The sequence below is a fragment of the Hemicordylus capensis genome, chromosome 4 (assembly GCF_027244095.1).
Source record: "Hemicordylus capensis ecotype Gifberg chromosome 4, rHemCap1.1.pri, whole genome shotgun sequence".
Classification (NCBI taxonomy): domain Eukaryota; kingdom Metazoa; phylum Chordata; class Lepidosauria; order Squamata; family Cordylidae; genus Hemicordylus; species Hemicordylus capensis.
Genome location: NC_069660.1, coordinates 211,973,868 through 212,112,201, shown reverse-complemented (window position 1 = coordinate 212,112,201; position 138,334 = coordinate 211,973,868). Strand labels below are relative to the sequence as shown.

At 44.2% G+C, this 138,334-nt stretch overlaps 4 protein-coding genes across 22 annotated transcripts; 3 read left to right on the top strand and 1 right to left on the bottom strand.

Moving 5' to 3' along the window:
• Positions 1 to 706: 706 nt before the first annotated feature.
• Positions 707 to 12,816, top strand: GCM2 (glial cells missing transcription factor 2). Its single transcript, XM_053249376.1, has 6 exons — positions 707 to 826; positions 2,888 to 2,990; positions 7,181 to 7,433; positions 9,010 to 9,122; positions 10,037 to 10,162; positions 11,342 to 12,816. The coding sequence occupies exons 2-6, from the start codon at positions 2,892 to 2,894 to the stop codon at positions 12,215 to 12,217; spliced, it is 1,467 nt and encodes a 488-aa protein (XP_053105351.1). The 5' UTR covers positions 707 to 826; positions 2,888 to 2,891; the 3' UTR covers positions 12,218 to 12,816.
• A 31,467-nt stretch (positions 12,817 to 44,283) lies between these two features.
• Positions 44,284 to 49,715, top strand: LOC128324571 (uncharacterized). The gene is made up of 8 exons (XM_053249298.1): positions 44,284 to 44,409; positions 44,912 to 44,935; positions 45,667 to 45,701; positions 46,933 to 47,613; positions 47,787 to 47,912; positions 48,092 to 48,133; positions 48,217 to 48,453; positions 49,419 to 49,715. Exons 1-8 carry the CDS (start codon positions 44,378 to 44,380, stop codon positions 49,592 to 49,594), a joined length of 1,353 nt encoding a protein of 450 aa, XP_053105273.1. The 5' UTR covers positions 44,284 to 44,377; the 3' UTR covers positions 49,595 to 49,715.
• Positions 49,716 to 55,877: 6,162 nt separating this feature from the next.
• Positions 55,878 to 118,155, top strand: MAK (male germ cell associated kinase). Of its 19 annotated transcripts, XR_008306346.1 has the most exons (17): positions 55,878 to 56,027; positions 68,418 to 68,726; positions 69,545 to 69,599; positions 76,922 to 77,043; positions 78,084 to 78,163; positions 79,868 to 80,000; positions 80,085 to 80,256; positions 81,684 to 81,851; positions 83,325 to 83,660; positions 88,319 to 88,509; positions 91,411 to 91,541; positions 94,070 to 94,198; positions 95,848 to 95,922; positions 97,884 to 98,033; positions 98,183 to 98,348; positions 98,444 to 98,506; positions 98,600 to 102,282. XR_008306346.1 is itself a non-coding variant. In XM_053246872.1 (16 exons), the coding sequence occupies exons 2-16, from the start codon at positions 68,626 to 68,628 to the stop codon at positions 114,371 to 114,373; spliced, it is 1,920 nt and encodes a 639-aa protein (XP_053102847.1). In that variant the 5' UTR covers positions 55,878 to 56,027; positions 68,418 to 68,625; the 3' UTR covers positions 114,374 to 118,155. The 19 variants fall into 19 exon arrangements, 13 of the variants coding, with proteins under 13 accessions (XP_053102847.1, XP_053102845.1, XP_053102843.1 ...); XR_008306344.1 differs by lacking the exons at positions 97,884 to 98,033; positions 98,183 to 98,348; positions 98,444 to 98,506; positions 98,600 to 102,282 and adding exons at positions 102,291 to 102,416; positions 105,409 to 105,539; positions 114,219 to 114,346; XR_008306347.1 differs by having other exon boundaries at positions 98,183 to 98,506.
• Positions 118,156 to 122,209: 4,054 nt separating this feature from the next.
• Positions 122,210 to 134,261, bottom strand: LOC128324997 (transmembrane protein 14C-like). The gene is made up of 5 exons (XM_053250302.1): positions 134,112 to 134,261; positions 126,720 to 126,796; positions 125,033 to 125,134; positions 124,619 to 124,706; positions 122,210 to 122,884 (listed from the first exon to the last, which is right to left on the bottom strand). Exons 2-5 carry the CDS (start codon positions 126,793 to 126,795, stop codon positions 122,827 to 122,829), a joined length of 324 nt encoding a protein of 107 aa, XP_053106277.1. The 5' UTR covers position 126,796; positions 134,112 to 134,261; the 3' UTR covers positions 122,210 to 122,826.
• Positions 134,262 to 138,334: the final 4,073 nt, after the last annotated feature.

Genomic DNA, 138,334 nt, shown 5'->3' with positions numbered 1-138,334 from the left:
CAATAAAGGTATAACCTATGTTTAAGCTGTAGTTTTTAAGGGAGTCATCTTAAATTCAGAGTCGTCTTCTGTTAGGGTAGCATACAGTAATAATTTCTTTAAAAGCGCAAATCTCCAACACAGAGAAGCCGATGTCCATACATTTACATCAGTTTACATTTTAGGATTGTCTTCCAATCCTCCAATCCACAAACTATGTAGACCCGATCCCACTAAAGTTAGTTGTGACTTAAGTCCCCTGTTATTGAATAGGTCAGTCGCGACTGACTTTCGATGGAGTGGAGACCTTGGGTTGACGTTTTTGCATTTAATCTACTTAAATGTAACCGATTTAAGTGCACTGATGTCGGCTCATGTCTGCATCCTGTTTCCTCTCGTGTAAACACTTCTGGATTACCTGTCCTGTGCCTTGGCTAGCGTGCAGCTGGGTTAAACCAAAGACTATTGGAATTTATTTATTGTAAAGCAAGTCCAAATTACTCCAGGAAAGCTCACTCCCAAGGAAGCGTTAGAACCGCAGCCCCGCCCCCGAATAAACACCTGCGTCTTTGCTGCGTTGGGGATCAACACCCCCTTGACTGTTTTTGATTTTCCAGGTGTCTGTTCTGACTAAAGGGGAGGAGTCACCACCCACGTGCTTTTAACACCTTGGAGATCAGGTATGTGGGAGGGTGAAGGTCGGGGAGAGAAAATATCCCCTTCCCAGCCTGAGCAAATCAGAAGATGAGCTCCAGAGGAAAAGAACTTGAGCTTTATTTCAGCACCGCAGGCAGCGGACAGAGTCAGAGAGCAGAGGAAGGAGAGGAGCTGGACTATCCTGTTCAAGGCAAGTACTAATGGGAAGCCAGGGGCTTCTTTTCTGCCCCTTGCCTTTCCCTGAGCCTTTTTCATTACCTCCCCTCCCTCCCTTTCTCTTTGCTTTCTCTTTGCCACGGCGGTAGATGTGGATCTACAGAACCTGGCAGTCACTTGTTAGTGAGGCCGCAGCAGTATCCAGCAGCCAGCCAGGGGCTGGACTAGAAGGCCTCTGAGGTGCCCTCCAACTCTAAAATTCTGTGATCCTTTAAAAGTGAGATGTTGGGATAATTAGTCCAAAGGATGCCACTGAGAACTGGTACAATGTAAGAATGGGAACTGGAAGGCTAAAAGTCCTTGGTTCACATCTCACCTCAGCCATGAACTCAGCCTCAACCACCACCACCCATCTGTTCTGTAATGCAGATACAGTACTGTCTATTTGTTCTGTAAAGTAGATACTGATCTAGGATAATTGAGATAATGTGCAATAACTAATGATGAGGATGGCAGATTAAACTGTTTGCTGCTCATTGTTCCTAGAAGACTGGGAAACCCGAAAGAAAGAAAGAAAGTTCCAAGACACTGTACAGCTTAAAATACTGTAAGCTGAATTCACAGTAATAGTGTGATCTTATACCTTAGGACAGATTTGAAAGTTCCCTCCCTGGCTTCTCCAAGTCCAAGATAGGGCTGAGAGAGATTCCTGCCTGCAACCTTGGAGAAGCCGCTGCCAGTCTGTGTAGACAATACTGAGCTAGATGGACCAATAATCTGACTCAGTATATGGCAGCTTCCTATGTTCCTATGTTGGACACTAGATCATTCCTGAGACTGGCCCCTGGGAAAATTTAATGTGTTATGCACATGTGTTATCCTTCTCTGTCCATGAACCATGGAGGAACAGCTTGTGGGCTGCTTCCCATGTTATACTTTTCCTTTACTGAAAGCAGTTTTGTATAGGAATAAGCATGGTGTTTCTCATGGTGTTTGTCATTGAGCACACACATGATGGAAAGGTACAATTGGCCTTAAGCTCCCCAGCACAAAAAACATGCATGCATGATTGCCATACAATCTTCCTGGAAGAGTGTCATGCTTTTCCTTACATGCTTTTTTGCATGTATGTATGTGTTAATTCAACATCATCATGCTTTGTAGCACCAAACTAGAAGCACGGGCAGCTGCAATGCAGATGTGCCTTAGGTCATGGGACCTGGAAAAAAAATTACATGGAAGATCAGTTCTGACTTCCTATTTTCAATTATTTACACTCACATTAACAATTCAAAAACATCCTCTACAGGATTCAACTTTTAAAAAAACACAGTTTCTTACACTAGAACTGGTTCTATGTTTTTTACAAAGATCCAGGCATGCAGTACTAACATTCAGAAATAATCCATTGATAAGAAAATGACAATTATTCTGAAATTCTTTAACTGAGATTTTGTTTTTTTTTGACAACCCAAAGTGAAGCCAGTATGGTGTAGTGGTTAGAGTGTTAGACTGGGGAGACATGAAGTTCAAATCCCTGCTCACCCATGAAGCTCACTGGGTGATCTTGGGCAAGTTCTATCCTCTGAACATAACCTACCTCACAACGTTGTTGTGAGAATAAAATAGGGAGGGGGAATTTTGTGTGCCATCCTAAGCTCTTTAGAGGAAACATGGGGTATATATGCAAGTTATTAATTAATTTAGCTAGCTAGCTAGCATAATTATATACCACCTCAAACTTGCATCGCTGGATGGTTTACAATAAAATAGCATAAATATATTGGTTACTGTATTCTTGGTCTTTGACCATAATAAAGTTATTCATTCGTTTATTCATTCATACATACATACATTCAAACATTAAACCAATTTAAAGCAGTCAGATTCTATAAATCTAATCAAAATGAATAAATGATGAATAAATGTGGATGAATAAATGTGCCTTCACAGCCCTTTTAAAAGCTGTTAGAGATGGGGAGACTCTATTTCTGTAGGGAGTGCATCTCAATTTTCAATTGGAGAGTTAGAAAAAGGTTATAGGGGACATTCCTGCTTCCCCTTTCTATTCATTGTTGTCACCCTGTTCTTCTAGGTCCATGGTGAATATGTCAGAAGGTCCCTTTGAGGATTCAGACTACATCTGTTCCTATGGGATGACGTTGACCTGGGACATAAATGACCCCAAGTTGCCACAGGTATGGGGCAAGAAAGGAAGTTTGGAAGAAAGGGATGGAGTGATGAGAATACTACGTTTAATTCTGAGGCACAATTTTCTGATGACCTTTGCACACAGACAAAGCAAACCCCAACTATGATAAACAATGTATATGACATTCCTGGAAATTCAATCCAAGAAGAACAAGCACAATATCTAATTTTTATGTAATGGTTAGAGAGAGAGAAGAAACAGAGGTTTTCTTTATTATCCTCCACTTGGCTGGAGATCTGCTACCCAAGTAATGAAAAACAAGGAAGAAAATTCACTTAATGGCAGGCCAGTATATGTGGGGGTGGGAAATAATGTTGCTGTTCTTTGCCACTTAGTAGTTTTGGATGCATGTTCCAGCCGTGGAGTTAAGTGGGGACACAGTAGGTGCACAGCCAACAAGATTTATTTTTTTTAAAAAACCCTTTAAAAAGAGAGTTTACAAAATGGGACAATTGTGTTGTGTTGTGTGTCACTAATAATGTTGTTTTACAAGGAAACAACATTAGTCTCATGACATTTGCACAACCCTACTTCAGCTGATTTCAGTGAAATGTATTTCCAATAGAGTCTCAGGCAGAGTTTTAGCACTCAGTTGGCACGAATATATGGAGTTGTCCCGATCATACGTTAACAGGAACATGACTGGCACACTGTAGGAGTACATGTGTACACTGGAGCTCCCATTTGTGTGGGGAACTCCTGCACTGCACCGTTAATTAACTCATTTTTACAAGTGTGGGCTTGCATTTTTTTTTTTTTTTTGCTTTTAAAATTTTATTGGTTTTTACAATATCTTAACAATCTCCAATTAAACAAATGTTGACTTCCAGCTCACCAATCTGTGCGAATCACTAATTATACAATTCAACCATTGCTATAGTAATTCAAAACATATATCCTATACCTTACAAACTCGATTTTACTCTACTCAACCTGCTATTATTACTAAATTTCAAACCCTGCTGAAAAATCAATGTTAGAGAAATAGTTCTTTAAGTATAGTAAGAATGGTTTCCAATCTTTTTTAAAACATTCCAGATTTTCATCCCTTATCAGTACTGTAAGTTTTGCCATCTCAGCATATTCCAAAGTTTTTATCAGCCAATCTTCTTTTGAGGGCATTTCATTGTTCTTCCATTTCTGTGCATATACTATTCTTGGTTGCATACGTAAAGATTGTTAAATTCCTTCTGGAAAACTTTCCTTGCGTTATTCCCAGCAGGAAGGATTCTGGTTTCTTAGGAAATGTCATTTTAAAAATTTTCTTCAACTCATTATATATCATATCCCAGAAAGCCTTTGCCTTCCCGCAAGACCACCACATATGAAAAAAAGTTCCTTCACAGTGTCCACATTTCTAGCATTTGTTTGGAACATTTTTATACATTAATGCTAATTTTTTGGGTGTCAAATACCACCTGTACATCATCTTATAATAATTTTCTTTTAAGGTATAACATGCGGTAAACTTTAAGTCCATTTTCCATAATTTTTCCCAAGCTGCCATATCTATATTGTGACCCAGATCTTGAGCCCATTTTATCATAGTTGTTTTAACCACTTCATCTCTTGTCTCCTCCAGAAGCAGCAGCTTATACATCTTAGAAACTGGTAATTTTTCATCATTTTCACACAGCTCCTTCTCAAATCTCGACATTTGATCCTCAAATCCAACTTTAAGATCCTTATAAATTTCATTTAACTGATGGTAGTGAAACCAGTTACTAACCAGATTTTGTACTTCAGTTCAGTTTTCTAACTTACAGCCCTTTTCTTGGAAACATAACAAATCCCTATAGGTACCCCAATGAGGTTGCATATTAATCTCTTTACATGCTAAAGCTTCAATTGGAGATAGCCACAATGGAGTTTTAGATTCCAACCATTTTTTATATTTTACCCACACTCTCATTAGACTCCTTCTCACATAGTTGTTAAGAAAATCTTTATGCACTTTAGTTTTATCATACCACAGATATGAATGCCATCCAAACCTTCTATCAAATCCTTCCAGATCAAGTATTCTGGGATTTCTTAATGTTATCCATTCTTTTAACCATGTCAAACAAACAGCATCAAAATACAACCTTAAATCTGGCAGGGTAGGACCACCTCTTTCTTTAGCATCTGTTAAATTTTTAAATTTAATTCTTGGTCTTTTCCCTTGCCAAACAAATTTGGTTAAGTCCTTTTGCCATTGCTTGAAACAAGTTAAGGTTTTGATTACAGGGATAGTCTGAAAAAGAAAGAGCATTTTAGGTAAAACATTCATCTTCACAACTGAAATTCTTCCCATTAAAGATAAGTTCATTCTAGTCCATCTTTGCAAGTCAGTTTCTACAGTATTCCATATTTTAATATAATTATTTGAAAACAACAAAGAGTTTTTGTTTGTCAACCAGATGCCCAAGTATTTAATTTTCTTCTCGACTTTCAGCTCACTTATTTCAAAAAGTCTGTCTTTAGATTTCTGATCCATATTTTTTGTCAACACCTTCATTTTAATCTTATTTATATAAAACCCAGCCAGTTGGCCAAATTGTTGTATTTTTTCCAAGAGTCTTCCGATCTTCTCTAATGGATTTTCTAGAAAGAACACTACATCATCCACAAAGGCTCTAAGTTTATACTTTTGGGCCTTGTATTTGATCATCTTCTCTAATACTTCTACAAAGTACTTCCAGTACTAATATAAAAAGTAATGGAGAGAGTGGACAGCCTTGTCTAGTTCCTTTTTGTATTTTACAATTATCTAATAGTTCCCCATTTATAATAATTTTAGCATATTGCTCTGAATATATTGTCTTAATAGCCCTAATAAAATTATTTCGAACTCCCATTACATCCAGTATCCTCGACATAAACTGCCAGGAGACATTATCAAATGCTTTCTCTGCATCCAGAAAGATCATAGTTATCTGTTTATCATTATGTTTTTCGTAATACTCCAGTACATTCAAGACTGTTCTCACAATGTCTCTTAATTGCCATTTTGGCAAAAAGCCTGCTTGGTCTTCATGAATATAAAGTCTCAATACAACCTTCATTCTCCTTGCCAAAATGGCAGCAAAAAGTTTATAATCATTATTTAAGAGTGAGATTGGCCTGTAGTTCTTGACTTGCGTTAAATCTTGATCCGGTTTTGGAATTACTGCAATATTGGCATACTTCCAAGACTCCGGCATAATTCCTCTTTGCAAAATATCATTCATTGTCCATTGTAAAGGCTGTAATATTTGATCTTTAAAAGATTTGTAGTACGAAGCTGGTAACCCATTGGGGCCTGGCGCCTTATTAGCTTTGATTTGATTTATTGCTTCTGTTATTTCCATTATTGATATGGCTTGCATATTAATTTTGGCCCTTTTTAGAAAGGTGGGATTGACCCATTTTTGTCTTGATGAGATACTATATTCATAGCTCACAACCATCACTGGTGTGGGGAGGATGGGCAGGGGGAGGCAGGGTTGAACTTACATTCCCCCCCAGGTCATCTTCTGTGTGGTATGTGGCTTGCATGCCCACATGATCCGCGCTGCTCTGAGCAGTGCAGATTCCCCCAGAGGCCGGGAAAATGAAGACCAGGTTCCAGGTATCCCCAAACGAACTGTGTGAGGAGTGTGGTGCTTTGAGGGATTTCCTCTCAAGCCAGACGCTCTAGGCACCCAGCTCTTTGTCTGTAGCCTGAGCATACACATGACCCTGTACCTGGGTAACAGGGTATGTTCAGAGCCTTTTACCCAGGCAAAAGGACAGGTAAAGATCCCAGGCTGCCCAGGAAGGCAGCACCAGGATTTGAACCCAGGCCTTCCTAGTCATAGTCACTCTTAGCAATGCAACACATTGAGGCTGTTCACAGGAGCAGCTCTACCCAGGTAGGACTGCCCAAGCCTGGGTAGGGCTGCCTGTGTGAACAGCCTCAATGTGTTGCATTGCTAAGAGTGACTATGACTAGGAAGGCCTGGGTTCAAATCCTCACTCAGCCATGAAACTCACTGGTGACCTTGAGCCAGTCACTCTCTCTCTCTGCCAAACCGACTTACAAAGGATTGTTGTGAGGATGAAAGGGTGTGGGTTGTGGGGGAGGAGGAGAATCATGTATGTTGCTCCTGGAGAAAGGGCAGGATATAAAGGTAATGTTATCTATCCTTTATGTTTCTTCTTCCACTGACCCAGGAGCCCAAGCACTTGGATTCTTTCCAGGAGTGGCCTGATGGTTATTTACGGTTCATCTATTCCAACGAGGATAAAAATGCCCAGCGGCATCTTAGTGGCTGGGCCATGCGCAACACCAACAACCACAACTGCCAAATCCTTAAGAAGTCCTGCCTTGGTGTGGTGGTGTGTGCCAGAAACTGCACCTTGCCAGATGGGACCAAACTGCAGCTCCGGCCTGCTATATGTGATAAGGCTCGCCAAAAGCAACAGAGTAAGAGAAATCAGTGCAGTGAGAGAAGCCAACAAATGGCTGTACTAATCTGATCTCATTTGGGAACCATACAGTATGTCATTCTAGTAGGTGTTCCTTTCTAGCAGCAATTTCAGTAAAAGGGAAATCTGCCTAAGCCATTTCAAATCTCAACCCAGGTCTGTTGAAGTTCAACTTGGCATTTAAAAGTGAAATCTTCAATATATAAGCCTCAGGCAGGAACTAGGAAGTGAACCTCAGGGCTCATTGCACACCAAGACATTTTTATAACTGCTTCCCTTGTAAACATGAAGAAATCTTATTCTGGTTTAGCTAAAACTTTATTCAGAAGCAATTCCATTTTCTCCTCCTTCCTTCCCTCCCTTTTTTTTAAATTTGCCCCCCCCCCATTCTCTATTGAATCCCCAGTGAGACAAACATCCAAACAATAAAACACAAAAGATTACTAGACAGGATACAACAGACATCTTACAAAGTAATGCTCAGTGTTTGAGCTAGCTTTTGGATGGTTCATGAAGTGATCCTATAACTGCATTCACGGGAGTGATAAGCTATACTGGAATTCACATCACTTTCCCAGGGATAAATCTATGAAAAAGATCCAACAAAAATCTTTAATCTTTGAGTAGCACCTATCAGGAATCTAGGATATGCTTCCAGTACCATCTTTAGAAACACTGCATGCATAACCATTCTCAATGCACTTTCCCCATGTGTTTGTGCTTATAGGGTGACTTTTATCCGGTGAGCGCCAAACGTTGTGTTGGAACTGACTTCCTTTGAAAGTCTAATAATATATTACAGTGACTCCTGTCCCTGGTCCAGGCGTAACAATAGGATTGTAATAATCTTAAACCTAAGATACAGCAGTTGTTATACTCCACTCTTCAGACACGTTTCTTGGCAAAATAAACTTTTGATCTGCTTCCCCCAGCCCCACTGCCCTGTATGAAGAATTTGGTTTTCTCAGTCTATAGTAGGAGAAAGTAGTGTTTGTTGCTGGAGTGGAAAGGGTTGGTATGCCATGAACTAGTGGGCATTCCAGTGAATACTGTACTGTACTGAACAGATAAGCTAGTAGAGGGTTCAGTTTTACAGATCATTTGGGTTGGAGAAAAGTATCAAACTTATACATGTTTTTGTGTTATGAACAACATCCATTCCAAAGAGATTTGTAATGCTGAGGTTCTAATTTCCTTATTCAGCTGTTCAGAATCTGCACTGTAAATTGTTTGCTCAGTTTTGCTTTAAATTTCTTATGCATTCTCTGGGTAGAACCAGAGATATTTTCAGGAGCAAAAAGGCTTGTCCATTTCCCTTGACTCTCCCTCCAGTGCCATATCCCACAGCATTCCTGAGGGCCCTCTACCTTCGCCACTCCTGAGGGCCCTCAGGACAGCTCTTTGGGGGGACACGGAGGGCTGCGGCAGGGAGGAGGGGTCAGGAAAGCACATTCCATGAGTAGAACACACTGTTCGCAGTTCTCGGGTTCAAACGAAGTGTTCTTGAATCTGATTCACTGTCAGGTGATCATGAAAAGGCAGAATCTGCTATAATATCTCACTATGCCTTGCAGAAAAACACTGTCCAAACTGCAGTTCAGCCCTTGAATTAATTCCTTGCCGGGGCCATAGCGGCTATCCAGTAACCAACTTCTGGAGGCACGAAGGCAAAGCAATATTTTTCCAGGTAATGTATAAATGCATTTTATATTTCCTCTTATTGTACTGAGTTCTTTGAATTTTATGGAAGAACAATAGAACATGCACCATCATGCATGCATACAACATAACATGAATTACTATTGGAAGTACATTTTCATTAAGAGAAGAGAAAATGTGGGTAACATTTCAAAAGGGTTTTTTTAGTGTACAGGTACATGGTTTTTCTTACATGCTCAAACTTACTCCTTTCTTTATACTGCATTCATAAGCAGCTTGTAGAAGTCAGATTATGTCACAATCAATAGTGTTGCACAATGATGTGTATTGGTTAGACTGAAGCCTGTGTTACTTAGCTGGTTCTTCAATATATTGCACAAGTGGAACCTGTGACAAAAATGTTGCATCAGATCTGAAATATCACATGTTATATTGGTGAGGAAGGGACAGAATATGGCAATGATAGGCCTCAGGAAAGTGAAATGAAAGGTTGGGAGTGTCTTGTCAGAACAGTTTCCTTGTTCTGTTTTGTTGCTTTCAAACATTTTTAAATTTTCATTTTTGGAGTGTGACTTTTAGGGAGAAATTTCTGGCAGCAAAAAGGGCTTTTGGAGGGAGGGAAGAGAAGCAAAATTCACTCCGTTCCCCCCCCCCCCTAAGTCTGTGCTCCGTTGCAGGAAAAGTCTGCTATTCTCTAGCCTGTGATCACTCAGTCCTTCTTCCACCTCATACGGCAGTAGAACATGTGGGCACCAACTGGCTTTCAACAGTATACAGCTATAAACCTTGAACTATCTAAGCTAGGTTCTTTGGTTATAAGCCAATCTAACTTAAGTTGGAGTGTTCAGGCTTAACTTATTAATGAACTGGGTGGGATGCCTCACCTCATGCTCATTTACTTTTATAAATAAGCAAATTGTTCATGTGTCAATACAACTGCAGGCCAAGGGAATCCATGACCATCCTAGACCAGAGAGTAAATCAGAGACAGAAGCCAGAAGAAGCGCACTTAAAAAGCAAACACCACCCTCTCACTTGTCCCAGAAAAAAAGGCTTCTGGACTTTCAGGCAAGTATAGATGGGCAGTGTCATCAGAAACATTGCTGTGAAATATGGCAAGTAAATCTTAATGAGTCCCACTACATTAATCATACATGCATCTATGTATAAATGTAAAATAAACTAATAGTATTGCAGCCTATGATCACCCTTATAGCAAGAGTGGTCTTTACCAAGGACTTGCATTCTCAGTATTGTGCATAGTATGAAGGAGACAAATGTGGAAAAACTGAAGATTATTCAATTTATTCAGTAACATAGATAAGCACAACACAATTTTAGTAAGAAAAGCCTTGGGCTGAATCTTTCCACACAATTATTTATGTGAGTACCATGTGGAGAAAAAGGTAGTGTACACTGGTGAGCTGACAACCATCCTGGCAATTGTGACTGCTAGAAAAAGTGCAACTACAATCATAATAATCGCTTCCAGCTCATTGTGCACACAGTTAAATTCACACCACCCTTTCTCCATGCAATGGTGTACAAGCTGATTGTTTGTAGGAATGCAGTAATGTCAAGTAGCTCTTAGAACTGGTTCACACCTGCATGCTCATCACTTCACGACTGTAGCATCAGGTGCTGACTTGCATGTGTGAATGAAGCATAATAGATCAAACCAAGGTACTATGGTTTCTGATTGAGTCTGTTCATGCATTCAACTGCACATAATCAAATACTGAGTAATCATGATGAATCAATGAATTGGTGTGTAAGCATGCATGTACTGACTTCGAGAATGCATGTTTCAAAAGAAGAGGTTAACTTCACATCTCCATCTAATTTGGAAATCTATTCAATGTGTTGGTTAACACATCTCCATCTAATTTGGAAATCTATCCACTGTGTTTTGGACATATGGAATGGCCATTGATTGCTCTTTAGACTCTCAGTGGAAAAGGAATTTGTAAGTGTTTGAAATAAATAGCTAATAATTATCATGGAGAATTCAAGATTATGGTATAAAACTTTAGTACCAATCCCAGGCTTCCCTTCTGATGCCTCTTCGAGCCGTTTCTGATATTTGGAAGGAAGTATTTGAAAAACCAAGATAAAGAGCTGAACAAAATGAGTTTAAACTTCAGTCAGCAACAACTGAAATGTCAATTTATCTACAGCATTGCATATGTAGCATTGAGCAATTGCTTCCCAAACCTTAATAAATTAATTAACTGATGTTATCTTTAGACAGGAACATGTAATGAGAATGGCAACCACTTTCATTACCTTCATCGCCTCACATGTGAAGAAAGACCAGAACAATTCAATCTAATTACAGATGCCAATTTACCACTCCTAGCTCAGCCTCCCCATTTGTTTCAAAATACTGAACCTTACAAAGTTGCTGGTGACACAGCCAGATTTCAAGGGGATGTGGTATCACCACTCCAGAAGTACTCAACTCCTCAAATCTATACACCTAAGCCAAGTTGTGGCTATGAATGTGCGTTTACTAGTTGTATTGGTTCCAGCTCGCACCCAACGTTCCACAAAGATCTGATGGAGATTCCAGTGGATCCTGATCATGTAATGTTAAATGGACTTCAATATTGCATAAATTCACTAAATGCCTATGAAAAGAGCTTTGATGGCATCCATAAACCTCATGGATTGCAACAGCCCTTAAGGGAAACTAGCTATGGGGAAAGGACTGGCTATGGGCTGAGTCAAGCCAACACAAATCATCCTCATCATTATAGTGAAGAATATGCTAGCAGATATAGTAGTCATTCTCCTCTGGAAGTTCCAGCTTTGCAAACTGTTATAACTACAACTACTAAGATGTCCTATGAAGCTTACAAATCTCCTGCAGTGAAGTATGGCAACAATGTTTATGATGCAAAAGATCTCCTGAGTTGTTCCCTGTCAGAGAACATTTCAGGAAACATCTGCTCAGAGATAAAAGTAGAAGAAGACTGGGGAATGGTTAAATCAAATTTGCTTGGTGAGCATTTTCTGACTACCAGCAAGGCAGAACTTGTTGAGTCAATAGATACTGGGAAAGGTTATACTGTACTGGATATGAGAGACAGACATTTTGATGTTGAGAATATGGAATACTGAGCCTTGGGTACAGTAATATTCTATATTGGCTGACATCCAGACCATCAAAGAGCTTGTGCAATGAAGAACGTTGCGCTAGTGCAAGAAAATTATAGCTGCACAGAGTCATGAGAATGTTTGAAACTGCACTCTTGTGCCATTGTGCAGAAGTTCCCTGAAAAACATATGACATGTGCCACAGGTTGTGCACCTTGCTGCACAAGTGCACACGTTTGTGCTAGTTCAACACTAGTCTGGAATGCAAGCTCCAGACTTAGCACAACAGCCTTGCACTAGTGCAGCATGTTTGCACAGGCATTTCATTTGTCTGGTATCAGCCAACGTGTTTATATATAATAAAAATGACAAAAAGATTCTGTAATTTTTGTTTTAGAAATCTATTGATTTGAGGAGATTTGGTCAGTGCTGAAGGTCAAGCTATTCATTCTTAATCCCTTGCCAAGTGCTGGTTTGCCAACCGTGGATCTGAGTATCTGCGACTGGCAAACTGTCACACACCCCCTTGCCAATTGCGACTTGAGTATTCATGGTTGGTGGCATTCAAAACATTTTTTGGCCAATTTCTGGGGTCACAGGGTCAATCCATGGTCAGGGGGTCATTTACGGGGACATGGGGCAATTTTGGGGGGTTTGGGATGATTTGGGGGGTTCAGGCCAATTTGGGGGGATTCAGGGGGTCATTTCTGGGGTCACAGGGTCATTTCTGGGGGTCAGGGGACCTGTTGCAGGGATCAGGGGACCTTTTCCAGGGGCCAGGGGGAAATTTTCTACCTTTTGTGTGTGTGGATTTTAGGCACTTCAGCACTTGTGATTCCCCTAACCCCCCTCGCTGTAGGTGAGGGACAGCTGTACAAGCTGATGATGCAAAAACCACACCGAGACAAGAGCACGACAAAGTTAAAAGTTGGGAGATTAGAATTTAAAATATTCCAGTATACATTATGTTTTTGAATTATACTAGGGTATTATCAACTCTTTTGGCAACATTTGTAATTTATCCCAATTCTTGTAACATCAGATACTCTAATTAAAATCAGTCCACCTTTAAGGATCATGGGCACAATTAAGTGGGAAGATCAGCTGTGCATACTTCGTTGCTATACATGTATAATGCATGAATGAATAATAACCTCTTGTTCATTTCAATGATCACATTAGCTCTTGGTATTTGTGTTTTAAAGACAGCTTTCTGCCCACATGGCAACATAAACTGCTTTTAAAATGTGAACCCCACAGGAACCAAACAGCTAAAACCGAAACAACATTATACAAAATAAAATAAAAGGATTTTTAAATCTTAAAATGTTTGGTATAGTCATTTTAGGACAGAGCAAATAAATGGAAGAGTATATGCAAAAGAATGCATATGAAGATGTTTGATTGGATTTAATAATTTATTGTGAGCACTTTACACATTTCAGTTTTCATAGAACAGAATTTACTTTTCTGGAGGACTATTTTTCACTGTGACAAGGAATGTTTTGGCCAATTTTGCCAATGAAAGATATGCACGTATATAAGATAAAGGACAGGTATTCAGTAAATCAACCTATGCAATTATTAAGCACAAAGAAAGAAGGAAAGTGGGTTGGTGTATAGCATCAATTTCAATAGCATTAGATAATGTTATGCAGATCAGCTCAAATGACCATGTTTCTCATGTGAAAGCTGAGGTTGTAGGACATGGTTATCTCACTCGCCACAGAAAATTGATTCCTACCCCCACAGCAGACTTTATTGTACATTAATTCCTTAAAAATTATTTTTTACTATTTAGTTCTTTTTTATTTCAGGGAAAAATATATTATCACAATTATTCAGTAGCTACTATCAGTAAAGGAAACAGAGGCTCTTAGGGTGGGGGGGGAAGAACAAATGTAAATATCTTGATATTTGCTGGGAAGAACTTTGTGACCTTGGAAATCTGGTGTCTCAGGTGAATACTGGAATATTCCAGCTATTGATTTTTTTTTTTTTTTTTTGCAATAACACTGGGATTAGCTACGAATAGCTCAATTTTTCATTGAGTATTGATTGTATATGGGTGCTACTTGAATTCTGCATAATAGGGAAGGCCTGTAGTTCAATAGTTCAGCACAACAAATAGTTCAGCAGGAAGTCTCAAGATGACATCCAAAACATGGCTTCTCCAGTTATAAAATCACAGATAGAAGGCCCTGGAAAGACCTCTACATGAAACCTCAGAGAGTTGCTACCAGTCAGAGTAGACAATGCTTGGCTAATGATTCGACTCAAATAAGGCAGCTTAATGTATAATGAGGCAGGGGTAGGGGTGAAACTGAAGCAAAGCCAGTCTTATCTTCTTTATATATAATTCTCTTAAACGTACCCGTCGCTCATCCTATGCATGGCAGCTCTCGCAAGAGTTCGGGATAGCGACAGGGACAGTGGTGGTGCTTGAGGCGGCGGCAGGCCAGTTGGCAGGTGGGGAAACGAAATGCTGGCAAGCGGTGGTGCGGCCAGAGGGTGGGGGGAAGAGGGCGGCCGGCAGCAACAACAGCGGCGGGCAGGCAGGTGAAGCAGGGGGCGAATGGCGGAGGAGACTGGCAGAGAAGAAGATGGTGGTGGTGGCAAACTAGAGGCCAGGCCAGCCAGGTGGGGAGGAGAAGCAGCGGCTGGCTGCCAGGCAGCCAGGAGCCAACTGCTGAGGGAGAACGAACAGAGGCAGGGAGGGAGAATGAACTGATGGCTGCAGTCCAAGGCGCAACCCCAGCACTTCTGAGAACAGACCAGGTTTTGCTGTGCCTCACCGGCAGAAGCGCCCAAGGAGGGCAGCTGCTGAGAACAGCCCTGAGCACCAGGCCTGCACTGCACAACCAGCCTCCTGAGGGAGTGCTTCTGTCCTGGGCTGGCTGCTCTCAGAGGCTGGTTGCAACACAATATACGGCAGCAGACCTCTGCAGGAACCCACACTTCACCCAAAGTCAGGATGACCGATGCAATTAGGGCGGGGGTGGGGGCAGGGCAGCCTGAGAGGATCCTAAGGCAGCCTTTCCACCTGTGTGGCAAAAGCAACCCCTCACGGCCTCAGAATAACAGGAGCTTCCTTTCCTGAGTCCCACCCCCCCAGGCCAGCCAGGGAGGCCGATCACACTAGCTCCCTCCCATGGGGACCAGAAACTTGGGCAGAAACTGGGCTGGTGGGGAAGAATGAACTGGGGTGGGGGGAGAACAAAATGGGGCTGAAGCGGGGAGGGGGGAGAGACAGGGAGAACTAGAGGTGAAGATGCTCTGCGCCAGGTCAGCTAGTTGGAAATAAAGCTATATCTCAAAGGAAGGACTAGTAGAGGAGAGCTGGTCTTGTGGTAGCAAGCATGACTTGTCCCCTTAGCTAAGCAGGGTCTGCCCTGGTTGCATATGAAAGGGAGACTAGAAGTGTGAGCACTGTAAGGTATTCCCCTCAGGGGGTGGAGCTGCTCTGGGAAGAGCATGAAGGTTTCGAGTTCCCTCCCTAACTTCTCCAAGATAGGGCTGAAAGAGATTCCTGCCTGCAACCTTGGAGAAGTTGCTGCCAGTCTGTGTGAAGACAATACTGAGCTAGATAGACCAATGGTCTGACTCAGTATATGGCAGCTTCCTATGTCTCTATATCCCTATATCTTCTCTCTCTTGTAATCTACCCAATAGATTTGTGAACTGCTTGGAGCCTCTGGAGTCAGGCGGTATATACATTAAATAAATAAAATAGTTGTACAGGTTGTTACAGAAACTGGAGATCACTAGGGATTATGTAGTCAGAGCCATCTTGGACTTTTTAAAATAACCAAGGACCTTCAGAGCTTGGGAGTTCTGAACACTCCATATTTCAATCCAGATCAATTAGAGGTTCATTCAAACCAAGAGACATCCATCTAAGTAATTCTTTTGTTTGCTATTTGTATATTACATGTTTTGCTTCTTCTCTATAATAAAACAGACTTAAAATGGTCAAAACAGCATTACATTTTATGAGACAGCCTAGATTGTCTGGTTATATATACATTTTCTTTAAAAGGACTTTTGTGCCTAGATTAGAAAGGATCATATAGAATCGTGGTTGTGTCAGGCAGCCATAGTCCCAGACTTGAACAATTCTTCCCTATGATTTTTGTTTATTTTGGGGTGTCCAAGTGACTCTGACAACTTGGTGATGGTGACATAGTCCACACTAACAGATAGTTTACAGACGTGGATGGAATGATTTACTCCTGTGAAAAGACAGAGCAGATCCAAAAGCAGATCTGGAAAAGGTTACAAAGATTGTCAAAGACTCATGGTGTTTTCTGAAGCAATGTATGAGTCTGTTACAACATATTTTAAGGGGAACAACAACAACCCCCCCTCCCCCTCCCCTGGAAATCCCAGCCATTCTTGTCTTGGAACCATTTCATGTAACAGTGCCAGAGAGAAATTATCTGTGCATCATTGTTTTGATCAATGGGCACAGGGCAGATAAAACATTCTCCCGCATGCTATTTTCTATTCAAAATATACAATGAAAGACAAAGAAAAAGAAAAGGCAAGTGTCTTACTGTTTTGGTCTTTTGAGTGCTGGCCTTGAGAACATCTTGTTTGGGCAAATGGTATCTTGGAGTCAGGAGGAGACACTTTCATTTCTTAATCGCAATATTAAAAGATAGGCCACATTCAGAATAGATATTTGTGCATGTTTAGATGCAGATGTGATTTAACAAACAAAAAATGACCCTCATACGAATATGACAAATATTTATATACCACTTTTCAACAAAAGTTCCCAAAGCAAACTGTGGGAACTAACTAACTAACTAAATAAATAAAACCACTCCCTGTCTCCAAAGGGCTCACAATCTAAAAAAGAAAAGTAGGATAGACACCAGCAACAGCCACTGGAGGGATGGTGTGCTGGGAATGGATAGGGACAATTGCTTCCCCCCTGCTAAATAAAGAGAATCACCGCTTTAAAAAGGTGCCTCTTTTGTTCAGTTAGCAGGGAACATCATGCTGAATGAAGAAGAGACTACACCCCATAAAGAATTCTCAAAGCTATATCTCTCAGTGGTAAGATCCAGTATCAGTGCCCCAGAATGAACACCTTTAAGAATCATCAGTGGAACATGAACATTGTGCATCCACCACACCATTTGAATTAAAAAGCCACACCAGGAGCCAAAGAACTATGAAATTAGTTCACTGAGTATACATAGTATTGCCTTCTTGCCATTACAATGAACATCATTGCAAGAATATTGTTGATAGTGGGAATTCATACATTATTTTATAATCAATTTATACTTTCCTAATGCTAACTTTTCTGAAAAGCTATTTCCTAATGTATCTTCTACTCAGACTGAACTGCAGTTGTCATCTTTCTTGCTAAGAATAAAATATATCTGCTAGAGTCAGCTACTGCCAAATGGAGCAGAGAGGGCAAGGTTTTGGGTTATTGCCTTTCAAGAGGGTCTGGATCCCCTGCCTCTGGCCTGACCTGATACCTTCATGATCCAGGATGCAGACTCATTGTGGGCTTGAGTTCTGACAATATCCTTTTATAATAATAAACACATACAGAGCACAACCAATGCATAATCAAGTATGCTTCAGTCCCATTGAATAAAGCAGGCTGGCATGCTCTTTAGCAAAGGCAGGAGGAGGTTCTCCTTCCCTCCCTTAATATTTTCTGACCATGTGTGATTATTTCTCAGCAGCACCTCTATCCCTGATTGTTAGGAAACAAAAAATGTATCTACAGCAAATGCTCTGAGAAGACACTGCTATTTTTGCAATCAGCAGAGCAGTTCTAAGTACAGCTACAATATGCCCTCATTTCCATGAAAAAGATGAATGTCCTTGAGGAAAGGCAAATTGTCCGGTATTTGCCCATCCCCGTGCATGACATACCTGGCCCCTTTGAAGACAGGGGCCAGGTCTACCAGTTTCCAGAGGCCAGGGCTATCAGTCCAAGAAAGCCAGAAGGTAGACCTCACCACCTTTGTCCACTGGGAGGCCACATGCACAGGAGGCCCGGGATACACCTGGCCTGCATCGCTCTAGCTGCCAGGTCTACTGGGCAGGCACTGGCAGGGTGGGAAGGGCACTTCCCCACCCAAAATAATGGGTGCACCTGACTGCCCAGCGCTCCATTGGTCAGGTCTACCACAGTTGCCAATTGGTAGTCAATTGGTAGACCTGGCCTGTGTCCCAACTGTGCCACTACCACAGCTGCCCTGTTCAAGTAAATTGGTAGACTTGGTAGCCAGAGTTCTTAACATATTTATATATTTTTTTAAGCTAGTAGGAAGGGTTTCCTCATTTTTCAAGCTAAAAATATGGTAGCCCTAATCTTAAGTATGTTAACTGAATAAACATACTTAGGATCGTTCTGCCCATTGCAAAAGCAGCAGTATATTTCCAGAGCGAGTGAGAAACATTATCCAATCCATGTGCGCGTACACACACACACACACACACACACATACACACCCATACCATGCAAAACAAAATGGCTCTGGGCACAGGAGTCTCAAAACTTATACAGCAGCAAGGGTGGAGTGGGTAAGGAGAAGGTCCCCCGCTTTTAAAGTAAAATTAAAATGTGCCATCAAGTCGATTTCGACTCCTGGTGCCCACGGAGCCCTGTGGTTGTCTTTGGTAGAATACAGGAGGGGTTTACCACTGCCTCCTCCCAGGCAATATGAGATGATGCCTTTCAGCATCTTCCTACATCGCTGCTGCCCAACACAGGTGTTTCCCATGGTCTGGGGAACATACCAGCGGAGATTTGAACTGGCAACCTTCTGCTTGTTAGTCAAGCATTTGGTCCCCCCACCTTTATATATATATTTTAAAGGTAAACCTTTTTTGTTTAAGGTAAAAGGGGAGCAAAAGCCTTTTTGCCTATGGGCAGCAAAAAGCTTAATCCACCCGTCTTTAGGTGTGGAGACCAAAATTGTATGCAGTACTCCAAGTGTGGCCGCACCATAGTTTTGTATAAGGGCATTATAATATTAGCAGTTTTATTTTCAATCCCCTTCCTAATGATCCCTAGCATGGAATTGGCCTTTTTCACAGCTGCCGCACATTGTGTCGACACTTTCAGCAAGCTGTCCGCCATGACCCCAAGATCCCTCTCCTGGTCAGTCACTGACAGCTCAGATCCCATCAGCGTATATGAGAAATTGGGGGGTTTTGTCCCAATGTGCATCACTTTACACTTGCTAACATTGAACTGCATTTGCCATTTTGTCGCCCAGTCCCCCAGTTTGGAGAGATCCTTTTGGAGCTTCTCAGAATCTGTTTTGGATTTCACTACTGTAAATAGTTTGTTGTCATCTGCATTGACTTCTATGAAACTAATGACTTCTTCTATGAATGGTCAGTCAAAAGCATGTTATTGTCATCAAATTAATAAATTAACACATACAACATTTTAAAAATATATACATATTTTTAAATATAGGATTCTAGGGAATGCAACCTGAAGCTGGTTAAAAACAACAACAGCCCAAACCCCCCACCAAAGCTAGATTCAGTGAGAATCAGAATCACTCTGAAACAAAGTAGAATGCCCTGTGATGTAGACATGCCAGGTGTAAAATGAGTAAGAGAGCAGGTGCATCAGGATGTTGTTTGTTCCCAGTTTCTTTTCCAAAAAATGCAAACAGTGATGCTCTTCATGGATCTTTTAGCTCTTGCCTATTATCTTTCATTCAGTTCCCTGGTTCACAGCAAGGCACACTGCTGTTATGTCTGTAGGGCAAAATGATGTGTTAACTGATCAGCACATGTTGTTCATCTCAGTGCTTTGGGAAACACAGAAGTTTCATATATAAACAAGAAATGTTTTCTAAGGTCAAGTTGGCCTTTTACCTGTGACACTTGAGAACTGTTACGCTAGATAGAAAGATAGCTCACTAGATAGATAGATGACAGTGGGGTCCTTAGGGTATTAAAGGCTTGTTCAAGAGACATGGCTAAGCAAATATGGATGCATACACTGAAATTCAGAAACATTATATATTATGATCAATTTATTCTTACTGCTAAACTTCCTAAAGAATTACTCCCTAATGCCTGCTGTTCTGTTGAAAGAATAAACTGCAATAGCCAATTCCCTTGTCATAGATAAAGTGTATCCTTCAAATAAAAGTGATGATGATGATGATGATGATGATGAAAACTAATGATGCAGTTCAATCTGTAATTAAGCATGTTTGAATCCCTTTAAAGCCAAATGCCTTTGAAACCATGACACAATAGGCATGCTAAAATGATAGTTTGTAATTATCAATGGTGCTGGAAGGCCTCAAAAAATAGAGGGGGTGTTGTTGTTTTTGAGCTTTTAATTGATGTTACCAGTGTTGACTGACATTCTGCTCAGTGTAATGCAGGCAGTTCTAAAACAATGCTAGCAGTGCTGCAGAATAAAACTGGTGCTCAAAATTGCACACCGGCCGCCACTGAAGAAAGGAGTTCTGGCCATTACTCTCCCATACTTCTTGCTTGCTTCAGATTCCTCTATATGAAATTCCTCCATGTGAAAGAAACTGGTCTATGTTTGAAAATATACCAGATCAAGAAATAAAAGAACACGTGAAAAGGTAGCGAGGCTTGTCTCAGTTCAGGCAATTCAGTTTTCATAAGTCATTAAGATGATAAAAATGAGCAAAGCAGGAGCATAGGCTGGCAGTGGCCTATGTGTGGCGGCTGCTGCGGTCCTCTCGCCCCTCCCCCTCATCTCACGTCAGATGTGGGGGCGTGGTTTGCGGCCCCGTTTGGAAAGGAGATTGGCCCACACTGCTTAAAAGCAGGGAGAGCCATTCCGGCCACGCTGCCCATGCAGTGGGGGACGATCTCTCTCCTCAATCTCTTTCCAAATGGGGCTGCACCCCTGGAGCAAAGCAGGTTATACATAATAAATGCTTCTAAAGAAACAATGTGGACTTAGACCCATAAAGGGCATTAGAAAAAAGTATTGCATTCATTTCCATTTTCCCAAGAAATTTTATTTCCCCATAAAAACACTGGAGAAAAACCATCTCCCCCCCCCCCATAACTTCAGTTGCCTGAACTGAGAGAGTAAAGGCCAGAACACCTTTCCTCAGTGGTGGCCAGTGTGGGCACCATCGGGGGAGGGGTGGTTGGAGGCATCTTTAACTATAAATTCGTAGGTGCTTACCTCTTACAACTGAGCAGGCAGGAGGGCTCTTGGGTGGCAGCAAAGGCTGCCCACTGCCCCCTTCACCATGCCCAGCATGATGTGTTGTTGCCAGTTGGGAGGGCTGCCTGCCCTCTAGGCACAAGAACTGTTGGCCACTCCCTCCACAGTGCTCAGAAACTGGGCGGCTGCCAGGTCCAGTAGGCTGACAGGCAGGAGGGCTGCCAGCCACCACCTCCACCAAGCCCAGTAGCTGGGTGGCCACCGGGTACAATTTAGTGCCCAGCAGCTGTGTCCATGGGGGCCGCTGCCTCCTGCCTACATGGGCTACGGCCAGTTAGGGCCAGCTACCGGCGGTCTCCCTTCACCAGGCCTGGCAGCTAAATTGTTGCTGGGTGCAAGGGCCACCCACTGTCTTCTCCACCGTGCCCAGCAGCTGAGCTGCTGCTGGACACAAGGGCTACCTAGCCCACTGTCGCTCCACTGTGCCCAGCAGTTCAGTTGCCAATTGGTGTGAGGGCCACCTACTACTCCCTTCTCTGCCCCTCCACCATGCTTGGCAGTTGGGTTGCTGCCAGGGTTGCCACCACCAGGCACGAGGGATACCTGCTGCCCCTTCCATGGTGTCTGGCAGCTTGGTTACCACTGGGTGCAAGGACCAACCTCCACATTATCCACTCTGCCCGACAGCTCAGTTCCCACTGGGCGTGAGGGCTGCCACCCTGCTGCTACTCCCCCCTCCATCATGCCTAGGAGCTGTGCGGCTGATGGGCACGCGGGCTGCCACCTTGCCACCCCACCTTGCTGGGCCGCTGGTTTATTGCTGGATCTGTGGAATGTATGCCCCCTCAAGCCATGCCCAGCAGCTGGGTTGTTGCCAAGTGCAAGGGCAGCCTGCCACCCTCCCAACTGGGCCCAACTGCCACTTGTTCCCTCCACACCACCCCAATTGTGTTCAGCAACTGCCGCCAGGCATGAGGGCAGCCCTCCTCCTTCGCTGTGCCCAGCAGCTGGGTTGGTGCCAGGTGCGAGGGTGGCCCACCGCCCCCTCCATTGCCTGGGTTGCAAAGACTGTTCTCCACCCTCTCATCTGTGACTGACAGCTAGGTTGCTGCTGGGCATGAAGGTGCCCACTTCCCTCCCCTGCTCCCTCCACCTTGCAAGTCCGTGAATTTTTATTTGATTCTCATGCCAGATGTGTGAGACTCAAGCACCAGCTTCGGTTTCTCACAAATGCCTTAGGTAGACAGAAAGCTATTTCTTCAAAAGTTTAGAAAAGTTGTGTTCTAAAAAGCTTCAAATCTATGCTGGGCGTGTTTATTGTATATACTTTGAAATGTCTTGTATTAACTCAAGAAATGATCGATCAGGTTATAACTGATCTTAATGGTTGGGGAAGCAGATAAAGTGCAGATAAAGTTCTACAGGGCAATTAATTTAAACAATCTGACAGGTGAATGTTGCAGCACAGAGCGTGTGATGCAAGTAACGGATTATAAATAATCTATCTATCTATCTATCTATCTATCTATCTATCTATCTATCTATCTAATTCTCCAAGACGGCCAAGTAACGGATTATAAATAATCTATCTATCTATCATAATTCTCCAAGGATAGTTGGCTGAGGGGTGGGGTGGGGGCTGCGAGCGGCTGATGGTTGGCTGTGCCAACAATGAAGCGTCAGGGAGCAGAAACCTCGGAGGCTGGGGGCTGCTTCGGGAGTGGCAGGGAGTTTGGTGGCTGAGGACAGCTGACAAACTTTGACTGCTGGCTTTGGAGGCTGCGGGCGGCTGTCGGTTGGCCACATCGTGAAGCTTCAGGGAGTTCGGAGGCTGGCAAGCAAGTGGGCGACAGGCCCTGGCAGTGCCAGGGGGAAGCAAGGACTGAGGAGAGAGAGAGAATCCCAAGAGAAAGAGGGAGAGAGAGAAAGATGGAGGACAGAGAGAGGGGGGGCTGTGGGGAGAGCGAGCTAGAGAGTTGTGGGGGAGGAGAGCAAGTGAGAGAGTTGTGGGGGGGAGAGCAAGTGAGAGAGTTGTAGGGGGAGAGAGAGAGAGCGCAAGAGAGTTGTGGGGGGAGAGAGTGAGCAAAAGAGTTGTGGGGGAAGAGCGAGCAAGAGAGTTGTGGGGAGAGAGAGAGAGTTGTGGGGGAGAAAGTGAGTGAGAGAGTTGTGGGGGGAGAGAGCAAGCAAAAGAGTTGTGGGGAGAGAGAGAGTTGTGGGGGAGAGAGCAAGCAAAAGAGTTGTGGGGGGGAGAGCAAGTGAAAGAGTTGTGGGGGGAGCGAGCGAGCGAGAGAGTTGTGGGGGAGAGAGAGCAAGTGAGAGAGTTGTGGGGGAGAGCGAGCGAGTGAGTTGTGGGGAGGGAGAGTGAGTGAGTGAGAGAGTTGTGGGGGTTGAGAGTGAACAAGAGAGTTGAGGGAGAAAGGGTTGGGGGGAAGAGCGAGCGAGAGAGTTGTAGGGAGAGAGAAAGCCTGAGGAGAGAGAGAATCACAAGAGAAAGACAGAGAGAGAAAGACGGAGGACAGAGAGAGAGGGCTGTGGGGAGAGTGAGTGAGAGAGTTGTGGGGGGAGAAAGCAAGTGAGAGAGTTGTGGGGCGAGAGAGAGTGAGAGAGTTGTGGGGGAGAAAGCGAGCAAGAGAATTGTGTGTGGGGAGAGAGCGAGCGAGAGAGTTGTGGGGGCAGAGAGCGAGAGAGTTGTGGAGGGAGAACGAGTGAGAGAGTTGTGGGGGGAGAGAGCGAACAAAAGAGTTGTGGGGGGGAGAGCGAGTGAGAGAGTTGTGGGGGGGAGAGCGAGTGAGCGAGTGAGTTGTGAGGACAGAGAGAGCGAGCGAGAGAATTGTGGGGTGTGTGTGGAAAGAGCGAGCAAGAGAGTTCGCGGAGATGTCACAGGCTCAGTGCATGGCACAGATGCTCTGTGCAGGGTCAGCTAGTTTTTTAAAAAAATGCCAATGTGTGATCAGTTTAAAAATTGGTTTTATTTTAAAATCTGTATCGTTGTGGTCTTCCCAGAGTAAACCAGAAGGAGGAGCAGGTATAAATAATTGTCTTTTCCTTTGTAACCTGTGTTGCCACCATTTTAAACTGATAGGTCATGCTTGAAGGTCAGCTCAGCTGGAGAACTGTTTTTGTAAGTTTTGTCACATGGTCAGCGTTACTAGTAATGTTGACCTAACCATCTTGCTATTTCCGGGTTTGACCGGAAAGAAAGCACTCAGTTGACTGGGGAGTTAGGTTGCAGTAGGAACTTGTTTCCAATCAGAGTCATCGCCTCTTGGTCACGTTTGATGTTGCTAGCTCTTTAAATTGTGTTATACGGTTAAGGGTCTGCCTCTTTTTCTCTGCTTCTTCTGAGGACAAGCAGTAAGTAAATGCTTCTCCCCGCCCTCCCCAAAGTGGGCTCTTCTTAAAATAACCAGCCAATTAGTCACTCCGTTCTTTTTAATATGTTGGAGTTGGAAAGAAGGGGCAATTTATGTCCCTCCAAAGTGTAAAATAACTAGGCAATTTACTCCTTCTTATTTAGGTCCTTTTTGATGTTTTCTTCAAGCTGGTGACTCTGCAGCTCCTTTGAACGTCTTGAAGTAATGAGACTATCCTATTTTACTTTACTTTATTTATTTATTTTTCTGTTACGTTGAATACATTTCCAGAATGGTTCAGCAGCATTATCAGATTAAAAGTTTAAAAAAAAAAATTCACAGGTGGGAGGTCTTGTATCAGAATGGAATTCAGTCATCCCAAAAACCTTTGGTTAAGATGCTTTCAGTTTTCACTCATGCTCTAAAAAGCATGGAAAGTGTGTGTGTGTGTATGGCGGTATATAAATAAAATTGCACATTAAGGTGATCTTAACTGAAAGGAATTCTTTCTTTGGGAGTGGGGTAAAGGGTTGCTGGGTTCAATGCCCTAGAAAAACTTTCAAGGTTTGCTTTAAAGTTTAGAAAACAGGGCATGTGGAATGTTTGTCGATGCCCCTTGCTTATTTTAATGTTTGGGGGGGGGTGGAGGGGTGCTGCTGAATTTTTCTGCTTTGGACATCCTCTCAAGGTGTGATTAAAATCTTAGAAAATTGTGCATGCAGATTTCCCTCACTGTATAAAGGAGTACATTTGTACTCTGCTGCCCTCTTGTGTGGTTTTTAAAAATGTTTCCTACACTTTTTCTTCTCAAGTGTTAAATCTTGTTATAGCTAAGTAAAGTCGCATATTAGCAGGGCAGACACAACTGATATGTGGTGAAGATGGTGATGAATTGCTATTTCATTAACCTATGCATATATAGGTTTGAATCCCACTCTCTTTTTTTAACTTTAAGTGATACCCAAAACATTTCAGAAAGCTTTATTCTAATTATAATTTATGGAAGGAACATGAAAGAAAAAATGTGGAACTGTTGATTGAAGACTACTTCTAGTATTCTGATTTTCATACCATGAAAGCAGCTTTCAGCAAAATGTTTTCCCCAACAGTAAATAAATACAGGAACTATGTTAGGGTATCTTCATGTATGCCCCCCCCCCCGAAGGATGGATTTAAAAATGTGCCCGTTCTCCATGCTGAGGGATCCAAGCAGATTTAGTGTTCAGTGTAATGTGTAATTACACATGTCAGCTGTGTCCTATTTTCCCTAAACACAGGTCATTGGAACTGCTTTGTAAGTAAGACTGCAAATATGGTTAAAACCTACCCTTTATCTTCACTCATAAATTCAGCCTCCAGCACTGCACTGAAATTAGCCTTGTCTTTTTTTTCTCCACCCCCTGCCCCCCATTCAAATTCCGAGTATTCTAGGGCCATGGTGTAGAAGTGCTGCGATTCCACTGTAAAGCAACTGCTAAAAATGTTTAAACATGTCCATATTGCTTTTTCTTTTGTCCAGCTGTACTCAGTCAATCCTATCCCAGGAGATGGAGAGCAAGCAGCCTCATAGTGATGGTGATGGTAAGCTGTTTTAAAAATTATTTTTGAGGGTTTTCAGGGATCTTTTGTAGTGATTTTATACTAATAAGGTTGTATTTGTGCCTTGCGGAGAACTCTGCGAACTCTCAATGGACTTAGACTCCAAGAGCAAAGACCATTTCATTATCATATAGGGCAACTGATTTTAATGATTTGTACAAAACACTACTGCTTGGGGGCCCTCAGTGTAAATTCCCCTAAGGAATCCAGCCAGAATGTGATCCAGAGCTGTAATAAAAGGAATGCTTTTCATTTTATTTATTTAGTATACATGTAAATAGTGTAATCTGTAACACTTACATAGGAGGCTGCCTATTTGGACATGAGAGCCAGCGTGGTGTAGTGGTTAGAGTGCTGGACTAGGACCGGGGAGACCTGGGTTCAAATCCCCATTCAGACATGAAACTAGCTGGGTGACTGTGGGCCAGTTACTTCTCTCTCAGCCTAGCCTACTTCACAGGGTTGTTATGAAAGAGAAACTTAAGTATGTAGTACACTGCTCTGGTCTCCTTGGAGGAAGAGTGGGATATAAATGTAATAATGATGATGATGATGTTGTTGTACATACGTTCAAATATCTCTTCAAATTTACATGTGTGTATGTAAATGACTGTAGCTGCACTGGTTTTAAAAGAACCTGGGCACAGGCTTCCAGATATAGAGGATACAGATAGGGAGTACACTGTGGGGTGTGTGTGTTCAACATAACGTGCAATTAACTGTACATATCCACAGAACTGTATGTATGGATACTGTATACAGGCTGTATGTGCATTAAACATAACACATGAATAGGGCTGGGGTTTTGCTTTTTGAGTAGCAAGGAATAACAGAAGTAGCTCAGATTAACTTTCAGGCCATGGCAGCATCCCCTAAGTTCTGATAATCAGAATGCTAAAATATGTTTGTAATGCTTTGCACATAGTCTATAGCCTGCATGTATCTTCTATAAAGTTAATGTGGGTTTTTTCCCCTCAAGTAAAATAAGTCCCAAGCAGATTGTTGGGTATACATTATCACTTAAGAAAGCCAAAAGTAAAACTAATCATTGTTCCAATTAAGGAAAGAATAACATTGTTAATAATACATATAATGCCATGTACATGTACAATCTGTGAAACTGAGAGGCGTTTCTCTTCAGAAAATTAAAGCGCTCTTCAGACTGGTGAGGAAATGAAATGTGCTAGTGCAGAAATTGGTAATAAAGATTTTGAGGGATGGGGTTTGTCAGTGAGCCCTCTATTAAATTGAAGCAGAATGTGAGAAACCTGGTAATGAAATAAAATTGTGTGAGAGTGATGCTTGAACTCCATAACAGACACAGGTTCTGTTTCATTCTGCTTTAGGTTCCAGTATTAAAACCAAAGCCATCGGCAAGAAATCTGGCATGGGGCTATTCACACAACTGGGCAGGCGGGGGGGAAGGCTGGTCCAACTCTCCCCACTCATCCCCCACGATTTCTGAAACGTTGCCTGGGAGCACAAACTGCACTCCCAGAGCTCCAGAGGCCAAGACAATCATACTGGCCTCTGGATATCCCACAATGCACTGCATGGCATGCATGGTGCTTTGGGGAATTCATTAGGATGTGTACTAACTGAGATTTCTGCACAGGTTTGGTGCCAAACAGGTTCAAGTGAGGGCTGAACCAGTTTGGTGCTCTGAGGTGAGCGGCACCTTTGAAAGGGGGTATAGCACCTGCTCTCTGCCACCCTATGCAGCTTCCTGCTGTGACAGCGCTTCCAACAGCCCATGCACAGCACCAGCATGTGCATGACTTCTGCGCATGCACAGATGCTATTTTTGTGGTCAACAGCACCATGCTGACCATGCAAATGGTGTCCATGCATGTTTGGAGGTCATGTGCCTGCCAGTGCCATGCATGGGCTGTTGTGGGGGAGTGCCATTGCAACAGGAAGCTGCATGAGGCAGTGGAGAGCAGGTAAGGACCTACTATGCTCCCTTTTAAAGGTGCCATTTGCTGCTCTCCTACCCCTGGTGCTGTCTCGGAGCACCGAACCTGTACACAAACCTCTGTTCGTGTACACACCTATCCTCCAGGAGATGGACGCTCTAGGTGCCTGTCTCTGTGTCTGCTGGGGCTGAACACGCCCCCAGCAGACACATGATCTCAGAGACTAGATTAAGGGATGCTTAACTTTGGCCCTCGTGCAAATGTTGGCCTACAATTCCCATAATCCCTGGCTATTGGCCACTGTGGCTGGGGATTGTGGGAGTTGTAGTCCAGAAACAGCTGGATGACCTAAGCTGAGTGGGCCTGCTTTAACCCCTGCTAAAAGCTGGGTTACAAAGCTAGGTTAGGCGGTGCTGCCCCACTAAGATTGGGCCCTATTCTGGTGGTTCTCACACACAGCCTAACCCAGGTTGGGCTTCCCTAGCCTGGGTTAGGATGCATGATAATCGCCTCCGTGCATATACAGTATTTGAAAATAAAAACCATGTTCATTATAGTTTTTAATGCTGTGGTGTGTTCTAGATATTCATCTTTATAACAATCCTGTAAAATGGTCTGAATTACAGATTTATAATAGTCACTGACTTGAGCTAAAGACATACCATTTTGGCTGTGTTTGTACAAGGAGGCTCCAAAGTGAAATGTGCTCTTGGTTTTCTCCCCCCACTTCTAGAGCTCAGCACCAAGAAGTGTCCCAATACTGGTGCAACCACAGAATCCAAGAGACCAAGCCCAGTGGGGCCACAAATGGGACAACTGCAGATGCATGACCTCACTGAACTGTTGATGACGCTGACTGTATGCTTTGATTTCACTGAGAAAAGAACAGTTCTGATTGATAAAGTCCTCAGGAGACTCTCTGTCTGCAAGGAGGTTGCACTGTGGCTCAAATTTATTGGTATAGATGAGCGTTACGTGGCTGAGCTTCATAGTTGCATTAAAAATGAGCTTAACAATTCATATCCCAATAATTTCTCTTTTAATACAGTTCATAGGGGTAGGTATATGCCCCATAAAGTGAAGGGAGGGATCCAGTATGGGACAAGACAAGTTATTGAAATATTATGCACTGTTAAAGAAACCCTTTCTAAGCAGAAAAATAACCCTTCATTTTATAAGAAACGCCCTGTTTTTTCCAAATTTCTTCTTTCCTATAGGTAGAGGGCTGGGGGCAGAGTTCTCAAAAACCTGTCCCTGTTGCTTGAAAGTGCTGAGGCAGCTTCCTGGGGGAGTCATCAACAGGGGAGCGGGGGCTGGCTACTTACCTTTTCAGAGTAAGGGTGGGTTTTTTGTACTTTGATCAGTGTTTTAAAGATTTTTAAATGGATTGTTGTATGTTAATCTCAATTTTGTAAACCACTCTGGTGCGCGGTACTAATCTCTTAAATAAAATGAGGATGTGTATAGTGGGTAGAGGCAACGAGTTGGCTCATAGACGCGTCATAAGAAGATGCAATTAAAAGAATACATGTGAAAGCTGAATTTCATTTTAATCTGCAGTGGAACTTTCCATAAAACATGTTGCAAATCAAAGGTAGTTGTGAGAGGATGATAAAGTTGTGACAAAGCATAGACCTATACACTGATTAACCTAGATCAGGGCTGCTCAACTTTGGCCCTCCAGCTGTTTTTGGATGACAGCTCCCATAATCCCCAGCAGTCAAGAGCCAGGGATTATGAGAATTGTAGGCCAACATCTGCAGCGGGTCAAAGCTGAGCAGCCCTGACCTGGATCCATTTCAAACTGGTTTTTGGGTGGGCTGTTAGGTGGAGACTGTCTTGGTCAGCTGATGGGTGATCTTCTAGTGGGAATTGACAGAGGGAGTGTGACTATGTTGGTCCTTTTAGATCTGTCAGTGGCTTCCGATACCATCAACCATGGTATCCTTCTGGAGCATAAGAGGGGGTTCGGAGTGGGAGGCACTGCTTTGCAGTAGTTCTGCTTCTACCTCTTGGGCAGATTCCAGATGGTGTCCCTTTGACACTGTTCTTCAGAACAAGAGCTTCTGTATGGAATCCCACAAGGCTACATACTGTCTCCAATGCTATTCAACATGTACATGATACTGCTGGGAGAGATTATTGAGAGGGTTGATGTAGGGTGTTATCTGTATGCTGATGACACCAAATCTTTTTCTTCATGCCAACATCATCAGGAAAAGGCATAACCTCTCTAAATGCCTGCCTGGAAGCAGTGGTGGTCTGGATGAAGATAACAAACCGAGACTGAATCCAAATAAGATGAAGGTACTTATTGTGCAGGGTCAGAACCCATAGGAACATAGGAAGCTGCCATATACTGAGTCAGACCATTGGTCTATCTAGCTCAGTATTGTCTTCACAGACTGGCAGCAGCTTCTCCAAGGTTGCAGGCAGGAATCTCTCTCAGCCCTATCTTGGAGAAGCCAGGGAGGGAACTTGGAACCTTCTGCTCTTCCCAGAGCGGCTCCATCCTCTGAGGGGAATATCTTACAGTGCTCACGCTTCTAGTCTCCCTTTCATATGCAACCAGGTGTGGACCCTGCTTAGCTAATGGGACAAGTCATGCTTGCTACCACAAGACTAGCTCTCCCCTCTCATGTCTCTCGGGAGACAACTTGAATCTGCCTGTCCTGGATGGGGTTACACTCCCCCAGAAGGAACAGGTATGCAGTCATGGAGTGCTTTTGGATCCAAATCAATTTCTGGTGATTCGAGTTGAGGCAGTAGCCAGAGATGCTTTCCATCAGCTTCAGCCAGCTGCGTTCATTTCTTGAGAAATGACCTCAGAACAGTAGTGCATATGCTGGTAACCTCCAGACTTGATTACTGCAATGAACTCTGTGGGGCTGCCTTTGTACATAGTCCAGAAACTGCAACTGTTGCAAAATGCAGTAGCCAGATTGGTCTCTGGGTCATCTCAAAGAGACTATATCACACCTAGATTAAAAGAACTACACTGGCTACCAATATATTTCTGTGCAAAATAAAAAGTGCTGGTTATAATCTATAAAGCTCTAAATTGCTTAAGATCAGGGTATGTAAGAGAACTGCCTTCTCCATTATGAGCCCCACCGCCTATTCAGATCATCTGGAGAGGTCCTTCTGCAGCTGCCATCAGCTCCTCTGGTGACTATTCAGGGTCACCATATTCAGGGCAGCATTCTCCATTGCTGCCCTGAGGCTTTGGAATGCACTCCCTGTGGAAATAAGAGCCTCCCCATCTCTGACAGCTTTTAAAAGGACTGTCAAGACACATTTATTCACTCAGGCTTTTAATTAGAGATAAAGAATTTATCATTGTTTTAATGTGTAAACTTTGTTTTTAATGTGTTTTATTGTAAACCACCTAGAGATGTGAGTTTTGGGTGGTATACAAATATGCTAAATAAAATAATGTGAGAAAAGTGTGTGTGGGGGGGAGGGCTTTTAAAAATGTGAAATTCATGGATAATTCCAATCGCAATAGATAGGAGTGTTTTAATACTATTCCAAACATATCCTGAGATTTCATTATATTTCAAATACAGGGTTAAAAACAGGACTAAAATTTCTCCTGTGAAATCAGGATTTGTATCTTCTAAGTCTGTTACCGAGGAGGATGAAAAGGCAGTAATACTGAGATTTGTATTTGAATATAATCATTTAAATTACTTCAAGAAAATCTTGAAGTATAAGCACTCAGACATTTCCTGGTATCAAATAAGTGAACATCTGGGGCTGCAAAGTAAGACTGGGAGGGCATACTTTCTAAGAATTAGTGTCTTGTTAATGCAAGAAGGAATGTTCTTGTCACTTTTTCTTCCTATTAAACCAGGACCAATGGTTGGCACTACATAAGCAGTAACAATAGAGTTCCACATTTTGGTTCATGACACTAGTTTTAACATTTTTTGAACATGTTGTCACCAGGGAACAACTGATGTTTTCAACATCTTATCCTTTAGATTCCAGGAAATGGACTCGGTTACCTTGATTTTCCACACAGTTCACTGGCTTTGGAATCAATTTATCTGTCAACACAAGTTCAAATCCAGAGGAAGGTGGCCAATCAGTTTACTAGATGAACACAAAGCCAATTATCATTACCAATCTGTTCTAAAAAGGCAAACATGAACAGACTCCTGCAACCCAATCCCATGTAAATTCACTTACAAGCAAGTGCAATAAACATATCTCCCGATATAGGACATTATTGTGCATGTTTACTCAGAAGTATTGCACATTGAGTTCAATAGTACAGTTGTGAAACTGTAACCTTAATTTTCAGTGGTGTGCATTGTATTGAAAGCATACTTTCCTTCACTACTACTAAGACACATTAAGTTTTGTCTGCACCAGTGTCTTTGTATTTAACTTCCTTTCATTTTCCCTTGTTGACACAGTACTTTTTTTTGCATCCAGAACTACAGATTCAGATTCTACCCCACCAATTAATACTAAATTGTATTACTGCCCTCATACATACCCTAGAAATGAATGAAAGATTGAGAAGCAAGAGTATGAAGCAGTCAGGAAAGGTGAAAATGGGTAGCTTTAGATCTGTTTCTAATTTTCTCTTTGGAAGGAAGATAATTGTGATTGCTGAGCAACTTAGGAATATCTAAATGAAACTGCCTTCTTTGACCCTTTTCAGTTAGGATCCCAACTTGGATATGGGACTGAGACAGCTTTGGTATTATTGAAACATATGATCAGGGTGTTCCAGTTTATTATTTAAAATAGATAAAAGATATCTATCCCACTCCAGAACACTGCAACTTGGGACAGCTTACAATAAAACAAACAATGAATAAGACAGCAGACAGACCTAAAACAAAATTAAAACCAGACACTCAATTAAAACCAGTTTTAAAATGCTTCTTTAAAAAGGAGCTTTTAAAGATTATTTTTAAATCTAATCTGTCAGAGACCCTTAGGGACAGGGGTTGGTACTCTTTAGCAAAGCAAACCAAGACAAAGTGTGGAGAGGAGAGCTGGTCTTGTGGTAGCAAGCCTTAGTTAAGCAGGGTCCACCCCGGATGCCTATGGAACACAGGAAGTTGCCATATACTGAGTCAGACCATTGAGTCAGAAGGCAGGCCTGGCTTAGAACTGTCCAAGGCCTGTGGCATTTAAAGGGATAGCACACCTTTGTAATTGCTTCTGTAATTGTTTACCACTTGAAAGGACAGTTAGGGGGAACTGATGGAAATATCAGTTACAGATTAAAACTGATACAATAGGGGGAGAGCTGGTCTTGTGCTGGCAAGCATGACTGGTCCCCTTAGCTAAGCAAGCTCCGCCCTGGTTGCATATGAATAGGACACTTGATGTGTGAGCACTGGAAGAGATTCCCCTCAGGGGATGAAGCTGCTCTGGGAAAAGCAGAAGGTTTCAAGTTCCCTCCCTGGCTTCTCCAAAGATAGGACAAGATTTTTTTTATTGAACCAACAAACTACCAAAGCATACAGTACGTTGCCAAAGCACAATTATATGCAAAGTGGTTGTTTGTACATGATATATCTGCAAATATTTACACACAATGATTTGGAACCCCACAAGGTTATGAAGTATATGCAGGTAGTACTGTAACTCGGGGGTTGGGGATTTCAAGGCACATCAGGTAATGGGGGGTGGGGGTTTACATCTGACGTCCATTTCCACAATTTGTCCCATTGCTGTTTGGAAGAGATACTCTTGTCTTTTTGCACATTTTCCAGAAGAGATTTACTGTCTCATCTGCGTGAACCTCTTGGTCGCGTCTTCCTTCCCTATTCCTATGCAGGAGCATTGCATAAATGACATACAGGTTTACTAACCTGAATACAAGGAGGGGAACATTCCAATTCCCTAGTATGAGGGCACCCGTTCTGTCCCGTTTCTTTGAAGGTTTCTTTCTGGGACCACGAAAGGAGGTTCTATCGCTCAAACCTGATGTTCTTCCCAAGTCTTTTTTTCCAAATCAGGTCACTCTAACAGCTTGCTTACTCCCTGCCACACTCTTTTGGCTACCACACACTCTTTTAAGAAATGTGAGTGGGTTTCCCTGAATGTTTTACCTAGCTCACTAGCTTTCTGTTTGCAGGTGATTTTAGGGCACTCTTGCTGGTCCTCTGGGAGCCATGGCTTAGCCGCATTAAGTGGTAGTACTTGATGGTATAAGCACCACCTTGTTTCCCATAAATGGAAAGGGATTTTTTTCTCCTTAAAGAGAGCGATAGGGTGATCGGGTTGCAACAAGTACTGTGAAGTGCGGTGTTTGTAGCGTTTACGTTCTAAATCAGGTTTTAAGAAACCCACTTCTAGAATCTCTCCATAAATTGTTTTCCTTAGCTGCTTAATTGAGGAGGATCCTTTAAATAGTTCCGGTTCAACCTTCCATTTTTTAAGTGTGAATAACAAGTAGTCCGGGTGTTCTCTTTATAATGTGTTATATTACCATTGAAAGATCCTTTCCCCCACCATGCTATGCCCCATGCTGACTTGTGCCAATGCAGAGCGAAAAGCGAGACCCAGGTTTTTTGCAGGAGGTTGGACATATTATGGACATTCACTAAAATCCAGTTTCCAAAATTGTAGAACATGAATTCAGTTACAAAATAGGGTTGCAGGGCAGGTAGTGTTACAGACCAGGCCTGATTTATATACTAAATCTGCTCATTGGCTAGTATACAAAATAGGTCTGGCTCATAAATAATGTCACCAACGTGACAAGGTTCTTTTATATTAGTGACCATGTTTGATCTGGACGCAAGCAAGAAAGGAGATCAAACCACTCAAAGATTCAATGGGCTTTATTGAGTATAAAGACTAACAACATAATCTAGCAAAGCAGAACCCTCTATCAATATTAGCAACAGTATTTAAACAGAGCATCCTAACCAGTATCAATATTCACCCGTGTGCCTAACTAACATATGTGTGTGCAATTAAATCTTCCTAGATTTTACTACAGTTCAGATACAGACGGAAAAGAGAGGGTGGGGAGGAAGGCTGAGGGCTGGCATGTTTCGGGGAGATTAGTAGAGGAAAAGGGGGGGGGGAGGAGAAGGGAGCAGGGAAAGGATGGAGGGACCCAAGGCTTGTAAGGAGCAGCATATTTACCCAGGACCAGAGACTTCTCGTCAGCTGAAGAAGTGAGGCACTTGGCTGGAGACAGGAGTTGTTGCAGTGCTCAGATCATGGCTGATAGCCGGAGCATCATGGCTGGGGAGTCTTGACTTTCTCACTGCGCAGTAGAAGTCACAGACAGCCTCTGACCATGGCAGAGTTCCTGCTTTGCCCCGCGGCTTAGCAGCAAAACCCTGGGATTCTTGTGAGCAGCTTTTGCTGTAGCAAAAGATTGCTAACTCTCTGTCTAAAAAGCCTCATTCTTATAGTGTATTTCTCTTTTGATCTCTCATAGATCTCATCTTTTCCTGGGTGTCCAAAAAGGTGACAACTTGCTGCTACCTTCTGAACAAAATCTTAATTATTCAGGATATTGGCCAGTCCAGAGAGATCTCTGAATCTCATCTTCTGTAAACTCTGTGCTGAGAAGGGAGGGGCGGGGAAATCTGCATCTAAGATGCTGCAAATTGCATCTTCCCCCAATAGGTGTTAAAATTCAGAGGAGTTAGTAAGGAAATTAGTTGTGAGACAGCAATTACATTATTTCTTGTATATCTCTATCTAGTGTTTTTCTTGTAATTGAAAACAAGAGAATATTTAACATATATGTGTCAGATGTCCAATACATTTGTAGCATCAGTGAGGTGAGATTAAAGTCTACAGACGGATCTCTGTATGCATTTGGCTATGTTGAACTTCCATGGAGAACAATACAGTTAATCCCTGACAAGGACTTAACACTGACTTCTTGTAACAGGAAAGGGGGGTTGGGGAATCAGCCCCCTGGCTCCTTCCACAGACACTTGGTAGTCAGTGGTATTAGCATATGGATTATAGCATTCAGCATTCAGACCTGGCTTCATTGTGTTTCCTTGCATATCCATTTTAACAACACAATGCTGGATCACCTCCTCCCTTCAGAGCAGGGAGAGCAACATCCTAGTTCACCTTGAGTTCAGGTATCATTTCTTAATATAAAATGAAATCAGACACAGGCCTATATTTCACCATACTTCTGAGTTGGTACCTCTGGTTCTGATATGTTATAGAACGTTCATAACAGTAGGGCTAGGCCTCCCCGCTCAACCTCCTTAAATGCTACCGCACGGGCCAAAGGGAAGGACGCTGTGTGCCATACTAGACGGAAGATCTGGCTTTCAACTCTCCGAAGGAGATCGAGCAGGAGAGGATAGACTACCATCAGGTTATGCACCGGGGGTATCAGGTAAGTCCGGATGCAAACCGCTTTCTGGTACATGGCAAGGCTCCATTTTTTTCCACATGGTGATTTTAAGCATTACTTTTTCTTCCCAATCTGTCCAATTTCCCCCCCCCCCAGACTTTTTCCTTAATCCCATATTCAATCCCCAAAATGTTTACTGTATCTACCCACTTCAGTTTGAACTCTGGGGCCCCTTCGCTTTTACATTCAGAGATGGGTAGGCACGAGAGTTGCTGGCGTCCGGGGTCCATTTTAACAAATACACTTTTGTCAGCATTTAATTCTGAGCCCGAGATCTTGCCATATTCCCAGAAGAGGTCTAGTATTACAGAGATTTCATTTTCATTTGATAACAGTAATGTAACATCATCGGCATGAGCTACAAATTTTACCCTAAACTCAGAGTGTGGTTTTGAGTGGACAGGTGGTCCGGCTATCCCCTCACTTTCCCTCCTCCTCACTCCCGGGAAGATCTCGCAGGGCGGAGGGATAGAGACAGAGAGTCCTTGCAGATGGGGTTCTCTCTGAATCCTGATCAGGATCGGATCCAGGGCAAAAACATAAAGTAATGGGCTCAGTGGGCATCCTTGGTGGACACCAGAATGCAAAATGATCGGGTCGCCCTGCCATCCATTAATCTGTGGTGTCACCTTTGCATTCGTATAGAGCAGCTGTATCCAAGTCACAAATAGGGGTGGTATACCTTTAGCTTTCAACAATGTCCACAGATAATTGTGGTTCACTTTGTCAAAGGCCTTAACTTGATCCAATAAGAGGAGGTGACCTTTCCAACTTTCATTCTGTATAGAGTAAAAAAGTTCTCTCAGCAGACACAATGAGACTGTCATCTTTCTTCCTGAGATAGCGCTTGTCTGCAAGCTGTGGACCAATTTAGGAGCCACTTTCGCCAATCTATTATTTAGGATTTTGGCAAAGATTCTGTAATCGATATTTGTGAGGGTTATCAGTCTCCAGTTTTGTGGTAAAGTGGTATCACCTTTCTTGGGGGGAAAAATTGAGGCGGTCCCCAAAGGACCTATTTAAACGCCCATTGTCTAGGACAAAATTAAATAATTTTACTAAAACTAGTAGTAGCTGGTCTGCATAAATCTTATAGAAAGGCCATGTCAGACCATCAGGCCCCGGGGTCGATGTGTTCTTTCCCGCTGAGATAACTGCTCTGACCTCTTCTATCGTTACAGGATGGGTCAAAGAGCTCCCCCCCCCAGTGAGGGAATAGCCGAGACCATATTAATTCAGACTGCAGAACCTATCTAGATAGGATTGAATGTCCTTTACAGAAATATCCTTCAATGCATACAAGTTTGTATAAAACTGGGCCATGATCTTTAACATATCGTGGGGGTCGGCCATTAGTGGGCTACTTCCATCCGATCGCAGGCCTTGGAATGTCAAACTAGATGCTTGCATCTTGTCCTTTGCCCACTCCCCTTTTTCAACTACAGACCCTTTGAAGCGATACCGCTTATTTTCTAAACGCCTGTGCTGCAGCTCATTTTGAAATGTCCTGATTGTCTATTTGTAGTGGCGGCATGATTCCACATTGAAGGCTTCTCCCCTGTTCATCTTATCAACAATCCTCAGATGTTGGGTGATCACATTCTGATAATTTTTGACCCCTCTCTTATATGTCCGGCTGGTCACTGCCCTAGTATGGCAGCCCACCCTCTTTTTAAGTGTCTCCCAGGCTCCCAAAAGATCATCTTCTGCCTCTAATAGCCGAGGGGTCTGTCGCCTCAGTTCTGATAAAAGGACACCTTTGAGATATTCATCACTTAACATTTTTGGGTGTAATCGCCACAAGGGCTTACCATGTGGAATTACCTCAGAGAGATTACAAATAAATCCCACAGCCGCATGGTCTGACCATGGGGTAAGTACGAGTTTACAGCTGTAGACTTCAAAAGAAGGGGAAGCCCAGAGTCTATCTAGCCGGCTAGCTGATCTTGGGTGGTAATATGTAAATTTGACTCTGGTTTTAAATTTATGTCTATACTGCGATTTAAAGTTCTCTTCTTGACAGATTGGGAAAAAATCCAAATCATTATATACCCCCAAGGCCTTATCATCTAAACCCAGAGTCTCACTCAGATAACGTTGGAGAGCTTTTTCCTCATTCGTTAGAGAGGGACTTGAGGCGGAGACTGGGAGGGCTCCCGAAAAGGCTTTCCTGTCGCTCAGTTGGGCTCTGTTATTAAAATCCTCCACGATCAGGAGGTGGCGCTTGGTGTCACATATATCTTTTAGTTTAGCCCAAAGAGCCTTCCTAAGGTGTGATTGTACCGGGGCATATATGGCACAGAGTCTAAAGGCTCGGTCGAGCCTTAGAGTGGTTGCCAAGCTTGGGTCACCCCTGACAGTAAAATCTACATACATTAGTCTGCCCTGATCAATTTCCAATACCCTCTCGATTTTGAGATCAGGTCTGTCTTTAAACAATATCGCTACCCCTGCATTGCCGCTCCCATTGTAGGACCAGAAGGATGGGCCCACTGTCCATTGCTGTTGTGCCAAAGATCGGGCTGTATCCAAAGATAGGGCTGAGAGAGATTCCTGCCTGCAACCTTGGAGAAGCTGCTGCCAGTCTGTGAAGACAATACTGAGCTAGATAGACCAATGGTCTGACTCAGTATATGGCAGCTTCCTATCTTTCTATGTTCCTACACGCAAATAATGTGCCGTGCACAGTGTGGCACACAAAAACATTATATCTCACCTCCAGCCCCCGACCTCTGACTCTGACTTTACAAGAAGTAAGGTCTCCAGGATAGCTAAGATGAGATAAGTATCTGCCTCTCAAGCTATATTATTTATGGCCTATAGAAGAACAGGTTCATTTCTCATGGGGTTATGAAATCTCATGGCTCCTCTGTCCCTTACAGATTATTATTACATTTATATCCTGCTCTTCCTCCAAGGAGCCCAGAGCAGTGTACTACATACTTGAGTTTCTCTTTCACAACAACCCTGTGAAGTAGGTTAGGCTGAGAGAGAAGTGACTGGCCCAGAGTCACCCAGCTAGTTTCATGTCTGAATGGGGATTTGAACTCGGGTCTCCCCAGTCCTAGTCCAGCACTCTAACCACTACACCACATTTATACATATGCTACATGGAAGATGCTGAAAAGCATAATATCATACTGCACGGGAGATGGCAATGGTAAACCCCTCCTGTATTCTACCTAAGACAACCACATGGCTCTGTGGTCACCAGGATTAGACTCCAACTCAATATCACACTTTATCTTTACATGTCCAGAACTGAATGAGGAGCGTGTGTGTGTGTGTGTGTGTGTGTGCGTGTGTGTGAGAGAGAGAGAGAGAGAGAGAGAGATATCCGTATGTATATTCTTTAAACTAAGGTGTAACATATAAGTAAGGTATTCATTTCACAGCAATTCACTGAGCAGCATGAACAACCACCTTTACAAAATCCTTCTTACTCCCCTCTATCTCATCATTGAAACTTACACAAGATCACACACAGGCTTTTTTCTTTGTGCCAATTAATCTCAATTTTGTGCATGCATTCATGATTAAGCAGGTAAAACACTCAAGTAGTCCTTGCTCCTTATTTTCACCCTTTAAAAAATAGTCCCTACCTATGCCTGTAAATTCTACTCAATTAACTCAAAATAATCATACTGAAAATTAAATTGAACATTATACTGCATTAAGCAACTAAAACATACTGCATTTTTGCATTTTTGCCCTGGATTCTACAGGCACTGCATGTTTTGCATTCTGCCATCCCCAGAATCACAGACACAGAGTGATTTCATGCCTGGCATCTCCCCATTTCACAAAACATCCCCCATTATATGCACCCCTCCATTTTTGCTTACTGTTTTTGAAATATGAATGATAATGAGCCCCTGGTGGCGCAGTGGTAAAACTGCCGCCCTGTAACCAGAAGGTTACAAGTTCGATCCTGACCAGGGGCTCAAGGTTGACTCAGCCTTCCATCCTTCCGAGGTCGGTAAAATGAGTACCCAGAATGTTGGGGGCAATATGCTAAATCATTGTAAACCGCTTAGAGAGCTCTGGCTATAAAGCGGTATATAAATGTAAGTGCTATTGCTATTGCTATTGCTATAAAGGATGCTTCCTCTTTGAAATGAGACTGTGCCTGTGGTCTTGCTCCCCATGTCTCCTTTCTCCTCACTCTGATCTGAAGAGCCTCCCTCACACATGAGGTGAGGGGTGACTATGTGCATGTACAGAGAGTCTAGCCCAGAGAGCAAACAAGGGGAGAAGAGCCTCTTTCTACCTCGCTCTGGTCAAGTTTGTTTGAGAGTCCCTTTGCAAAACAAAGAGAGTCCCTTTATTTTGACTTGATGACTTGTTGACTCAGACTGAGCAGAACAAAGGGAAGCCAGTCCACCCCCACCTCTGCTTAGTCTGTCTAAATTGCAATCCACTTGTGTGCAGATTCCCTGAAAGAGACAGGCAGGCACCGCGGGACACACAGGAGAGGGTCGGAGCTCAGGCTGAGGGCACAGCACACTCTGAGACTGTTGTTGCTTTTCTTCAGGTTCCATTGGCAGCGGCACCTTCCCAGCCCAGTGGGTGGCGCTCTGCAGCTTCCAGCAAGCTGTGCCCGCCCTGATGCAACGCGTCTGTTGCTTCCTCGGAAAAGCCGGCCCTGGACCTAGTGTGCATTTGAATGGGAGACTACATGTGAGCACTGTAGATATTTCAGCCAGGGGCATATCTAGGGTAGGGCAGGCAGGGCATGTGCCCCGGGAGCCACTTGAAGGGAGGCGCCATTTTGTAAAATTGAAAAATTGAAAAAAATGGCTGCTGAAAACAAAATGGCCACCGTGCATGGTAAAATGGCCTCTGTGAGGCCCTAGGCCATGACAGGCCTTGCAGACGCCATTTGAGCATGCACGGTGGCCATTTTGTTTTCAGTGGCCATTTTTAAAAAAAGATTATTTTTTAAAATGGCCACCGCACATGCTCAAAGAGTCCCTGTGAGGCCTTAGAGGCCAGTGGGGAGAGGGGGAACCTTTGCAGACCCCCCCCAGCCTTTAGGAAGCCCCCTGAAGGGGCTACATGTTAAAAAAAATTTCAAAAAAATATTAATATAATATAAGACACTGTACACATATTTAGGTTGGCACTATGTACAGAGAATCAGGGCTTGTGAATAATGAGCTGAAGCTTATGAGCTAGGATTGTATTCATTTGCTCTTACTTTGCTTCTTGTGATAACTGAGTTATATGTGATGTCTTAATAATATAGCTATTAATGGTGAGTTTGTCTTTTAATCACTGTGAAATCCTTAGTATAAAGGCCCACTGGGAGTTTCTTGCTCTCTTTCTTTAATTTTAACTGTCTTTCTGAAAGACTAGAATATATTCCAAGCAGTGACACAGCTTACTCTGCATCTCCTTTAATTATTTTCCAGAGTATCTGTGAAAAGTCAAATTTTCCATTTAATTTTAAAACTTATGTAATAGTGATGCTACAATGCATAGTAGAGAATTAGACAGGCCTGTTTAGTTTTCCAAGTACACCTCCACATAGTATTTGGGTATTTCATGAGCCCCAGCATACTGAAATTTGTAGTTTTCCAGCATTTTTTGTTCTGGCTACGTCCACTGCTAAATAGTTTTTGAAATATTAAAAGATTAACGAGCTTGACTTGTATTTTTCAGCTGATATTAAAGTTATCTGAAAGATGGGTGTCAGATGCTTGGACAGGGGGACGCAATTTCAGTGCTTGCCCTAGGCGCTATTTTCCCTAGATACGCCTCTGATTTCCCCTTAGGAGATGGTGCCGCTCTGGGAAGAGCAGCTGCCTGCTTGCATGCAGAAGGTTCCAAGTTCCCTCCCTGGTGGCATCTCCAAGAGAGGGCTGAGAGAGACTCCCGCCTGCAACCTTGGAGAAGCCGCTGCCAGTCTGTGTAGACAATACTGAGCTAGATGGACCAATGGTCTGACTACTCGGTATAAGGCAGCTTCCTATGTTCCTATGCAAAATGGAATCATGCCTTTGATGCTTTTGTATGTTCAGTCTTTTGTTTTTCTAAGCAGTTCCTACATGAGCACTGATCCACAACCACAGTGATCATACAAAAGAAATGTGTCATCACAAAACAGGCAGAAATAAAATAGCCTCTCTTAGCCTTCTCTTCCATGGAAGGCCTGTCTTTCCTGGATTGGCACACTGATACTGTCCACCACTGACACAGCACTATTTGCATGTGCAGAGGAAGTGCTTGCATATTTTTATGCTACACCTTTTTCTTCCTGATCAGAGAATATACTGGAGAGTAATTGCAGTCCTGTTGGTGGCGGCAGCAGCCAGAGGGGCAGGAAGCGAAGGATACATATCAGCTGACCCAATGTCAGCAAAACATTAAGCAAAAGCACTTCCAACAACAAACAACAACAACATGTGGTTTAAAAATAGTGGCAAAAATAATAGCTGTAAGGGGGCAAGCAAGGTGGATGGACTTGATTACGACAGCAATGAATGCACCACTGCGAGACCTTAAAGGCCACATTGAAGACAGATCATCCTGGAGAGAATCTATGTGGCCACTAAGAGGCGACACCGACTTGACAGCACTCAATCAATCAATCAATCAATCAATCAAGGGAGCAATAGCTAGAATGCTCCTGGCCTGTCCCCTAAAAATGTAAGAGTAGCATCCTTGGGAGGATTCATCCATCCACTGTGGGGCCATGAGCTGCCGTGGTGGGTCTTTGGGGAGGCCAAATAGGCGGGCCCTTAGTCCAAGGTTCATTTTGATGTGCAGCTGGGTGCATTCTATGCAGTGCATTTTAAAAAAAAGTGCAGTGGAAACTAAGATGTTGTGCAGTTGGGCCTATAGAGTTTAATAAGGACATACTGTAGGTTGTTTCTGAAGATGTAACGGGGGGGGGAGGTATTGAATATTGTTTGTTTTCCATTTCATAACCTTATACAAGAAGTACATTACAGCCTTCTGCTTCTCTCGCTCATTCTTTGTGAGGCACCATCATTTTTCTTGCTTCCCCTCTTTCTTTGTCCTTCTCATTTCCCCCTCCTTTCCTCTCTGTCACTTTCTTTCTATTCATTTGCCTTTTCCCTTCTGTTAGCAAATGCTGAAGGACGGGGATGCTTGTGGATAGGGGTGGGCTGCAGCCACTGCTAGTGCAGAGTTATAATAAACCTGCATGAGTCCTCTGTAACATCTGAGTCCTCTGTAACTCATGAAAGAGTGCAAAGGCAACAGCTACACCCACTGCATGTCCCCAGCATCTGGGATTCAGCCTGTGCACCTGGAGGTTCTCTATAGCCATCCTGACTAATCGCCACAGAGGGGCCTCTCCTCCTCCATGAATGTTTCTAACCCCCTTTTAAACCCATCTAAGCCAGGGATCATCACAACACCTTTTTTGTGTATTCTGAACGGAGACAGGCCTTAGTGCTAAATGTGATGTAGAGGGATTTCCTAGCTAAGGGACTTCAGCAAGTGATTAGGTGGAAAACATGTAGGGAGCAGGGAGGGCAGGACAGGGGTGACTCTCCCCTGGTGCTTTGACACTTTGGGCTGCACAACCAAGACAGTGTTTGGATTCAAACCAGAACCAGCATGGCCAGTAACTGATCTTGCGATCTCACAATCAGCCACAGAATTCTGCTGTCATGGTTCCCCATGGAGACCTGTGAGGATTCTGCAGGAGGCTCACTTGGCAGCTTTCTAGATAAGCTGGAGCATCATTGATAAGTTGGCTGTCTTTGGCTGTCCATTTATCATCAGCTTATCATCTCACCTGTCAGGATGGGTGGCTGCTGGTCATGGGTGAACTGTAGGTAAGTCTCCGGCATGATGGGGAAGCAAAATCTAATGGCTGCCTGGACTTGGTTTTTAAAGATGCCCTTCCATTGTTTTACATGCGATTGTGCTCTCTATGTGAACTTCAGTGGTCACAAGTTCACCACCAGTATTCACACCACACACCTTCTCCTTGAAATGTAGGTGGCCCTCGAAGGTCACTTGCTGGGCTGATTTCCGCTGTATTTCTTTTTTTTTTTTTTTAATTTTTTTATTGGTTTTTACAATATCTTAACAATCCCGTTACATCTAATTAAGTAAATATTGTCTTCCTGCTCACCACTGTATTTCTTAAGCTTGCAGGTCCTAGACCCGTGAAATGACCTGGCTGGCCGCTATGGGCCCACTTGGGGTTTTTTGGGGGGGTGGGGGGGAATCCTGCCCACCAGTTGAAGCTGACTTCGAAAGCTGCCCTCTGCCAGCACCCCCATGTTATTTCCAAGAACATGCCTAACCTTTTCTTCTTTCATGTTCCCATAGGTCTCACCCAGAGGCAGAACCCAAGTGAGTTGCTTTTTTCCCTCTTCACTCCTCTTACTGCTTTTGGCTCTGGTGTGGCCAGCTAAAGGGATCGGGGTGGAGGGGGTGGGGGTTGTTCTGACATAGCCCATACCCAGGTAAAAGTGTGCCATCAAGTTGGTGTCGACTCCTGGTGACCACAGAGTCCTGTGGTTGTCTTTGGTAGAATACAGGAGGGGTTTACCATTGCCATCTCCCGCGCAGTGTGAGATGATGCCTTTCAGCATCTTCCTATATTGCTGCTGCCCGATATAGGTGTTTCCCATAGTCTGGGGAACATACTGGCGGGGATTCGAGTTGTCAGAAATTTAAACCCTCTTATTCCATTTTGTAAACAAAACAAAACATCATGTATGTTCTTTCAGCTGAAGTGTCCCCTTTTTGGGGTGGACTTTTTAAAAAGTTGAAAATCTTCTCTAGAGAGGGGTGGGAAAGCTGGCCTCATATCTATAAACTACAAGAGTGGGTGTGCCCCCTGCCCTGTCAACCAGTCAATCCCCAAGTGAAAACAATTTGAGCAAAATGCAGTGAGTGACTTTCAATAGCAATTACTTTCACTGTTCCCAGCCATGGAATCATCCAAAATTAGCAGGGCTTTCTAGAAGGATTATGGGTGAGGGCATGCTTGGGATGGCACAGCACCCCCTCGGATTACTGGGGGAACCCCTCAATATCCTGTGATTTGCTACTAAGAATGTTTCTCCTTATCTCTGCAGGAATGAAGATGAAGATGAAGAGGGGGCACAGACTGGTAAGTGGATGACGAGAGTGCATGCTTCTTCTCAGGGCTCCTCAACCCCCTAGGGAGTGTCTCCTTGGGGACCTGTTTCGTTTTGACAACGAAGAGAGATGGGCAGACGTCCATCTGATGGGTGAAGGGCAGGAGGGCAAGTTCAGCCACCTCTGTCCTTTGCTGCTGGCACTTGTTGCAGCCAAAATTGTTGGAGGAGACCAGGGGGCCCGGGCAAGTCACATCTGGAGACCCTCCCTTCTAGGAGGAGATGAGGAAAGGGCTGTGGAAGCAGGCAGGCAGGTTGGTCATTCTCCTTTCGAAGTGGTGCAATTCTGAAAAAGCCCTGCAAGAACCCTTTGCCCACACCCAGCCCCAAGACATCCTCTGGACCTTGTTCCCCTTCCTTGGAGAAGAGGAAGCTAAAGCATGCTGGTGTCTTGTTTCCACAGCTGGTGTCTTGTTTCCTAGTCCCTTAGCTAGGACCCATGTAATTGGACAATTGGAGGATCACCTGCTAACAAGGGCAACATTTCCTGGCCAATGAGCTCTGAGATCAGTCCAAAGAGACTCTTTCTTTCTCTGATCCTAGTTTTCTGCCCCTCGGAGCTGGGCCTGCATTCCTCAGATCATAGCTATGCTTCCTACTTATGGCATCCAGGCAGATTTTCAAGCCCCACCCCTACCCCCGCACATAGGTCAAAAGGCTGTAACTGGGGGTTGTTGCTTCAGCCAGAGAGCAAATGCATTGTTTAGTCCATGTGAACCATCAGCTCCCACTCTGCTCAAAGGAGAAGCCTCTTTCCTCACAGGTATGAAGAAAGAGGGCCCATAGTCCAGTAGTGGAACCAGTGCTTTGCATGCACAAGGTCTTGGGTTGAGTCTTCTTCATCTTCTGTTAACGGATCTTAGCTAGCCAGGGAGAGGCTTCTGCCCAAGAGCGGCTGTCAGCCAGAGTAGGGCAAAGTGGGCCAGGGGTATGACTTGGTGGAAGGCAGCTGCATTGGTATGTTCAGCAGATAGAGCCTGGCCATTGCACTCCCTTCTGAAGCGTAGTTGGTGAGGGCTGTCTTGCTAGTGCTATGCAATGTATTCCTCTTCATCCCTTGCTTGTTTCCTTGGGTGGACCACCTCACCCACAATCCCATGCTGCACCCCAGCTTGTTAACCTAGGCAGAAAGGGGAGGCAATTTCTATCAGGGCAATGGGCCATCCTCATTTCCAGATTCCTGCTTTATTTCCTCTCTTTCAGGTCATCCCAGAAATCCGGCCCATGTTGCCCCAAATCCTGGGGGACCCACGTTGCATCATATTCTGGGGGACCCTCGGAGGGAAGAGCCCAATGAGGCAACCTTGGTGCCAGAACCCCTTCCAGGACTTCATTTCCCCACTGACATTCTGGGGAAAGAGCTCAATAAGGAAGCCTCAAACCTAGGATCCCTTCCAGAACCTCACGTCCCCACAGATATTCTGGAGGAAGAGCTCAATGATGAAACATCGGTGCCAGGATCCCTTCCAGGACCTTGCATCACCAATGATGTTCTTGGGGAAGAGACCAATGAGGCAACCTTGGTGCCAGGATCCCTTCCAATACTTTGTGTCCCCGCTGACATTCTGTGGAAAGAGGTCAATGAGGAAACCTCAGTGCCAGGATCCCTTTCAGGACCTCTCATTTCCACTAATATTCTCGAGGAAACGCTCAAAGAGGAAACCTCGATGCCAGGATCCCTTCCAGGACCTCACATCACCAATGACATTCGGGGGGAAGAGGTCAATGAGGAAACCTCAGTGCCAGGTCCTTCCATCCCCACTGGCACTCCAAAGGAAGAAGCTTTTGTGTCTGAGCCCTTACCAGAGCCTTCCATTGCTGACAATGATCTTGAGAAAGAAATAGAAATCCTCAAAGGATTACAGAATGACTATGTCCAGCGGAGTAAGTATTGTGGCACCTCAGATCCCTTTTGCATAGACACCCAGCACAAAGTTCAGCTGGAGTTTTGATAGTCAGCCCAGATGATGGACCAAGCACTAGCACTGCCCTTTTTTGCAAGACACCAGCACTCAGCCTGGTCAGAACATACAACATTTTTGCTCTCTTTGTTGCAGAAATGAGGGTTCGCCGCATTTCCCAAGAGTTCCCTCGTTCTCTCCGGGCCATTAATCTGCAAATCGGACACGCACGAACAAGGCTCATCCGCAGTGAAGTTCGGCTGCAGCGGTGGGGAAAGGAAGGTACGTTTGCAGCACACCCCTGAAGTTGCTGCCGGGCTAAAAATGGCTCTTTTTCTCTCTGTTTCCTTCTCCTGAATGTTGAAATGTTTGATTTGAGTCTGCATCTAAGTTTTGGAGGGGAGGCCTGTGGGTGGGTTGTCAGTGCTTGCTGAAGTGTTCCTTCGTTTTCTGTTTTTCAGGTGACCAAGCTCTGATGCCTGTAATTCAGACAGCTTCTCGTGGTGAGCAGTGAGGGCAAGTGATGGCGGGTGTGGTAGTATGCCAGCGTTTGCGGCTGACAACTGTTGCTTCTTCTCTCTTGCAGATGTTCCTGAAGGCCCTGCTGCGTGTCTCCGCCCCCCTGGGTCCAGTTCATCATTATCTTCGGCCTCGCTGGAAGTTGGCTCCATCCCACCCTCCGCCTCCACCTCTTCTTTCCTCCTGCATCCCTCTCCCCCTCCCCCTCCCCCTCCTTCCCCACTTCCACTAGAGCCAGACCTCAGCAATGTGAGAGAAACTCTCCAGAGTTTGATGGATTTGCAGTTCCATCAGTTGAATGACCGTAAGTTTCACAGAGGCAGCACCCCTTTTCCATCCTCATTGTTGTTTTACAATCTAAAACACTTATAGTCTAAAAACAGAGATGGGCAAGCAATAGAGGAAGGAGAGGGAAGTTGAGGTGGGACAAGCAGGGGAACGATGTGTATGTATTTCAGCTGCACCTCCGTAGGACCAGGGAGACGCGGGTTTGAATTCTCATTCAGCCATGAACCTCGCTGGGTGACTTTGGGCCAGTCACTTGTCCCGCAGTCTAACTTAACTCTTAGGATTGTTAGGAGGAAAAAATAACCATGTATACCTCCCTGAACTGATTGAGGAAGAGCAGAATGTGAATACTAAATTCATGAATGCTGATAATATGAATGCTAATATCAGCCCTTTTGAATTCAAGCTGGGCTGAAACAGGAAACCAAGGAGGATGACATACAATTGTGCTTATCATAATCCTCCTTATAGCATCGTCCATGTACATGGGCAAAAGTTCCCGGTCACCAGGAGCATACAGTCTAAAGTTTGGCTTTGGAGAGAGAAGTGAGGAAGAGGAAGAAAGCATAAGGGGCATTCAGTTCAAGCTGATGGAGCTGCCTCTGCTGAGGCATTAAGCCAAAAGCTGCACAGAGGAGGTGGGTTGCATTGGAAGGATAGGAGAGAGATGTGGGCCCACATGAGTGGCGGTTCCAGACCCAAGGGTCAGCGAGGGAGAAGAAAAGGAGTAGTTTTAGAAAGCAGGAGACCTCCAGGTGGCTGAAGACAGAAGCTGGAGGAGCAAAAACCAACCTGACGGCGTGCAAGTTGGGGGAGGGGGGAGGATCAGTGCAGAGGGATAGGGTGGGGCATAGCCATGGAGGGTTTTCAAGGTAGAGATGGGAAGTCCGTGCTGGGCATGGAAAGGGACTAGAAGTCAGTGCAGGGACTGGTATTGTGGAGGACAGGCCCCCTGACCCTGTTTGTTTTCTTTCCTTCAAGGCCAAAGAGACCTCCGCAGCTGCCAGGAATGTGTGCAAAACCTCAAGGCACTGAGGGGACAGCTCCGGAGACTGCGGAGCAGACTGGCAAGGGTGGAAGCCACCATGGGGATCCTGGTTCCTCCAAGGGAGCTGGATGTTGAGGAGGAAAAAGAGGAAGACCCAAACCAGCAATAAAATGCTGCATATTTATTTTAAAAATAGTAAACATTTGTTTTAATAGGATGGGATGTAGATATAAAAGCAATAGAACATGCATATTTACTGCTTAAAATTTAAAAGTTGATTTTAAAGAAAATCAAGTTGTCTTACTTTGAATATTCTTTGGGCTGAGTTGGGTAAAATGTCTTTGGGTCAAACCCAGCCACAGAAAAGGCTCTATGGCCAGTCCACTTGGGGCCAAGAGATGTTCTGAGGAGTTCAAGAGGTAGCTCAAGATAGACTGCTCCTTGCCAGGAGGTTTATACAGAGCTTGTCTGCCCCAATATGTATGGCTAGGAGGCCTGATTTTGGCCCTAAAGAGGGATCTGCCTCTTGTGGAAGAGGATTGAGTGGTGATGCAGAAGGGGAAGCTTGATTTAGGGCAGGGCTGCACAACACCAGCCCTCCAGCTGCTGTTTGAATACAGTTCCCATCAACCCTGACTTTTGGCTAGTGCGACTGGGGACTATGGGAGCTGTAACCCAACAACAGCTGGAAGGCCCAAGTGGTGCAGCCCTGGGTTAGGTGAACCACTCAGGGCTGCTGGGTGGCAGGAATAATGGAAACAAGGCCAAGTGTTCCAAATGGGAAGGAGGCCAAACATTATTCTCCAGCCCCCTTATTTTCCACCAAGAGCCAAAGCAGCAGCTAGAGGCTTGGATCCAGGCAAAGAGTCAAGCTGAGTGACTGATTTGGCCCTGGGGGAGCAGCTAGGAGGTGCCCCCCCATTTCCTTTGCAGGAAGAAAAGCCATGGGGGTGGCTCTCTGTAGAGCATGACACTCTGAGTAGAGAACAAAAAAAGGCAACCTCCATATCGGCCTCCTCCCAGGGCCTTCCAGCCCTGCTGATCTTCCAAGGAAAGAACCAAAAGAAGCAACCTCCATATCAGATCCCCTTTGAGGATGTTCCATCCCTGCTGATCTTCCAAGGAAAGAACCCAAAAGAAGCACCCTCTGTATTAGGCCCTCTCCCAGGGCCTTCCATCCCTGCTGAGACTCAAGAGAAAAGGACCTAAAGAGGCAAACTCTGCATCGGTTCCCCATCCAGGACATCCCATCCCTGCTATGGGAAATCTCCCAAGTATGGGCAATCCACACTTGGGGGAAAGAACTCAAAGAGACAGGAGACGACCTCTATATCATGGAAGCTCTGCACCAGACCTCCACCCAGGGCAATCCATCCCTGTTGATACTCCAGGGAAAGACAATGACGAGGCACCCTATGTAGCAGGCCCCCTCCCAAATGCAGGATCAGCAATGAGAATATACTTTTAGTCTCCAGGCCATTTTTCTGCAAGAGGAGAGAGAAGGAAAGCCTGAATTGGAACACTTGTCACTGCAGATGGTAGGTTTGATATGACTGTAAAATAAGACAGCAATGCAGGAAATGCTGCATTTGAGCCTATCTTAGCTACACAGCTCAGTGACCAAATGCCTGTCCTTGACCATCTCTAAGAGCCCTTAAAGATGGTCAAGGACAAAGACATGTTTGCTCTTGATGCTCATCGTGCATGCACTGGGAAGAGTCATTAGAATCAACAGAGCCTTGTGAATGGGATACATTGGGCTTAGTACCTAGAAAAACACTTTAGCATAAGAGTGCTGTGTCCATGAATACAAAAAGGTGATGTTTCAAACAAATGGTGAGCCTGAATCCGACAGCTCTAGGAAACTACTTTGTTACTCTGACAATGATTCAGGAATATCATCCAATCTTCAACGTCGGGTTTATTTGAAAAGTGAAGAGAGAGTTTCTGTAATCCTGGCACCATTATTACATTTTATTAACACCGACAGGCATACATTGATTTTCTTGAAAGGATTCAATATCCTGGCCCAGAATGACCAACATTTAAGCTACTAAAGTTTTCAACTTTAGAGAAATAAAAAGCTCAAGGAGATAGGACTGTTTTGGATGCTCTTTAGTAATCATTGAACTACTTTAATAGAATTTCCTTATTCTGCTGAACCAGATGGCTGAATTCTGAAAGCACATTTAGCTAATAGTTTCTCCCCCCCACCGCCCCTCTTCTTCTGATAGGGAATAGTTAGTTCATATCTTTATCAATATATGCCAGCCCAGGACCAACTCCAAAAGTAAATGGGATATTTGGCCCAGGGGTTGGGGAGCCAACAAATGAGCAACTGAAAGTCCCTTGCTGTTGCCTAGCAACTAATACACATCCCTTTGCCTTGGCTCAGCAAAATTGTGCCAAATCAGATCTTGACATGGCTATCACCATGACAGTGACTGGAACAAGGCAAGAAAGGATGCATCTTGTCAAGAGAAAGGCACATTGCCTGCATTCCTCCACAGGATTTCCCAGCACTCTCTATGTAGGGATTGAAGTGTCCAGGTTTTAAAAAAATGCTTGATTTGACTTAACTTCCAGTTAACAGCGCAGAGGCTGCTCACAATCACAGCTACAATGAAGTCAGCTGACCCACTTCCATTGACTTTGGTAAAAGCAGTTCTGGAATGGCAGATTGCAGAAGCATTGTGGGTGGGTTGCCAAACTGCTGCTAGTGGGTGAAGATACAACACAGTAGTGGGTGAGGATACTGTGCAGTATATGGAGATGAGGAGTGTTCACCTGTGAGCAAGACACTGGAAAGTATGTCCCCAGACTGAGTCCACCTGGAGAAGGAGGTCTGGAGATCATGAAAGATTGGATGTTACCTAGCAAACAGAGATTTAATTCAGACAAGACAGACGTACTGGTGACCAGTAGGAGAAAACCTTGAACTGGCCAGCAACACACCTAAAAACTCTTACTTCTGAATCTAAACACCCAGAGACAGAAATTTGGGGCAGTCTACAAATTTGAAAAAAATAAATAAGTAACTTCTGGAAACCCAGTGACAAACTGAAAACTGAGCAGCACAAATAACTTCAGGCATAATTTGCTGGGGGTTATACAACTGATATATACTACAACTCTGATTTGTCATTGGCACTAGGGTGGGGGTGGACAGGGGTTGGGTCAGCCCCCCTCCCCAATTGAGAATTCCCCATTGAATTAAATGGGGATTACTCCCAGGTAAGTAGTTATAGGATTGCAGATTTTGACCGCCCTGGAAAAAGTCTTGCAGATGCTCATATTATCAGCAGTGTCATTGCTGCTTTCAAGAGTTATGCTTCACTACTGTGGCCGCATTCACACATAACGGGTGACCAGAGTTGGAGGGGGCTGCGGTTTCCTTACCATTACATCTGAACCCAGCCAATTCCAGTCCTGTCGGCAATGCGACCTGAGGTCATGCTGATGAGACTCCAGTTTGAACCTTCGGTTTGGAGTGAGGTTAAGCTGCTTCAAACCGAGGGTTAAGGTACCTTTTCATCTGAATGTGGCACTGGAGGCTGCATTTGGCTGAACTGGAATTGAGGGAGGATGCCCCTATCTCTCCCTCCCTGATTGGCTGTGCAGGCTGTCCTTCTGTAAAGAAGGAAGCCTGCACAACCAGCTCCCCCACCTCACTGCAGTCTTGCTGACTGCAGAAAGGATGCTTTCCTGAACGTCCAAATTCAGATAGGAGGGGGGAGGGACACAGAATCACGGGTCCATTCACGTTGCTTGTGAATGTGGTCTGTATCTCAAGCACCTCCTAGAAATCCGACATCTGGGACTTCTCTGGAAAACAGAATCCCTGTACACAGTATGCCAGCCTTCCTTTTCTACTGTGTCGCTATGTACCAAATGTTCTCTTAAATTCCTTGTCCTTTTGTAAATAATAAGTGGCTTCTCCTTGCAGGCAGGTATGCCCTGTAGAATTTGCCAATGCTGCTGATTTTTTTTTTTTTTAAGGCTATACTCATGAAGTCAAAGGTCAAACTGCAAACCACAGATTTGGGTGTAGATTTTGGATTTTTAACCCTAACTAGTTCTTCCCTGTTCATGGCAAGAGGTTTGTTTTTGGCAGCTTTTATTGTCTTCCCTTGGAAAATCTCTAGCCACTAAGTTGATTTCCAACTTTTCTGCTTCCAACAGGAAATGGGAACTTTCAGAATAATTCCTTCTCAAATGTAAAAACTGACCGTAAGGCAAATTGTTTCTTATGTGTTTAGGATGTGAACTATCATATTGCAAATATGTATTTCTATCCGTGGACTTCTTACCAATAGTGGTGTTTAGACTTCCTTCCTCTTTATATACAAGAACATCCAAATAGTTCATACATCTTAAATCATATTGCATCTCAAATATCAAATTGGTATCTCTGTTATTGGGCCAACTATTGAAATCTCTTAATTGGTTCACATTGCCATGACATAAAACAAAGACGTTATCTATATAGCTACCAAAGAATCAAAACGTTCAGAAATGGATTATGTGAGAAAATGTGTTTGTTCTCAAAGTTATACATATTTAAGTTTGCCACTTCTGGTGCCATGGTGGACCCCATAGCTGTCCCTTTGGTTTACAAATAGTATTTACCATTAAAAGAGAAAAAGTTTTGAAATAACACATTCTCTGCCAAAGATATAATGAAATGAGTGTGGGCATATTTTGTCTGTTCTGTTAAGCGTATTTTCAATGATCACAAATGCCTCGTGTTGAGGAATACTCAACAAGATTTTAGATCTAAAGTGACCAAAATGTCCTCTTCCTGTACATAATTGTGGATAATTTATTGATAAAAATCAATCAAATCTCATATATATGATCTCATTATTGGTACAAAGGTTTTAAGAAATCGTCCACATATTGGGAGAGTGGTTCCAAAACAGAATTATTGGTGGACATTATAGGATGCCCTGGTATTAGAAACCCAGTTTTGTGTATCTTAGTTAAAATATACAACACCGGTGTTCTTGGCTTATACAAAAATTCATATTCACGTATTGTGATATTTCCCATCCCTAGACCTTTCTCTAGAATTACCATGATTTTAGGCTGTATGGAAATTAATGGAATTTTGGCACATAATTGATATGTAGGAGCATAGGAAACTGCCATATACTGAGTCAGACCATTGGTCTTTCTAGCTCAGTATTGTCTTCACAGACTGGCAGCAGCTTCTCCAAGGTTGCAGGCAGGAATTTCTCTCAGCCCTATCTTGGAGAAGCCAGGGAGGGAACTTTGAACCTTCTGCTCTTCCCAGAGTGGCTTCATCCCCTGAGGGGAATATCTTGCAGTGCTTACACATCAAGTCTCCCATTCATATGCAACCAGGGCAGACCCTGCTTAGCTATGGGGACAAGTCATGCTTGCTAACAGAAGACCAGCTCTCCGCACTTTGCTTTGGTTTGCTTTGCTAAAGAGAGTACCAACCCATGGCCCTAAAGGACTCTGTGGCAGTCTGCATAACAACCTGAGCTAGCATCAGTTTCCATACTCTTGTGTGAGCACTGTCTGTAAGATATTCTCTTTAGGGAATAGAGCCGCTCTGGGACAAGCATCTAGGTTCCAAGTTCCCTCCTTGATATCTCCAAAATAGGGCTGAGAAAGACTCCTGCCTGCAGCCTTGGAGAAACTGCTGCCAGTCTGTGTAGACAATACTGAGCTAGACGGACCCATGGTCTGACTCAGTATATGGCAGCTTCCTATGTTTCTATCTATCCTGTTCGAATTATCTATTTTGCTTATATCCCACCGTTAGAATATTATTTCTTAGGACCACCTTCAATTGTCATTAAAAGTGGCAATAATCCACCCAAAAACCTAACACTACATTAAAAAACAACACACTACCCTGCAAGAAAACAAATGGTTTAGAAGCAGCAAGACCAGGAAAGCCAATAGCACAAACTAAAAATGAGCTGTGCCTTCCAGAATACAAATGCTTTAAAGGCCCGTTTACGAGCGGAGAGCGTGCCCGTGTGATGGACCTTCCCAATCCCAGGGAAGGAATTCCAGAAGGGGGGCACTGCCAAAAAGGCCACGAAGCGCCTAATGAAGGCCTTTGATTCTCGTATACACACGAGAGAATTATCACCAGCTCGAAAAGCAGCGCGCGGACGACTTTTTGCCTTTCTGCGGGTTGCGTATACAGTCACGTGCTCAGAGCTCGAGCACCGCCCGCCAGCTGTGCGAACCCAGAAACAGCGAAAAGACAAGCGTGGGTTAACTCGGCCGTTCCCGAAACGTGGTCCATTCAGCCAATCACAACTGCGAAAGATCGTGAGCGTGCGAACGCCCTCTTCCTCTATCCATCGGCCTGTCCCTGCGTCTCCACCTTCTCTTGGCTCCGCCCCCTTCGTGCGTGCGCTATACACGCCTTGATGGCGGCTCGGTGATTCGCTAAGCGTGCTGTTGCCTAGGCGACGGGTCGCCGCCGGAGCAGAGCCCCGCCGCAGGTAGAGTCGTTGGAGCTGCCGGCAGTTCATAGGTTGGGATGAGGCAGCTGAGAGAAGAAGGACCCGGAGGGGGAGGCCCCGGCAGCTCCACAGGCAGCCAGGAGCGCAACAGTGAGTGTGGGGCAAACCAGGGTGGCGGCGGGGTAGCTAGAGGTCGAAGAGATGGCGGGTTGGAAGAAGTCTGAGCGGTGGGACAGGAAGTCCACGGCTTCCCCCTTCTCTCGGGAAATCACCATTGAGTCCTGTCCCAATTTGCCTACTCCAGGATCTTTTACTCCAAAACAAATGGTTTAATGTGGTGATCATATCTTACAATCCGATCCCATACATGCTCTGTGCCTGGTCTCAGAAGTAAGACCGAGCCCCCTTTATGCTGCTATCTTGTATGCACTTTAACACAGTAGGACTTAACCTACGTGCTGGAAGTGCCTGGAGTTGCAATCTTAGTGCACGATCCAGGCAAAGTGAATAACCGCTGGTGCCATCAGTTTCAGTGGGAAATATCTAATCACGTGTTTAACGTTCCTGTTGAAAATGGTACTCGACTCTGGCAAGGTTGTTTCCTGTAATTAGGTGTCTAGCAAAACAGCACTACACATTTTGTAAAAGTCCCCCTGCCTCCCAATTTGTAGGCTTCAAATGTTGCCTATGTATGTGGTGGGAGTTTGAGGTATGCTACAGTTCCTCTTTCTAAAATAAAATAAAATAATATTTACTCCTAAGCAAGCCATTTTCTGTTAATTTCACAACACAAAACTAGATGTTTTCTGACAGTTTTAGATCTTGGCATGTGTGGGATGCGGTTGGATGAGACCAATGGATTTCATGGTGGAAGAGGTTGTTCTTCAGTTCACAATTGACTAAAACTAAATCACAATCTGTTAGATCTTTTTCATAGGAAAAATATTTGTATGTACTATTATAACATATTTAACCTAATATTGAGAAATCTAATGTTTCTGCTTATTCAAAGACAAATTCAAAGTGTGACTGTGAGATTAAGCATACTTGGCACCTAATGCTATGAAGAGAAATCCTGTGTTGATTTCAGTGCATTTAGGTGGGCCTAACTTTGCATAAGATTGGACTGTGCTTGGAAATACCTTCCACTGAAATCAGTGGAAACATTGTCAAGTACATATAGTTAACACCAGGCTGTAAGGAAATCACTGGAAGAATCTTGAATCCTTTTTATTTCTAGCTGTGTTGAAGAAAATGTAACAAAGTGGGGAAAGTGCCTTCTCTTAATTATGAACATTGATGAGAGATGAACATATGCCAAGGAGAGGTGATCTTAAGAATGTCCTCCAATCATAAACTGAAGGCTACACACCTTTCACATAAATGAAAGGATGTGAAATGACTGTCTTACTGCCTTGGATACCACTTGTCACTGTTTAGCAATAGCAGCAGTTTGCCCTGTACAAGTAAACAAGGAAAGAAAACATGAGCAAGATAAAGCCTTTTCAGTTTTCCCCAGCTGTTAATGGAAGCAGGAGTGTTGACTGTGTATTATCACACTCTTGTGAAAGATTTGTGGAAAATGTTAGTTGTTGCATATGCTAAATTGAAGGAGTGGATTCTCTGGTCGTGTGTGTGTTTAATACAATACTTATGAATGTGTGCTTCTGTATATGGGAGGCAAATCTGATCTAGACTGTATTAATCTTAGCCTTCTGAAAGGAGCCTTCTTAAATGTTCTTTCCAGATTAAAGAACCAAATAATAATGAACTATGTGACTGGTGAAGCCAGTGGCAAAATTGCTTGCAGGTTGAACATGATCAGGCCTCCAATTGCTTAGTATTCATGAGGCCAGTCTTTGATTTTTATCTGTGAGAACTAAGATGAAACTCAAGTGATCGGTGTGACCTGCTTTTCGGTGACAAAATGATAGGTGGAAAGAGTCTTCTTTGAAAGTGTCACGTTTAACATTCACTGGATATAGTCAGAGAGGGTATCATAGGTGATGATTAGTTGCTGCCATGAATAAAGTCCATGATGCAGAAACCTGGAAGAAAGATATTACAATTCAGTTCTGTGAGCTGATGTGCCCAGCACATCTCAAAAGATCAAGCACTAACATCCCATAGTCAGCAGTAACTTTATGTACAGGGATTTGAATATTCTAAAGCAGGGGTTTCCTAACCTTGGGCCCTCAGATGTTGTTGGACTACAACTCCCATCATCCTCAGCCACAAAGGTCATATCTGGGGATGATAGGAGTTGTAGTCCAACAACATCTGGGGGCCCAAGGTTAAGAAACCCTGTTCTAAAGCATGATACTAGTCCCAGTACTTATCTCCTTGAGCCAGTGGTGGGACCCAACCTAGCTCTGGAGAAAAGGCAGTTATTGGCACTGCTGTGCTTTCCCTTAGCTCCTCTTTGACCCTGCTGTGTAGTGCAATGTGTTTGCTTTCAGCAAGGAGGGGAACTCAAGTTCCTAAGCTGTTCAGGGTTGTGTTGTAGTTTTTATCAATATGAGTGACATGCAGTTTTCACTACAAGTGAGGTAGAATTTGGAAGGCTTCACCACAGTTCTGCTTTGTCACAGTTGTTTAGCAGTAGCAGACAGTGCCTGAGTAGGTTTTATGACTGATGCCTGCAGAACAAAAACTACCTGCAGCAGAGAAATAATCATAGCTACAGTATCTTTATACTACCATTCAGTCCAATTCTCCTCACAAGACCCATCCTAACTTTGCCTCATTTCTCCCTATCTTGTAGAATACCCTTCAGGGTGGCTCATAAAACTTTATAACAACTACCCTCTCAGTGCTGTACTTAGAACAATCACATAATACATTATTTCTAGTCTCTTTTACAGAGTATGTGCTACAAAGCCTGGATTCAGCCTTTTCTACACAGTAGAGGTTATGGTGCAAGCAACAGTGCCCTGTAAGCATTCTAAACAGCGCCACTTCAATTTCCTCACCAGAGCTGCCTAAAGATCCTGGAGTTCCAAATATGTGGACAAGAATATCTGTACACTCTTCCCCCAATTGCCCCATTTTGCTGATGTTCCTTCTACTTTCCCCTAAGTTTGCTATTGATATCCTTTATGTCTGCTGTTTCCAGAAACTGCTGCCATTAAAGCCATCTGGGAATTGGGCTTTAGTTCAGTTGCATTTGCCCATATGAATCTGCCAGGGCCTTCCACTCATCATCTCAGGCCCTGCTCATGACCCTGCCACTGACAAAGATCCGATTGGTGGGGCCTAGAAACAGGGCCTTTTCAGTTGTGGCCCCTCAGCTTTGGAACACCCTCCCTGAAGAGCTTCGCCATGCTCCCTCCCTCAAGTGTTTTTAAAAAACATCTTAAAGCACACGTTTTTAAGGAGGCTTTTTCATGCTCCTTTTTTTGTTTTATCTGGTGGGTTCTTTAGCTTTTTATAATTTTCAGTTTTTAGCTGTTATAATCACCTTTAATTTGAACCTAATAATGATTGTGATTTTTAATCTGACAACGTTTTTGTTTAATTTAGTTAATTTTATTACTTTTATTGTATCTTGTATCTATCTTATTGTTGTGAGCCGCCCCAAGCAGTAGCGCACTGGAGGGGCGGGGGTATAAATATTTCAAATAAATAATAATAAATAAGATACTTTGCGTGCAGAAAGTCCCAGGTTTAGTCCCTGACATTTCCAGGTAGGGCTGGAAGAGACCCCTGTTTGAAAGCCTGGAGATCTGCTGCCAGTCAGTGTAGAAAATACTGAGCTAGATGGACCAGTGCTCTGGTTCAATATTAGACAAGTTTGTATGTTCCTGTCTTTCTGCATGCAAAGTATCTTATTTATTATTATTTATTTAAAATATTTATATCCCCGCCCCTCCAATGCACTACTGCTTGGGCTTTTAGGATGTGGCTGCTGGGTTCTAACTTTAAACTTGCATTTGCTGGTAAGTATTATTGAAAATAATGGCATTTACTTGTACGTGTGTTTTAAATCAAGGCTTGACAAATGTGAGGTACCAGGGAGCCATGGTGCCTAGAAATTTAGCTAATTCTTTATTTGTCCCAGTCTAGTAAGTTTGTCAGTGTCCATTGTCTGGCTCCTACATTTTTGGGCTGGCTGCTAGAATCAAAGAAAATTTGTCAAGGCCTGATTTAAATTCACATTCAGAAGTGCTGTGGTTTAAAATAACCACTTTAGCAAGCAAGCCCACAATCTCACTTTTAAGTATGAGCTTGTTCTACAGATTTTTATAATTGTCATTAGCTTTACATCCCAATTGACAAAGGGGATGTGTTTTAAGGGACTGTGGGGACACACCACACAACTCTCCCCAGCCCCTCTTGGAGTTTGAAGCGCTCCTCACACTCTGGAAGGGCTCTGCAAGATTGAAAACACAGTACCATGTGTCTTTTCAATTCCTTGAAGCACTTGTTAGTTGGGTTGTCAGCCACTGGCTTTAATTACGGATGGGATAAGGTGCAGGTGGCTTTCTAGAATGTGATTTAGTAATTTTTATGTGGAGTCAATGATTAGTTGAATAGTGCTAACCATGTGGGTTCCAGTTCTTTATTTCTTTCAACTTTGTTAAAGGGTTTATGTTTAATAGGTTGTGTTGCTGGAAAATATAAGCATCCATCTCTGGAAAAATCTTGCTGCAGGTTCAGTTTTAGTTGCAGTGCTATTTTATAGCTACTAAGTTACACTTGAAAATGATGATAGCATGACTGGTATTTTATTGCAGTTTGAGCTGAATGGGTAATATGAGATATGTCAGTTACAAAAGCAGTTCAGTGTTGCTTTGATTCATAGCTGTTTGTTCCTGAAACTTTTCTAATACTATCGGGAACCCTTGAGTAATGGTAATTTGTCCTCTATCTGTCCTCTTTTTTAAATCCTCCTTAATCTTGCATGAAGAGATTATTGGCAGCATGTCCTCAACAATAAGGAACAATCTGTTGTTTACAATAGGATTTTTTCTCTCTCCTTCTGCAGCAGGGTACTCCCAGGGGAATGTGATGTCAGTACAGTTCTGCGTAAGATTCAGGAGATGAGGCCTCACAGAATACGCTGTGGGCCTGCTTAGAATACTCTGTGGGGCTGATCTAGTAGCTCTTAAAAATAATAATTAAAAAAAACCTTATTGAGAGAGAGAAGGGAGAGGAATCTTCAACAGATTGATTCCTTCTGTATCTAGCTTCACAATTGTCTCATTTTCCGATTGTATTCTGCACTTTTCCACACTTCCCTTGAAGTCCTATTCTGTGTCCATCCTTGTGCTTTAGATCCCATCCTCTCATACCTTTCCACCAAGTTAATTCAATTCTGATGCAGTTGCTTTGTGGTCTTAGGATGTAGTTAGGTAGCACCCCACTATATGTCCAGTTTTTCCTTAATTACAGCATGTGGTTTGGAGCAGGATGGACCTATGACTGCAGGTTCATTCCCTGTAGGTTATTGATTAATTATTAAGAGTGTTTTTATCTTGTCCCTTGTTGCAACAAGTTCTAGAGTGGCTAACAAATGAGTTGTAAAACATGACTAAGTATCATGCACTGTGAAAAATATCAGCAAAAAGAATCTATATATATAATTCTCCTGGGTGTGCCCAGGAGAAATGCGTCCCGGCAGCCCAGCTGATTGGCTGGGCTGCAGGGGGCGCCTGATTGGTTGGCAGCACACCCAGGAGAATTCGCTTGCTGGGCGGCTGCGGAGGCAAGGCGGCAGGCCCAGGGCTGCGGCGGCGGAGCCCAGCAAGGTGGCGGCGGCGGCCCCGGCCGTGAGGCGGGGCGAGGCGGCGGGCCCAGAGCGATGGCGGTGGGCCAGGCCGTGGTGGCGGGGCCCAGCGAGCGGTGGGCCCAGCGAGGCGGGGCAAGGCGGCGGGGCCCAGCGAGGCGGCGGGGCCGGCCGGGCCGCGGAGGCGAGGCGGCGGGACTGGCCGGGCTGGGCCCGGCCGCGGAGGCAAGGCGGCGGGCCTGATGGCAGCACTCTGGGGCCGGCCGTGGCATCGGCGGCGGCACTCTGGGGCCGGCCAGGCCCGCTGGCGGCGGCGGCCGCACTCTGCCCCGCTGGAGACGGGGGGCGGGAGGAGAGAGAGAGGTAGCCTGGCCTGGCCGGGCCCGGCCGCGGAAGCGAGGCGGCGGGACTGGCCGGGCCCGGCCGCGGAGGCGAGGCGGCGGCGGCTGCACTCGGCCCCCGCAGGGCGGCGGCAGCCGCACGGGTCAGCTAGTGAACAAATAAAGGGTAACAAGAACAGCAAAAAGGCAAGCGAAAAACACTGTAGCAGAACCAAGGGGGATTCAGCTCAATACAAGCGAAAAACCTGAGGAAACAAGATCATCTTAACCTCACATTTGAATGGCAGTAGGGAGGGGGCCAAATGGGCTTTCTGGGGTAGTTGTGTGTCATTACAAAGAAGACCCTGTTCCGTATCCCCGCCAGCTGCATCTGAGTTGGTGGTGAGCTTTGGAGCAAGGTCTCCATCATCAAAGTAGATTGGTAGGTTTATGTTGGAGAAATACTTAAAATATCCTAGCACCAAACTGTTTAGAGCTCGGAAGATAATAACCAGTACTTTGAACTGTGCTTGTAAATAGTCCAGAAGCCAATGAAGATCATAGGACTCCAACAAATGGGCCTTAGCCAGAATCCTGGCTGTCATATGTTATACAGTACCAGCTGAAGTTTGTGAATACTTTTTAAAGGCAACTCCACATAGAGTGCATTGCAGTAATTCAGCCTGGATGTGACCAGCGCATGTGTGACAGCAACCAACTCCATCTTTTCCAGGAAAGGGTGCAGCATCCCCTAGGTGGTACAAAAGTACTTCAGACCAAAGCTGCTACATGGCTGTACAAGAACACTCTAAAACAGCAAACTTTATCCAAGGTCATGGGCTGCCTCAGTGCCTAAACTTGGGAAGAGTTTTCTTCACAGTATAATGTGCTAATATAGTTATCGTGCCATTATAGTTAAGATGAGTGTTTTCAACATTTTGCCATTATAAGCCCTGAACATTCTGTTGCTTATAAAGTCATAAGTATCCACCCAATCCCTCTGAAATTGTGTACACATCAACTAGGGGACAACAGATACCATGCCTCCAAATTTGGTGCAGATCCATTACAAAATGCCTAAATTATAGCAGTTTAAGTTTGTAACTCCAGAAGGAGGTTTCAAAAGTGGGGCACATTTTTTCACCACGGATAATATATCAGTTTCAATGTTTGATGTCTTTCTAGCATTCCACAAAAATTCAGGTCCATACTGGACTGGTTCCTTTTGCTGATTTGAAAAACATCAATCTAGAAATTTTTGAGTAATTACTGTTCAAAATCCCCATAATAACAGGGGAAAAAACTAAGGAAAAGTTAGCTAAGAGCATAACTGAGTCTGCCCACTGAGAATTCTGAAGCCAAAGTTGGGAGGGGCAAGTCCTGGCAATTAGTGCATGACTTCCTGGTTCTGAACATAGGTACCTGATAAGTACAGTGTAAGGGAAATGACTTGCCTAGCAAGCATGAGGTTGCTGGTTCGAATCCCTGCTGGTATATTTCCCAGACTATGGGAAACACCTATATTGGGCAGCAGCAATATAGGAAGATGCTGAAAGGCATCATCTTATACTGCGCGGGAGATGGCAGTGGTAAACCCCTCCTGTAGTGTACCAAAGAAAAACCACAGGGCTGTATGGTCGCCAGGAATCGACACCAGTGTTCCCTCTAACAGGGATTACCAGACGTTGGGTTTTTAAAAAAAAAACATTTCTATCCCACTTTTACTTCGAGGAGCTCAGAGTAGTGTGCATGGTTATGTTTATCCTAACAACAATTCTGTGAGGTAGGTTAGGCTGAGAGATACATGACTGGCCCAGAGTCACTCAGTGAGTTTCATGGTTGAAGGGGGATTCGAACTCGGGTCTTCCCGGGGGATTATGGGAGTTGTAGTCAATTACATCTGGGAATCTCTGTTAGAGGGAACACTGGTTGACGCCAACTCGACAGCACACTTTACTTTCATAAGCACTCCAGCTCTTGTTTGTTTGTTTGTCTGTTTATTTATTTTATTCGATTTCTATACTGCCCTTCCAAAAATGGCTCAGGGCAGTTTTCACAGTGAAATAATAAATAAATAAGATGGATCCCTGTCCCCAAAGGGCTCACAACCTAAAAAGAAACATAAAATAGACACCAGCAACAGTCACTGTGGATAGGGCCAGTTACTCTCCCCCAGCTAAATAAAGAGAATCGCCACATTAAAAGGTGCCTCTTTGCCAAGTTAGCAGGGGTTTAGTTAAACAACAATTCCTCCTGATCCCTTTCCTTCCATGGACATTTGTTTTCTCCCTCTGTGCCCCTTCTCTCACCCCCACCAAACCGGTGGGGCGGGGAGCAGAAGCCCTTGGCAAAGCTTGGGATACATTACTAGGAAGTAAGTCCATTGATTCTACTGGAGATTATTTCTGAGTAAAGTCACATGAATTGGGACCAGCAGAGATCCTCGGCATGAATGTTGGTTCTATTTTTCCCCCTTCATCCCAGCCCCTCAGCAAAGCATAGAAGGGGGGAACCCCATTTATTTATTTGGGGCTTGCTTCTGAGCAAACTGTATATTATTGGGGCCAAAGACGCCATGCTAGGAAGTTTTGAAGAAGGAACCTCAAGGAAATCCTAAAAACATTCCCACCCAGCAGCAAGAAACTATTCTGGTGTAGACTGCCTTTGAACATGGAGGTTCTACATCAGAGCCAAACTGCTAGTGAATATGGAAGCTTCTCTTCGTCATACTTAAGAAATGAAGCTTCCATATTCACCGACGGTTTTTGGTTTCCATGTAGAATCTCCATGTTCAAGGACAGTCTACACCACAATAATAATTTGTTGGCACTGGTGGGAATGGTTTCTGGGATTTCTTTGCTGCACTTCTTTGGAGCTTTATGGAAGCATGTAGCTGAGCACTGTGAGAAAGAGGATGCTGGGCTGGAGTACACATGCCTTTTTCAGCAGCATTTTGATAACTGAACCTGCAATTCTATGTGCACTCCTAGAAGAAAGTAAACTCCATTAAAGTCAGTGGGACTTGCTTCCATATAATGAGGGAACAGTTAAACAATCCCTGGAAAATGGTCTTGGGGGAGGGGAGAATAATGGGGAGGTCCTTTTAAAAATGTGAGTGGAAAACCCTGCTAACTGGGCAAAGAGGCACCTTTTAATGTGGCGATTCTCTTTATTTAGCTGGGGGAGAGTAACTGGCCCTATCCACCGCCAGCACAGTGACTGTTGCTGGTATCTATTTTATGTTTCTTTTTAGGTTGTGAGCCCTTTGGGGACAGGGATCCATCTTATTTATTTATTATTTCACTGTGAAAACCGCCCTGAGCCATTTTTGGAAGGGCAGTATAGAAATCAAATTAATAATAATAATAATTTTAAAAAACAATCCTGTGAGGTGAACCAGCACCCCACCCAGCACAAAGATTGTTCTCAAAGAATCTGACATTTGCCAAAGCATCCCAAAGGGCATAAGATCTGTTAGTATATTTAAAACAAAAAATGCCAATAATCCATCCTCTGCTACTTGGTAGAGAATACAGCGAGAAAGAGAGAATGACTGACATAAAGAGGAATATTACTTAGTTATCCCCCTGAAATTAAAATAACATGTTAAAGAATGCCTAATGTCCTTTTAATTTCAATGAGACTACTTTGAGTAAGCCATTATCCTATCAGCCATTAACCATTAAGTAGAGGCCTGAGATTTAAGGAGAAGAAATCTACTCTGTCTATGTTCAGAGACTATGTCACGTGTACAACTTTTAAAATATTCTGCTTTCTGGACAGAAGGAAAAAGAGACAGACATTAATAAGGATCTTTAAAACATGCCAGACTTGATTAAAAGAGGAAGAAGAGCCAAGGCCAGAAGAGCTCATATCAGCTCCTCAGAGCTCTGCTGTGCTGTAGCCAGAGAACAGGCCCTGGAAGGGGTGGGGGGCGAGAGCTGTGCTCAAGGCCTGTGTGTCATGAGGGAAGGAAGGAGAATAAAGGAGCAGATAGAAGGGTTTCTATAAGTTTCCATCCCTTTAAAAGAGTTGGGGTTTCAAGAATTAGGTGGGCTTTCCCCCCCCTAGGGGGCTCATAAAGCAAAGTATGAGTCACTGTATAGGTTAAAAAAAAGTGAAATTCAGAGGGTTAAGGCCTACTATTTCAGTCAGATTGGCTTAAGGCCTACCACTATTTTGCTGATGACACCATCCTAGAGGAAATTAAATCAAGAAGGAGAACTTTGAGGTTCATGGGAGATTTCTGGGAAGATAATCTGTAGTTTTGGGCACAGTTGTTAAAGCATTTGTCATTTTTAAATAGTGTGTGTGTGTGTGTGTGTGTGTGTGTGTGTGTGTGTGTGTAAAAAGAAAAAAATGATGTAAAGATTTAAAATGAACACAAACTACCTGCTTCTTGTTGTGTCCTTATCAACTGCTGTATAATCATGAGGTGGGATCACACTGCCACTATTACTGAATCTACTAGTTTCATTTAATTGGTTTTTTTTCCCCCAGATGGTGGGGAGGGTGGAGTGTGACTTTATCTTAGCTGAAGGTTTTGCAGAGTTTTTGGTGTTCAGTGTCAGGAAGTTTTACCTTGTAGTTTTGATGTGAATTCAGTTCGTCCCTGGGTCCGCCTTTTAGCCAATCAAACAGACTCAGTGGGAATCAATAAGAGGTATTTAATTGCTACTGCAGATAGCAAGGTAATTCAATGGGCTATTGCTCTGCATTGAATACAAATTGGTTATAGGTGCATCTTACATTTATACAAACAATCTGAATGATGCTGACACCCCAGACATAGCATACGTGGCAACAAAATGGTGGACTAAGTATCTAGTACGCATGCAAATGATTCATTGTTCATCTGGTGATCACTCCTTATTTGGTTACATCCTGTTTTCTAAACTGTCCTATGAGAACCAAGTTTCTTTAGATACATTTTAGTGGAGAGAGATAATGATGTTGATCATGAGAGGCCTTGATGGCTCTGAGCCGAGCTGGGCTGGGCTGGGGTTACTTTAAGTTAGAATTAGGTTTTCTAAGTAAAATGGAGTTGCTTTGGTTTTCTAAAACACATCAGTTTGGGTAAGCTCTTCCTGATAGTGTCTAATCAGATTTTCCTTTTAAAAACGCCTGGAAATTCAGTAATCCAAAAACCTTCAGTTTAAGATGAGAGTTAAGATACTTTACATTTTCTCTTGTGCTTTAAAAAGAATGGAAATTGCAAGTTAAGATGCCCATCTTAACTTCCACACCATATAAGCTGTAAAGACTGTACAGTCTGGTATATGTTGATGGCTTTAGAAATACGGCCACACTTTGCCTTGGTATTTCAGTTGGATGTTGGACTGGGGAGCGATGCATCCAGGGAGGCAACAGGTGCAGTTTCCCTAATCACTTCCTAGAAATGTCCCAATGAATTTCTGCCTGATGCATCTTTAATCAAGGAAAGTGTGGGTGCATGGAGCTGCATTTCTAAAGACATCATCATATATCACTGTACAAAGTCTTTACAGCTTATATGGCACAGAAGTTAAGATGGGCACCTTCACTTGCAATTTCCTTTCTTTTTAGAGCACGAGTGAAAATGTAAAGCATCTTACCATAAACTGAAGGTTTTTGGATTACTGATAAACACTCTTACCATGAAGTAAGTGCCATAGAACTCAGTGAATCTCACCTCAAGTGTTCCCTCTAATTTTTTTTTCATTTGTGCGCAGAATAAGTTTTGTTCTGGGCAGCAGGTATCAAGGCACTGTGTGCGCATGTGCAGTTAGAATGGGGCCTTCCTAATTCAACCTGAGCAGAATAGAAAATTAACTGAGCAGGCATCAACAAACTTGTGTGCGTGTGCACATGTGCATGCCTTAGAGAGAACACTGCTCACCTCTGAGTAAACATGTTTGGGACTGTTGCATGGTTTGGATTCCAAGGTGCCCTTCTGCATACAAAAGGTATGCCTTTTTCTCATGGAAGGGCTACTTTACACCCTGTGCGAGAATGTTGCACAAGAAGAATAAAACTAAATCCAGAAACATTCTTCCACTTTTGCAACAGCTGTGCAACCTCCTGCACAAGCAGAACAATGGAAACTCCTATAGAACCTCCCTGTTACAGCACTGAGTTGTGCAGCTACTTGTACAATATTTGCAGAATAGCTCTAGCATCTATTTTCCTTTGGCTCATGGTTCTTTGGATTCAGCCCAATAAGAGGTTTTTTTGGTCTGAAATAACATATTATCCAGACCGGAGTATTAATTAGCAGCCATGACCTTCAGTAATCTGAATCGACAGTGTCACTGCATTGGGCTGTGCTGAATTATTAGCTCCTTATGTTCTGTCTTGTACCTTAGAGGGGATTTTCATATTGTGCAGGAAAATTGTCCTGATGTACCATTTATTTGCCTGTTATGTAAAATATATTTGTTTATTACATTACTGTTTGATGATAATAATGTACTTGTTAACTATTCTATGGATTTTATTTTTTTTTAATTTCAGGATGCCTGTAAGAATGGCAGCATAATTCCCTTCACTGCTACATTATTTCTTGATAGAGTGGTTATAATACTGGGAAAGAAGACTGATGACTTGAGCAAATATGATGACAAATTGCTCATACATGTAACAGCAACAACCAGGAAATCCATACTTGGGGAAAAAGTTTTTTCAACGTTTTTGAGGATTTGGCTAACCTGCCTTTTACAAAATGAATCGTTATACAACGATGAGACAGCTTGGGGACGGAACATATGGCAGTGTGTTGATGGGGAAGAGCAATGAATCAGGGGAACTTGTGGCCATCAAAAGGTATATGCCATTCAATCTTCATGCTTTTTAATGCTTAGATATTTTTTGTAAGACTGCAAGTTCATAGGAACATAGGAAACTGCCATATACTGAGTCAGACCATTGGTCTATCTAGCTCAGTATTGTCTTCACAGACTGGCAGCGGCTTCTCCAGGGTTGCAGGTAGGAATCTCTCTCAGCCCTATCTTGGAGAAGCCAGGGATGGAACTTGAAACCTTCTGCTCTTCCCAGAGCGGCTCCATCCCCTGAGGGGAATATCTTGCAGTGCTCACACATCAAGTCTCTCATTCATATGCAACCAGGGCAGACCCTGCTTAGCTATGGGGACAAGGCATGCTTGCTACCACAAGACCAGCTCTCCTCTCTGTAAGCACTAGTAGAGCCCAAGGGGGCAAATCTCCTTTTCTTTCACTATGGCACAGTGACTGTGCTGCTTGTAATAAAGCCCAAAATATATGCTACATAAGGTGGCAATGTCATCTTTTCTTATGTTAGGCTGCCTCTGGCTGTTTGAGCTTCATTTGTGAGCTACCTTTCTTGCAGTGTGGGCGAGAAATGTTATGGTCTCATGTTGCCCCTTTCTTGCCCCTTTCATTAAAATTCTTTGTAATGCATCTGTTGTTATATTTCAAAGATTGTTGCAAAGTATTGTAATTTAGACTTACTGATTTCTCCTACTAATTAAAGTTCCAATCTGCTCCTAATATTTACTAGAGCAGATTGAAACTTTCATTTGGTAATAATTTTTCAGTGCAGAGTATAGTCTGTTCAGTGTGTTTTACTCAGTAACCATAAATGTATTGTGATTTATATTTCAGAATGAAAAGGAAGTTCTACTCTTGGGATGAATGTATGAATCTGAGAGAAGTAAAGGTAATGCTTATAGTGTGCTAATTGTGTCTAGGCCTGTCATTTCTGTTTGCTGCTCAGTGGCCAACACCTAACCAAAGCACCAGGATTTTCTGCTGAGTGGGGAGGGTGCAATTTTCAGTGATCCCCTCCATCCCTCTGCAGCCATTTGTTTCTCCTGAAACTATGTCCCTGAAGATCCCCAAACTTCCAGGGACATAGTTTTGGGAGGCACAAGCAGCTGCAGAGGAAAGGGGGTTGGCTGAAAATCTTGTGTGTGCACCCCTCGCATGAAAATCACACACAGCCTCCTCACATGACACCCTTCTAGTTGTTGCTGACAGGGACATCTCATGGGTTATCCTTCTCCGCTAGCTCCAAGGCAGGACAGATCTGATTAGTTGAAAAATATGTACACCCCCCCCCCCCGAGGCCAAGGAGGATAACTTCGCCCCAGTTCTTTCTGTCCTCACTCAGCTCCAGACAGTTTCTTTCCTTCTCTCTGTAACGTTTGTCTATTCTTCCAAAATTTGATCTGTCGCTCCTCTTCTTATTTCCGTTCTATTCCGTTCTTTTACTTATAATATAAAATAAAAAAGCCCCATCTTTCTCCTCTGTCGCTTCCCCCCTCCCCTCTACCCTTTCCTCCTTGCATGGAGTTGGGTCTGTGGTACAGGCTGATCCTTGTACTGCGAGGTTGTCGGCAGAACTTGTTTGGTCCCGGCTTGTCCAGACCTTTTGGCGGGGCTCCCATTTCCAGTCCGCCGGGCAGTTCCGCGATTCCTCCCTTGTCTGGCCAACCTTCCAGGAAGCGAGCTTCTGAGGTGGAAACGGCTTCTCAGCATTCGTCCGTGCCGCCCAGAAGCCAAAACGTGGAACAGTTTGGAGTGGTCACGGCTGCAATTCCACCACCCGGGCCGCTCCAGGGCACAGCATTGCCGACAGCCGCCATAGAGCCGCCTGCACCGGTCATGATTGTGGGCGCAAAGGACGACCTGCCGCTGCGCCACAAGACCCGGTCTTCGGCACTCTACTGCAGCCAGGTTGTATTCCGCTGAGCCCCGCTAGCCAATCCGCCCCCTTCATCAGCAGAAATCTGAGCCATTTCTGAGTCCGTCCTCAGAGAGACTGAAAAAATTGTGGCGGTGTCAAAAACGGCACAAAAGACAGTTGCAGGCGCCATTTTGGAACAAGAGGGCTCTGGATTGGAGCAGCAGGCAGCACTCCCCACCCTCCCTTTGTCTTCAGGGGAGGGAGTGGGCAGCATTGCAGAGCAGCATCAGTCTATTGGGAACTTCTTCAATGCAAATAAAGGGGGGGATTCTTCTAGTGTGAGCACTGCCTCCACTTTACCTAGGTCAGTGCCACCCGAATGGCAGGCCTGGTTCCGCAACGCAATTGTGGATACCATCTATCAGGTCCGGCCCCCAAGAAAAGACAAAAAGAAGTCTAAAAGGAGAAGGAGAGTGAGTGATTCTCCTCTTCATCTAGTGAATCTGTCAAGTCTCCTCCCAGGAAGGCGAAGTCCAAACAAAAACATTTGAAGAGGCACTAGTTCCCTAGAGCCAAGGGGAAGAGGTCCCCTCATTCTTCTGAATTATCGGGTCAGGACTCGGGGGATCCTAAGCCTTCCAATCCGAGACCTACTCTGCTCCACAAGAAGCGCCCTGCTGTATCTTTGTCTGGTGAACTACATTCCGACATAGAGGAGGTCCCTGTCAGGCCCGATACTAGAGGCCAGGATCAGGGACCTGTACCGGATAAGGAAGAGGGAGAATGGTCCAGGGTGGAGGAGAGCAAACTAGCTGCTGTATTTCAGTGCATATTTGTAGCAGAGGACTTCAATCCTCTGATGTCCAGAGTCATAAGGACTTTGGACTTCAAACAAAGGCGGCCTCTGAGCCTATTTCTTCAGATAAGGGAGAGTCAGTCTTTCCCAGGGCCAAGCCTTAAGATATGCTCTTGCTTCTTCCAGATTTGTTTGCAGAAGTTGTTAAGCAAGAGTGGTTATGTATACTACTAATTGTTTTATTATTATTACTATTATTATTATTACATTTATATCCCGCTCTTCCTCCAAGGAGCCCAGAGCGGTGTACTACATACTTAGGTTTCTCTTTCACAACAACCCTGTGAAGTAGGCTAGGCTGAGAGAGAAGTGACTGGCCCAGAGTCACCCAGCTAGTATTATGGCTGAATGGGGATTTGAACTCGGGTCTCCCTGGTCCTAGTCCAGCACTCTAACCACTACACCACGCTGGCTCTATTCTTTTGAGCAGGAGGCTTTCTTAAAGACACCTAACACTGATGCCCCAATAGCACAGCTGGTGTCGGGCTCCCTCGTCCCAAGGGACGGTGAAGTGGTGCTGAAGGACCCTGCAGATAAAAAGGCAGAGCTAGCATTCAAACGGGCGCATGATAATGCTTCTTTCTCTACGAGAGCATCAGATGCAGCGTGCCTCTCTTTTATGGTTCGATGACCTCCTTTCTGAACCCTCTCTCGATCCTGGCAGGCTACGTCTGCAGTTGGTGAAACTGCAAAAGCCTCAGGCGTTTATTGCCGACTCCACGTTGGACTCAATCAGATTCTGTTCCTGGGTGTTGGCGGCTTCAGTATTTGGGTGCAGATACTTGTGGCTTAAAAACTGGCAAGTGGATATCACTTCTAAGAATAATTTGACAGCAGTTCCATACCACGTCACGAAGCTGTTTGGAGACACAGCTTTAAAGGACATTCTGGTCTATTCCAAAGATAAGAAAAAGACCATGCTGGCCATATGCAAGCCCGACCGAAACAATCCAAAGAAGGGTTTTCAGCAGCTGCAGCCCTTTTGGGGTTACCGTCCCTTTAGGGGACAGGATAGAGATGGCAAGGGCCAGAGAGGCTCCTGGAATAGGTCGTGCTTCCCCTACAGGAGCTATGGGGGTAACCGGCAGCAATCAAATCAGCAAAAGCAACCAAAGTCTCAACAATGACTTATCTCCAGCAAGCTGGGAGGTCGGTTAAGCAGTTTCCTGCCGGCCTGGGAAAATTCAACTACAGATTCTTGGGTATTAAAGATTATCCAAGACGGATACAGAATAGAGTTGGATGCCCCCTCCCTTCACAGATTTCTTCCAACCCCAAGACCTCGCTCTATTTTAAAACATTCGCAAATTGTCCACACAATTTGTCATCTCGTGGATATTGGGGCAGTGGATGCAGTTCCAAGGGAGCAGGAGGGCGGGGGCATCTACTCTATTCTGTTTACAGTTTCCAAGAAGGATGGAACAAGCTGGGCAGTCCTCGACCTAAAATTTTTGAACCAATGGATCCGGCACAAGCATTTCCGAATGGGGACTTTAAGGTTGGTGTCGGAGGCTCTTCAACACTTAGACTTAATGACATCCATCGATCTCAAGGAGGCGTACTTACACGTTCCTATCCATCCGGAAAGTCGCAAATTTCTACTCTTCAAATATGCAGGCCACCATTATCAATATTCCACACTCCCGTTCGGTCTGTCCTCCGCGCCACGTATCTTCACAAAGCTGCTTTCCCCTTTGGTGGCTCATCTAAAACTTCAAGGTGTTCAAATTTTTGCTTGCTTGGACGACCTGCTTCTGAGGTCGCGATCAGTTCAGGAAGTGGAATTAGACCTCCAAACAACTCTGAGCACTCTGGAATTACACGGGTTTCTGATAAATCACGAAAAGAGCCTCTAGTTTCCCACTCACACCCTTCAACATCTGGGTGTTCTGATCGATACCCAAAGGGATAGTCTCTTTCTTCCTCAGGATCGCTTCAAGACTCTGACCTCAGAGGTGGCTCAGATCCTGGCATGTCAGAAGGTTCCTCTTTCCTGCCTTGCAAGGCTCCTGGGTTTGATGGTTGCCACCATCGAGGTGGTTCCCTGGGCACGTTTCCATCTTCGTGCTCTCCAGTGGTTCTTACTGCCCTATCAGACAGCCATTGCCAACAAGAAAAGACTGAATCTCATAATTCCAGTCCATCTTCGCAGGGCACTCCAGTGGTGAATCATGGTGAAAGCCCACGTGAATCATCAAGGAGGCACACACTCCAGATCTCTTCATCAGGAGGCGATGATACTGTTTGCCTGGGCGGAGCAGAACATCAGCTCATTGACGGCCCACTACTTGCAAGGAGATCTGAATCTGATTACGGACTGGCTAAGCAGGCAGGACCTTCACCCAGGGGAGTGGTCTCTAAACACGCTAGTGTTTGCTCAAGTGGTACAAAGAATGGGGCTCTCAGTCATGGACTTATTCACGTCTCCAGCAAACGCAAAACCAAGAAGGTTCATGACCTGTTTCCCTTGTGAGAGAGCGGCTGCAAGCGATGCTTTGTCCACTCTGTGGCCTTGGGGGCTTCTTTACTCCTATCCACTGACTCCACTACTCGCCAGAGTGCTAAGGAGGATTCGGCTGCTGCAAGCGTCACTAATTCTAATAGCTCCATTCTGGCCCAGACGCCCATGGTTCTCCAAACTGATCCGGCTTGCAGTGGAACCACCATGGGAACTCCCGATTCTGCCAGATCTCATCACTCAGGGTCCAGTTCGGCATCCTGACCCCCGGTGGTTGACTTCTGAGCAAGCAAACGGAGACTTCTGAGCAAGCATGGATATTCTGAAGCAGTTCTTCATACGTTGCTGGCCTCCCGCAAGTCTTCCACCAATCACATTTATCAGTGTGCGTGGAGGGCATTTTTGAAGTGGTCCTCCCGCAACTCGGTACCCAGGGGTACCGCTTCATTACGCCACCTGCTCCAATTTCTGCAGGAGGGCTTGGAACAGGGTTTAAGACCCAACACTCTTAAGCGACAGGCCTCATCCCTTGTAGGCCTTATTTCCGGTGACACCAGGAATAGGTGGCAAGATTATCCTCACCTTAAAAGGTTTCTATGTGGGGCTACGTTGTTATCTCCTCCAACGGTGCACAGGTTCTCTACTTGGGACCTGCATATTGTCCTGCGGGTGCTGCAGCTTCTGCCTTTCGAGCCTATATCCACAATACCTATTAGGGTTTTGTCATTCAAATTGGCTTTCCTGGTGGCCATAACATCGGCCAGACATATATCGGAGTTACGAGCTCTGTCAGTGCACAGGTCTTTCGGTATCATTGAAAAAGAAGCAGTGAGATTGATCCCTGACCCATTTTTTCATCCTAAGGTCTCGTCTGTTTTTCACCAGTCACAGGACATGTTCCTTCCGTCTTTTTGTCCCCGGCCAGTGCACCACAAGGAGAAGCTTTGGCACAAGCTGGATGTTCGGCACTGCCTTAAGGCATATGTACAAAGATCGGCATCTTTCCGGACTACGGACTCTATGTTTGTGTCTTTCCACCCTTGTTCGATGGGATCGGCAGTCTGCATGACATATGTGGGGCAGCCATTTGGTCAGCTCCTTCGACTTTCACCAAGCACTATAAAGTTGTCCCTTATTTGGCCATTCAGGCTGCTTTTGGCAGGAGGGTTCTGCAGCAGGTACTTCCATCTGATTAGGCAAGAGCGCTCCTGCCCAGGTTTTTTTGTTAACAGACAAGCTGTGGTATGTCCCATGAGATGTTCCTGTCAGCAACAACTAGAATGGAGCATTGGTTCACTCACCGTGAAGGCTTTTTCTGGTTGGTGCTGACAGGGACATCTCGGCCCTCCCGTTTTTTAGCGCTCTTGCCTGATCCTGTCTGAAGTCTTCCTTATTGAATCTGTGTTTCAATAGTACACCAGGAGTGTTTTAATATTACACTAGGAGGGGAGTGCCAGGAAACAATTCCGTGGTTTTATGGTTTTCAGGGCCTATTCTTCTTGTTCCTGATTGCCTGTATTGTTATGGTTTAATACTACGTTTCTTTACTGTATTACTGCTAGTCGTTTTTTGTTTAGCTGTCACTGTCTCGGTCCGAAAGAACTGGGGCGGGGTTATCCTCCTCGGCCTCAGGGGGGCATGCACATATTTTTCAACTAATCAGATCTGTCCTGCCTTGGAGCTAGCGGAGAAGGATAACCCATAAGATGTCCCTGTCAGCACCAACCAGAAGAATCCTTCACAGTGAGTGAACCAATGCTCCGTTCTGGTGTTTTGGTGCAAAGTTAGTCTGGATGTCAGCTAGTGGGTACAAAAAATAAAAGGGCATCTCCTTTTTTCTCTGCTGAAGAGTCTTGGTTATCTGTCCTCCTCAGACCCACTATTTTGGGATTGCTTGCACACTTTGTAAAGTTGGTTTAGCAACTTGAGGCTCCAAATTTGGCCTTCCTAAAGCATACCTGCCCAATTGGTAAGGTAGAAGCTCAAGTTGAGTGTGGAGGGAGTGATGTCTGTGCCAACAAGGGTTGCCATCAAGCCAACTCTGTAGGTTGGTGTTCCACTCCTTACTCTACTGTCAAAGTGTCCCGTCAAGAAAGTTAGTTGCTGAGTTTATACTGTAGTTTACGTGAATAGCCTATTTAGACATTATGCTGTACGAGTGTACATATGTCTGAAAACTTGTACATGTTGCTTTGTGAATGACTGTACTGCATTCATTTAAAAAGTGAACCTGGGTACAGGCCCCTCTAATGCATGGTACAGACGGGAAGTATACTGTTGTACCCGTGCCCAACATAACGTGGGAATAACTGTACTCCAGCGTGGTGTAGTGGTTAGAGGCTGGACTAGGACCATGGAGACCCAAGTTCAAATCCCCATTCAGCCGTGATACTAGCTGGGTGACTCTGGGCTAGTCACTTCTCTCAGCCTAACCTGTCAGCAGAGGTTCATCTTCTTGCCACCCCTGTTGATTGAGCGCTATGTTTTACATTAAAAAACAAAAGTCTTTTTAAAAATGCAATGCAGGAATTTCAAAGAGAGCTCCAGGTGTGCAGAAAAGCAACTGGGGAATGAACTTGTTTAGTATCTGGTTGTCTTTTGAACTATGCAGACTGAACAAACATTGTTGATATGATGATGATATATGAAGTTAATTTTGATTTTTGCAGTTAGTGAAACTGTAATGACCAGCATGATAGGTCATGACTCAAAGTTAAAGCTAAGTAGTGAAGGAGGTGGAAAGCTATATGCATTTAGGAGAGAATATCAGCCTCACAATATTGTTGAATTTCACAGTGACACAGGGAAATGTGAAAATATGTTTTCTACACATGTGCAGGTTCTGGCAGTAGCCAGCTTCTATTCTTGGCCTTCATTTTTCTCATTCAGGGGCCTCTGCATCATGTCCTCATCATGCTCAAACTGGGATCTAGGCCACATGTACACATACACAAACCCATTTTTATGGACAGTTATATGTTTTCAGGAGATGACTGTATTAGAACCAAATAAAAATAATCCAATGTTGCAATATTGCAGTCTCTGAAGAAACTTAATCATGCAAATGTGATAAAGCTGAAGGAAGTTATTCGAGAAAATGACCATCTTTATTTTGTGTTTGAGTATATGAAGGAAAATCTCTATCAGCTAATGAAGGGCAGGTAAGTCTTTTTTTCAAACATAAAACAGCATTGTGCCTACTGTGTTCATAGCGTTCTTTTGCTATTTTGAACTCTATCACAGTTCTTTGTATGTCACATTTGGTGTCTGGACAGAAGTATACTTTTTTTTTTTTTAAAGTGATACTTTCAAAATTTGACATAGTGAGGCTATTCCCACGACCAGGAAAAATCAGGCTAGAAAATCCTGACTGTGGGAACCAGCCCAGTGGCCTCCAGGTTGTTAACCCGCCAAAGTAACCCTCCCCTTAAACCGGGTTTGCGGAGCGAGTGCTTCGCAAACCCGGTTTTAAAAATCGTGAGTAGCCACAGCGTGGTTTTGCACTGTGGCTACTCATGAGTAGACTCCCAGCTCGCTCTCTTAGCCCGCTCTCCCCACTTACCTTCACAAACCGGGTCTCACTGATCGTGAGACCCGGCTCAGTGTGTCAAAGAAACTGGCCTAATCTTCACCCATACCAGTCTTATTTGGAGTTGAGATATTGGTCCAGCAGCTTTCAAAATTCAGCTGATCTTCTTTTTATGTGTAGCGGAGGAACATGATTTGCAGCTTTCTGCCCTGGGCCTGTGTTGCCTCCAAGATTTCTGGGCATCCATGGGTGAATTCAAATAGGGTATAAAATCCAATAAATATAGGTCCAAATCATGCAGTCCATTCCCAGATTGTAAGTGGGATTATCAGTTTTGTTGTTGAGGCCTACATATATTATATTTTATGCATGTATGCCTTATCTAAATGTTATGCCCATGCATGGATGTCCAGAAAGACAGGGATATTTGGCGTGGGGATCACAATCTCGCTCCCTCACATCCAACTGCATATTTAAAAAAACAACAACCCAATACATCATAGTTGTGGTTAATTACTTACATTTAGGAAATCACAGAAACTAATCATGAACATTAAGTCAAGGTATAAATATATGTTTTTCTGGTTTTTACTGAAAATATTTGCTTTATAGGCATACAGAACCTTAACTTGTATGGAAAGCTGTTGATGTTATTAATTTGTATCTTCACAGAAGCAAGTTTTTTCCTGAGTCTGTCATCAGGAACATTATGTATCAGATCTTGCAAGGCCTAGCCTTCATCCATAAACATGGTAGGTCTTTTCCTACCAGTGGCAACCGGTATTAGAGGATGGGGTGGGAGATAAATGAGCCCCACGTGGGGTGGGGCTTGTTCTCACTCCTTTCATCCCATCCTGGCTGCCTTATTCTCTCTCACTGTGCCGGACTGCAATGTTAACTCTTTGCATGCGGGCTGGTCATTTGTCCAGTTTCCCACCTGGTGAATGACCAGCCCATGAGCAAGGAATTAACGCTGTGACTGGGCATGGCGAGGGAGAATGAGGCAGCTGGGAATAGGGCAAGAGAACAAGTCTCAACTGAGGCTCAGCCTCGCCCCTGCCCCCCTCACAAGCCACCCATACTGGCTACCACTGTTTTGTTACTCTACTTTCTTTGTGGTAATATGTGGCCGGGGATAAGAGAGGTATATTTGTAAGTTTTAAGAAAACCATTTGTGATCTTGCTGTTTTTTAGTGTGTTCATGGTTTTAATTTGGTTTTGATTTTAATATTTATTGTATTTATTTGATTTATATGATGTTTATGAAATTTTATTGTATTAATTTTTGTAAACCACCTTGGAATTAGTTTTATGAAAGGTGGTATATAAATCAAGCAAGCAAGCAAGCAAGCAATAAATAAATAAATCTTTGTAGTAACTGGCATATAATAGTTCTGTTATGTAGTGCCAATATACTGAAGCTTCTGTTTGCTATCAGTTTCATGCTATGCTCTGTAAGAGAACCATAATAATGTATTCATGTTTAAATAAAAACTCCTGAGTTGGGAATTCTTAATTCTCCCCCTCCCCCGTACCCCCTGAAAGCATACATTTTGTTTAAAAACTTTTGATGTAACTTCAGTTTTCAATGTCAGATTATTTTTAGCTGCAAGCTATTTCTCTTCTGTGTATTTTCAAGAAATATTTTAAAAGATAAATTGGTAGGCTTCTTTAAGTATACCAAGTATCAATTGCCACAGGTCAAAATGTTATAAACTCTATTCTAAACTAGTGGGCTGGGGTGTAGAGGATCTGCACCTCTAGTTGGGTCCAGTCGTCTCCCCCCCCCTCCCGCCAACATACCCGGCTTTCTCCACTTCCCCCACCGCCCACTTCTTGGCATCCCTCCACACTTTCTGACCATCCCGCCTCCACCAGCATGCCCAACTTTCTCCACTCCCCGCCCCCAGCCACCCACTTCTTGTGTGCTTTCCCCCGCCCCCCTTTCTGGCCGTCCTGCCACCGCCTCCCGCCTCCTTCTCCCGGCGGCCAGCCAAGGACCCACTGCCTACTCATGTGATTCTCGCCCTCCTGTTTCTGGCTGTCCCGCCACCGCCACTGCCTCCTCTTCTTGGATGGCCTGCTGCCGCCTCGTAACCACGCTTCTCCGCCTGCCTCCGCCTTACTCGCTGGGCCAGTTTGCTTCTCTCCCTGCCTCTCCGTGACAGTTCCTTGTGAGAGTTCTGCGGCTCTCACGAGATTTCCGTGACTTATCCACCTTCATCCACGCATGGGGCCGTCTTAGTGAAATATATATATATATATATATATATATATATATATATATATATATATATATATATAAACCAAATAAATACATACTGATTTTCTTTCTTATAAATCGAATTCAAAAGAGAAGTTTCCTTATGTTCCAAGAGAATTCAAAATCAAAGTTTCATGTTTTAGGTACCTGCGTGGTGGTGGTGAGGTGATTTGTTGTATTTTCATTTTCATAGGATTCTTCCACCGGGATATGAAACCTGAAAATCTTCTTTGTATGGGACCAGAACTGGTTAAAATAGCTGATTTTGGATTGGCTAGAGAACTAAGGTCTCAGCCGCCATATACTGATTATGTTTCTACCAGATGGTAAGATTATTATCCAACAGGAATTTCACTTAACTTCTATATCTTTAAACAAATGCATTCAGTTATTTCTCTTCACCATCGCAGGTACCGTGCACCTGAGGTTTTACTGAGATCTTCAATTTATAGTTCTCCTATTGACATATGGGCCGTTGGCAGCATAATGGCAGAACTGTATACCCTAAGACCACTTTTTCCGGGAACAAGTGAAGTTGATGAAATCTTCAAAATTTGCCAAGTATTAGGAACCCCCAAAAGGGTGAGCTCTTTTGTAAATTGATGGAAGTAAAATGAATAAATTGTGTTGGGTACCTCTTTATCCAGAGTAACATGTTACTTTGGCATCTGTTTGACATTTGTGAATATAATTTTATTTATAATGTTTGCATTTGATAAAGCTCTGAATCCTAGCAATTTAAATATGCTGTATTTTGTGTTGTAATCATCTCCACCATAAAAATTAAAGCAGCATTTTCAATAGGATTTCCATGTAGCTTTGCATGGAAAATTTCTTTCTTTCCATCCAATACAGCTGTTGTTTTTTCTCCTTACTTGGGATTCCCTTGTTCTTGTGAGGGAAATAGTATCATAAATTTAAACTTTAGGATAGGGAAAGATGCACCAAGAATATAGACCCTGATAAAGGAAAAACTCCTGTTACTATGCAGCTATAGAAGTAAGAAAAATATGTTGGCCATATAGTTGTGTTAAATATAAGTTCCAGATGTGGCTTGAGTTTAGCTTACAAAATGCTGCCTTCCATGGGCCAATGCGATGTAGTTGTCTAACTACATTCTCAAGTAGTTTTTCTTTACAAGACACGATCAAATAAGTACCTTAACATGAAATCGTGCAGTTAGGTGAAGTGTTTTTGTGTGTGCATGCTCTTGGCTGTAAGGGTGCAAAATGGTGATGACAGCATCCTTTAACACATTTTTGCAAACTTCTGTTTTAATTCTACTGCATTTTCTTTCACTAAACAAAGGCTGTATATCTGTAACTAAGCTTCAGTTTCATTCATCATCACACAAACATGACAAGATTCAGATGCAGCTTCTGCCAGAAATGACTAGTTCAGCCAATTCTGCTATTATGGTTGCTTGCAACAAACAAACAAACAAACAAACAAACAAACAAACAAACAAACAACCATTGGACTATCAGCAGCAGTAGTCTAAGGACCAATCTACACTTGAGTTAAATTCATTGGCCCTGCATTTTTGTGTGTAGTTTGGGTAAATTAAATAGCAGCTTGAGGGAAGGGGAGGCTTGTTCATGTTCAGGATAACAGTCTGTAGGAAAAAGGGGGGTACTTTACCCTTGCCTGTTATGTTGCAATCCTGATAAAAATCGTGCCACTGAAGCTGCTGTTTTTCCTAGGAGGGAAGTGTGTGTTGGAGACACTGGAACCTTCCCACTTGGAGCTAATAGCAGCGTTGAGGGATGGTTTTCATCAAGACTGCAGCATGGTGGGAAAAGACTTAAATGCCCCTTCTTTGCAGGCCTGATCCGGATTCCTCCACCCACCCAGCTGCTATTACCTTAGAAAAAACAATCATGCAGAGCCAAACTGCCTATTACATGCATTGTGCAGTTTGGCTGCAAGCCTGAATTTTTTTCCTAGTTTCAACATGAAACAATTTGATGCTTTGCTTTAAAGATACATTTTGCATGTCTTTTAAACAGAGTGATTGGCCAGAAGGATACCAACTTGCCGCTGCAATGAATTTTTGCTTCCCTCAGTTTGTCTCCATGAGCCTAAAGACTCTCATTCCAAATGCCAGCAGTGAGGCACTACAGCTTATGAATGATATGCTGAATTGGGATCCAAGGAAACGACCTACAGCAAGTCAGGTACATCAGCCTTGTCATAGAAGTAATAAAGAGTTTTCACATAAAGGAACACAGAGAGTAGTGGCAAACTCTCTGGCACAATTGTGTTAATCTCAGCCAGTGTCCAAAAATTAAAAAAAAAAAAATTGGTCAACCATTAAATATGAATTATTTTGTGTCAACTACATTGGTTGTCTGTGAGCTCCTCAGCCCAATTTCAGGTGGTTGTTCTTGCCTTTAAAGCCCTTCCCTGGGGCAACAGGTCTTAGGTTAATGCAAGGGTTTCCAACCTGTGGTACTCCAGACGTTGCTGAACTCCAACTCCCATCATTCCCAGATATTTATTGTATTGGAGAGCTGGTCTTGTGGTAGCAAGCATGACTTGTCCCCCTAGCTAAGCAGGGTCTGCCTGGTTGCATATGAGTGGGAGACTTGATGTGTGAGCACTGCAAGATATTCCCCTCAGGGGATGGAGCCGCTCTGGGAAGAGCAGAAGGTTCCAAGTTCCCTCTCTGGCTTCTCCAAGATAGGGCTGAGAGAGATTCCTGTCTGCAACCTTGGAAGAGCCACTGTCAGTCTGTGAAGACAATACTGAGCTAGATGGACTAAAGGTCTGACTCAGTATATGGCAGCTTCCTATGTTCCTAATGTTGTTCCTTAGTTCAGCAGTGTCTGGAGGCCCCCAGGTTGGGAAGCCCTGGGCTAGAGTATGCCTTTTCCTAGACAAGCCCACTTGCTTTCCAAGGTCATCTTCAAAAGCCCTGTTCAAAGTTCCTTTTGTTCGAGAATTCAAGTCATCAGTTAGAGATGTACACAAACTGTGGTGGCATTTCCCACGTGTGACTCCATGTGCATGCTGGCGCCGCACATGGTTGGGAGAAGTGCTGCCACAGCAGGAAGCTGCATGCGGTGACGGAGAGCAGGTAAGGATCTGCTCTCCTTTTTAAAAAAAGATAACATTCTCCTCCCCGTGGCGCCAAACCTGTGCATTAACCTCAGTTCGTGTACATCCTTATCATCAATAAGGGAGCAGGGCATTCTCAAAGGTTTCTCTAACTCTGGACTGATCCTGTCACCATGATACAGGTTTGTATGCCTCCCTGCTGCACTTTGAATGCTTCTTTAAGACTTAACCTGTTTATCAAAACTCTTGGATAAGGGGAGGGAGAAATTTGGTTAGTTTATCTCACTGCTGTGTTCTGTATTGGGTAGTATTTGATTGTATTTGCCGTTTTTCTGATATTATGAGCTGCCCTGGAGAGTTTGTAGGAAGGCAGGAGAAAAATGTTGGCTGATATGATGATGAAAATTACTCAAAATGGTCCCATTGAAATTAAAAGGCCAAGTTCAGCATTGGCTATGCCAGAGAACCTGACTTCTTTTGTGGGAGAAGATTGTGCTTCCAGATGGATACTTGCTTGACACCCTAATAATAGAAATGATGTAGACATTTAGCTGTATTATAGCTAACTGTGTTACTTTTTTTTCTTATAGGCGTTGAAGTATCCTTACTTTCAAGTTGGCCAAGTTTTAGGACCACCTCCACAATATCTGGATCAGAAACAGTCTCATCCCAAACCAATTCAGCCAGCAGAGCCAAAGCCATCTCTACCCAAATTAGACCCCGTATCAAAATTAGACTCTGAATCTAAGCCAGAATCTCAGTCCTCACCAGATGCACCAGACAAATTCCAGCTGCAGTCTGTATCAAAGAATAACCAACATCCCCTCCAGGCAATTCAGCTGCCCCAGAACACAATCAACCAGCAACCAATGAAACAGCAGCAGCCACAATCCTTCCTTCCAGCCATCAATAAAAACTCATCACCCGTAAGTTGTCATCAAGAAGCTGCATTTCTATGAACAAATAATAGGACAGCTAGTATACCGGGTTCCCCTCACCCTGTGGTATGGCCTTTTATTTTTATTGATTTAAGAAGACCACAACACTTACAACCCAATCTTATGCTTGCTTACTCAGAAGTAAGCCCCAGTGAGTGCTATGGGGTTTACTCTCAAATAAATGTGTGTAGGATGGCAGGCTTAATCATGGAAAATAATTTGTTACAATTTTTAACATTGTGTTTTCTTTCTTTCACTTGTTCTGTTATCCTGTTCTCTGTTCTCCATAACTCTTTTGCCTCTAATCTATTATTAGGGATGAGCTCAAAGTGTTCCGGCGCCTCTTTGGAGAGGTGCCGAAATGCTTTGGCTCCCTGGTGCTGAAACGTTTCAGCGCGGGGTTCTCTTAAGAGGAGGTGGGCAGGTCCTACCTGCCTGTCCTTCAAGCCCCCACTCTGGCACTATTGCTACAGAAAGACTTCTGTGCAATCAGCAACTTGTGCTGCTTGTCCCTCTAAAATGCTGTGCCACAATGGGATCCGTCCCTTGTGTGGCATCAGCATGTCAATGCCGTTGGTGCATGCATCGATGCCATTTGTGGGGCCAGAAACAGCATGCTGGCCCAGCAAATGGCGCTGACGCATGTAGTGATGCCATTTACATGATGATGCTGCACAAGGGATGCTGGGGACACATCTCATTGCTTTGGCACGGCATTTTAGAGGGGCAAGCAGCACAAGCTGCCACTTGCACGGAAGTCTCTCTGTAGCAATAGTGCTGCGGCAGGCTGTCGGGGGCTTGGAGGACGGGTAGGTAGGACTTGCCCGCCTCCTCATAAGAGAACCCCTCGCCATCCTTGGATGTGCACCGAAGCAATTCAGTGCACATCCCTAACTATTATAGACCCTTATCCTTTTCTCTCTCCATACTACTGACTACTGTGCTCTCTCTACACACACACACACACACACACACACACACACACACACACACACTGCATTCCTAAGGAAAGAGGAATAAGCTGATGGGATGCAGAGAGAAACATTCCTTAGCATTGTTTCTTTCTGCATCCCATCAGCTTACTCCTCTTTTTCTGTTGACTCATCTCTTTTCTCTTTTGTCCTTCTCAATCCTCATCTTGTTCCTCCTACATGTTCTCTCTGCTCTCTTTCTGGCCAAATTCAGATGTAACACGAAACTGGAGTTAAATGGGGAAGAGGTTGGAACTCAGTTACTTATGAATTTGTGAAACCACAGTTTTGAGCCAAAAGCGACCTGTGGTTTGGCTCGCCAAACTTCAGTTTGAACCTTCAGTTTACACAAAATTCAGTTTGCACAAGATGGGACGTCGCTATGTCCCGTCCCAAGCTTGTCAGCCTGTCGAGCGGCACAATCTCACAGGGTCATTCCCTCCTCCCACTCTGCTCCTCCCCCACCTGGCAAGCAGGAGGGAAAGGGGATGGGATGACAAGATGAGCATTAAGTGCTTTGATCCCTGAGAATGAAACGACAATGATATATATTCACAAGCACGAGCACAACAGGTGGCAACATAAGCAGGGCACTGCATCATAGTGCCAGGAGGGGAATAAATGGCATGTGTGAGTGTGTGACTGAGGTCGGGTTTGAAAGGCAGCCCCAACCAGGGATCCTTGAGGAGCCACGTTGTATTTCCCCCCCCCCCATGTAAAGTTTGGGAAAGGCGGGCCCAGCCCCTTCCCCTTGGGGATTTGCACTCCCTAGACTTACTCATGAGCAGGGCTGGTCACCAAGGTCAGCAGTGCTCCAGTCAAAGGAGCGATTTGACATATGTGATGACGACGGATTTCAACCTGTGACAGACCACACTCGCTCAAGAGAGTGCCAGGCCCTGGGGAGTGCCCCCCCCCCAACTCATGAGAAGCACTGTCAGAGGAGAGGGGAGAGAATTGCCAAGCAAGAGCTCTAATAATGTGTGATGACAAAACAACCCCTTCTCCCGTGGACTGTTCTCTCATGAGAGTCCAGGCCACTTGGGCTCTATATCGAGCCAGCTTGCTGTATGGAAGAAAGTTGCAGGGTCAGGTACCCTGGTGACTGCTCTCCCTGTCTTGGCAACTATCACCAAGTAGCTGTCAAAGCTTGCCCCCTGCCAGCCCATCTGCCCATGTGGGCATGTGTACCCTTGCTTGTGCCCCGAAATAGTGACCCCACTCTCCTGGGTCGCAGGAGATCAGGGCTCCTCTCTCCCACAATTCCCCATGACAGCATATCTGTATATGGACCAAACCTGGGAATTTTGAATGGCTTTAAAGATCCGTCCACACATCTGATGTTTCCCCTGTCTGCACATAGTCAGGCTCTGATACATGGAGCATCTGAATCTCTTTGGGATGTGTGCAAAGCTTCACAGAGAATGGGCTGGTTTTTTGGTTTGTTTGTTTTTTGTTTTTGCAGCGCTTCTGTTCTATCCTGGACCATGGAGAATTGGAGGGCCCACACAAGCAAGGCTCCTGTTAGTTTAGTTCTCTCTGGCGGGAGACCTAGGACTTATAATCCTATGGTCCTCCCCAGCAGACTGGCCTGCTTATGAGAGGGATATCCCACTGGCAGCAAACTGCCAGTGGAGCAAGAGTGCAGTTTGGTCTGCATGGACTGACTGCTTTGACGGGGTTGTCCCTCACAACAGCATCCTAGGTTATGGTAGGACAGACCCCGCCCCCAGGACCCTTTGCCCTCCCCCATATACATATTCCCTCCTAGGAAGCCTTCATGTTCCCTTCCCTTTTCTGGTTAGCTGGGAAATTGTGCCCCCTCAATATCTCCCCCCACCCCGAATTGTGCTTGTGCGGGACTATTTAGGTGCCGGGCTCTTTGGAGGGTGGAGGTACCATCGCTGCCTGAAGAAGCACTAGCATGGCATGGTATTTAAATGGATTTAAATCCTCTTTCCCTGCCGAGGAGGGGCAGCACTGAAAACACACGATTGCGCTCAGTATGCCCCCTTCAAGATCACGGCCGATGCGCTGACATGCTGAATGCTGTCGCTTTGCCCACAGTCTGACCGTGGGGCTGAGGAGCAGGGAGGGGCTCCCCTCTCCCGGAACTGAAGGTTGGCGGACTGCGTTTGGAAGAAAGTCTGCAGTGCAATTTAAAGCTTCAAAATGAAAATGCAGGTTTGCCAACCTCCGGTTTAGTGTTGCGTCTGAATTGAGCCTTTCTTTCTTTCTTTCTCTCTCTCTCCCCGCCCCCATATCTCTTCTACTCCTTCCTGAGTTCAGCAGCAAAAGCATACAAGACTTTCACACTCCCAGCAGCTTGCTCTCAGCAGTTCATGCATGGAGGGAGTCTCAGATCCAAATGTAGCAGACTGTCTGCAACAAACCTGAGGCCACTCCAAGAACATATCCTGTCTTCACTCTCTATTGTTTATGGGCTTGTGTGGGCTGCAGGAGTTCTCTCAAAGAGATAGGAAGGGGCCTCAGATTATTGCTTTTGGGGAGAGAGCTGCAGTTGGCTTATGAGCTGAATGTTAGCCCTGAGTGACCACGATCAAAACAGTCAGATTTCACGTACAGGAGACATTTATTAATTGTCTTACATGGTAAATTGTTCATAAACATGTATGTATAAATACATTATTGTAAGGAAATGCAAGTTGGCTGCCAACTATTAGGAACTAATTTGTAAAGGTTACTTCCTTTTTGTAATGTGAGTGTTTGGACTGTTTTGAGTACAGGATTAAACCAATCTCTTTCTAATGTCTACCAAGATAATTTGGGAGTAAATTACAAAGCCCCTTATGTGGCTTGCATGTGGGCGAAGGGTGTTTCTGTGAAGGAAGAAGAGTTAATGTAGACAAAGGCTGTTCACCAGATGGTGATGATAAACAGTCAAGGCTGGTGACCTTCATCACCTGGAAGCAACTCTTTTGCGATTAGTCTTTTGATACCAAATAACATTTCTCAGCAAAGAACAAGCAAGCTAGTTGTAGAAAAACCTGCTGTGGACCCGGGCTTCAGTTGTTTTTGTGTGTTGTCTCACCTTTTCATATAAAAAACTATTGTCTTTTGGTTTGTTTTATCATTTCTTGGGGGACTTCATCCCAAAGCCTTACAACCTTTGTTAGTCACAGTACTGTGGGAAACAAAGTAAAGGGCAGAAAATAATCCCCCACTCCCACCCTTTCACATCAGAGTTTCTTCTTGCAGTCCAGCCCTTCTTGCATTAGTCCAGCATTCCCTAATCATCTCTTCTACTATACCACTTAAATCAGTAAATCTCTTCCTACCTAACTTAATGGTTTTGCTTGTCCCAGGAGTGAAGGGGCAGTCTCCTGAAATCAGGATTTATTTCAGCTATTATCATCTTTTCCTTACAGAGATTAATTTCAGTCATCCCTATTCTCTATAGGGTCAGATCATTGTGATTTACTATGTTGGTTTTTTATTTTATTTTTGGCATTCAGATCGAAAAAGCCCCCCCCCCCATTGTGCGTGCTCTCGCGCTCTCTCTCTCTCTCTCTCTCGCGCGCTCTCTCTCTCTCTCTCTCTCTCTCTATATATATATATATATATATCTCCATCCATGAATGTCTTGGTCTAGGATAGTAGTGATCAAGATGTAAATGTCAGAACTAATTAGCCCTGTTTGTCATTTTAAAACAGAAGCAAACAGCCATTGGAACTTCAAATGGTGCAGTCACCTTGAAAAGCTGTCGGCGACGGTGGGGTCAGACAAAATTAAAGACTATGGATAGTTGGGACAATTATGATGATGCAGAATTTGGGATTTCTTATTCTAAGAAGCCCAGCATTACCGTGCTAAATGAAAAGAAAACTAAAGATTCTCTTTTTAGGTAAGATATTGCATTTCTTATTACTTCCTTTCATAGTTAAACTGTGCTGAATGGAGAAGCTAAGCTAAAAATAATTACTACCTTATAGGGACTTTTAGGAACTGTCCATATGAAGCAGCTTACAGGATGACACCTTTGTGATAATTGTAAAATTAAATAAAATATATATTGTACGTGCTGATCCACATGCAACACAGCAGTCGGTAGGCAGAAGAAGGGCATTCTTGGAGAGCCTTCAGTGTCCTTATGGTGAAGGCTTTTTGGGTAGCCAGGTGAGTATGGAGAGGGAAGGGGGACAATTTTCTGCTCCTCTCCTCTCCTCCTCTTCTCTCATTGCAAAAGACCTTTCCACTTACAGGAACATGTTACTGAGGGTCATGCAGCCCTCAGTAATTTTACAGTGATGGGAGAGAAGCTAAAATACCTCTCCCCCTCTTTGCCCATTTGTCTGCACAAAAAGCCTTTACAGCAGGGATGCTGAAGGCTCCCTGAGAATGCACAGCACTTTATCCTCCCACCTACTGCTTCACAGCATGTAGGCCACTGTAATAGTTCATATGAACTTGAACATAATGAGGTCATTCACACAACCAAAAACTGTGTTCTTCCCGGTTTGGGAGCTGTGTTTGCTCCCAGTTTTCGATTATGTGGAAGCAAGGTAAGAGGAAAGCCTGGGTAGAAGTGATTGTGTGAAAACAAGGTAGGAGGATAATTTTCCTCCTACCTTGCTGCCACACAATCACTTCTACCCAGGTTTTCCTTTTACCTTGCTTCCATACAACTGAAAATTGGGAGCAAACACAGCTCCCAAACCCGGATAGAACACAGTTTTTGGTTGTGTGAATTACCTCAATATAAGCTTAGTGAGCAGTTCTGACAATGTTGCTGTAAACCGCCCAGAGACTTGAGTTTTGGGTGGTATAAAAATATGTCAAATAAATAAATAAATAAACAAACAAACAAATGTATGTTAACTGTCTGTGTAATCTTGAAGATTTCAGTGGATTGTCCATGGTTCAAGGCTAAATGCTTTGTTCTGCTTCATGTGGTGCAACCAAACTTCTTTCTACTATGTTGATGACAGTAGTTTGCCTGCCTTTGTTCAGAATATTTTAATATTATTTTCTATTAGTCTACAGTTTTCCATTTCCAGGCCAACTGTTCTTGTAAGCGTGATTTACAGTAGTTCATACTGAATCTGTCAAAAGATTATATAATATATTTATACTTATTTATATATATTTATATATATGTATATTTATATACAAAATGTTATATAAATGTATTTATAAATCTTGAGGTTGGAAATATACAGACCCTTTAGTGAAGAATTATGTGCTATAGTGAGGTAGTGATGGTGTTGATCAGACAATATGCCCAGACAAAACTGGAAATAGGAGGGCTTGACTCTTTAATAACTAATCTTTTGAGTGCTGTCTTGCCATTTACTTCAGCGCTAACAAGATTACAGGTGCTTGGAAGAGCTTTGTGAATGTTGGCATGAACACTAAAGCAGTCCCTGCACTGTCTTTGGAACAAGACAGAAAGGTGGATTATGGCACAGATTTTACCCTTTTAACAAGGAATGATGTGGTGTGGGAGGGCCCTGCACCAACGCCACTTTTATAACACCACAACATACAAGCACCATTCAGTGACTATCTGCATGCCATGGTGCAGATAATGGTTGGTTGCATATGAATGTGCATCAAACTTGGCATTTATTACCGTACTTTCCTTAAGGAAAGTAAGTTTATGAGATCACCCGGCATATTGTGTGTGTGTGTGTGTGCGCGCGCGCGCGCGCGCGTGCCCCCCGCCCTCAATTTCACAATGCCTGGACCAATATGAACCAAATTGGGTACAGTTGTAGGGCATATAGGGACATTTCAATAGTGTAGTTTGTAATGATGTCAGCCACCCCAATTCAAGATGGCAGACGTCTAAACGTTTGAGGTGTATGGGCTAACTTGTGGCCTGCTTAACCAGTCTGAACCAAATTTGCTACAGCTGTAGAGACTAGGTATGTGCCCGAACTGGCTCGGGTGGGGCGGGAATCGGTTTCTTTAAAAACCAGGTAAGCAAGTCCTTACCTGCACCTCTGCTGCCCCACCGCTTTTCCAGGCATGGCACTCATTTTCCAAAAGGCTGCATGCAGCTGCAGTGCAGCTCCCAGCAGCCTGCACGTGGCATTGGCACGCACATGGCTGCCACATGGAGAATTCTACTCTTCTGGATCAATAGGCAGTGGCTGGGTTCAGATGTAATGCGAAACAATGGCTTGTGCTAACTATAGGGAAGAACCCACACTGTGCTTCCCTATAAATAACAAGCAAACCATAGTTTAAAATGGCTTTGTCTTCTTTTGTTCTTCCTACTTGTCACCCTCCAGTAGTCCAAGGCTCTGGGGTGCTCTTTGATCCATTCACTAGGAGGCAGGTTCTTTGAAGAAAGACTTGGCCAGATGTGGGTTAGGAGGCACCTGCTACTTCTTCTCTGAAGCCAATCTTCTGCCTCTGCTGTGAATGGATACAGATTCATAGTCTGGCCAGAGGGACTGGTGTAACAGCTTTCTTGAAGTGGAACAATAGCCCTAAACATGGTTTGTCAATTGTCTGTGCATTTGGACATGACAACAGCAAACCACAGTTAGCATGGTTGTGGTTTGCAAACCAACTTCACAACATGGTTTCAAATGTTGGCCCTTAACATTTTCAATGTCAAATCTTGGCCCCCGAAGATTTGTTGGCCCCGAACAAACCAATGTTTGGGCAGGCTCAAGTTCAAATGTTAAAGCAAACCATAATTCTGCTAAACAAACTATGAGAGACATAACTCTTGATTACATCAGAATCCAGCAACAAATAAATTTGTTTTATTATGGGCTATCTTCAATTTCAGTGTTCCTGAATCTAAGTCCCCTAGCTCTGGCCAAACAGGAGGAGAAAATAAGGTTCTGAAGAGAAATGATTCTGGAATATCAACTACATCAGCAAAACAGTACTACCTAAAACAATCAAGATACGTGCCTGGTAAGGGGGAAATTTCTTAGTGCTTTTGCAGGGTTTTTTTCTTGGTTTGGAGCTATTTCTACCTGTTTTCAGCTGCTGCACACAGGTCAGCCTAATTTGTGGGTAAAGCTTGAAATAGTGGTTGCCTCCATACTGGTTGCTTCTCTGGCACCTTGTCTGTAAGAGAATTTTTGACAGGGTCAGCAGTGCAGAGTGTGTGGGCAATCTCATGCATCCTAGCTGCAGTTCAGATAGCTTTACAACTACATCCTCGCATCTGGTGTGGTTTGGGACTTGTATGTATTTCTCAAACAGCAATCCTACTCTGTTTGCTATGTGCTTTTGCTATTCAAAGGAAAATTGAAAGTAGTTAGCAGTATGTGCCCATAGATCAGAGGTAGAATACATGCTTTGTATGCAGAAAGTCCCAATTTCAATTCCTGTCAACCCCATTAAAAAAAAATTTTTTTTAAGGGATATCCAGTAGCAAGGTGACCTTAGAGGCAATGTTCCCTTTAATTTTTTTCATTTGGATGTGAATTGAGTTTTTTTCTGGGGGGTATGATCAAGGCAGTGTATGCGCGCGTGGATTCAGAATGCGACCTTCCTGATTCAGCCTGCGCAGGATTGAAAATTAACTGAGCAGACATACAGAAACTTGTGTGCATGCATACACTTAGAGGGAACACTGCTTGGAGGACTGCTTCCAGTTGAACTAGATAGTATTGGCTTAGAGCAGAGATTCCCAATTCCAGATGTTGCTGAACTACAACTCCCATCATCTCCAGCTACAATATATTGTGGCTGAGGATGATGGATGTTGTAGTTCAGTAATATCTGGTGTACCACAGGTTGGGAACCCCTAGCTTAGAGGCCCAATAGTCTGTGTGCATGAGCTTTGTGTTCATATATGCAAGAGAGGTATTTCAGCAATAAACTCAAGGGTCATATATATAATCAATATGCTTATTGCTGAAGACCTCCCTCAACTGATAAAAGTTAGTATCAATTTACACAGCCAGGTGTACTGGCCAGTATTGATAGTGGTTAGAGTGTTGGACTAGGACCGGGGAGACCCGAGTTCAAATCCCCATTCAGCCATGATGCTAGCTGGGTGCCTCTGGGCCAGTCACTTCTCTCTCAGCCTAACCTACTTCACAGGGTTGTTGTGAGAAGAAACTCAAGTATGTAGTACACCACTCTGGGCTCCTTGGAGGAAGAGCGGGATATTAATTAATTAAATAAAATAAAATAAAATAAAATAAAATAAAATAAATTCAGAGCACTAGAAAAGTCCCACTGAAACCTTCTTGGTTATTGTTTCAATTCTGCAGAATTGCCTGTATGTTATCTTTGAGAACTGCAATGTAGAAGGCAATGATATGGATTGTAGGGGTGTGCGCTAACTATTCCTGCCAAACTGGTTTGCCTCAGCCCGGGGCCAGCTTGGGGGTTCAATCAAGGACCGACATGGGGCAGTTCGATCTGTGATTGAACCGAACTAGGCTCAGTTCGGGCAAACTGGTTCAGCATGGTAAGGGGCAGCCAGGTGGGAGCAGCAAGAGAGGGTAAAAGTGGCTTACCTGGGTGGAGTGACTGCTGGCACTGCCGCTCACCATCCCAGCTTGGCCTCAAATGCACTCCCCCCTCCTTTACCAAGCTGCTGGCTCGGTGGTGACTTGGTTCTGGCCTTTGCACATGCACAGACACTACGCAAATGGCCTCCGCACTTGCATGGAGGCCAGAACCAAGCCGCTGCTGAGCCGGCAGCTTGGTAAAGGATGAGGTAGTGCACTTGGGGCTGTGCTGGGAGGGCAAGCAGCGTCACTGGTAAGCTGTGTTTTTCCTCTCTCACCGCCCCTGCCTGGCCACCCCTTACCCTTTGAAAGTTCCCCCCATCGCCTGTACTTGTAAAGGGGAATCCTCACTAGATTCCCCTGTACAAGTAATGACTGCCCGAACCGGTTTGATCAAACAGACCAGACTGGCTGGTTGGTTTGACCGAACCAATTCAGAGCAATGCACTTTGGTTCAAATAGATTCATATTCAAACCAAACCGTCTTTTTTGGTTCATACACAACCCTAATGGATTATTTGCATGCACATCCGATTATAGTATGGGCTTTTCCCCCTTGCACATATTTCTTGCACCTTTACAGTAGCTCCCCAAACCAAATATTGCCTTATAGAGAGTCTTAATAAACCTGGTTTGGGGGTTTGTGTGGCTGCGTCTATGAAAGTAAGTCATGACATTAGATACACTGCCTTGTGGATTGCTGCCCAGTTATATCTCAGTTCTTCATGTTGCTTGTCTAAGTAGTAGTAAATCATTTTTGCACAAGGACTTAAAATGACCTTTTAAAGTAGGAAGTAATGACTATTGTTTGTAAAGGGTAGCATGTATACTCATGCAGATCAGTTATGGCCCCTTGGCACCGTATTTGGCGAAAAAATGTTGGAAAGCATACTGTGAATCCAGTGCTTTTGATTTACTGTGTTCTGAACTGGAAGTTATACACTAATATTTTAAAATGATTGTTTCTCTAAGGTGTAAACCCTAAGAATGTCTCCTTAGGAGCAGCCAATAAAGAAGGATCCCATGGAACCTGGAACAGTACCTTGTTTTCAAAACCGCTAGGACCTATTGGAGGCTTGTCTTTCAGCCGAGTCAATGCAGGTAATCAATATAATCTACCGTTAAAAGGCTGTGCACCCTAGATTATTTTACAGCATTTAGATGTTTATAGTTTACAATTCAGTTTTGTGATTGTTTCCAAGCACTTGACTTTTACTGTAAATATGCATCATTTTAAACAGTGGCCCCAGTTCAAAGATAGGTGTGTACAGCAACATGCATGCAGTCAGAGACTGTGGTTGAGGATGTTCATTTGTATCAGGACTACAGTGCAGATGGAAATGTATGTTTCCTAATTCCCATCATTCTAGTGCAAAAGGTGCCATGTGCGCTGTAATGAAGATGTAGATTTAGATTGTCTGCAGCTTGTGGGGTGGGTGTCTCAGTTGATTAAGAGAATCTGGGCATGTCTCTGCCTTGCTGGACTGGAGCAAATGGATTGCTAATTGATATGGGATATGGTAAGATATTTTTCATTTATTTGACTTAATTTATACCCTACTTGATTTATAAACATTTTGGCAGCATATATTAAAAAAAAAAAGAATCCATTATGTGGAGGGGGTGCTTGCTAAATATAATGTTGAACCACTGACTGGAAGGTTTTTCATTCTAATCCTATGTAAATGACTGATTGTGTTAATTTAAGCAAGAAATTGACTTCATTATTATCCTTCTAGCAGTTTGAATGGATCAAAGGAGAGATTATCAAAAGAAATCTGATGAAGTCTTAATTAGATAATACCAGTTATCCAATATTTAAATTTTGAATTAACAAAAAGTCATATGATCAACTTGCATTCTGTTTGGTTATTCATTTTATGCCTTTGAAGCACATAGCATATAGTTGATTATGCTATGGTCCTGTGTAGATTAATTCGCAAATGGAGCACTTTTACCTGAACTAAAATCACCTTTAGGCTATTTCATATAATCTAATACTAATTAGTATTAATTACTTTTATTGTACTGATTATTACCAGACTGCAAGCAATCATGAGTATATTTTTGTTAAAAAAAAAAAAGTAATAATTAAGCTGTTAAAATTCTGAAATATTTGACTGGCATCCTGACTAATGTTGTGCTTGTGTAACAAGCAAAGTTGCACTAGTGCAAAAGATCACATAGTTTTGCTAAAAAAATAAAATTCTAATTTGTGGAATTGTGCTGTTGCAGAAAAGTTCCCTTTAAAACAGACTAAGTGTGCTGAAGGTTGCACTACTGATGTGCTTGTGTAAGCAGGCTTGGGGTATCACAACACTAATATGGAACGCAAGTGACTTAGTGCAAGTAGCTAGTAGCACTAGAAGCTAGTGCAAGAGCTCTCTCTTTAGTTAGGTGTCAGCTGTTGTCTTTCAAGAATTCAGCCTCATAGTGCACTCTTTGCATAATGAATATGGTCTTATGAGCGCTAAACTACATTCTGCTTTGTTTGCCTGGATCATAGTAGTATGTTAGGTGGTCACTGGCCTAGCTTCTTTTTTCAAGAAGATTCTTTCAGCAAGTATGGAACTAGTATTAAAAAGGAATCTAATCTAGAGTCTCATTCACATATGCTTTATTTCCAGTTTTCCTAGCCTTTTTAAAATTATAGTAAGTCTTCCATTCATTTCATCCATTCATTCTGTTTTCCTAAAGTATTTATTTTCATCCTTTTCTTTCCTGCATCTGTTTTACTGCCTCCTCTGAAGAAGAAAACTTAATTAAACCTATTGAAAAACTGTCATGCAAAGAAAGAGTGAGTGACAAATTAGAGGATCTAAAAGGTAATTTATGGCAATTCTATTTAGCAGCACCTAACCCTCTGTAGGCTTAGATTTTTATTGTATTCCTCTTATACACACTTTATTTGTGTTTGGAAGCTGTTACTGTCGTATTTGATCCATAGTATGTTGTGGCTTCATTCCATCAGCGGCTAACCCTCACAGAGAGCCCTGTGTTTGCAGAGGCTTCCCTGTCTGCTTCTGTAATCTGGGGCACCTCTACATGTGCATGGGGCCCTTTCCTTGGTCAAAGGAAGAGATGGATGGTTTCAAAGAGCCATTCAATCCGGCCCCCTGCTCCAGAAGCAAGACTAGTAACCTCCCTCCTCCCCTCCTGAATCCATCTATCCATAGAGTCTGGACCAGAGCATGTTGCAAGCACAAAAAACAGGCTTCCACATTTAGATAGATTGCGATGACTCAGTTGAATTGCAGGGGAATGTAAGCAAAGTGTGCATGCAGAAATTTCATTTGTTGCAATGTCATGGAAGATGTAAGCAAAATCTTTTGGACTTTTGAGTTAGGATGAGAAGTTGTTCTCTATCACAAGTTCTCTTTATCAAACGGTGGGCTGTCATTCAAAAACAGTGAGGAAACTAGAGAGCCAGGCATTGTGTGAAGTGAAGAATTTATTCCACAGTGAACTTTATCCCTAATAATTTGCATCAAGCTCAAGTGGAGAAGGAAAAAAAAGAATATTGTTATGATGAGGATTCGAAAATGTAAGTATCCATATGGTATGAATCTCAAACACATTTGAGCCACACAGGCCTTTTAGGGTTCTTGGCTAGGCCTGTATCCCAGTGTGTGTTTGAGACAGATGGTTCTTCCATTGAGCTCACAGTCTACCACTGTATGCAAGGTTTGTGCAGGACAGCACTCTGGTTGATTGTACACACAACATTTGAAGCGCTGAAGTTTTTAAGGAGTCCTCTATCTGCTGCTTTTCTGATGTGTGTCAATACCAACCAGACAATGGAAATGGAAATATATGAACCATGTTTACATTACGTCATTCTGTCTCCTGTATTGCTCTTCCAGAGCTAGGAAATGGGGTACAGAAGCATCCGTATTGTTGTAGGAGATTGGTATGCTCACACAAACTTGTCTTGATTAAACGAAATAATTACAAAGTGCAATGCTCCCTATTTTTATTCTTGCTCTGTCAGAATGAAGGCTTGGGTCTAACATGCCACTAATTTTGTGTTTGGCCTACGAGGGATGTGCACTGAACGGGATTTGTGTTCTGTTCAGAGTTCGGAATGGAACGCAAATCCCCAGAATGTTCTATTGGAACAACTGATAGAATGTTCTATCAGAACAACCGGTCAAGCCAGTTGTTCCAACGGAACGAGCTTGGGTATCAGGTCTTCTGAGCAGGGGGTCAGTGAGGGGCGGCAGGAGGTACCTGTAAAAATCATTACCTTGGAATGCAAATGTCTGCTGGGCGTGTGCACAAAAATAGCTGCTGCATGTGCACAGAGGTCAGAAGAACACTGTAGATAGAGCAGCCTCAGTGCAAGATGCTGGCGGGGCACTGCTGCTCACGTGGGCTGGCAATGTGAGCAGTAATGATTGTTAAAGGTATCTCCCGCCGCCCCTCACCACCCACCCTGGCGCTGCTCGGAACATCCTAAGCATTCCGACTCCAAACAGGGTCATTCTGTTCTGAGCTTGGAAAAGGCCCTTAATTTGAAGGGTGCTCTGTTTTGAGCTCAAAACAGCCAGTTTCGAGTCGGAACGTTCTGAGCTTGGAACATTCTGCACATCCCTACCACCCCCACACAGTACTTTTTGCAAATCTGTGGGTCTCATGCATTTCTTTCTGGAGCTCCTGTATCAGCTACAGGGGTTGTCTTGACATAATGTGTCTAATAGTACCCTTTCAAATTTCTGAATGTTTCCCATCTCCTGTTTCAAACAGTTACATGGCTCTTTCTTGCATGAATGTTGCATAATTTCAGGCTGGAAGGGCTGTACCTTTTACTTTTGCTGACACCGTGGCAGAGGGTAACAGTTTCCTCTGCTCCCACTGCCAGACCATCCATAGGCCAGGAGGCCACATATTTTGTTACAGTGAGCACCACCACCTTTGAATGGCAGTGCTCAAGCAGGTGAGGAATTTGCTTTTTGTATAAACCTTATAGGTTTTAGATTTCATTTATTATCGCTTCTAGTTTTTAAAAACTCATTATTGTTTTAGCTTTCCCTCTTAGCTTCACTGACAGGCTGTTTCTTCTTTGTGTTTCCGCCTGGAATCCAGTGATGGATGTGATTCACATTCTTCAACAGCATACTCTTCCACATGCCTTGGCGTGGTTCAGCTACTTTCCTTTGAGCTCTCTGCTTTGCTTACTGCAGTGAGAATTCAGAGCAGCCTGTTGGGGTTTGAAACAGAAGATATTGGATGGGGGCTGTCAGATTTTGAGGTGATTTTTGTTTAATTCCCTAAATAAAGTTAGTTAAGTAGGAGTTGAGCTAGGTCTCAGTTAATTAACCATCCTCTTTTGCTCTTGTTTTTCAGTGTTCAGATCTGGGTAATATACTGTCAGACTGTCCACCACCCCCTCCAAGTAGTCCTAGTGAAGTAAATATATTTAAGAGTGTGAGCCTTCATGTGTTTTGCACTTTACTAAAATTGTTCTGATATTGATTATTTTTTTTCCATTTTGGGTTTTAGGCTAATCCCTGAAGGAAAAGGAGAGGAAAATGTAAATTGTACTGAATCCACGCCTCATTAAAGATGTATTTTCAACCTTTCCTTCTGTGGTGTTCTTTAACTATCTGGATATTAGTTTACAACTGGCACACCATGAACAGTCAAATCAGCCTGAAAGAAAGGTTGCTGGGACTGAGTTTTACGAAGTGTAACTTTTTTTCCTGTTGCATTTTTGTAGGCCACCACAAGTAGGTTGCACAAACTGGCTAAGATCTAGACGAATGTTACACTCACAGAAAAGCATTTGGGTTGTGCATGGGGGGAGGGGCAATTTTGACCCACCCACCCCCACCCCGCCTTCCTCTGCAGCCACCTATTCCTCCTGAAAATTATGTTCCTGAGGGTCCCACAAACCTCAGCAACATTTTGGGAGGTACAGCTAGCTGTAGCCGGAAGGGGGAATTTCCAAAAATGGCCCCTTCCACCACTTTGCTGATGAAAAACACTCTTCTGTGAACACCAAATTAATCTGGATGTCAGCCATTGTTCCCAGGCCTGCCTGGAGTCTACTTGAAACCAAAACAAGAGCAAGGGCAATCACAGGAAAACAACCAAGCAAAACAAAGAGGAAAGAACACACCCGTGACTAAGATGGGCATATAGAAAAGTCATATATTGCAAAAGACAATTAGAAATATGTATTGATAATCAGTAGAAAAATAGTAAGATAATTTCTTATTTCTTGCAATTGTAAGAAAATTAATAATTGAACCAAACATGACAATTCAAATAGAAACATAAATAGTAACATATACTCTACTTGACACACTGATGGAAGATAGCAGAAAACCCTACTGAATTGTACCAATGGCCCATCTAGTCCAGTGTTCTGCTTTCCACATTGGCGAATCATATGCCTCCAGGAAGCCCACAAGCAGGTCATGGAAAACAATAACTCTCTCCCTGTTATTCCTCTCCAGTAACTGGTATTCAGTGATAGTACTCAATCATTGCTACAGAGGTTCCATTTCGGCATCATGGCCAAGCGCCTTTTAAAGCAATCTAAACGAATAGCCATCACAACTTATGGCAAAAAAAAAAATTCTATACATTAATTATATATTGTATGAAAATGTACTTTTCTGCCAATCAGTTTCATTGGGTGACAGTTCTAATATATGAGAGAGAGGAGAGACTTTTCTCTATTTACTTTCTGCACATTTACTTTCTACATAATTTTAAAACCACTGTCTTTCCCCCTTAGTCTTTTTGTTTTTAACCTAAAAAACGCCAATTACTTTAGCCTTTCCTTTAGTAAGGTGATAATTTTGGTGGTTCTTTGCTGCACATTTCCCATTCTATAATACCTTTTTAAAAATGAGGCAATGAAATGCGGGTCCACCGTAGGCATTACAATATAGCATTACCATATAAAGGCATTAATATTGGAACATTTTATTTTCAGGCTCTTCTCTAATAATACCTGACATGGAATTTTCCTCTTTTTCGTGACCACAGCACATTGAGTTGATGTTTTCATAGAGCTATCCACCACAATCCCAAGATTGCTTTCCTGAGATCACCTCACTGTGTATATGATTCAGATTTATTATTATTATTATTTTTTGCTCTAGCAAAAAAAACCTGACTTAACTTAAACTTTATTTTGTTGCCAACTTTTCACCTAGTTTGAAGAGCTTGTTTTGGAGCTCTTCACAGTTCACTTGGGTTTTCACCACTCTGGATAATTTGCTGTTGTCTGAAAACCTGGCCACTTCATTGCTTGTCCCCAGCTTCAGATAATTTATGAACAAATTAAATAGTACTGTTCCTAATAAAGATACCTGAGAGCACTGTTCCCTGTAACAAGGATTCCCATATGTTGTTGACTACAACTCCTATAATGTTGTTGGGGAGTTGAGGTCAACATTTTGGGATATGGTAGCTGACAACATCTGGGAATCCCTGTTACCGAGAACACTGCCTGGGAGACCCAGATACAGTCCCTTACCAACCACAAGGGTTCTGTTCTTGCAAAACTCAGTGGTTGGCAAGGCTAAGACATCTATGGAGATTGGGAGGTTAGGGGAGCTACGGTTGTGGATGCACCTGAAAAATAGCGGCGGGGGGGGGAGCTGGGCACTAAAAAATCACCAGTTACTAAGAATAATTAAGAATCATTAAAAAGAATGATTAGATTTTTCCTCAGGAAAATTTTGGAACCATCAAAGATCACTTAAATTCACCAAGAGTCACCACAAAGAATGAGCAGATTGAACCTCTCACTTCCACTTCTCTCCCGCTCCTACATCTCTCTCTCTCTCTCTCTCTCTCTCTCTCTCTCTCTCTCTCTCTCTTTCTCTCCTCTGTCTCTTTTGTGCTTCTCATGACCCAAAGTTGTGATAGGAAAGACCTGCCTACAAAAATCCATTCGCATATACTTAAAACCACGTTAGACAAATCTGCTGTTGGTGAGGGACAACTGTACTTACATGCTAAAATTTGCTGTTGATGCCTACTCTCTACTTGTTTCTACCAAATAAAACCACATAGCTCTTGGTCACTAGGAGTCGACACTGACTTGATGGCATAACTTTACCTTTACTACTTGTTTAACCAGTTACTAATCCACGACAGGACCTGTCTTCTTGTTCCATGACTGCTAAGTTTACTAAAGAGCTTTTGATGAGGGATCATTCTGAAGCTGCACTGGTAAATCAGTTTCTCTAGTACAGATATATATATATTCCTGGTCCAAAGAGGATGAACACATACAATGGGGATAGAGAATAAGAATAAAAAATCAGCTGCATGCATGGATCTTCTTGAAAGCTTCATGAATCACAGTATTTGGGCAAGGTTCAGAACAACAGTATTTGGGCAAGATTCATTACCTGAAGGATGATGCTCTTATTGGATTCTAGCAAGTTACCTTGTAGGGGGAGGGGGTTCTTTAAAATGAGGGCCATCACTGACATGGTTCTAATTCACTTTAGGAATAGAACCACATCCAGAGCTTTCTTGGATGATTTGGTTGGAGGAAGGCTCTTTATAGGAGAATGAGCTTCCTCCTCTGGAAATGTTGTTCCTTGTCCTGGAACTAGAGTCAGTGCATTTTCCTGTCTATACAAGTATCTAATGATGAATTGGATTTTTATTTGCATACACAATCATGTCAACAATGAACTGGTTAATCATAACTAGAAAGTCATACAATTGAGTAAATGCCTGTATGTTGTTAGGGTTTTGTTTGTGGACTGGGAGCGTGCTTATTTATGTAATCTATTTATTTATTTAACATTTGCATTTAATAACATTCTGTCACAGTACTTCCACTGTTTTGTTGTTGGCTGATTCCCCAGGTCAGATGCGGCACTTTGGCCTAGTTCTCACTATGGTGCTAAAAAGCCATCTTTACCACTTAATACTGTAGATTAAGATTCACATGACTGAATCAGTAAAAATCCCTATTTGTGAAAATGTAGAATTCAGGGGGAAGGCTGGGCTAGAGACTTTCTTCCTGAATGTTAGTGTCTGATGTGAAGAGAATAGAGATAAAAACAAACTTCTGTGAACTTATTAACAATGAACGCATCTTAGGAGGCCTCTGTGTGTCTAGTACTGTCCTAAAACAATAATTTAAATAATTGTAAGAACATCTTGGCTATATGATTGCCATGAATGACTTTGAAAATGTTGTACCTGTCAACAGGAAATCCTACCTTCGAAGGTGCTGTGTACAATGCCACTGGAGGATACATCCCTTCCTTTCACAAAAAAGAAGTTGGTTCAGCTGGTCAAAGGGTGCAACTAGCACCCCTTGGTCCATCAGCCACAGGTAAGCCTGTAAAAGAGTCTTCGTTATAGCATAGTGAAATAAACTGTTAGATTTTTTACTTCATTACCATATGTGTATTCTTGAAGGATTTGGACCAAATGCTCCATTGGTATAAACAGAGATAGATTTACTAAGGCGGTAACCAGTTACAGGTTAGAATCTTAAGGATCTAAGCGATTGTATCTTAAAATGAAATACAGTGGGCCCAGTGTTCCTTCCAAGGTGTGTGCACATGTGCACGGTCATACGTGTTTTTTTATGTCCACTCAGTTAATTTTAGATCCTACTCAGATTGAATCAAGAAGGCCCCATTCTGAGTGCATGTGTACACACACTACCTAGATACTGCCGCCCAGAACAAAACTCATTCTGCACACAGATGGGGAAAACATTAGAACACTTAATGGGCCTTCATCAGGGAATTCAAATTCCCTTTCAAGATTGGTCTTATAGTAGTAGTGATAAGAACATTACACAGTTCTATTGAGCTTGCATGGTAGAAATGCTCTCTGGTCTAATTTTCCTCATTCTTTATATAAAAACTCTCCTACTAGGCATTTTATTTTGACTCTCATTAGCAGTCATATTAAAATTGATATTTATCTTGTTACGTAGGCGCTGACCAAATGCATCCCTGAAATTACAGTTACTCTTTTGGTAGATGATGTGTGTGTCAGAGTACATCATTTTTATGTTAATAATTCCAAAAGTGTAGCCATATGCTGTTTAACTGTTGCTTTCTGTTAAATATATTGTTTATTTTATATGTAACAGACACAAATTATGTCCTCTGTGTGAAAATGTGTTTGACTAATAATTATTACTTTATGACTTCAGTAGCAAGCAAAACATGCCTGAAACCATTCGGCCTTCAATTGATGTGATTAATTAAACAATTGTCAGGTATATATACATTCAGGAATTTACTTGCTCAAGTGCCTCCCAGCTGGTGTGTATACTACAGCAGGCCATTCAGTTTAAGACCAAATAAAACTTGCATCATCATCCTACGGTTGCCAACTGTTTTCAGCCAGCTTCTGTAATTGTGCCTATAATTGTAGTTTGATGTAGAAGAAATGGCAGGTGAAGCTTTTCATGGTGTGGAGATAAACATTATCATTTGCCAATTGCTTTAGATCAAGCCACATATTAAAGGTATAGCAACAGAGGCTGGTTCAAAAAGTTAGCAGCCCCTTGCTTCATCTTTCCAGAATATATGAAGAGCCTGAACCACTTGGCAACTATACCTGTTTCTGGTAACAAATGTTGTACAATGCTGAACTGTTATAAGGACTTAAGTTTTTTTAAAGGATGTAACAAGCTGGCAAAACTTAACTGAAGCCCCTGTGTTTTGGAAGATGTCAGCCGTGCTAGAAAATGTTTGTTTTACTGGCTCACTATTGCAGGTGGCTCGTTATCTCCACCTGGATATAAGGGATGTGGAAGTGGCTTTTTAGACAGTGAGAACGGAGCCAGGGTGTGGGCTGAGCAGTCCTGAGGTAGGAAACTTAGGAGCAGCCATCTTGGGTGAAGAGGCCTGACTTTCTTACTCTGCTTGGTCCCTTGATGTTTGCAGCAAGGAAATCCACTTCACTATTACCTGAAACCCCAAACACCAAGGGTAGGATGATTGAAGTGGGTACCCCAGCCCAGACCATCAGGCCCACTGATTTAATGGTGAAGCACACCAGTTTCTGTAGCCTACAGTCCACAAAAGATGTTTGGTGCACACCGTTTCCAGTTACCTTTTGTCTGCCTGCCTCCAATCTATGAGCTTAGGTCTCCCATTTATATTCACAGGCGGAGGTGGTTGTCCGTTTGTGGAACAAAATGAACCTCTGATGCCACAGTCTCAGAAATGCAGTTAATTTCCCTTACCAGTGGGATTCCTTGCCTCCTTTTTGGGGTTGTCATCTTTTTGTTTTGTTTTCTGTTTCTAATGAGTACCCAGTGAACAAATATTAATTAGTTAGTAGTAGTAGTGATAGCTGACATCCAGACTAGGGCTATGCATGTGCCACAGAGGAGGGGTGATCTTTGCTGATCTCCCCATTCTTCTGAAGCCCACTGTGTGTCCCCAAAATGCCCCGAGGGACATATTTTCAGGATTGGGCTTTAGAAGGAAGGGGAAATGGGCAAAAATGGCCCCTTCTTGTATAGCACACATGCAAATATTAATTTGGATGTCAGCTAGTCTGTTTATCCCATCCTTCTTGCAAGGAGCTCAGAGCAGCATACATGTTTCTCTTCCTTTCATTTTATCCTTGCAACAACCCTGTGAGGTAGGCTAGACTGAGAGACTGAGCTTCATGGCTTAGTGGGGTCTTGAACCTAGGTCCCTCTAGGCCTCATCTTACATTCTAACCTCTACACTACAAACATTCTGCAAATACAGCTTTCCCATTACTGTATCTCCATAGTGGGAGGAAGCTGTATCCCTTGAATTTTTGCCTATCATACCAACTGTTAATTGAGCTTTGTCAGGGGGGAAAAATGGCATACCTACTCATGTCTGTTTTAGGATAAACTTAAAAACATTTTTTTATTGTGAGCGTTAGGGAAGATGTGTAATCAGAATCAAATTGTGAATTTAAATGCAGTCTGAATAAAATATTGATAATTTCACGGTGGCAGGAATATACTTCCATAGTAAAAATCTAACTATTAAGCATTTCCTTTAACATTCATTGTGAAATATTAATCTTTCTGTAGTACCTTTTCCCCTTTACAGAGGAAACATGTTCTTGTTCTTTTCTTTGTAATTTTCTCAAATCTGTTTTTCTCAAATGCTCTTTCCTTATTTCATTTATTCTGCCTATCAGATCTTCCTATCATCTGTGATACAAAGAAAGGTAACATTATTATGCCAAGTTAGAAATAATATGCTTGCAACTGCTGGTGATATAATGAGGAGTAACTTTGGGAAACAACCGTTCCAGCATACCCAGTTTTATTTTATTAAAAGATTTATATTTTACCTTTCAATCAATAGTGGCTATTGATAGACATGCGTGGGTCCATCTCTATTGTGCATGCCACGTGAAATAGATTCTGCAGGACTGCTGCTCATATAGAAGCTATTTACATTGGGCCTCCTGCAGCAGCGAAGACATTGGGGTTGGGGTGAGACCTGCTACCTTCTTTTCCCCACCCTCAGCCACTGCCACTTGGAGCTGCTGCAAAGAAGAGACAGCAGCCAGGGCCAGCTCTTATATCTGTGATAGCAACTTGCAAGCATGACTTGTCCCCTTAGCTAAGCAGGATCCACCCTGGTTGCATTTGAATGGGAGATCACATGTGAGCACTGTTAAGATATTCTCCTCAGGATGAATGGAGCTGCTCTGGGAAGAGCATCTAGGTTTCAAGTTCCCTCCCTGGAATCTCCAAGATAGGGCTGAGTGAGATTCCTGCCTGCAACCTTGGAGTAACCACGGCCAGTCTGTGTAGACAATACTGAGCTAGATAGACCAATGGTCTGACTCAGTTTATGGCAGCTTCCTATGTTCCTTTGACCCAGTGGAGGAAAGGCTCTGCCCCATGCAACTGGAACCTGCTTTCTGATGACCATTTTCTTGGCCATCAGGGTTATTTACATCAAACCAGCTGCAGCTTTAAGAACCACTACTAACCATGGCCAGAAAACTATAGATACTGTGTTTTAACTATATGTCAACTGCTTTAAGAGGTCTTGGCCTGGTGAGTGGTATACAAATAAATAAATGGTGGCTTTGATGCGTGGGACAGAGCATCGCCCTTGTTGCATGCAGTTGTCTTTCAATGCCAAGTGATGAGGACAAATTACAACTGAACTTATCCAATCATCCCTGGCTGTATCACTACCCATGTCCTCCTCCTTCTCTACCACCTTTGCCACTGCCTAATGCAAGGGATCGCAAATTGGAAGCTCCAGGGACCCACTGAGGCATTTCTCATTGGAAGTTTGGTGCCAATATTCACAGTTCTTGAGAACGAGAAGTGATCAGCCTTAAGCTTAGTTGCCCTTTGTTGTACTGCTCTGTAGGGTTACTTTGAGCAACAGATGCGAGGCAAGGGAGGCCAGCATAGAAATAGGGAGTGTCTGGACTTCCCGAACTTCTTAGAAGTTCTGGATTAAGAAAGTCTAGATCTCCTCTGCCTTTTGCTCTTCTTAGGAACAATTCCACCCCGCACCTCTCCCATCCTGCTTTGAAGGAGAGCTGCTTGCATCTAGTTAAGTAAAGAATCTTCAAGCTGCTTCTTTCAAAGCTGTATAACCTTGCCATCTTCACAGGCAGAGTTATGTTGCTTTGCTTTTTTATTTTTAGAGGCAGGTTTAATGCTCTTCAGCTGTATAGGGAAATAAGCCCATAGTGTATCTCTTTAAAAATCTGGTCAAAATACTGAGGTTAAAGCCTCAGTATTCTTCCTTTTGAATGTGTGGTGCTTCTCTTTCATTGTATGACTGTTTTTGTGGATATCTCTTTTTTTCAGTTTTATGTGGTTTCATTGGGGAGCTCATAATATCTTCAGGTGTTAGTGGCCACACTCTAAAGAATTGTACAACAGTCCCATGCATTCAGAGAAGCTCTGTGTTTGTCTCAAACACGACTCCCAGTGCTGGATGCCAGCCTACCTTTGGAACTTGGGAATTTTTGAAGTAGTCTGTAAAACCTCATTGGAGACAGCCATTCGCGGAAGGGGTGGGGAGAGTAAAAAGCCCCCTAGACAGACCCAAGCCCTTGGGCATGCTTGCAGCAGCTCTCTACATTTTGTGGTCATTGTCTAGGTAGATACAGTTGGCCATCTTGCCATGCATTCTGCCACATGGTTTTATTTGACATCAAGTAGTGATGAAAAATTGCAGTTAAGCCTCTCCATTTTCTCCCTTGCCATGTTCCTGGCCCCTGCTCCTTGCCCCGCCAGTTCTGGTATGAGGGATCACAGCTCAGCAGCTCCAAGGACTTTCCTTACCACTTGGCAGTATGTTACAGACGTCCATGCTGCCCTGGAGTGCAATAAGTCCTCTAAGGCAGTTTGGCCACTTGTGTGGGCTCTGTCTTCTTATTGTAAACGTGTGTCATTTTGAAGTAGATATTTAGCTGTGAAGTATATGTCACTGCTTTAGCAAAAATTAAACATAAATGCTTTTTTCTCCCTTCTCCTCCATAACTAGTGTAAGCTAGACCTTGTGATGGCACCTTGCTAGAGTAGACTTATCTTCTTTTTCATCAACTATATAATTCCATGTCTTTTATGTATTTTATTTATCACATTTCCATACTGCCCAAAACCTGCGTCTCTGGGCGGTTTCAAAGCTTTATATCTTGCCTTTCCACCATTTAGGCCTCCAAGGCAGCTTACAAACATGACTAAACAAAGTTCTTTTCAGTCTTGGTGGGGATAGGTTTCTACATGCAGATCTTCCACCCTAGAACAGACTGACTCCCTTGCCTTGCATCTGATGCCCGTTGTGGAGGGCCTTTGGGCCTGACCCTCTAGCACTACATGCTGCAGAGGCAAGCTTGGCAGTGGCACACAAACAAATGAGCAAGTCCTCCCTGGAGGCTTCTGCCCCCCAGATTAACCTAGGAGCAGAAAACAGAACATCTGTCAGTGGAGGAGGATGAGGGCTGCTCTTAGCACATGGAACTTGTCTGTTTAATAATCAACTATATTAAATTGTGGATTTAATATATGGATTCAGACTACCTGCAAAAAGTAAGTAAGAGGGAACTGGAGATTCTTCGACGTGGTCTCTGTGCTTTACACAAATGGGCTTTGCGCCTGCGCAGAGACCACATCGGAGCTTCCAAGCTAGAGTTCTAACTTTTGGCGGTAACCCCGCCCCCTCAGTATAGGGTATATAGGGTATATAGTATGCGCGGGCTTCCCTCCTCAGTCTTTCTTTGTTCGCGATTGAAGACACATCGTTGAGCACTCCTTGTTAGATCGCGCTGTTAAGTATCTACCTTTGCCGGTTTTTACCCTTATTTTGTTCAGTGTTCCCCCTCGTTAGTGTTTTTATTTCATCCCCGTTACACGCCCCCCCCCCAGTACCCTTTCCTCTGTTCTGTTGTGGCCCTCGGGCCCGGAGTGTTACATTTTTCTCCGGTCCTTCTCTGGCCTATGGCCAAGACTACAAAATTCAAGCTGTGTGGTCACTGCAAGTCCAAAATCCCTTCGACCGACGGCCACAAACTTTGCCTTTTTTGCCTGGGTGAGGCACATAAAGTTGGCCTCTTGCCCTCACTGTGCTGCCTTTACCAAACAGGCATGCAGGAATCGAGCATCCTGACTTCATTCTTGGCTTTGGGAACAGGCGTTCAAGTGTTTGGGCCTGGACAAACCGCCTACTATGCAGGCCTCTTTGAGCGCTTCTCCTTTGGCCTGGGGCTTACAGCCTGTTTCTTCCCCACTGGGGATCTCGGTAAACACACCAAAGGCCAATGTACCGTTTAATCCCGTGGCTCAGGTTTTGATTTCAGTACCGAAGAATTCTGTGGCAGTGTCGATCTCGACAGTAGCACTCATTGAACCGCACTCCATCCAAACGGCCAAAAAGAAAAAGAGAAAGAACGCCTGTCATGCTCCTATGGAGCCTCCTAAAAAGAAGCACAAAACGACCTATGATACCGAACATTGATCCCGTATGCTCCAGACTGAGACTATTCTGGATGCTGAGGTTGCCTATGCATCTAATCCCCATGATCCCGTATACGAATCCGAATGGGAATTTGAACCCGAGGACCTTCCACCGGAACAGCCCTGTAGATGGTCCAATCGGGAACTTGAAGTGGCCCTTGACGAATGTTACGCCCGTCAGGTCGAAGAAGAGGCGGACTATTTTTATACCCACCAAGAGGTTCGCCAACACCGCCAAGCCTTGGCCGCTACGGAACCGCCTCTTTGGCGTTCTGCCTTGCCCCGGCCATCGACCTTGGTACCGTCCTCTTTACTGAACCCATGCTCGGAGGCTATGGTCCTTCCTCCTCTGCCTCCACCTCGAACCACGTCTCTGCTACCACCGCGGGTCCCACCGAGAAGTTCTCCCGTGCAAGCGGCCACGGCTACGATCACCCCGGATTCTAGACCACCTCCTACTCGGCTTTGAATCCGACCCCTTCCCCCTCCGATCTCAAGCGATTCCTCTGACTCGTCTTTGGATGACAAGGGACCAGAGTCCTCGATCTCAGACAGGATATCATTGGGCTTGTCGCCCCCTACACTTATAGTGGAACCCAGGCCTAGTTCTCCCTCGGAAGATTTCTGAATCTACATTGACTTCGTCTCTCATATGGCTATCTCCCTGGGAGTGCAGCTTTCCCAAGGAAATAAATCAGAGCCGGACCCTCTCTTCCAATTGATTGAGGATGATGCCCGTCCATCGGTATGGCTTCCTTTGAATCAGTCCATCCTCAAGGTTACCAAGGCCTCTTGGTCAAAGCCCTCTCCCTTCCCCAGACATCAAAAAAACTAGATTCCTTCTACAGGGTGCACACTTCTGCTGATCAGGAGGATTCCGTTCTGAAACAGCACCATCGTAGTAGAGTCCTCACTCTCCAGGTTCCGTGGATATACCTCTTCCACACCGCCTGACAAAGAAGGAAAGAAATTGGACACGTTTGGGAGGCATTTATATCCAATTTCGTCTTTATTGACCAGAATTGCAAATTATCATGCCAACTACACCAGATACCAGTCTTTTCTGTGGGACCATGTTGCCCCATTCTTGGACCATGTGCCTGAATAACAACAGGGCCCAGCTAAAGTTTTCCTCCGTGAAGCCACGCAGGTCACAAAACAGGAACTTCATGCAATCCGTCACTTAACAGAAGGCGCTGCTAAGGTGATGGCATCCTCAGTCGCTCTTTGTCGGCACGCCTGGCTTAGATCCTCCGGCCTTACGCCCGATGCCAGATCCAGAGTAGAAGATCTGATGATTCTTCCCTATTTGGAGAAAAGACTGATGACACCCTTCAAAAGGCGCAGAAACTTCGTGACACGGCCCGCTCTATGGGGCTCCAACAACCTTCATCCCGGCCTTATAGGCCCCAGAAATGGCAGCAGCAGCCATACTCCTCTAAACAACACTACTACCAACCTCAAGACAAATCCTTTCTTCCCACCAGGTACCAGCCATACAGAAAGCGCTCCAACTTCACTGGCTCCAAGCAGCAGCAGCGCTCTAAGGGGTCCCAGCCCCAAACTAAGAGACAATGACTTGAAATCCCCTCTCTGATGGGGCACTAGACTCTCCCCTTTTATTTCCACCTGGGAAAACATCACCGTGGACTCCTGGGCTCTTACCATTGTGAGGGTCAGATATGCTATAGAGTTTGCATCCACCCCACCATACAATCCTCCACTCCCCACACCGGCCACCCCGGCTCTCCTTGCAGAAGTCGAATCTCTACTCACAAAATCTGCAATAGAACTGGTTCGCAACCCGTAATCCCCGGGTTTCCATTCCCGATACTTCACAGTACCCAAGCCAGATGGCTCCGATACTTCACAGTACCCAAGCCAGACGGCTCCCTCCGCCCCATCCTGGATCTCTGGGAGCTGAATTCCTATGTCACGTACCGGAGGTTTAGTATGGTCACTATTCCCACCATCATCTTCCTCCTACGCAGGAATCAATGGTTCGTTTCAATAGACCTCAGAGATGCCTATTATCATGTCACCATCAGACCACAGCACCGTCGTTTCCTCCGTTTTCAGATAGCGGACACCACTTACCAGTTCCGCGCCCTCCCCTTCGGGCTGGCATCCGCTCCGCTTGTGTTCACCAAATGCATGGCTCCAGTGGTGTTGGCCCTGCAACAACAGAACATTCAAATTTTTCCATACTCAACGACTGGCTCGTGGTAGCCGACAACCCACAATCCCTGTTGCGGGATCTCCGCACAGTCATCGACCTCCTTTCCAACCTGGGGTTCCAGGTGAATTACAAGAAGTCGAAACTCAGCCCTTCCAGAACCATAGAATTTTTGGGGATCATCTTTGACTCCATCCAGTCAAAAATTTTCTTACCTCAGCGCAGGATCCAAGCTATCCTGGACTTGTCATCCCACCTCTTCTACCACCCGCGTCAGTCAGCTCGAACAATTCAGCGCCTATTGGGCCACATGGCTTCAACCACCTACGTCCTCCCTCACGCTCGTCTGCATGCAAGGACGCTTCAACACTGGTTCCTCTCCGTATTCTTCCTACATGAAGACTCCCTCACCCGTATCCTAACGCTCCCGCCTCCGGTCCTACATTCCCTCCAGTGGTGGACGGACCCTGCCAACCTCAGCGCCGGCTCCCCTTTCCAGCCCCCGCATCATGCCCTTCTACTCACTATGGACGCATCCCTGGATGGCTGGGGTGCCCACGCCAACAACCACAGCATCCACGGCATCTGGTCCCCGACCGAAGCCACACACCATATCAACTACCTCGAACTGCTGGCCATTTTCAAGGCTCTGATAACTTTCCTTCCCCTGATACGGGCTCTCATGTTCTGGTCCAAACTGACAATGCTACCTCCAAGGCCTACCTGAACAGGCAAGACGGCACCTCCTCCACCCCCCTCCTGTTCCTAGCCATGGAAATGTGGTTCTGGTGCATTTGCCATGGTGTCACTCCCTTGGAGGTCCACATTCAGGGTCAGGACAACGTCACGGCAGACAAATTGAGCAGGACTCAGACAGCAGCCCACGAATGGTAACTGCATCCTCCCTCCCCCCCCCCCGCTCCACTCCCTCTTCCGCCACTGGTTCCTCCCAGAAATCAACCACTTCGCATCAGAGGCCAATGCTCTATGCCACCTATATTGTTCCAGGTCCAGGATGGGACCCAACTCCCTCGGGGATGCATTTGCCATGAACTGGGTGAGACATCTGGTCTACGCCTCTCCTCCCATTCCTCTACTTCCTTGAGTCCTTCAGAAGATCTCTCAGGATTGACTGCATTGCATACTCATTGGTCCATGGTGGCCCAGAAGGCCTTGGTTCCCCTGTCTCCTCCGCCTCTCCAATCATCGGTACCACCACTGGCCGCACACCCCTTGCCTCCTCTCCCTGCAGGGTGGGCGTCTCCTCCATCCAGACCTACAACATCTCTACCTCATGGCTTGGCACATAGTCCCAACTTGCCTATATATCTACAGAGAATAGTCAGTGCTTCATGTAAACCTGCTACCGTCACCTCCTATTCCCATAAATGGTCTCGCTTTCAGGACTTTCTAAAGGTCAGGGACATGCCCCCTCACTCTGTTTCTGTAGAACATGTTTGTTCTTACTTACTGTCCCTCAAGGAGGCTGGACTGAAGATGCCATCGTGGCTAACTCCCCTTTGTCTACGCCATCGTGGTTCCAACACCCCAAGGTCAAGTGTTTTCTTAAAGGACTCACTCACCTCTACCCAAACCTGCCGGTCATGGCACCTGACCTTGGTGCTCTCCTCTCTCATGCACCCTCCCTTCGAACCTATGGCCACGATTTCTCTGGACCTCCTTTCCTGTAAAGTGGCCTTCCTCACGGCTATCGCTTCCGCCAGGCGGGTCAGTGAACTCAGAGCACTTAGTCGACCCACCTTACCTGGTTTTCCATAAAGAAAAGGTCGTCCTCAGACCAGACATTGCCTTCCTGCCGAAGGTAGTTACTTCATTTCATCACTCCCAACCGATCTCCTTACCTGCTTTCTTCTCTGAACCATCGTCTGAGGCCGAACGACGTCTCCACACTCTCGACGTTTGTAGATCGCTTGCTTTCTATGTTTACCAAACCTCTACTCTCCGCACCTCTACCTCTCTCTTCATACTTCACTCTGGACCCAACAGAGGCAAGCAGGCCTCTGCGCAGACCATCTCTAGATGGGTGGTTCGCACCATCACTCTAGCATACCAGCTTGCCAGGAAGCCTCTTCCAGCCTCCATCAAAGCACCCACGATGAGGGTGGCCGTGGCCTCCACTGCCTTTGACAGGTCCATCCCTCTGGACGTCATCTGCCAGGCGGCTACATGGGCATCAAAATACTCATTTGTGCAGCACTATGCCCTGGATGTCCAAACAAGAAAAGACACGGCGTTTGGCAGGGCAGTGTTACAATCCATCTTCGCCTGATTCCTTCTCCAGGTGAGCATGGCACGGGTGCAGCTTGCTATGCGCCCATTCGTGTAAAGCACAGAGACCACGTTGAAGAATGACAGGTTGCTTACTGAAGACTGAGGAGGGAAGCCCGCACAGCCGCCTATATACCGAGGGGGCGGGGTTACCACCAAAAGTTAGAACTCTAGCTTGGAAGCTCCAATGTGGTCTCTGCGCAGACGCAAAGCCCATTCGTGTAAGAGCACAGATGACCACTAGAAGAACCCAAGTTACAGGTAAGCAACCTGTCGTTCCTGGCAAGCTCACACTCCCGGCACTTGTCAATACTTCTGCCTCTTTCCATGTTGCGCAAACCTGCCCAATATTCTCTGCCCAACTTCCATTGTTGGTTATGGATGTTGGGCAAATGGTGGGTGGTAGAGAGCCCAACACTTCCAGGTTTGCACAGCATGGAAAGGGGAGGAAGAACCAGCAAACACTGAGGTATGCACTCCCTGGCAACCTCTGGTTTCCCCTTACTTATTTTCTGTGAGTTATCTGAACTTGTCTATAGCACTGTTCCCTCTAACAGGGATTCCCAGATATTGTTCACTACAACTCCCAGCATCCTCAGCTTCAGTGGCCTTTGACTGGGGATTATGGGAGTTGTAGTCAACGAGGGAACACTGGTCTATAGTCTTTGTAACAAGACTCTGGGTTGTTTTGATTTTGTAATTTGTTTTCTTCTCAGAATATTCTTGGAAAACGAAAGCTGCTCGTGCTCCATTACCGGGCCCCACTTATAACGCAGCAGCAAAGGGGATGAACATTTTAACTCGCCCACCGCCAGCACAGCCAGTGCATGGAAGAACTGACTGGGTGGCCAAGTATGGAGGACATCGATAGAACTTCTTTCTCGTACCGTGTATGCTTACTGTGACTGTTACATAAGTTCCCTCATTTTATTCTGGGACACTTTAAAACACATTTCTACTAATAGAATATCAATTCTGGAAAGAACTGAGAACTTGTATTTTATTACTTCTAGGGAAAAATAATAAATACATTTTACTTAGAAAACACTCTTCAAAATAGTGTCTTTAAGTCAGGGTTTTTTTGTTTTTAATTACCAAGTATTCATAAAGTATCTTGCCAAAGCTAATGAGTATTTGGACTCTTACTAGATGGGTGGTAAGTTTTGAAAGGAGTTTTCAACTCCTTTGAAGTTTTCTTATAATATATATTTTAATAGCATAAATCTGGTGTGTTAGCCATTTGACTATTTTCGGTAGCTCACTATTATACATATGGAAACAATAGATGAGTAAAACTCAGAAGGGAATTCTCCACTGCATTTTCTAGCACCAAAGGCTCCAGAACTGCATTGCACTTAACTGACTTTGTTTTGAGTTGATCCATGTCCTTATTACCTTTGTTTTACAGAGACTGAATCTTCAGGTATTCAGTGCAATCACTTATATTAGTATTTACAAAGGTTATGTATCCCTAAGGATTAATTTCATGCTACATTTTACAGGCATGGGTTCCCTCTTTGTATGTGATTCCTGTGAATGTATGTATGAAGGTGAGGAAACATGTAAACTATTTCCCTAATTCACTGCATGCACTGCTGCTGGTCTCATGGTCTGACTGTAGAACTCATGAATGGACAGGGAAGATATTCCTCTGTAAAATACACTAGCCCTGATCGACAGATCCTCATGTGTTTCATTTGGCTAACAAATTACAGAAGAAGCCATTGGGGCTGTTCACACGACGTCAGGCAGGCGGGAAGGCAGGGTTCAACCTACCTTCCCCCAGACCATCACTTGCAGCCCTGAAGGCGTGATCGACGTGCACCCACACGACCAGCGCTGCCGAGAGTGTGGATGGATCTCTGCACTGCTCCTGGCAGCATGAGTAAACAGAGGCTGGGTCGTCGTCCCAGCCTCTGAGATCCCAAAGTGCACTGCACAACACACATGATGCATTGGGGGATTTCCCCAGGCAATGGGCGCACTATGCACCTGTCTTTATGTGCGGCTGGGCTGGAAGCAGCCCGACTCGCTCACAAGCAAGTAGCATGGGTTAAGGGAGCATTTGCCCCCTTTACCCCGCTAGCAGTTGGGCTAAAAAGCCAGGCTGGGCAGTGCTGGCCCTCTAGGATTGGCCTGATCCCAGCCATTCTCACGCACATCCTAACTCAGGCTAGGTTAGGCTGCATGTGAGAACAGCCTCATTGTTTGCTAAATGGGGTGAGCCTCCCCAATGGAGCCATTGGATTGAGATGAAAATTATATAGATTGAACTGAAAGTTTCCAGAGTTATCTTAGGACTGGGTAATATGCGTTAGTGGTGTTGAGAAAGCATGCTTTTCAACCCAGAAGACCAGTTAACACAATTGCTGAACCAGGAAATCAACAGCTATTTAAACTGCAGTTATTGAATATTGTTTTATCTATGTGCGCACTGAGCTACAGTTTACGTCTCCTCTTGTCCAAGCTTGTCCATTTTGCTGGAGGGGAGTTTTGGTGTTTCATCACAAATCATCTGTAGGAAGTCTAAGCCATTGTGCGTTTCGATGCTCTCTACATTATGTCTGTCAAATTAGACAATCTTAGTCCCACTTAACTGTATGCCTTCTCCTCGTTACCAAGGCTGAACTACTACAGAATTCTCTACAAATTCCTGAAGGAATTGCTACCTGGTAAGAACTGCCAGAGTGTCTGTTATTTAGGTCCCATTCTTGTAGCATAGAATTAGTGGCCATTATCTGACCAGGCACACATGCACCTTCCTTTACCCTTTGGAATGCCATAATTACACAGTGGCCCAAAATGTATTTGCTTTTCCAAGATGTGTTCTATTTTAGATTTGCTGATATGCTAAGACAACAGAGATCCTTGCTATCTCTGTCAAATTTTATTACACTGAGCAATATGCTTCAACTGCTAAATGTTGTAATACTTGTTATATTAAAGCTGACAATCCAAAGTTTTTAAAGTAGTGTGTACTGTACATGAAGATTTGTTTGCAGATTAACATTTTTATATGTATTTTATTAACTTTTGTATGTTTCTTTTGTAGCGTCGGTTGATGTTAGGCTTGAATTGGGATGTGAGCTAAGACACATTGAATAAGCTTTCTTGATTTTAGTAGGATTTACTGATGCATTAAAAGTATTTAAGGTTGAAAGCTTGTTTGGCTAGTGGCACAGGAGCCCAGTGGTTACGTTAGTAAGTCACTCCTGTCAGTTTTTTAAGCAGCTGTGTGGCCCTATCCCCATGCAGAGTTGTTGTTGTATCAGACTAACTCTGTACTGATGAAGATTTTTACTCCCTGCTGTTAAATAGTTGTTGTCTGTTTTAAATCTCATGAAACATACACAATTCACTGTGTTACTGAAATGCACTTTTGTAGGTATCCACTTATAGGAAATGCAATGTGTTACTGAAATGCAATTCACTGTGTTACTGAAATGCACTTTTGTAGGTATCCACTTATAGGTTTCACATGTTAGTAAAAAGTAAGTAGCTTGGCTTCACAACTGGGCTGGTTTTCAACGAAAAAGCATTTGTTTTATAATAAAGTCAACTTTATTATAATAAAGTCAACTTCTCAGGAATTCCATTAGAAAAACCATCTGATAAGGTTTATAGGGCTGCACTTCATTTAAGGTCCACATTCTGGGGTATAGCAATGTGTTGCAAAGAATATGGGGTGCCCAAAGTGGCAATCCTATCCAATAGGAGTTCTGTTTCTATAATTAGTTCAATAATTAGTTTATATAGTTGGTCTATAATTAGACCAATTAATTACAATTATAATTGGTCTATGATTGGTCTATAATGCCTGTGTCCTGACATTATTGGGTTTTTTCCTCCCCACTTCTACCTACCTACCCAGTGATGTGGCATTGAGTAGAGGCACACATGCAGTCTTGGGTAACTTGTTCTTGGACTAGAACTTCTATCATCCCTAACCACAATGGCCAAAGGCTGAGGATGATGGGAGCTGTAGTACAAAAACAAGTTACCCAAGACTGGCAGATTGTAATGATCTCCAGTTATGGGGTAAGTTGAACCAGATTTGTTGGAGAGGAGCCCCATATTCTTTATAATGTATAGTTCAATACTTGCAGCACAATCCTATGCATATTTATGCAGATGGAAATCCCACTGTGTCCAATGAGACTTACTCTCAGGTTAGTATGCATAGCATTGTAGCTTAAGATTTGCACCTACACCATTTTACAGAAATTAAAGTATGTGGCTTCCAAATAGAGATGGTGTTGATTCTGGGAGCAGAGTTTGGAAATACAGAATAGCCATAATTATGACAACATGATTTTTGGACTGCAGCTAGAATATCTCATTCACAGGCTATCATAAAAGCTTCGTGCATCACAAAGAGTACAAGTAAATTTCCTGCTTTTTATGCCATATTAAGGTGGTGGTGGTGGGGGTGTTATTGTGTTCAATGAAGTTATGTAGGCCTGTTCCACCATCAAGCCCCCAAATAGAATGCTCATCTCCCATCAAGGCTCATCTAGCCACTTTGGTGGGATCCAGATTATACAGGGACACATCAGCACCTGCATCTGCCCACAGAAGCAGTCTTGACATGCACAGCAGATCTCCCTTGCAGGACTGGGGTAAGAGTTTTATAATAAATATTTCGGAAACTCTTCTTCGCTTTAATTTCCTTTTTCTTACTAGAAAAAGACAAGTACAGCAAGGATTGTATGAAGTTAGCTTTATGTGAATGTGGGTATAGCCATCATTCAACCAACATGGATATTGAGCAGTATCTGCTCCAGAAATGTTATAGTGATCCTATTATTTGGTTTTCTACCAGTTCCTTTCAGCTGTTTTAGTAGCCTGTACACATCACAGCTGATGAAAACTCTGTGTTCTTAAGGCCTGCAATAACACTGGGTGAGGTCCCTGTGTTTTCCTCTTGTGCTGGTTACACTTTTCTTGTTAGGGACGTGCAAAAAATTTCGGGCACAGAACGATCTGTGCCCGAAACGAACAATTTTGGGTGATTCGGGGCCGAACCGAATCACCCCCGATGTCCCCCGATATTTTTCAGGCACGAGCCGAATCACCTGAATTTCAGACCCGAAAAATTCGGGTGATTCGGTTCATGGTTGATTTTGGGCAATTTTTTTAAGTTTTAGTGACTTTGGGGCAGTTCGGGGGCATAGCATGGGATCTGGGCAAAAGGAGTGGGGTGGGGTGGTAGTGCCTAATGGGTGGAGGCTACCACCCCAATTTCAGGGGGATTGGGCAGAGGGCTGATTTTTTGGGAATATTTGAAGTTTGGGTGTCTTTGGGGCAGATTGGGGGCAGTAAGTGGATCTGCCCCAAAGGAGTGGGGTGGGCTGGTAGATAGTGCCTAATGGGTGGAGACTACCACCCGTCCCCAATTTCAGAGTGATTGGGCAGAGGGGTGAATTTTGGTGAATTTATGAGGTTTGTCTTCATAAGGTGAAGCGTGCTAAATTGATTACTTCCTCATATTCATAGTAAGTGTGAAAAAGTGAAAGTGGGGTCATGAGAGTTGTTTAATTGAAAAAAATCTCATTTGCTATGATAGAATGAGAATTCACACCTCAGAAGTTTTTTCTGAGGTGTGAATTCTCATTCTATCATAGCAAATGAGATTTTTTTCAATTAAACAACTCTCATAACCCCACTTTCACTTTTTCACACCTCAATTACTATGAATAATATGAGGAAGTAATCAATTTAGCACACTTCACCTTATGAAGACAAACCTCATAAATTCACCAAAATTCACCCCTCTGCCCAATCACTCTGAAATTGGGGACGGGTGGTAGTCTCCACCCATTAGGCACTATCTACCAGCCCACCCCACTCTTTTGGGGCAGATCCACTTACTGTCCCCAATCTGCCCCAAAGACACCCAAACTTCAAATATTCCCAAAAAATCAGCCCTTTGTCCAATCCCCCTGAAATTGGGGTGGTAGCCTCCACCCATTAGGCACTACCACCCCACCCCACTCTTTTGGGGCAGATCCACTTTCTGCCCCCAAACTGCCCCAAAGTCACTAAAACTTCAAAAATTCTCAAAAAATCAGCCCTTTGTCCAATCCCCCTGAAATTGGGGTGGTAGCCTCCACCCATTAGGCACTACCACCCCACCCCACTATTCTGCCCCAGGCCCAACTTTCTGCCCCAATCTGCCCCAAAGACATGAAAATTTCAGAAATTTCCCAAAAATCAGCCTTTGCCCAATCCCCCTGAAATTGGGGTGGTAGCCTGCACCCATTAGGCACTACCACCCCACCCCACTCCTTTTGCCCAGATCCCATTCTATGCCCCCGAACTGCCCCAAAGTCACTAAAACTTAAAAAATTCACCAAAAATCAGCCCTTTGCCCAATCCCCCTGAAATTGGGGTGGTAGACTCCACCCATTGGGCACTACCACCCCACCCCAAAATTTTGCCCCTGGGCCCCTTTTTACCCACCCGAATCGATTCGGATTAAATCCGAATCCGAACCGAATCAAGGGTGATTCGGGTGACCCAGATTCGGGCACAAAACAGAACAGGGGTGATTCGGTTCGGGTCCGAGCCGAATCACCCGAAAACCCGAATTGCACACCCCTATTTCTTGTATTAACAATTCATCTGTCCCAGAAGGAGCAAATCTATTTAGCATCTGAAGAAAAGTAGCAAATGCTGAAGTACTTTGTTCTTTCCCTATATAGTATTCAAACCCCTATATGCAAGCTACTAAGTCTGTATGTGTTAGGGCAATTCCAAGAATTTTGCAAATGATTTATGGCAGGGCTGCACAACTTTAGCCCTGCGGATGTTGGCCTATAGCTCCCATCACCCCTGACTATTGACCCCTGTAGCTGGGAATGATGGGAGTTGTAGTCCAAGAACAGCTGGAGAGGTGCAGCTGTGCAGTCCTGATCTATGTAACTTCCATGAGTCTGATCTTAAATGCATTTATTTAGAAGTTCTACCCATGTAAATAACATTCACTGTGCAAGTGTGCACAGATCAGCTATGCAATACAGCCCAGTAGCTCCTTGAGCACAAACTTCAAAGCATATAAGATCTTCACACCTTCTACGGGGCAGAGCCTATGACAGCTGTATGTAGTGCATTGACTAAGTGATTGATCTGAAAAACACTTCTGTTAAAATTTTATATTTGTCATGAACTCACTTTAGACAACTCTCCCCGCCACCTGGCCTGGCATTTCTCAGTACACATGCATGTATGCGTGCACACCCACCCACAGTATGGGAATATTGCTGTTGCAGGGATTGCTAATATAATTATGTGAAATGCTTTATTTAAGAGCTGTAATGAATTCAAGCCTTTGTCTCAGAGCAAGCTCACGTGAAGGAAAGATCCCTGCTGAGGCTTCTGAGGAAAGATCCCTGGCTAGGCTTCTAAAACTATTATTGGTAGGTTCAAAATGCTGCCGCCACCACCACCCTTTTTGTCTACAGAAACTCTCTGGGCTTGGGGTTGGATAACCCAGGGAAAAGATACACTTTATTTGACTCTTGAACAAAAATCTTCCATGTGCAAGCCTACACATGGTAAGAAAACATAGCTGCTGAATGTTTGAGGGCATGATTGCACCAGAGAAGTCCCCCTTCAACCCCCTCTTTTCCTGAACCAACTTGGAGAGGCTTGTAAAAAGAAAAGAACTTTTAAAAACCCAGTTTTATTCAATTACTACAGACCGCTTCCATCTGAGGCTTTCCCAGCTTTTAGATACAGTTAAGAATACTTAGTAGGATTACAAAAATAGGTTGTCTTAATGCACACTTAAATGTTTACAGAGGCTTTTGCAATGCCCTAGATGTATTGAGCGTAGGCGAGTATTTCTTATTTCAATTAAGATGCAGGTAAACTATAATAGAACAGTATCCAGCATATGTAGAGTGTGCACACCAAAGCAATATAACATCCCTAACGCAAAGTCTGACTAAAACTTTCCCCTAAACTTCACTTTTTCTTGAACTCGCCAAACTCCTGATGGGACTTCAAGTTTCCTGCCCTCCTATCTTTCAAGGATCTGCAGTTATTCTCCTGCCGCCAGCCCACATGTCATCCTGTGCACCTCCAGCCTAGCTTCTACTCACAAAGAATCCTTCTTCCTGGCAACAGTGCTCTAGGTCTTGCCTACCTGGTGTGCTGACTGGCTGAGCCCTGGAGTTCACCAGCCTGTCAGTCAAGACAAGGGTTCACTTCCGGTTAACTCTTTAGAGCAGGTTTCCCCAAACTGCGGCCCTCCAGATGTTGCTGAACTACAACTCCCAGCATACCCAGCCACAATAAATTGTGGCTAGGGATGCTGGGAGTTGTAGTTCAGCAACATCTGGAGGGCCGCAGTTTGAGGAAGCCTGCTTTAGAGGGAGGAGAGGCTGATCACTACAAGAGCTATACAAGTGCTAAATGTATTAAACAGTAACTGTACTGCTAAATATTACTGCCTGGGAGGTGAACAGGGAAGATTTTGCATACAGAAATCTATATACATGCCATTGTACTCATAAAGATCTGGATCAGTGCTATAATCTCTTTGAAAACTGCTAGCTATTGATGAAAATGCAAGTCTTACTATCTTGTCTGCTTTCAGGAACTGATTAAGGAAAGCTATTGGGTTTCTTCTGGTTTTATCTTAAACGCTCTCCCACAGTACACAAAACAATTCTGCCTTCATTTCTAAAAGATACTAGGAAACTCCGAGAGATTACATTTTTATTAATAAGTCGTTACTCCAATGACCAATTGTCTATTATGACTTGCTACAGAGATTTAGCAAAATATTGCCCAATTTTTAAAGAGAGAATAACAAAACATGATTCCAAAAAGCTATTTTTCTTAAGCCCTTCAGCCTGGATTGCAGTCCCCTAAGCATAGATACAAATGAGTACAAAAAATCTGTATACAGAATGCCCCCCCTCCCCCATTTTCAGCTTGACAAGACAAACTTATAAGCTGGGAAAGGAATAGCGTAGTAATGTAATGGCATTGGCTGTGACCATCACTTTCTCCCATCTGTTATCTTAAAGTACTCAGAGCTATGGGAAGAAATGTATGCATGTGTAAATAGTGAAAAGTGAAAGACCTGATTCTGTAGCTAGTTGACGTTATACAGCAATATACCAATACAGATGCTATCTTGGTTATGCTGATGCTTTTGTAATTGGCATCCTTGCAGATGCTATGCTTTTAAAAAAATATCAAGAATTTCAGTATCAAGTGAATAAAACAGATTTTTTGTTGCTTTCTTCCTTCAAGTATTGTTCAGAAAGCTGTCTCTTCAGGTGTTTTATCTGCTTCTTGCCTGATCCACAATTATGGCTGAAGGGGCTTCTCCATCAGCTGTAATCCAAGCTTCCCCACCATTAACAGACTGTTTAAAGACAAAAGCAAATCAACTTTTCAGTAAATAGTGCTATAAGCCAGGTGCTTATTACTTCACCTTATATGGTCACAGTACAGACCATAAGTGTATCTCTTAAATAGAACTACATTCCCCATTTACTTAGATTGGGAGTTCCCAACAGGGAGTACTTTTAGGACTTCTAGGGGTACTCGGAACCCTCCTCCCTCCCCACGTGGCAACTGTGCTATCTGTTCCCCATCTGAGGATCACCGGCTTGAAGTTGATGCATCCTCAGTGATGGGTCCACTGCAGAAGAGGAGTGAAGACCCTCCTGTGCTCTCAATTGGCTGGCTACGTGCTGAAGCTCAGCATATCCCTCCCCTCAGTCTGATAGGCTTTAGAAAATTAACACTAAGTACTCTCAATTAAATAAATAAGACAAGTAAACATTTCACTGGGAGTACTCATGAGTAACTTAAGCCCTCTTCAGACGATTTAGAGGGCAGCCACACAAACGCTTATGAGAGGGAAAGCAGGGAGGAAGTCCTGCCCCGCTGCTGTCATTCGCCCCCTTGTGCCTGACGAACACATTTAGGGCACCGTTTGAAGGGGGAGGCACTGTAAGTGTTTTCAACGGCGGTTCTGTGAGCAGCAACTTTGATTGAGATAAACAGTGCCCTAAGCATGTTCTTTGGGTATGAGGGGGTGAGTGACGGTGGGGGGGTGGGACTTCCTCCTCGCTTATCCCCTTGTAAGCATGAGCATGGCTGCCCTCATAATGTCTGTAGTGCAGGCCTGCACAACATAAGGCCCAGGGGCCGGATTCTGCCTGTAGGGACTATTTTACTGGCTCCCAGTTATGCTGAAGCAACACAGGAGCTGGAAACTGCCTTGTAGTGTCATCCTGTGTATGCTTTCTCAGAAATATGCTCCATGATGTGCCCAGTGAGGCTTACTCACATGTAAGCATGCCTAGCATTGCAGCCTGAAAGCAACATCAATTTAGGGAGAGGAAAGGACTTGGCATTTGTTTGGGGCTGGCATGCACTCTAGGGGCCCCACTCATTGAACAGGGACAGGACCTATTCTCTGGCCACTATCCTTGGTTAAAACTCTGGGTCTACTGATGGGGGAATAGTTCCACAAGTAACTAATAATATTTTTAATTTTAATGTAATGTGCTAAGAATTTGATCTCGGCCCCTACACACCAGGTTGTGGATGGTTCCAGCCCACCAGGGCACTTGAGTTATGCAGCCCTGCTGTAGAGAGCTTAAGTCTGACTGTAAAGCAATGATTGGAGTTGCCTGTCTCATAAATGTAACGAGTGTGCGTGCATACACTCACACACTGAAGTCTTTCAAGCCATCAAAAACTGATCTGCTAGGGTTTGGGAGCTGTGTGTGCTCCCAATTTTTAGTTGTGTGGAAGCAAGGTAGGAGGAAACCCTGGGAAGAAGTGATCGTGTGGAAGTAAGGTAGGAGGAAAAGCCTGGTCTTCCTCGTACCTTGATTCTACACAATCACTTCTACCCAGGTTTTCCTCTTTCCTTGCTTCCACATAACCAAAAATTGGGAGCCCAAACCCAGGTAGAACAGTTTTCGGTTGTGTGAATGACTTCAGTTTCTATGGGGCACTTGAGCTGAAGGTTTGCAACAGTAGGGGTACACTTGTTAAAAAGGGTTGGGAGCCCCTTGCTTAGATCAAACAACAGTCCAGAACCTAAGAGCCTAACAGCTAGAGCTAAGAGTAGAACTTGTACCTGGCACCAGCAATTAATCCTGCAGGCATGAATTTTCGGGAGTTATAGAATCTCATTCCCATCACAGCAGTCAAAGTTCCAGATGCAACTAACAAAACAGAACAAACACAGTGCAACTATTGAAAGGAAAGAGACAAATGCTAAGTTCTGCAGAAGTAGTGACAGGTAAAGGATGGGAATACTTGGCTTGCCAGTCTTATATGTGGAAAAAGAGCTGAGGATTGCTGTCGATCGCTGCAGTCGATTGCAAACTGAACACGAGACAGCAGAGGGATGAAGTTACCAAAAATGGTTAATGTGAAGTTGGGCTGCATTAACAGATGGAGGGGAAAGGGTCATTTTGCAATTTTTTTCGACCCCACAAACCTCTGAATAGTTATATATATATTTTAAAAAGAGAATACAAATACTTACTCAGAGAAAGCCAAACATTCTTTGCATCCTGAGACTGTTGATAAGCACCTACGCCTGCTAAACCACCAAAGAGGAGACCAGCAGCTAGTGATGGAACACTACCTTGAAGAAATGAATGAGACGAATGTGTGACCCCGCAACAGGAAGAAGATATTGCTGTGCATTATTCTGTTTTCTGTTTAGATTTTTATCCCACTACATGACTGTGAAGCTCTTAAGCTGGCTTACATGATAACAGAAAAAGCCAGGAGGACAGTTCAAACAATTGTTTTAATATTGGCTTACTCTCAAATCCCAGATCCCTGAGCCACATGCACTCCTGTGGAGAGTATTGTGTGGTTTTTCCAATCCAAAAGAAGACTTAAGCACAGAGTATTGGATGTTGAAGAGGAATTCGGTCTAGCTAGTCTTCCCAAAGGCATATTTCTGTCCAACCAATTTGTTCTCCTGAGGCCCCAACATTTAACCAGGATTGATAAGTCAAGTTCCGCTCTAAGACTGGAGGTCCTTCTTAAATGCCAGGTTTTGCAGCGTGGTCTTTGGATCGATGAAAAAATCCTGAGTTCACACTACATGCTCCCCTTAGCTAAGCAGGGTCTGCCCTGGTTGCATATGAATGGGAGACTAGAAGTGCAAGCACTGTAAGATATTCTCCTTGAAGGATGGATCCGCTCTGAGAAGAGAGCAGAAGGTTCCAAGTTCCCTCTCTGGCTTCTCCAAGATAGGGCTGAGAGAGATTGCTGCCTGCAACCTTGGAGAAGCTACTGCCAATCTGTGAAGACAATACTGAGCTAGATAGACCAATGGTCAGACTCCGTATATGGCAGCTTCCTATGTGCATGTGACTCAGGGATGCAGAATTTGAGGATAAACTACATGAAAAAGATAATGTGAACCGGTGCCGTGGAGGCAGGGTGTAGGAGTAGTGGGGTTTTCATTGGTAAGAACCCTTGAAAGAAGGAAGTTGTTAATCAGTCCTCAGAGGCTTTACTACAATTTCCACTCCCACCTGCTTTGGGGGCTTTACTAACATCAACAGCTGAATGGCTTGAAGGGGTGAAGCACACAAGAGTCCTGTCCCTCCAGGGCTGGCAAAGAGGAATCAGTCCTGCACTGTTTCGTACTCTGAATCAGCGTGTGCCTGAAGAGGTTTGATTGAGGAAGGACCTCCAGCCTAAGCTAGGCCTGCACTGTAGGGGGTGGAGTTTTCTCCTGTTAATCCAGCTCTTCAAAATATTAAAGTTGTGGCCCTTTCATCCATCATTTTGTTTAGTGTCTGTCTTGGTACCGTGGCTTTGAGTGTGGGAGCAATAGACTGCAGAGAATAAGACAGAAAAGCTTTTCAAAAGCTGATTTCCCCCCTTTCAAGCCACAAATGATGAATGGGTGGGAGGCAGGAGAGTGAGCAGTAATGTATTTTGCCCCACACAGACAAAGAATCACGAGGAAACTGTGGCTTTTTCTACTGTACTGCCAATACTCACCTCGGGCATTTGGCACAATGAGGACCAAAGGTCTCAGTAAACGGTCTGGTCCTCCAAGCTCTACTAGAACATCCTCAGGATGTTCCAAACATTATAGCATCTCTGTTCCACCAGCCAGGGCCCCAAAGCATATACAAATGTCCGGTCATCGTGCTGAATAAAGAAGGATGGGGAAAATAAAAGAGCAGTTTTGTAACACTAACCTGCTTTTGCATAGCCAACTATTCCTCCTGAAGCAACCAGTGCTGCATAGCCATAGCCAACCCAGTCCACACTCATTCTGGAACATAAATATGAAGATCGTGTAAATCCCAGATCCAGAAAGGAATTTTTAACTGTTTACATTTGTTTTCAGGGAAGCGATTGCTTATGAAATACTTCAAGGTTTCAAAGCTTTAAAAAGATTTGCGAAGTTTGTTGGGGGTTGTTAATTGTAGCCCCAGAAGGTAAACAGCAGAATACTAGGGAAGAGCACCCACTCCAGTTACAGAATAGTTAGCACAGAGTTTAGTTGTTGCAGCTATTTAGAGAAAACACATGGAGATTCTTGTAGAACTAAGTACTAAGTAATTTATTGGTTAAGTTCACTTTGGATAGTAAAGTGAAATTACCCTAACCCTAATCTAAAGGACTATGTAATGAATAGGTAAGGAGGAAGATAGCTGTTTCCATCTTACTATCTACTCTCTAAGCGGAAAGGAAAGGATTGGACTCAACAGGAAATACCCGAAGAGTCATATCAGGGGTCATAGAGTAGAGACAGTTAGGGAGGGAGACCCTTACTCACTATTTCGACTCCCAATGCCCATAGTGGTAATTAGGGTGGTTGGTGCAAAAGGTCAATGCACTGGAACACCATCTCCAACAAAGTTTAAACCCAGTCTTTTCTTTGTAAAACAAAATCAAGTCAAGGAGCCCTCCCCACTAACCAGGCCAGCATTTGCACCCAGAACTTCTGAGAATGCTGTAAGGCTGCATTTCTGCACATTGCCTCAGGAATAAGCCGCACTGAAAATTAATGGGATTTACTTCCAAGACGCCCGATCCATACTCTTTTATTTTTTTGTTAGAAAGCTTGGAGGGGAGATTTCTTTATCTATTCCAGCTGCAGCGGAAGTGCACAGGTAAGGAGAGCACTGCTAGTTAATATTGTCTCTAGAGCCATGGAGTTAAAGTTCTAAATAAAGTAGTTTACTTAGGAAATCCATCAGGGAGGAAGAGAAGGCCTACATGCCTCGCTGCTAGCTACATACACGAAGAGGAGAAGAGAGAAAGAGGAAGTCTCTAGGGATGTGCACGAACTGGTTCGGAGGCCATGTTGGAGGCCTCCGAACCGGTTCGGAACCGGGCCGGTCCAGCACTGAGGGGGGTCTACCTGTAAGGGCGGGGGATAGTACTTACCCCTCCCGCCGCTCATCCCCCTCCTGTGCTGCATTTAGGAACGAAGTTTCGGGGGCGGCAGCGTTCCTCCCTGCCGCCCCTGCCCCCGTCGTTGCCTGGAAGTCTCGGAAATACGAGCACGCATGCGCTCGTCGTGGCGCGCGCACACCTGTTGCCACCGTGTGTGTGCCGCATACGTCACATGCAGCGTGCATGTGACGTATGCGGCGTGAATGCATGGCGGCAACAGGCGCACGCCGATACGAGCGCATGCGTGCTCGTATTTCCGAGACTTCCAGGCAACGACGGGGGCAGGGGCGGCAGGGAGGAACGCTGCCGCCCCCGAAACTTCGTTCCTAAATGCAGCACAGGAGGGGGATGAGTGGTGGGAGGGGTAAGTACTACCCCCCCGCCCTTAAAGGTAGACCCCCCTCAGTGCCAGACTGTGCCGCGGCGGTTCCGTGCACACCACTAGAAGTTTCTCTCTCCAGATGAGAGAATGAAACCTGAGACTATTAGTCTAACAAAGGGGAATCAGAGTAGAGAAAGCATGGTCAGAGGGGGAATGCCCTTACTGGCTGTCTCTATCCCTCATACCCCTAATGACCAATAGGGTTGCTGGTGCTAAGAGTCGGTGCCATCGGAGGGTGGGGGCTGCATGTCAACATCCCTCCCCCACCTTCCAACTACAGAATGGTTGGTTTTAAGATATACAAATTTAACTGATGACATGGTGAGACAGGCAACTAGGCTTCTGAATCAGTAAAACCTTTTGTTTGTTTTTGGCACAGGTACACTGCTATTTGAGCTAAACCATATGGAACTACCAAAGTGCATGCATTACAGAAGCCTGACCCAGGGTATCTATATTTGGAAGACTTTTCTTAGAGTTTTCTTCTTTATGCTGCAGAAGAAGACCCTAGTGCTCAAATTGCATCCAGCAAATTGTATTTTAAATATCCAATATTTAATTGTTTAGGGCACCACATTGGCTTGGTTATATGAGTATTCAATGTGTTTGCAAGTCACCAATTTATCTGATAAGCAACAATTTATTTGAAGAGTGGTTGTAGTTTCTTTGTGATCATATAAGGACTGCTTAACCCTGACTTCGGTGTATTTATGTTCATAAACATGTTTACTCAGAAATAAATCCCACTTACTTCAAAGGAGTTCCTTTTCTGAATTAGTGTATTTAGTCTATCACTAAAGAGAGCTCAAAGTCCTCCAATTAGTTATACAGACTTCATATTTGGTTTGAAAATGTATTTTAATTATATTCTAAAGTATTCACATTTTGACAGATGGAAAATCAGTATATCTTAAAACAAAGGTTGATATTAAAATTGTGACAAGTACGTTACATAAGAAAATCAAAGGCAATTATGCCACCTGGTGTCTCTGAATGCATTTGACTCAAGGATACATACCCCACTGCTTTACCCTTCTAGGGCCTTGCTCACACATGCATGTTCATCACTTGGTGACCCAAACATTAAAGTCATTACTCGAAGTTGATGCTGCTGCAAAGAGCCATCCCAGATAAAGCACCAGTCAGATCTTTCATATCAGCACAGACACAATGGCGTCAATTCACTCACATTCATCACATTCAGGGGTCATCAAGTGAAGGACATGCACGTGTATGAACAAGAGTTGCCAGGCTGAAAACCAGATATTCTCCCTTGACTGTTAGCTCTGTGGCTGAATTGGGAGACAAGCAGATGCAGCTTCTCCTGCCTGGTTGTTGGCTTACCTCTTATGACCAGCAGGTGAAGGCAAGGGCAACTGATGAGAGACTGGGTGAAAAACAGGTGGGGAAGCCACAGCTGCCACATATCTCAATTGAGCAGCAAATTCAGGGGCGTAACAAGGCTGGAGTGGGCCCAGAGACAAAATTTTAAAATGGGCCCCTCACTGATACACACACACACACACACACTTCACAATATATAGTCATGTGACTTGCCTCTGGGGAGCCCCTCGAGGCGTGGGGGCCCCCAGGCAGCCGCCTCCCCTTGCCTAATGGTAGTTACGCCCCTGAGCAAATTGAATGATAAAAGGAGAATCTGCAGGTTGTCATCTGGTAAGCCTAGCCTGAACAAGGCCCTGTGTGTGGGTGTAATATGAGAGGCAACCTCAAAGGTTACAACTACTCCTTTATATAAGGGACAGTAAAAGGTAATTTTGAAAAACTTATCTCAGAAGAACATAAGAGCCCTGCTGGATCAGACCAAAGGCCAGGTCAGCTTCCTGTTTCCCATAGTGGTCAACCAGATGCCTCTGGGAAGCCCGCAAGCAGGATATGATGGCAATAACCCTCTACCATTGTTGTTCCATGACTAGTACCTGTTGAGATTACCCATAATTATTTCCCTAATCCCCTTTGAAGCCACAGCTAGTGGCCATCACCATATCTTGTGGCAGGGAGTTCCATACATTAATTGCTCCTTGTTAACTCTTATCTCCTCTTATTTTGATCTGCACATGTGTAATTTTGAAGCCTAGACCTAAATACCTTTGCTCCCCCACTCACTGCAAGTTAAGCATCATCCCCCCCCACACACACACACACAGTGACACACGGAGTATTTTTAACACATGGCTTCTTGAGGGCACAAACAGCAACTGAACTCACAAGAATGTAAAAATATAAAACAGCAATATTTATGCAAATATGCATTAGCAGAAACATTTTGACACGGGATAAGGGGACACGTACATGTGTGATTGCTAACTGGTAGAAAGACAGGAACCAGAGGGTAGGGATAAATGGAGAGTTTTCACAATGGAGGGAAGTAAGAAGTGGGGTCCCCCAGGAATCTGTACTGGGACTAGTGCTTTTTAATTTATTCATAAATGATCAAGAAGTAGGGGTGAGCGGTGAGGTGGCCAGATTTGCAGATGATACCAAACTCTTTCGGGTAGTGAAATCCAAAACGGACTGCGAGGAGCTCAAAAAGGACCTCTCCAAACTGGGTGAGTGGGCAACAAAATGGCAAATGCAGTTCAATGTTGGCAAGTGTAAAGTGATGCACATTGGGATGAAAACCCACAACTTCAAGTATACATTGATAGGATCTGAGCTATTTGTGACTAACTAAGAGAGGGATGGATCTTGGGGTCATGGTGGACAATTAGTTGAAAGTGTTGACTCAATGTGCGGCAGCTGTGAAAAAGGCCAATTCCATGCTAGGGATCATTAGGAAGGGGACTGAAAATAAAACTGCTAATATTATAATGCCCTTATACAAAATGATGGTGTGGCCACACCTGGAGTACTGCATACAATTCTGGTCACCACATCTAAAAAAGGACATTGTAGAACTGGAGAAGATGCAGAAGAGGGCAACCAAGATGATCAGGGGCCTAGAGCACCTTTCTTATGAGGCAAGACTACAACAACTGGGGCTATTTAGTTTAGAAAAAAGACGATGGTGGGGAGACATGATAGAGGTCTATAAAATCATGCATGGTGTGGAGAAAGTGGAGAAAGAGATATTCTTTTCCCTTCCACACAACACTAGAACCAGGGGTCACTCCATGAAACCTAGATAGGCCTTGGGCCTGATCCAGCAGGGCTGTTCTTATGTAGGGATGTGCACGAACCGGTTTGGAGGCCATGTTAGAGGCCTCCGAACCGGTTTGGAACCGGACCGGTCTGGCGGTCTGGCACTGAGGAGGGGTCTACCTTTAAGGGTCGGTGGGTAGAACTTACCCCTCCCGCCGCTCTTCCCCCTCCGGCGCTGCATTTAAAATTGAAGTTTTGGGGGCGGCAGCATTCCTCCCTGCCGCCCCTGCCCCCGTCGTTGCCCGGAAGTCAAGTAAATACGAGTACGCATGCGCCCGTCGCGGCATGCCGCATACGTCACATGGACGCTGCGTGTGACATATGCGGCGTGTGCACGGCGGCGACAGGCGTGCACGCGCTGCAATGGGTGCATGCGTACTCGTATTTACTCGACTTCCAGGCAACGACGGGGGCAGGGGCGGCAGGGAGGAACGCTGCCGCCCCCAAAACTTCGATCTTAAATGCAGCGCCAGAGGGAGAAGAGCGGCGGGAGGGGTAAGTTCTACCCCCCGCCCTTAAAGGTAGACCCCCCTCAGTGCCGGACCGCGCCGCAGTGGTTCCGTGCACACCACTATTCTTATGTTCTTATGTTAACATATTCCCTTCCCACATATTTCTTTCCTCACTCCGCCCCCCCCCCAATCTCTAAAGCAGAGGTAATGCTTGGCTGCCTGGTGCAGGTCACAGTCATGTCAGCGGCACAGCAACCACACCATCCGAGCAGACCAAAGAGGATTTGGGGGGCCCCAGGGAGTGTGGAGGCCCTGGACCTTGCCCTGAAAGTCCAGGGGTAAGAGCACTGCAAGGGGTATGACTTTTGCTTCCAGTGTTGCACAGTCTGGACTCCTTTCCCAGCACTGCTACTTAATTTGTATATTTTCTCTTTGCCCTCTCCAGGAGGTGAGTTACAGAAAGGAGAAACTGAGGCAAAGGCATGAAGAGGAATGTTTATAAGAGAGACAGATTCTGTCTTGCAATCCCAGACACAGCACAACAATTCTGGATTTCCCCCTTTCCAGATAAGATCTACCAAGTTCAATCATACTTGCTTTCACTTAGCACAATACCACTGGGCTTTTCACCAAGCACAGTGAAAGTTTCGTTATTTAGGAAAGCTCTTGGGGCAGGTTAATTTTGACTTCTACTGCTGGTTTGTAAAAAAAATTAGAACTACTTAAATACAAATTAGATTCTGCCATACATAAAGTGTACTGAGCAGGCAAACAACAACCTCAAACCTTTTTAACACTTGCTTTTAATCTACACATTTAAGCTCCATCAAGCAAAACCGTTTCTTCTGGGTTTTATATTGCATTCCTCACCTTAACATGTCACTAGTGCCAGGTCTACATTGGTAGGCTTGATTCTGGGAAGCTCAATGGGTGACCTTGTGGCACCTCACTCTCACTCAGCCTAACCTACTTTGTAGGGCTGTTCTGAGACTAGAAAACTTCTGAGTTTTTTTCCTCAAGAAAGAGAGCAATAGATAAATAACTAATGAACAAGTCTTACTAAGGGGGGGGGGCATGCAAACTTATCTATCCCTAAGAATGAATTAGTTACCTGGAAAGAAAAGCAAGTCCATTTTAAATGGAATTTCAAACTAGAGGAAAGACACCAGATGGCACCAAAAAGCAAAAAAAGAACTATTGCATTACTCCTCCTGTATTTACCAAAGACAACCACAGGGCTCTGTGGTCGCCAGGAGTCGACACCGACTCGACGGCACACTTTACTTTAGGAGCAGGGTGGCCTGACTTCAGCCTTACCCCCCTTCCTTTCTCTTTTACAAAAGCCATGCTTCATCCATACCTTTCAAGTTCGCAAAGCCAAATTGCATACGTGAGGAAGTCTCTGAACCGTTCTCAGAGTTATGATGCCGACTATGTACTTTTGCTACACACAGGAAGTTCCTTGCTACAGCAGCGTAAAGACCTACTAGACCATCTCCTTTGCGAGAATCTCAGCAAGTAGCAAGCACGAGGCGATGCACCGAAAAATGCTTTAGAACTTTAAAAGTGTATGAGACTGATGGACATTCAACAGATGCAGCGCTTCCATTCACTCCTCCATGTTGGGAAACGCAGCGCTGTGCCTGCTGAATACCCACCTGCTAACGGCACTGAGCCTCGCCTCTTGTCAGCAGCATTAGATACAATTGGCAACTTTTAGGGTTACAGCGTTGCGGAGTAAAACTGTATCCCTCTCAGCGCTAGAACTGTAGCATAGCCTCTTACTGGTGTGTGTTAATCCAGTCAGGATTCAAACTGCGAGGCAAGGCAAGCGAACCAAATGGGGAGAGCGGTTGGATCTAGCAGACAGGCAAAATCTTTTGTGATCGCCCCCGGCAGGCAAATGAGGGCAACGTGCCAAGCAGGGAATACTCCCTAAGAACCGAATCTCTCTGCCAAAGCCAATCCGCTTCGATCCAGTCGCTCTGAATCAGCACCAGCTACAGACTGACTTTTATTAGAGAATGTTTCGCTATGAGCATACGGTTTACAAAAGCGACAGTGAATAGAATTTCCCGATAAAACACGGCCACGTACTATTGCCCAAGAAACATTCCCCCCGCACTTGGGGGGAAAAAACAGCTACAAAGTTTAGTCCCTACTATTCCGGTGCACTATCTGCACCGACCGACCTTTCGCCAAGGTCACCCGGAATGTCCGCGGCACTTCCCCGAATGCTGAGGAGCCCAACCTTCCAAAGCCGACTCTACGCACGGCAGGGAGCGCACAAGAAGGAACGACCAGCAAAACACCCTGCGTGTTCACGATCAAAAGAGGACAAACGACACTTTGCTCGGAGTTCGCTTAACCCTTTGCTTGAGGGCAGCGGCAGGTCGTAAAGATTATGATGGTGGTTAGTCGGTGAGGCTGCAAAATTACATTAAACATATTTGCTTGAAAAGAAGGCTCTGGGGAACTGATGGGAGGACTTACTCAAGGACTGGAGAGCTACATTTACTGATTAACGCCCAATTTTCGACCTGTAATATTGCGAAATAGAAGACTGAGTTCCCCGTCCCCATCAAATAGCGGGGCGGGGCATCGGCGGTCAAAGCTCCCCCCCCTGTGCTATTTTGTACAGAAAACAGAATAATAGGGAGGGAGCAGAATAATTCTACTAGAATTGCACGTGCTTCAAGTCATGTGAAGTTTGCCTTTTTTCAGTCGGATGTGTTTGGGTTTTGCAATTTGCTCTAGAACTGCTGTTGGTGTCTAGAATAATTTATGACGTAGCTTAAAACAATTTCTAGCAGTCATTTTGCTCCCATGACCCATCACAGCAGTCGGAACAGATGATGTTCAGAAGTGAATTTATTTCTTAGCACTAACAAAAGAAAGAGGGAGAGAGAGAGTGAGATAAATCCAAACCACTATGTTTGAGCTGCAGGAACCTATTTACAATGCCAGTGTCCAGCTCGTTAAAGCAACTGTAATGATATGAGTGCTTCTGGGCATGAGCGAAGTGCATGTTCTTGCCACTGAGTGGCAACAACCATGTCTTGGGGTGGGGGGATGATTCTTCAGTTAGAGGTAGGCTTGTGCCCTCAACAGCACCCTTGTTTCTAGAAAACAAACTACTACTACAGATAGAGGAGATAATGTGAAAGTGATCCATATCACCACCTGCACCTGCTGAAGAACTTTAATCAAACACCACTGAATACGTGTGTACATGGAAAGCTCACACTTTTCCCATAGAGATGAAATAGGAAAATTTACATTGGACTTATCTTTTGTTGTCAGGCAATGAAATGCTAGGAAGAAAATAATTCCTAGTGCTAGAGGCCTCCTAAGCACTGTTCCATCTTTTGTTCTTGCCACAATGCCTCATGTGCTACTTTAGCATGACTAGGGAAATAGAAAAGGAGCTTCTTTCCCTTTAACGGCTTTATCTTCTATCTATATATTTAATTCTCATAGACGTGCTGGTGGGAATGCGTGGCTGAACTCTCGTGAGAGTGGTGGCACCCTCGCGAGAGTTCCTGACTGAGGGCAGGAAGGAGCTTGGCCATGTGGGGGAGGAGCGCGAGAGACAGGAGGCAGTTGGCCTGAAGCCCCGCCCAACGTGAGGTGGCAGCCGGCCAGCAGGTGAAGCCCCACCAGCCTGAGGCGGCCAGCCAGTGGAGCTGAGCTGGCGGGAGGAGGAGGCAGGCGAGTGGGAGAAAATGTGCCGGTGGAAGGAGGCAGCTGGAAATGTGCCGGTGGAAGGAGGTGACTGGCCAGCCAGCGGCTGACAGGCGGCCAGGCCAAACTAGGGGCGCAGATGCTCTGCGCCCTGGCCAACTAGTATCAAATAATTCTCTGAGTGACACAACTTGAATAAATGAAATTATTCAGAGGATTTCCTCCACCTGCGATGGACTGGCCTTCTATCAGTTTGGGGTTTCCATGTGCCTTTGTCTCTTTAATTGCAGTCGGAGGACAAAATATTAGGCATGATAGCAACCCAATATTTATGGGTGCTTTTTTCAATTGATGAAGGGTAATATACAGCTGCAGTTACCTTAAGTGGCACAACAGGGAAATGCTTGACTGACAAGCAGAAGGTTGCCAGTTCAAATCCCTGCTGGTACTATATCAGGCAGCAGCGATATAGGAAGAGGCTGAAAGGCAACATCTCATAATGCATGGGAGGAGGCAATGGTAAACCCCTCCGGTATTCTACAAAAAAACCCACAGGGCTCTCTCTCTCTCTCTCTCTCTCTCTCTCCTATGGGCACCAGGAGTTGAAATTGACTTGACAGCACACTTTGCCTTACCTTTAATATTCAGCTGCACTCAGATTTACAAGGGACACAAATCAGAAAGGAAAATTGTAAACCAGTGTGTGATAAAATAGTTAGCAGCAAGGCTGTTCACATGTGCGTGCAAAACTGGGCTAAGGGAGCCCAGCCTGTTTTTACACATGCACGTGAACTGCCAGGATTGGGCCCGATCTCGGCAGCACCGCAGCAGCAAACCCACTTCTTGAACTTTCCTCCAAAACATGGTTAGGAGAGTTGAGCACTCTCCTAACTTCATTTTTTGGATTGTCTGTCAGCCAATCTGAATGTACAGCACAGAGTTATAGACATATTGGCTGTTCTCATGACCAGACTAGCCCAGCCTGTGTTAGGCTGGTCATGAGCAGTGGCGGGATCCTTGCAGATCCCTGCTCTCGGGAGAGGGGGCCCGTGTTCATCCCTCTCTCTGGCGGCCCCGCAGAGTGAGGGAGATAATGAAGACAATAGGGAGGGAGGGAGCTGGAGGGCCCGGGTTCTTTGAACCCCTTCGCTCAATCATAGCTACGCCCCTGAGGGTGTGCTCACACCCTTAACCCAGCTACTGGCTATCATGCGTCTCTTCAGGCTGTGTGTAGCTCAGGGAGAGACAGAGACAGGAATCCCCCAAAGCACCCCCAGCACAGTAGCTCCAGGGTCTGTTGCTGGTGTCTATCTTATGTTTCTTCTTAGATTGTGAGCCCTCTGGGGATAGAGATCCATCTTATTTATTTGTTATTTCTCTGTGTAAACTGCCCTGAGCCATTTTTGGAAGGGCGGTATTGAAATCAATCAATCAATCAAATAAATAAATGCAACACTCACATGGCGCATTGCATTGTGGGATGCGGGTGGCCAGAACAATGCATTCTGGCCAGAGATCCCTCTGTGCTCCTTCGTGGAGTACGGAATGTGTGGGCACTCAGGAGACGTGCTGAAGACAGACTGCTTGGTCATCTGTGGGGAAGGTAAGTTAAATGCAGCCTTCCTCCCCCCCGTCCATGGTAATCATGAGAATCGTCTCATGGAGATGGGAATGAGCTGTCTTGTAACTATATCTGCTTTCTTTCCCTTGATTCAGAGGCACATAGAGGGGGCCTCCAAAAGGCCTTTAGGTCAAAAATTACCTAGGTGCACCACTGGTAACAGATGGTGGTAAAGAAAAAGCATTTTCTGGGTTGCAGAGGGAAAAATAATTAGCAGAGCATGGGTTAAGCAGAAAACACTAATAGCAAAAATGCTTCTTTGTGGTTCAGCTAGCAATGTGGCCCTCTGAATTTAGTTAAAATATGAAAGCAATCTTTGATACAAGTTGCTGCAGCCTTAGATTAAAGGTCCAGGAACCACCATGGAAAAAGGCCAATTCCATGCTAGGGATCATTAGAAAGGGGATTGAAAATAAAACGGCTAACATTATAATGCCCTTATACAAAACTATGGTGCAACCACACTTGGAGTACTGCGTAGAATTCTGGTCACCACATCTTAAAAAGGACATTGTTGAACTGGAGAAGGTACAGAAGAGGGCAACCAAGATGATCAGGGGCCTAGAGCACCTTTCTTATGAGGCAAGACTACAACACCTGGGGCTTTTTAGAAAAAAGACGTCTGCGGGGAGACATGATAGAGGTCTATAAAATCATGCATGGCATGGAGAAAGTGGAGAGAGAGAGAGATTCTTTTCCCTCTCACACAACACTAGAACCAGGGGTCACTCCATGAAATTGATTGCCAGGAGGTCTAGGACCAACAAACGGAAGTACTATTTCACACAACGCGTGATCCACTTGTGGAACTCTCTGCCACAGGATGTGGTGACAGCCAACAACCTGGATGGCTTTAAGAGGGGTTTGGATGACTTCATGGAGGAGAGGTCTATCAATGGCTACTAGTCGGAGGGCTGTGGGCCACCTCCAGCCTCAAGGGCAGGGTGCCTCTGAGTACCAGTTGCAGGGGAGTAACAGCAGGAGAGAGGACATGCCCTCAACTCCTGCTGTAGGCTTCCAGCGGCATCTGGTGGGCCACTGTGTGAAACAGGATGCTGGACTAGATGGGCTGTGGGCCTGATCCAGCAGGGCTGTTCTTATGTTCTTATG

Coding starts and splice junctions, on each gene's coding strand:
- LOC128324997 (XM_053250302.1), bottom strand. CDS start 126,795: ATGAGTGTGGACTGGGTTGGCTATGGCTATGCAGCACTGGTTGCTTCA. Junction 125,135..126,719: donor AGTTGGCTATGCAAAAGCAG/GTTAGTGTTACA, acceptor CATTTCTTCAAG/GTAGTGTTCCATCACTAGCT. Junction 122,885..124,618: donor GGATTAATTGCTGGTGCCAG/GTACAAGTTCTA, acceptor GTCTTTAAACAG/TCTGTTAATGGTGGGGAAGC.
- GCM2 (XM_053249376.1), top strand. CDS start 2,892: ATGGTGAATATGTCAGAAGGTCCCTTTGAGGATTCAGACTACATCTGT. Junction 2,991..7,180: donor ATGACCCCAAGTTGCCACAG/GTATGGGGCAAG, acceptor CCACTGACCCAG/GAGCCCAAGCACTTGGATTC. Junction 9,123..10,036: donor GCAAAGCAATATTTTTCCAG/GTAATGTATAAA, acceptor ATACAACTGCAG/GCCAAGGGAATCCATGACCA.
- MAK (XM_053246865.1), top strand. CDS start 68,626: ATGAATCGTTATACAACGATGAGACAGCTTGGGGACGGAACATATGGC. Junction 80,257..81,683: donor TATTAGGAACCCCCAAAAGG/GTGAGCTCTTTT, acceptor TCTTTTAAACAG/AGTGATTGGCCAGAAGGATA. Junction 83,661..88,318: donor TCAATAAAAACTCATCACCC/GTAAGTTGTCAT, acceptor ATTTTAAAACAG/AAGCAAACAGCCATTGGAAC.
- LOC128324571 (XM_053249298.1), top strand. CDS start 44,378: ATGGGTGGCTGCTGGTCATGGGTGAACTGTAG. Junction 47,913..48,091: donor GCAGCGGTGGGGAAAGGAAG/GTACGTTTGCAG, acceptor TCTGTTTTTCAG/GTGACCAAGCTCTGATGCCT. Junction 48,134..48,216: donor AATTCAGACAGCTTCTCGTG/GTGAGCAGTGAG, acceptor TCTCTCTTGCAG/ATGTTCCTGAAGGCCCTGCT.